The sequence below is a fragment of the Callionymus lyra genome, chromosome 4, assembly GCF_982586985.1.
Source record: "Callionymus lyra chromosome 4, fCalLyr1.hap1.1, whole genome shotgun sequence".
In the NCBI taxonomy this organism is placed as follows: domain Eukaryota; kingdom Metazoa; phylum Chordata; class Actinopteri; order Syngnathiformes; family Callionymidae; genus Callionymus; species Callionymus lyra.
Window position 1 is genome coordinate 37906245 of NC_141821.1, and position 121772 is coordinate 38028016.

A 121772-nucleotide genomic window follows, 5' to 3' on the forward strand; every position below is an offset into this window, starting at 1 on the left:
ATCCAGTCCGTGAGGTGAGTGTCCGCTCCAGACAGCTCCAGCTTGTCCCTCAGGATGTTTGACCTGATGGTATTGAAAGCACTGCTTAGATCCAGGAAAAGGATCCTCACAGTGCTCCCAGGCGACTCCAGGTGAGAAAGTGCTCGGTGGAGAAGGAAGATGATGGCATCCTCCACGCCGATGTCAGGTTGGTAGGCAAACTGCAACGGATCCATGGAGGAGCGCACCAGAGGACTCAGGTAACTAAGGACCAGCCGCTCCAGAGCCTTCATAAGGTGGGATGTCAAGGCCACAGGTCTGTAGCAGCTGGGATCCTTAGGGTGCTGAGTCTTCGGCACCGGTACCACACAGGACGTCTTCCACAGTAGTGGAACTCTTCCCAGGGTCAAGCTCATGTTGAACAGAAGTCCAACAATTTCACTTAACTGGTCAGAGCACGTCCTGAGTACTTTGCCACCGATGCCGTCTGGTCCAGGGGCCTTTGTTGTCTTGGTTCTCCTAAGCTGAATATGATCAGACCCTTTCTCGATCCAGTCTGAGAAAGCAGCCACCCCTAGTCTGACATATTGGGATTGTACAGTGAGGTAGTTGTAGATACAGTTGGTAAAAATAGGATCTACTCCAAACTTAACCAGCAATCTACTCCATTCTCTCCCTCAGCAGAAGTGGCTGGATGGTGTTAAAAGCACCGGAGTAAAAGAACATCAGATTCACATAGCCTTTTGTATACTTGGATTTCTTTGGCAATAAATATTTTGCAACGCACCATTCAAAGATTTCAATCAACTGTGAAGGTGAGTTGGGGGGGGCAGTGAAAGTACCCTTAAACCACTGGAGAATAAAGTGACAGAAACTTAAATGAAACAATGACAAAAAAATAAAACTACTTATTGACAGACAAATTCACAATAAATAAAAACCAAAAAAACCAAAAAACTTTAATTGATAAATTGATTTAATGAATATTAAATAAAATAACTTCAGGCTTTCTTTTATCGTCATTGCACAGAAAACACAGCAGTGAAACTGGCAACGAGATCTCTAACTCAAAAACGGGGCACAAAAAAAGAAAACGCCATTTAGAAATTCGATAGAACAGAAATTATATAAATTAATTTTCTTTCTCTCCTAGTATTACATGGTTAACTTATGTTTTGAGATATATTTTTTTCTTCTCCCAATTAATACTTAGATATTGATAATATGATATATATATATATATATATATATATATATATATATATATATATATATATATAATATTATATAAGGATAAGACAACGTGCTTGTTATCTCTTAAAGATAAAATAAAATAACAGTGAAAGTAAAAAAACAAAACATGCAACAATAGTTTTGTTCTATTGATTATTAATTAAAAAAAAAACGCTCCCAGTTAACATTGGCATAATCTGTTTTTTATCCTAAGAATATAGAATGTGAATGATATTTTGAAAATATAAAGAGTAAAAGTATATATAGATATGAATCACTCTAAATTAGATTAAATAATAGTAATCATCAGTTATTTTATCATTTTTTTGTTTTGTTTTTTTTCAAATCTCACGATAACAGCGTACACGCTGTCTGATTACGATTGAAGTCTCGCGATATCTGAAACTCGCATGGCGGCCGAGTGTTTACTCCAGATGTAAAACTCGGTGCTGGTGTACCAGCGACAAACTAAAAACGTGAACGTTGTGATATATTTTGCATGACTTTTACGAAGACACGTCTCCGGTGTTGAACGTATTGCGTAACTACGGTAAGTACTAGAAGCTAATGGCTAACTGTAGCGCAGCGGACGCGGTTGTAATGAGTAGCTGTTAGCTTGTAACTTGAACATGCGGACATTAGTTTTGAAAGAATATTGTGTATATAATACATACAACTAAGAATAACTTCGTGGGAACGCGGGTGCCGTGTGTGTGTGCGTTGGACGTCAGCGTTTCAACTTTATCTTTGTTCTGACGCAAGTTGTGTTTTATGGCAGATTAACGCCCGTGACGTCATTTAACGCGACAAAATGTCAACAACGGGGGGTGAAGGAGTGCAGGGAGATAGTGAACCCCCTCCTCAAGCACCTCCAGAGCCTGGCGGACTTCCTTCTGACATCGCGGAGGAAGACGGCCTGTCTGCGGCCAAACGCCCCAAGGTCTGCCAGGACCTTCAGATCTCTGGTGACCCCGATAAATGTGAATATGTGCGAGAAGAAGGACCGGAACCCACACTACCAGGTCCAGTTACAACCATACATCACAACTGTATAACATGAATCCATGACTCTTACTTACTTACGTCTATTATTGTGGGATTGGTTAACTCTGACCTGTCATTTCATGTGTAGGAAAACAATGTACGTCCAAATGACTGTAGTGAATAACTCCCATTTTCTTCGTCCTTCTTGTCCCAAAAGACAAACTTAATACCATCCATATATTTCCTTACTTCTTGTCTGCAACGTCCCTCTAGTATTAAAGCCTTGACATGAGAAATCGTTCCAAAAAATAATGTGTATATACATATATATTTTTTATTTTTTATTTTAAAATGACTGAAATATCATTCTCTATTTTTTTTAATGTACATTACATTAATTGTCTTTCATATGAATTTTTAGCTGCAGTTGCAGACGACATCATTAAATCTGAGGCAACACAGACTGTGACTGGAGAAGCAGTCGAGGTGTGTCCTCAGAATGGAGCTGCTGGAGAGATACAAGAGGACAACCCTGAAAAAACTGAAGAGCTGTGTGAGTCAACTAGGTGTGAAGATGAAAGACCATATGAGGAAGAGGAGCTCGAGACAACCGAGAGTGTGGCTGCTAAGCAGAGGTGAGAAGTAAGCTTATAAACTACAGTGTAACCACAAATATTTATGTATATATTGTTCCTATGTTTAAAAATAGTATGTGTGTTAGGAGGTATTAACTTGATAAGGTCAAGTTAAAGGGTGCAAATTATATTAAATTCAGATATGTCCAATTTGTCTGAGATTTAAACTAGAGATGGACCGATGTGTTTTTTTTTTTGTTGCATAGATTTGAGATCACGATTCTCTTACGATTCCCCCCCCCCCCCCCCCCAATATATATCTTTATTAAACAAAAAACAATGAACAGACGTACTATAGTAACGGCAAAAACTGCAGACACTCCGGCAGACATGCGCCTCAACTCTATTTACGAACCAATTTCAGGATTTAAACGTGTTATACAACTTTTCTCCTTCATTTCTCTTCAAACTATCAACTGCTCTCGTTATCTCGCCGCCATCACTTGTTGAAGAGAAAAGGAAGCGTGTGTTTTTATGCAAGTGACGTCCCTGATTATTTGTACTTTTTTAAAATATTTGTCGGCACTTGGAAATGTGTGAATGGGATTTTTTTTTTTTTAGCGATTAATCGTGCACACCAGTAAGGAAAAAGCGGTTGAAAATGAATGAATGAATGAATGAAGGAGGTATGGGGCAAAGTTGGAGACCGAGTAGTGACTGGAGTCAGAGGCGCTGCTGCATCAGAGCCAAAATAACCATTTTAAATGTATCTCTTATCGTCCGTCGGATTATCAAAAAGGCCAAGGCCGATGCCGAATATCGGTCTATACCTAATTTAAACCATATGTATAACAAAAAGAGCTGATATTCTAGGAATATTTCTAGTGTAGTAGGTAAAATGGTAACTAATGTCAAACCCAACTCTCCTGCCTAGTGATGGGTTGATTGTAGTACAATGACAAGACTTAGTGATACTGTGCTGATACAGTCACTGTTACTCAATACCGACACCTGCTGGATTGTTAAGGCTGTTGCATGCAATGACACCAACACGTAAGGCTAATCATTTTTCCTTATTTCTTTACAATTTTTTTTTTTTAATTGTTTTTCCAAGGTTTTTGCACACAAGCGGTTTATGTTTTAGACAAGCTCTCCAGCTCCAACCTATAGAATATTGAATTGCTATTCACTATGAATAGTAAGTAAGTCATTTTTATTTGTATAGCGCTTCACAATACTATTTAGATCAAACTTAAGCGTATCGAAATACTAAAATAAAATGCCCTTTTTTGGCAAAACCAGATCAAGTGAAAAACAGAAAAGTATGAAAAAACATAGTTTATTTTATACCATTCTGACCAATTCCTCATGATCTTCACTGCAACTGAAGTGTGTGTGTGTGTGTGTGTGTGTGTGTGTGTGTGTGTGTGTGTGTGTGTGTGTGTGTGTGTGTGTGTGTGTGTGTGTGTGTGTGTGTGTGTGTGTGTGTGTGTGTGTGTGTGTGTGTGTGTGTGTGTGTGTGTGTGTGTGTGTGTGTGTGTGTGTGTGTGTGTGTGTGTGTGTGTGTGTGTGTGTGTGTGTGTGTGTGTGTGTGTGTGTGTGTGTGTGTGTGTGTGTGTGTGTGTGTGAAAAACCCTCATCTTTAACCGCTAAAAGTGGTCAACACGCCATAGTTTTTTTTAATTTCACTAAGGAATTGTTGAGTTACTCTGGAGCCTTGCTATATCGTCCAGAGTAAGCAGTTTTTAGAAAATAAAACTTCCCATACTTGAGTCCAGGAACAGACCTCTCGTTCAACTTCTCCATGTTTGTTAATCTAAAAAATGACTTGGAAGTGTATCGTTTCTGTTTTATTTAATCTCTCTGCACATTGTCTCTTCTCTGTTCTCCAGTGTCAGCTTGGATTTTGACCAGAATCCTCAGGTTCTGGCCACCGCCTGGACCGACTACTCACATGTACCAGAGAATTACCTGAAAGGATGCAAATGGTAATCCAGAATTGTAAAAGTAGTAAAGAACCCTGTAACATTAATGGATAGTTTCTTGTTTATCAAGACTTTTTTTTTATAATGCAAATTGGCATGATATTACACCATATCAACAAAGTTGCCTGGTTCATCACTGATCATGTCTGCACAAATGCTCTTAAATTAACTCACCATTTTGTTTTTGGTATCTCAGGGCTCCGGATGGTTCCTGCCTTCTGACCAACAGTGCCGACAACGTGCTGCGCCTCTTCAACCTCCCTCCTGAGATCTACAGCTACAACTGGGACCGGATTCCAGAGATGGTGAGAAGGTGCTTCTGCACAGAAGAAACGTTCCTGCACATTTCCCAAAAGTTTGATTTCACCATCTGGTCTGCTAAATGATGTCAGGTTTTTTCAGTGTAGAGCAAATGTCCATGTTTTTGAAGGCCATCAAGGAAAACTTAAGTTTGGTGGCATGGATACATTTGAGGCAGAAGATCTGTTGATTATTGTTGCTGTTTGTGTGGCAGAGTCCAGTCCTGAGGATGGCAGAAGGAGACACCATCTACGACTACTGCTGGTACCCCAAGATGACCTCATTGGTTTCAGACACCTGCTTGTGAGTTCAACTATTTAACCGGGTCAAAGGAAAACAACTGCTCAAAATGTGACACGTGAGATTTTATTTTTCAGATGTAAATTTAAAAGTTGTGTTGATAAAATAAATTTAACTTCTTTTTTTTTTAAATGATAATACAATGATCTATACACTTCACAAAATAAAATGGCTAAAAGTAAAAAAAAATGTTATGGAGAATACAATAATAAAGAAACAGTCATGCTTATAATAAAAAAGTTAGACATCAATTGAAAATAATTGGCTTTCATTTTAATGAATAAAAATGGGCTGTTTTATACTCACTAAATCACATTTTCATAGCTATTCTTTTTCTAAAAATGACCTCCCATAACTAGCCAAATGGATTAATTTATTTTCTCTTAATGTGCTTGAATGAACTTATGTAGTGATTGTTTTGATTAAAGTCATGGTACTTTTGGTAAATTCCAAATTAAAATGGTGTTTTATCAAATATGTAATCTGATACCTCGTAGTGATTGTGAATTAACAGATAAACCATTTATCTCTCCTTCACAAAGTCTGGCCAGCAGCAGCCGGGACAACCCGGTGCACATGTGGGATGCCTTCTACGGAGAGGTTCGGGCCAGCTTTCGCCCGTACAACCACCTGGACGAGCTGACTGCGGCACACTCCCTCTGCTTCTCTCTGGACGGCTCACAGCTCTACTGCGGGTTTGACAAAATGGTGCGGGTCTTCTACACCGACAGACCTGGTCGGGACTGCGAGGAGAGACCTACGATGGGTCAGTCGATGCTCGACTAACCTAAAGAGTGTTCATTCTGACTTGAAATGTGTGTTTGCTGCTCAGTGAAGAAGCAGGGTCAGAGTGGCATTATTTCCTGCTTCAGCTTCAGTCCCTGTCAGTCGGTCTACGCCTGCGGCTCCTACTCCCGCTCTGCCGGACTCTACTCCTGCCAGGACGGAACGCTGCTGGCTCTGCTGCCCACTCGCCACCATGGGGGCATCACCCACATGCTCTTCTCCCCAGATGGAAACTACCTGTACACTGGGGGCCGCAAGGTAAGAGTAGTTTGACGAGAACATGCTTGGTTGTCTAGTAGGGATGTATATCTCCACGGCTGAAGCTGATTCTACACGCGTCTCGATACACTGTCAGCATACGATATGATGCGATTCACAGAAATCCTTGGACTTCGCTCCTCTTTCATTATATGGTTTGATTCAAAACCTTTAAAAGCTCTGACCTTTAAAAGCACAATTTTGTTTTAACAGTTTGGGGAATGTATGCACTGTTACCTAATTGGTTGTTTTTGATAGAGCACAACAAGTAATAATAAAAAGAAAATGCATGATTCAGCATGTTCAGGTAGAGCATTCAAATTTGTTCACAGAAGTTACAATGGAATTCTAAATGTAAACCTTTTCAAACCATTACAACTTTAAAAAATAAACAAGTAACTATAAATACTGCCTGTTTAACAACAATTAAATAATACTCGAGAAATATTATTTGATTTAATCTGAGAGGGGAGAAGTCGCAGAAGTATCCACGCAATGTCACCAGGTTCGTCATGCTGCCAACATAGTTGATAGATCAACGGTCTTGTTTTAATATAGCGTGAGTTATGTGAAGCTGACCTGCACGCTGGAAAAAACAAAATAATTCCACAAATTTGACCCACAAGTCTTTTAAGTGCATCAAATGTCTCGTCACTCGCGTGTCCATCTTTGTTCAAGTTTGTTGTCTGACGTAACTTCTGCACCAGTGCCTGAGCGATGGTGTGATAAGGGTGCCTCCGAAATCGATGTTGCATTTTCCGACGCAAAAAGGTTGGAGCTGATGCCACAAATTAAACTGATGCGCCTTGAATTTACCGATGCAGCTGCATCTTACATATTTATATCCATGCAACGATGAGAATTGGTGAATTTCCTCCTCCCTAGTTTAGTAGCGGTTTAAGAAAATATTGATACACACACAGACAGACAACCATTCACACACGCTCTCATACCTACGGACAATTTCACAAGGTTCTCAATTAACCTCTGTATGTTTTTGGACTGTGGGAGGAAACCGGAGAGCCCGGAGTAAACCCACGCAACAAACTCCACACAGCCTGGAATAGAACCAGCAACCTTCTTGTGAGACGGCCGTGCTAGCCACTGTGCCACCGAGTGCCCCAACATGCAAATATTTCTTCTGTTTATTTATTTTTCTGTTGCAATTAAACTTCCGGCCACAATATGGCAGTAGTCATTAAGTCTATGAACAAGGAGATCCCAGGTATAACTGAGAAAGAGAGGATGCAGTTGACTCCAGCAGCTTTTAAAGCTGATGTTTGGACACAAACAAAGGAACAAATGAAATCAAAGCAGTTACTTCTTCGTCAAGAGTCATGTGGCATGTAAATTCTGAAATACCAGAGCCAAGAACTCAGACAATACTACTAAAGTATCACAGTTTGGACCTGTATCCTGATACGTATTGTATCGCTAGATACTTGCCAATTCACATCAAAAGTCTAGCCTTCCCACTTAAATGGTGTTTCTGGGTGCAGGACTCCGAGATCTTGTGCTGGGATTTGAGGGAACCAGGAGAAGTTGTATTTTCACTGAAGAGGAACGTAGCTACGAACCAACGCATCTACTTCGACTTGGACGTGTAAGTTCACGATGAACTGTCATCACCTTCATATCCGCCTGTTGTTGTTTACTATAAAGATGTGGTGTTATATCGTTTGGCTTTGGTATGTCTCCCTGCAACCCCCTGCAGCTGACCCATGTTATTGTCTTGACCCCCAATTATTGTCCTTTCTCCTCAGCCATAGCCGAGAACTTGCTTTTTCTGCTTCCTCAGCAAGGGCCTTGGTTTCCCTTCTAAGGTTAACCCCGGTTAAACAATTTCCCGAAGGAGACCTCCTAAGGGATCAATAAAGTTCTACCTATAAGCATGGAAGACTTTGCACTGAAGCACAATGTCTAGCAGGAGTGAGGTGGTTGTAATTTTGAAACTGTAGCTGTTTCCCGACGTCGTCCTTCATGCTCCAGTCTCTAGCCAGAAAGGACGCACCTAGGGCTTTGTCGGCTGGTGTCGCTTCTGCTTTCCCCTGGTCTCACGAACCTGACAGGAAGCTGTTTGGCTTTGGGTTGGTTATTGACCCCTTGTCTGCAGCTCTCTAGGATTTTGGCTGGTTTTGTTTGACTTGGTCGTGGCGCCATCTATACCGACCATGCATCAGAGTAACTCTGCAGCCTGACAACAAGTGCTGCTGCATAGAGTAGAGCTCTCCTCCTTACCGAACCACTGGTGGAGGTTTCTCGGACATGGCAAGGTGTCGTAGGTTGCCCTGGGCGGAAAGCTGAATCTAGCTTGGGGCATCTTTCACAGGTCGGCCCAGCTAATGTTTCTTCCCAAGTGGTCCATCTTCCTTGGCGTACTTGTGATATGGCCAATGGAATATTGCTCCTGGTCTGCTTTTGACAACTTTTCCACAACCATGGCTTTCCCTTCCCACTTCCCACTTGCAATTACTTCTTTTGAAACAAAAAAACCCTGCGATCTGTGTCATGTGACTCGTGTTCTTGCCTTGATGTTTCTGCAAGGTCGGGGCGGTACCTGCTGAGCGGGGACACTGAGGGCGTGGTCTCGGTGTGGGACACTCTCACGGCTCCACCCGACAGCAACGAAGAGCTCTTGCAGCCCAAGCTCAGGTTCCAGAGCCACTGGGATTGCACCAACGGCCTCAGGTATCAACAACACACGGACAACTAAAGTAGGCCAGATTAAACGATAGTTATGATGGTAGATCAGGTCTCATGAAACGTATGAGGTTTCATGACACGGTGTCTTCATTATGAAAGGCCTCTGTTTTCTAATCTATGGCTCTGATATCGGATTCATTGAAACACTATTTCAAAATTTCACAAAGTGCCATCTAGTGGTCTTTCAAATGGAGATACTGCATCATGATACCTTCAGTTGTTTCATGAGGTCTCGTCAAGACATGCCTTCAGTCATCCACAACTCTTGTCTTCTTCACCAGCATTCACCCCTCCATGCCTTTGTTGGCCACGGCCAGTGGCCAGCGACAGTTCCCCTCGCCCGGGGACAGCGATTCGGACGGAGATGGGGCTGCGATGTCCCCTCCTGTCTCTCGCCAGGACAACGCTCTGTGCGTGTGGTGGGCCGGACCGCTTGCTGTCGCCAAGGATGAGGACAAAGAGCTCAGCGCCGTGGATACAGACGATGTCATTGGACTAGAAAGTTACCATAAAGCTGACTCAGGCATTTGTCAAGCAGAGTAGAGCCTCGTCTTAATATGAGTTCTTATTTTTTACTGTCAAAGGTTGCCTCGCTGTTTTGGACTTAAGGGGATTTTTCCTCTTTCTTGTGCTCTCAAGTTGAAGATGTGGCTACTGTTGCCGTGGAGATTGTAGGTTGAAGTGCCATCTTCATTGTGTGTTTACAAGAACCTCTTGTTTTATTGCAGCTAAAGTTATATTTTTGTATTTTCTGATGTCTTAATGTGTATTTACAAAAGAATTTAAAAATTAGGCAAACATTTCAGACTGTATAAGAGTGCCAAATGTCGACTGTGAACATGATTTTTCATTAAAGATCTAACAGGATTTGTAAAAAGAATTGACAAATGAAGCTGAAAATATCAAGGAACAAAGGGGAAGGGATGTTACAAATGTTTGTTTTTGACTCCAGGATCTTGTTCTGCAGTGAGCGGACAAACTTTATTTTCAATATGTGTCGAACATGAATGTTTGCCAACATGTCTGTTTGCAAATGATTTGGTGAGAAGATGTGAAACCCTAACATGGGTTATAGTGATGTCCGATTGTGGTGAGGTTCAATTAAAAACTTGCTTACCATAATTTCAGCAGTTACTATGTGTAAACGATTATTTTACGTTTGATTCACGTTTAAAATGTATTGTTTAGGATTTGAAAAACAAATTCACCTTCTTAATGCAATGTTGATAGATATTTGATAGTCAGCCACGACATGATGACAATTCAAATTACACATAGTTATCTTAATGATCTAAACAGATCACAATTTAGTTCACAACTAGTACAAATAGTTTTAGTAATGACACAGATCTGTGTGTACATAAAGGATATACATATTCCTGCAGGGAAAAACTAGATCTGTTGCCCTCTGTATTAAAGAATTTTAGAACAACAAACGTTAGAACTTAAGACTTTCACTTACTCTGAGAGATGACGAATGAGAAGATAGATTTAATGGACACTGTAAAATCGGTAAAAAAAAACAAACAAAAGCGTCAAGACTACTTTGTATTTTACCACATGAGGGCAGCAGAGCGCGAATTTTGAAGTCCTCGTCTGAACAATGCAAATTTTACATCAAATTTGGAAACCAAAGTCCCAGAGTCTGGAGAAAGGATGGAGAGGCACACAATTCAAGATGAATGAAGTCCAGTGGGATGTTTTCTCAGTCTGTGTTGCTTTGAGGAGCCACGCCACCTGCTGGAGGACCACTGAGCTTTATTGAGTCCAGAGTCAACGCAGCTGTCTATCAGCAGATCTAAGAACACTTCATGGTTCCAAGCAAAGAATGCTTTATGATAACAGGATATTGCACCTGCCCACACTGCCTAAAGTACCAAAAACCTGGTTAAACCACCATCAGATAACCGATGCTTGATTGACAAGCAAACTCGCCAGACCTGAACCTCATAGAGAATTTATGAGACATTGCCAAGAGAATGATGAGAGACATGAGACCAAATAATGCAGCAGCGCTGAAGGCCACTATCTAAGCATCTTCCATAACACCTGAGCAGTACCACAGGCAGATGTCATCCAAGCCGTGCCACAAACCAAGTACTAAGTACATATGCAAGGTTAAACCTCTCTTAATTGTATGTGATATTCAATTTTTTTGAGGGTTCCATAAGTTGTAGTCATCAAAATGATTTCAAATGAAGGCTTGAAATATCTTGAGTTGCATGTTATAAACCAATGTCTTATACAGTATTAGTTTCACGTTGTAAAAATCGAATTGCTGGAATAAACAAACCTTTGCCACGTATTGTAATTTTCCAGCAATGTACAAATGTTTCCTGAATTCTCACAACTCAGATAGAAAACTGGAAATGTATTTGGACAATATCCTAAAAGTATACCTATATGATACCCTATTTGTCAAAAGTCCATATTGCAATCAAATCATACTTTCTGTTGGTAAATATACAGTTTATACAATCTGCTACTAAGCCTGCAAAAATACTATTTCTATCTCTATTTCGTCCCTCTTCACCTCTCACTTTCAGTATCAACTACCTAACTATCCATTCACAGTATCACAGTAGTGATGGGTTGAAGAGGCTTCATCAAATATATTTTTATTAGAAAGTAAGAGAGCATTTTAAGAAATAATACTAGTTTATGGTTTTAAGTTATGAAGTAAAGCTAAAACTTCCATTAGAAACAAATTAACTTAATTACAACACGACACAAGTGCCCTTGTTTGACCCCTGACCCTAAATCGATCGAATATCAATACAACTGCGAGGGTGCATTTTGTCGTTTCTCCATTGGGGGCACTGTTGCTCTACAGTAAATTCGGGGAAGAGAAAGGGGGGGGGCACCGGGAGTCCACAGGTCCGAGTCTGGAGGTTCTGGGGGTTCTCGCCACCGCCCCCTTTCAAATAAAATCCCCCCAACCCTCTCTGAGAAGATCTCCTCCTCTTTCTCCGCCTCCTGCTCCGTGTATGTCAGTGTCAGTCTGTGTGTGTGTGTGTGTGCGTGTGTGCGTGCGTGTGTGTTAGCGTGCGTGTGTGTCAGTCGCAGCACAGGGATTCAAGGCAGGATCACTCAGGACCAGTCGACGCGAGGAGACGAGTCGCATCCACACGTCCTCTTTCTAACTTCGTGGATTTATCACCTGGATCTGTTCACTCTTCTCACTCTTTTCTTCTCACTCTTCTCACTCCCGGCGAGGATTTCAGGAATTCCAAGAGTCCGTGCTGGTGATGGATGTGCGTGATCACCGGTGACACATCTGGGTCTGTGAGATTATAAAAAATAGATCTTCCTCGTGGAAAGGTTCCCCGGCCTCTCGTGCTCATCTCTCGGGGAATGAAGAAGCCCACGCGCGGAGAACAAGGGACCGTTGTTCGGGGACACTCGGAGCCCACGGAGCACCTCTGAAACCTCTGCGTGGATTTGTCCTGGGAATGTCGTGGGATCGAGAATCATAACAGAGAAAAACCACCAACGTGTTGGATCGAACAAGTTTGTCACGCGTGGGTTTTTTTTGTTTTGGGATTTTGTCTCCATGAGGATAAGAACTGCGGGATTCTGTGTGTAACTGGTCCACCTCCACCTGCAGCGGCTCCTGCTCACTCCTGCCCGCCGGGGTTGCACGTGCTGGGGATGCGGCTCGAGATGACGCGCGCGGGGACTGGGAATGGTTGGGGGGTCCTGCTGGTGCTGGTGCTGGATCTACTGGCCACCACAGCCAGCAACATGGAGCCCATTTTCTGGAACTCTCTCAACGAAAGGTAGGATTCTTCTTCTATTATTCTCCTACTTTCACAATTCAGATCAGATCCAGGAACTTCGTGAGGTGGGAATTCTTGTCTTGTGGGGATGGAAAGTTTTAAAATGGCTGATCCAGAATCAATTAATGTTGTCACTTCATCTCAGTCCAAATACATTTCATTTTGCTCCACAAAATTTGACACAACACGGGAATTTGTTGTGGTTGAATTACAGAAAAAAAGAAAAGAGATTGATAAAATACAATACATTAAAATTAAAGAATGCATAATATTATATATTATGATAATAAATACATTGCCATAAGATGGCATGTAAATAAAACCATTAATAATGAATAATGATGAAATGCATGTATGGATAAATAGAGGGAAATGTAAAGTATTTGTTTTGATATTGTCAAATATGATTATTTTATTTATTTATTTTCACACATTTCTATGGTTTTGTTTTAAAATATGCGATAATTATAACATTTTTAGTGGTTTATCAAAAGTCTAAATAATAATAATAATTATTTTTTTTGCTAAAATCCTTTTTGGTGATATTTTTAAATAACAATTGAAAAATTGAATAAGATGTGATTTAGTTTTATAAATATTACATTAATGAATTAAAATCTACCAAGTATGTGAGCAAGCTTTGTTAAACCGGAACAAAGACGAGTATATATTGTATTTTTCTGTCAGCAGCCTGACAGTTTCCACCCGTCATGTCTGCGACAAAACATTTCTATTCACTCAAATACATGTCCGGTCTTGTTGTTACAGATCAACCCGAAGTGAAACAGTAGAATGTATTCAAAAGAAAGAAAAACGATCAATATTAGTGTTTTGACTCTTAGAAAAAAAACTTTCAACTACTTGTCATTTCTTCTGACTTCACCTCCACTTGCTCCCAAATGTACTTTCAGGCCTGGAAACAAAGCGGTGTGTTTGTTAACTTCAACACGTAGGGTTGTCGGTTCTGGCTGTTAGCAGATGGTAGACAAAAGACTAGCAGCGCTTTATCCTTTCCTTGAGTCGCATTTAGCTCTTTAAAACAGACCAAAAAAAAGTGATTAAAGAGCTAAAGTTGGAACAATCAGGAGGGTCAAATACTCCGAGTTCATATTTCATGAAGGATTCTGGAACAGGACCAGACCCGCGTTCGTTCTCGACTATATTTTTTGAAAGTTTTATGAGCTTCATGTGGTGGATATGCTGTTGTGTGAAAGGGCCTGGAAATACATCATCCTCCACTGAGCTTTGGGGGAAATTTACATTTTTTAAAATGACATGTAAAATATATGTATACCTATCTCAACCTGTTCTTAAAGGAGAAGCTTTTCTTGTGCCCAAAACTTCCACTTTTATGTGACAATATTTGACAAATTTACAAATGTTTCACTTCCGATGCTATGATGACAAACACAGAGACTTTTCTAAAAGTCAGACATATTCCTTAACTATCAGTCATAGATGTGTGTGTTTCGACTTTACTGAAGAGTTTTTGTCATGTTTTGCAAATATAAGACAAAACCTTTGCTAGCATGTTGGCTAGCTTTGTATTAGCTCCTCTTGTCACGAATATAATTACATCTATAATATCTAGTACAAGAATGACTCAAAAGGAAAGATTACCTTTACTTCTGACTTGAACCCTTAGGTTATAAAAACACTTCTTTATTTGTATTATTTATGTTGAGATTAAATTAATAATAACTCTCAATTAAAGTTTCAGAATTTGTGACTTAAACCTAATACATTTCAGCATTACTGTGTATGTTTAAAGTACACATTTGTCATTTATTCTTACAACTCGCCTCCTTCCCAACACTGGCTCCAGAATCCAGAAAAATCGGCTCCTGATTGTCACGAGCATTAGTCCATGTTGGGACAAATCTGTAGATCTGAGGCAGAATAAAAAAACCTTCTCTCAGCGCGAGCAGGTCGTGACCTCCAGTCAGGGTTTATGAGATACTTGTGAGCATCTTTGATGTCAAACCGCAAGGAGTTAATTTGATGTTCTGGGTGAGTGCTCGCTTCATTCCCCTGAAACAAACACCTCAGCTTGTTCCTGAGAAGAGAATTTCTGTAGAAATTAAAACTGTCGTCCTGGTGCCAGAATTTTCTGCTTTAGTTTTCCCCCACGAGGCACCGAGTTAGCAGATTTTTTCTCTGGGAAAACAAGTGTCTGTGGATCATAAATTAAATTTTACATGGATGTCAAACACCTGACTGGCATGATGAGTGGAGGAAATAGATAAATGTTTTTTGATACTTCATTCATTTAGTGAAGCCTCAGTGAAGGAAACAACTTTCCTCTAAAACCGAAGAGAACAAGCTATAAGTTTACGATTCAATGAAATCATGGAGCTACTGTTTATTTAAGGAATTCATCCAATTTGTGTGAAATCTTTCATCGTCTTTATATATATAAAGCTTTGTATCTGTCATGTTAAATTGCAAGCGGTATACTTGAATTTCTTGAACGGTTTTACGACTTTTAATGTCATAATGGAGTTTGATCAGGTTATTTTCAGCTGTGACATACTTTCATGGGAGTATTTTTGGACGAGTGCCTGACTTGAGAATATTTTTTTTCAGAATAAAAAAAGAATATATATATATTTATATTAACCTTTAATGCTGGATGGGCTATCACATTTTAAATAAGTTAACTTTTAATAAACAGGAACAATGTTGTCACTAAAGAAGTATTTGTTCAATTTAATGCTCCACTTTTTTAAAAACCCCCTTCTTTTTGGTTTGTTTTAATATATGCAGCAATTATAAAGTTTTTTGTGGTTTGTCATCTAAAAATGTGTAGGTTGTTTTTGGCTGAAATAAAATTGTTACTTTGTCTAACAAATATGTCATTTATTAATTCAAATCGATGTATTGTATGTGCAGAATTGGTTAAAATACAGCTAAAACTCAAGCCCATAAAATAAATACATGGCAAATTGTGAATAACAAAAGGGAAAAGTCTTTAATTGACTAACAACAAATTATTTAAAAAACATATGTTTCAAGTTAGTTGTCAGGAAGTGAAGATTATTCATGAAGGCCACATATACACTGTGTTTAAACTATGGCTCTGATTTGTCATATGTTGTCAGAAGTGAGATCCTTCTTCAACCTGCAGGTACGACTGACCGCTCAGTAGCTTTCTTTGTGCTACTTGAGAGGTCAGTTAGCGTCTTTCATGTGCTTGTGAGCAGAAATCTTGCTTGAGACATGGCCAGAAGAAAATTCTGTTTCTGTGACACGTTCACTGTGTGTCAGTCCATGTCTCGAAAGTCACCAGTACCTTTTAGTCAACGACATTTAGTCGAGCTTTAGTGGTCGTCCATCAGCTGTCATGAACGCCTCATGTGCTTGAGCGTCTTCTGTCTTTAGCGCACCATTTCCTGTCTTTAATTTTTGTCTTCTGTCAAACACATTTTGTCAAACCTGAGCACTTGACATATTTCTGTCAGCCACTGTCTTCTACTCTGTCACTCATCTTTAAGTTGACCATCTTCTGTTGTCTACTTCCTTCCTCCCGTCACCTTCACTACTTCCTGTCCTCTGATGAAAGTTTCCTGTTTGGTGTTTTGTCGACTTCCTTCCAAAAACACATCCTTTATTTGTATAAATTTTGTTTTTAATCGCTTTATTTTCTCTGGCGCTTGAGACCTCACAGTGGGGCCCAAGGGTATGTCTGTGTGCTTCAGGCACCCCCCACCCCTGGACACTTAGAATACGTGTGTGGGCCCCTGCTGTGGATCCAGCTATGAAGCCCCTTAATGAGGCTTTTTTTGCAAGCATGGGCTGGATATACAGAAGGAGGGAGTGTAAGTTGGTCACAGGAGGCTGATTCCCCCTCCGACGCTAACGGCTGTCGAGGCCCTCCCATTGATCCTACATTGCTCCCTGGTGACATCGCCGGTCTGGTTTATCATGCGAGCGTCCCAGTCATGAAGCTCATCCACCTCTGATGGTGCAAAAAAATGTACATATGATTGACTTTGACTTTTTTGTTTTATTTTATAATGACGATTCAGTAAAACGCCCTGTACGAACACATGAGTCTCTTCCCTTATTTTGTCTCAAATGATCCAGATCTTTAAACTTTTTCAATGCGGAGGTTCCGATTATTTCACCGTCACATTGGTGACCTCTGGACCCCTCGCTTTTGATGGTCCCTTCCACTTTACTCAGCGAGCAATATTCCGTCCGCTCGCATCTTCCTCTTCTGTCATTTCCTGTCTGTCTTTATCTCGGCCTCGCTTCATCATCGCCATCATCGTCATCATCACGCCTCTGTCAGGCGCGCTGACCAGACGTAGCAAATTGGAAACATGTGTCACATCTTGGAGCTAATTATGACGCCGTGAGTGATGACAGCGTGAAGGAGTGAGTATGTGGGCGAACCCTGACTTTACAGATCAGAGGGCAGCAGAATCTTGTTCTCCGAGGCCAGGCCAAAAATAATATGAAAAAAAAAATCAACAATAAATATCATAGAAAGTTGGATGCAAACGTGCAAGTTCTGAATATAAGCTTAAACGCTTATTTCATCATATTTTGTTTTACGGAACAGGACAATAATTGAGAAATATGGGAAGGACTTCCTCTCCAATGAGCGTTTCTCAAATGAGATCTGCCATTTTTTCATGATAAACAGAAACATTCCCACCTTCACTTTCATTCCATGTCCCACTCTTTTGACACCATATTTGTATTTTCTATGTGTACATTATTCTATTTTAATTTCTATCTAATTTCCTTTTATCTCTATTCTGTCACTGGTGTGCACAGAGAATACAGTCCCTGAAGAGACTCATTTCATGTAAATTATTACTTGGCCATTTAAGCTGCTTTTGATTCTAGTTTTGTTAAAAGAAATATCTAAATATTCCGAGAGACAAAAAGAAAGAAATGTTACTTTAGTTACTTGTTAAATCAGTATCATTTATTATAACATTTCAATATGACAGTAAGTATTTATAGAGAAAAAATACAGGAGAAAAAAATATTATATAAAAAGATTATTTTTTAAATTTCGACCAATGATAGTGATGAAAAGGTTTGAAACAATAAACAGCAGGATTTTATACGTAGCTTTCACGGACATTTATACACATTTATTTGTTAAGTTTCTATTTATAATTACACCGTTGTCTTTGCTTCCGTAACAATCTCTATCAACTGGAAACGCTGATGGAAATCTGTGAACGATGGCAGGAGACGAGCGAGACTGGCTGAGTCCAGATCAATACCAGTGGGAGGAGGTTCTAGAAATGGAAGCATCTGTCTAGTGTTTTAAATGCCATCATAACTCAAGTGTAAACTATGGGTGATGGAAGAGATGACTTCTAAAAACTCAATGTGAACAATCGCGGGGCTGCGAGCTGGCGACATGTTCTTGTGTCATTTTTGAAGTCCCACTAATCCCGGTCCGAAGGGTTCACATGTGACCCGGCATCAGTTGGCGGATTGACTTCAAACGTATGCACACAACACACACTCATAGCTTGCCTCCCAGCACCTTTGCTCTAAGACTGAATCATCCATTCCTCTTGGCAGGTTTCCTCACTGGGCTGGGTCTGCCCTGTTGGCAGGTGTGGTGATGTCTATACTGACCTGTGTGTGTGTGTGTTTGTGTGGATCACTGCACTGTAGGCATCACTGTCTTTCGAATAAATTCCAATTGAGTGTGCAGTTTTAAATATAATATTTAATTTTTTGTTTATACAATATCAGACCTGCTGTATCTATTTTCACGTGTGACCATCACACAATGCTACTTTCTTCTGTGAATTTGTGTGTCACTTGTTGACTAATAGCTGCAGGTCAGCAAATGGGGTAAATAATGTTTAATGCATATAATATCGTTTTGTATATTTTTATTATTATTTATACAATACAAACCATTCTCACAAAAAATCCAGTAATAAAAAGATGATTTAGTAATTGATCCAATACAATCAGCTGATTGTTTTTTAATCGTCTTCCCATTTTAATTTGTCATTTTTGTGCACATCCCTTGTTCTTGTCTTCAAAGCTGGACTCATAACAAATGAAATCTGTTGTATAATTTTATTCTGACTTCTTTTGGGCCACATACATGTACAACACATGTCGGATATTTTGAAGTTAGTTTATGTAACGAATGTCTAGAGTATAAAGATTTAAAAGCCTCTAAATCAGTTGATCGTATTGTGACCATTTATGGCCATTTCTGACTTATGTTAAGATGGAAGAAAATTATTTCAAAGCTATGGATGGATAATTTCACTTTTCTATGTATAAGACTAACATTTATCGTACATTGGTCATTGTCTTGGATCTTCATGGAGTTTCGTGTTTACTGTCTGCTGTGATGTTTATCTTGTAGGTTGTCCAGCGCCGGCTATGCCTGGTCCGCGGTTGTCTGGAGTTTTGTGTTGCATTGATCTTCAGTTGTGTAGTTAGTTGGTTGTCCGGGATGCCAGTTGTCGTCCGACAGTTTTGCCTCTGGCTCAGTTCTCCTGTTTGCAGTTTACGAACCATTGAGATGCAAAACTAGGCAAATTCTCTGAATCTTTGAGTGCAAACATGAACTTTGCGGTGACATGTAGACACACACCGTCAGATCCTTGATGGCTCCTCCAGACGCGTTTCCTCTCACACTTTTGCACGCTCACGTTCTCGTAATCACACTATATTGGGCAGAATATCCGGGGCCCCACAGATTAGCGAGCGCGACACATCTGGTTATGGCATTAGTCGAAACACTGTTGTCACGGTAACTGCCTGAACTTGGCACCCATTGCGTGGAAAATCTTTCACCGTCTCCTGGTTCTGTTTAATATGAAGTCGTATCGACGCTCCAAGTGTAATTAGTTCTGAGCGGGACTTTGGCGGAGGGGGACATGGGAGGCTCCTCTGGACACCCCAACACTACATTTTGTAGTGACCCAAATGTTTCGACTTTGGCCGCGGACGGCTAATGAAACCGAAGCGTGGTCAAAGCAAGCGTAAACAACGGTGGAATTTTAGGCAGAAAGTGAATTTCACTATACATGTGGCGCAGGTGTGACTTCATCGACCTTGTGCTGATTATTAATGATGCGAGTCACACACACACACACACACACACACACACACACACACACACACACACACCAATATTCGGCAGATGAAAAATATTATTGCTCCCAGTGTTGGAAAAGCTCCAAGTAGAATACCTCAGCTCTCCTTCTGCCCCCCACCTTCCTCCTCCTTCTCTTTGTCTTCACACACTCCTTCGCTTCTCTAAGCCTCCTTCATTCCTTTTGTTCTCCTCTGTAACTCCTCTCTAACTCTCCTCGCTATACTCGTATGTATTCCAACACGCCTTTGGATCATGTTGCAGCGAAACCACTGGGCGCTGAACTTCAATCTGGTCCTCCTCTTTTCCCTCCATCTGCTCCTCCACTTTCTTGGCAGGTGGTTCGGTCCTCCTCATTTCATCACCTCCTTCCAGCAACCTCTGTAGTGAATAACACACACACAGATGGAGAACCCCCCCTCTTCTAAACTTGCTCACAAAGAATGCAGCAGCGCTACATGGGGGGTGGAGTTGGGGTGTGGTCCACATCTAGCCCCTCCCCCACCGTGCTTTCTGTTCTTTTGTGCTGTGGATGATGGATGAGTGGACCCTAGTGGGTCACTTTCAGTGACATCTGGAGTTCTGTGTGTGCGTGATGTTTCTTTCACGTCATTCGGTCTTTGTTCAGGTTCTGTTCAATCACATGCTTTGTGGAAAAAGCTGTACATTTCAACAAACTACCTCATTCATGTTAAGAACAACCTGATATTCTTGGATTTTAGTTTGTGTCTTATTGAAATAAAAAATGTCCTGATTTAATGATTATTCACCTGAAAGGCCAGAAAAATGTCAAATTTTAACATAATAAGACAAAAAAGAAGCCGTAATTAGTGTTTATAATTTAGACAATTATGTCAATGGTTTCCAAAAACATTCTTGAGATTCTTGAAATAAAAAGCATGTTTTTCTCAACCTATTGACAGATTGTTCTTACTCTTCACCGGCAATTCAGATCCTCCATTAATACATTTCCCCGACCTTTCCTTGAGGTGAACAAAGTCAAACATGGGACCTTTAAATACTCACTTATAGCGGTGTGTGTCGTGAAGTGAAGTAGGTATAAACAATATGAAAATAATACAAATAAATAAGTAATTAATTAATACATTTTAAAAAAAGAAAAAGAATGAACTATAACAATACTTTTAAATTGGTGCGACGTTAAAACTAAGGCCAAAAAGTAACTTTCAGAGCTGTGGGCTTCACAAACAATCTTGACAATATACATATGTTTGTGGGCATGACAAGCACACGCACACGCACACGCACACGCACACGCACACGCACATCACTTGAATTTATTTTCCTAATTAATTGTTAGCTTGAAAGTTTGTGTCATCTCTATATTTATTTCCTTGCTAATATCAAGCAAATAAATTGTCTTGTATTCCATTTTTAAGTCAAAATGTTGTTACAGCAATTTACATCATCTTTTTCATTAGTATTTCTTTCTAGTAATTATGTTTATTTGTGCTAAACAATTCAGTTCAAGTGATAATTTCATCTCTCTGGTCAGGTTTTGAGAGCCCTCTGTGAGTTTGTTTGTGTGTGTGTGTGTGTGTGTGTGTGTCTGGCGTGTGTCATGCGTGAGCGAGAACACTTGTTGGCTTGCCGTGCGTGGGTTTGTGTAACCCCACCCCCTGCTGCCTGACCCCTCCCCCGCAAACACCCCCATTGATTTAGTGGCAAAAAAACAAAAAACGAAACAAGTTATTGTGGGCGATGGAAACAACAGAATCTAGCCTGGACCACTTGACCTCTTCTTGGGAGTGGCCGTGAGGTGGTGATGAGTGGGTTGTAAATCAGGGGTGGATAATCCCTCCAGTCATGGTACCCAAAATCCCCAACCCTCTTCTCCAAGTCTAACGTGGCGCGCCGAGCTGTCAATCACTCAACAAAGCTGTCTGTAAGGGGATTAGCAAGCGGCGGACCCTTCCCCTCCTCCACTCCTCGCGCTTTCCTAGATTCTCTCTCAAACCTGTCCGTCAGTTCTCCTGGTCCAGGTCCGTCCACTCATTGGGTTCTGCTACCTGGAGCTTAGTTTATCTGTGCCTGAGCACTGGTCCCCCTGCAAGTCTCCCAAACTATTCTGTATCTCATCACGGCACCTGGAGGTTTATCACCTGGTCCAAACACCCTCACATGAGGCGAGTCAGCACTTTAGGAGACTTGAGTTCTGAACGGAATCTTTCACCTTCTTAATTTGTCTCTGAATGTTGGGGTGCTACACAACTACAGCAAGGTTTAATACTGAATCAATGGATGTTCATAATGTTTTAAAACGTATTCAAGAAGTCCATTATTTACCTGAAATGTTGTTTGAATAAAAGGTGCTTTTCTTTCATCTTTTGCAAAATAATCAAAATACAATACAAGTTTTCAGGGTGCTTTAAATGTCTTTAAAGACATTGAATTCATGAACAACAAGCCTTATTTGGTGTTAAATGTTTTTCAATGTGGTGCGAGCAGCAACTTTGGCAAGATATGTTTGTTTTGGGCAACAAATTAAATAAAATTGAAAGAGAATTGGCTGTCCAACCAACATCATGGCTGGTTTCGTGCAACCCCTGAGAGGCACAGTGTACTTTCACTCGAAAGAAAATCAGCCTGATGGGAGTCATGCTGATGTGGTCCTTTTTTTTTTTTGATTTTTGAGTTGGTCTTCACTTCAACTTCAGGTCTTTAGATGAAGCCCAACTGTGCGTACAAAACCTTCTTTCAAGTGAAACACACCAACTTAAAGTAAGCTCTTCTGTCTGCCCTGCATTTGTTTGCTCTTGCAGGTGCTGATAGAAGCTCCGTCTCCTTCCGTGACTATCTCCACATCCATCTGTCCGTTTAATGTCTTTCAGACAAAAAAACATACTTTTGTTCTGCTCAGACTTGTTCGCCCACTTCCTGTTTGCTTTTTAGTTTTTTCTGTCCGGCCCGACCAGCAGATCCACTGGTCCGATGCTGGACATTAGACGGGTTAATCTGCCTCAATCCTACGAATAATCTCGCTGCCTTAATCCACCGTTCAGTTGGGCTGAGTCAAATCCACAGAACTAAGATTGAAGGTCAAAGATTAACTTTTAATTAAAGTTCTTTTGGTAGTTTGTCGTGTCGCAGAAACATGCGTGTTTCTTTTCAGTGCAATCTGAGATTTAAAGAAGCATGTCGAGTTGGTCAACAGGTGTGTTAGGCAGAGTTTGCTTACGGGAGAACATGTATAAACCCCCAAACACAGGAGTTTAAGAGTATTCTTTAGGTTAAGAGAAACCTTTAGTATTCAGACAGGTGCACAGAAGTAAAAATAAACAATTATGGAGTAATATTTTCTACTGTCTTTCCCAATATAGCAAATCAATAACATGTTTACGATTGTTTAGAATGAAAACCCTTTTAATACTTGGTCATCTTGTGTTGGTTGTTGGGTTCTATAATAAGAGTGTTTAAGTATTAAGTTTTACGGTTGTATTTTACATTTGTTGAAAAGGCCACATGGAGCCAAAGAGATCAAATGATCTACGGCCAGAGGTTGTTGGTCACACACAAATACCTGCCCACAGTTTTTATTTTCATAAAAATGTATTTTAAAAATCTATATCCGACACATTTGTGTCAAAAATGTACACTAGGGCAGAGGTGGGTAAAATAATTTACTTAGGGGCCATGATATCATTTGGGATTGATCAGAGGTGCCCTTGACCCGAAGGAGTCTCAATATAAGGTAATAATAAAAATAAATATGTATAAATTAATAATAATACAGAAAACTAAGTTATAAACTTTAATTTAATGTCGATATTAAAAACATCAACTTGAGGCACTTTCCTTATAAATAACTTTAAAAAAAAAAATACTCATACAAGATTAGAGCCAGGTTGCTAGTTAAAGGGCCCATGTGGCCCCTGAGTCTCAGGGTTGAAATAAAATTAGATTTGTTTTTATAGTTAAACTCAATAAATCCAAGCTGACGTGGTCTTGTATGGTTACTCTAACCAGTATGTTAAAGCATTTCCTCCTCAGTCTGATCCTATTCCTTCAGTCTTTGATTGACATCAGTCAACAGAACTTGAGCTCGGCCTGGGTTCTGTATCAGACATATATATATTTTTGTTGGAGTGGAATTCTTAAATAAGAACCAAAAACAAACGGTAGGATGTTTTCTCCAGATGTCCTGCAAATGATGAGGAGCAGTTCCAGCAGATGGACTGGAGGGATGAATGTGTGTGTGTGTGTGTGTGTGTTGGGGTCAGTAAGTGTGCTAATCGTGAGGTCAGTTAGAGGAGAAAACACACAAGCTAGAAGTGGAGCTCAGACCTGGTCAGCATCGACACTAGAGCCTGTATAGTTCATCAAGACATTTTTGAAAATACATCAAGTATTGCTTTAAATGTTTTTGTCAAGTCGAGGGCACTTACTCGCCAGCTTGCATGATACATCTCAGTGGTTAGCATCTTGTTTCATTATTGATATATTGTGAAGCTCTACTTCACACATCGTTGGAGAGAACACGCACACATTCCTCTGAGCATACAACAAGGAAATAATAGAATGAAAGAATACTCTGAGAAAAAAAAAAGAGTAATGAATGGATTAAGCTGAGAGGGATGGAAAGTATTATTAATTCATACACACACACACACACACACACACACACACACACACACACACACACACACACACACACACACACACACACACACACACACACACACACACACACACACACACACACACACACTCTCTTTCTTTCTCTCTTACACACACACAATAGAGGTAGAGATAATCCATCCTGCTGTATAAAATCCAGCAATTAACCGTTTCATCACAGCAGCTCGTCTCAGTTTTGATCTTCTGTTGGTGAGCATTCTCTTGCTGCCTCCGATAACTTGTTTTCATCTTTCTTCCGTCCCTCCCGCGGGTCTTCTATCCGCCTCTCTGTAGGTTCTGTGTGCTCGCTCTAATCCTCTCACATTTCTTCCACACCTATGGACCAGTATAAGCCGGGCCACATCCTGCCAAGACCAGCCCGCCAAGACGTTCTCACACACACACACATACTTGCACACACGTTGCTATTTCTATCCTCTCAGGGCCGCTTGATTAATCCAGAACGTTGTTCTTGAAAAGTGGACCAAGATATTAATCCGTGGATCTTCGTCATTTTACACTTAACTGGAACCTACTAACCATTCACCCTTGTTCAACTCCACACCTCTCCAGCTGTAATCTGCGCTCTTTAAGGATCAGAGTTTAAATCTAAATTGAAATAAGGATCAACATCGTGCCACCTAAGGTTTGAATCAAATCCATCAACTTTCAGGATTAGAAACCAGGTTAAGATCCAACTCCGTTCTGAAGGTAGGAAATATAAGGAGGATCATGTTTTGGGGAAAACAAAAATATGTTTTCTCAAAGCAGTTTTTACAGTTCCTTAAACTCCTCTTCACACCCTGATTGCAATGAAAAGCTCTTACACCACCAGAGGAATGTTAGTAATGCAAAAATGACGACAAATTATTTTTACTAAACCATCAAAATTATAGTAGGATTATATGTGTGTAAAGCCTATCTGTCAATCAACCCGATCATCAAACTCGCACAGGACCGGGGGCCAAATCCAGCCCAACGAAGAACAAAGTGGATTAATGTTCATGTTGATATGGTGACCCATAAAGGTGCCAGTGATTAAGATAAGGTTAGGAAACAATTATAGAGAATTTTACAGAGGCTTCTAGTAACGATAAAAGTCAGGTAGATGGGAATTTGATCAAATCAAAAGTGCTTAAGATTTTAACCACTGCCCTAGACATATCAAACTAAAAAGTACAAAATGTGGAAAAACTGATAATGAATTATTACCCATGAATAAGCCATGAGAGAAAGTTACAGTTCTCATGAACGTGAGGAACTATCATTGCACCTTTATCTGTGGCTTCTGGGGAGAGTTTGCAGAGTTTGACACTTTTGATTCTAAATGTGTTTTTTGTCAAGCCCAAGACCAAAACACATTGAATTAGTTGGAGCTTGGTCTAGGGATTTGATTTGAGGTTGGGACCTTCTATCACAATCATAGTCATAGGTGTGACACGGTTAAGGATCGCTCTCTAAATTGCACCCGGGCAGGAGAATCCTCTGGGCAATATCTCCCACTGCCCCTTGGGCATTACATGGAGCAGGATTTAGAGCTGCTGCTTTCCAATGCAAAGTTTGCTTCCTTAACAAACACACATGCTGCTCCGCATCCTACATAGGCGTATCACACGCTTGGGTTCGCATCCAGCCTTGTGTATGTTTGTATTTGGCGTCCGTCTGGTCCGTGGAATTTGGCAGAATGGTCTTATCTGGCACTGGAACAAAGGAGGACGTCCCATAGCGAGAGATTACACACACTTACATCCACTGGCACATCCTCCTGCTTTAGGAAATGCAGAGCCACACACGGGCACATTCGTGGAGTTTGCACAGACGCCGGGATATAACTTTGTATAAATTGATTAGCATAAATAAACACACACTTCCCTCTGTATCAGAATTGATGTCAGAAAGGACGATCCCGTCTGGGGTGTGTGGGGGGGATGGGTTGTCAAGAATCTGGTGATATGATCATGATCTGTGGACCTATACGATATATTGAAATACATACAGGGAATGTATACATGCAAGGAATTTTTTGTGGCTGTCGACATTCTGGAATTGGTTAAATAAAAAAAGATATATATACAAAAATACAAAAGATAGTAAACGCTGCAAAAAACGTCAAACAGTGCAATAAATGGAGTATAAATATATGGCATGGTGGAAATAAACTGTTCAAGACTGCGATGGTGGAGGGGAAGAAAGTGGTATATTGCTGTATCTATATTTTCTGACACCCCTAATTCTGACCTTTCATTCTGCTTTGTGTTTGATGCACACAGAGGCTTTTACACTTTCCCTTTAAAGACAGGGGTGCAGGGTGCTTGGGGGTCTCTGGAGGTGCTCTTGAGCCCAACAGGAAGTGAAACATGTTGCATTCAATGAGCCTGCTGACGGCTCCCGAATCCCACTACTGTACACTTTTTCTGTGTCGGGTGTAACGTAGCGTGGAGGGGGGGTGGGGGGATTTGTTTAGCATCTGATTGACAGGTGTGCCTAACCTTTCCCACCTCTCTACCGCATCTCTCGTCGCCTCGGTATCTCCAGCCGACGCTCTCGGACGGGCCCCGTGTGGAAACCTGATTCTGTCTTTTCTCTCTTACCCCTTTTCAAAACTCCCAATTACAGCGTCTACACTCCCCCCTTCCCCCACCCTCGTGACCCTCCCCCCTCCTCCCTCCATTCTTAACAAGCAATCTCGTTAATGTCAGGCCTCCTCGCTTGCTCTCTCGGACCCTTCAGAGATATGAAGTGATGTGGAGGTGCCGGTGGAAAAAAGCCAGAGCCTCGACCAGTAATGGTCCACAAGTGTGTGAGATTACAGCGCCGGTTTCAGGGGGGACGTAATTATACGCTGCACCGCCTGTCAGAAAGAATGAGATGAGAGAGGGGCCATGTTTAGTGACGGGCCACTGAGACCGCTGAGGCGCGAGCCATGAGCACCACCGCTACATTCTACTGCCCCGACCGGCTTACACATCTGTGTGGGAATAATTGAGAGGCATCACACCAGGAAACATTAGAAATCCACATGTGTGCGAGAAGGACCCCCTGGTTTACCCCCAGGCGCTTTTTTCTCGATCCCGCCGGGACCTCCTGGAAGGTTGAAGGAAGTAAACGGTGGGACAGCATGTTAATCACATGGTCCAGGGTCCAGTGTCATGTCAGCAGGAGAGAAAAAATAGAATTCACGCTTCTTTTCACTGTATATGAGTTGTCATAGGTGAAATCTAATAAAGGCTCTTCATTTTCTCAACCTGATCCACATTCTTCTAGGACTCCCCTGAGGCACTCACCCTTGATTGTGTTGAGACAGCGAATACCTCCCCCAAGAAGTCTCAGTTCACATATAACACAGAAGAGAAAAAACTTTCAAAGAGAAAGAATTGTGTGGACTCATGGAAAACAATTGTTTCAAACTCAGTTGAGTTTCTAAAAGCGCTTAACCCTTGTGTTATCTCAGGGTAATGGTGTCCTGGTCGCCACCAACATCTGTTTTGGTGGTATCCCTTGTGTTGCTTCTGGGTCAAGGTGAACGACCTCTGTGAAATACATATCCTGGACCTATTTAAACACACTTGATCTAAAAGATTGAAGATTTTACTCGTGAAAAACACACAATTCTTCCAAAGACAAAAGCGTATTGACTTGAGGTTGTCGGGGGGGCTTTATTGATGTTTCACCTCATGTAACTGCTGCTTAAATTCTAGATTGACTTACATTTGTATCCTCCACGTCTGCCCAGTGATCGACAGATGACCTATTGTGGTATCGGCTCGGCCCCTTGAGGAGGGATATGGATTTCTGTGTCTGACATGTGTGTGTGTGCTGGCTAGTGTGTGTGTGAGTGGGTGGTGAACTAGCATGCAACATTACTTCTGCTCCAACTGATGTTTTAATTAGTCGGCCAAGTGCAAAGATAATTAATGGGAATCATGATGAACGTGTGTGTGCGAGAGTGTGTGTCATAACAGGCTGCATCAGGTTGGGGGGCATTTAACACATCTAATCCTTCTGGCAGGCCTGAGATCACACATGCACACACACCATAGATAGATAGATGGATGGATGGATGTAGGGCAGTGTTTTTCAACCTTTTTCGAGCCAAGGTACACTTTTTCCATTGAAAAAAAATCATCAGGCACACCACAACCCAAAAATGTTAAAAAATGGTTATATGTAGATCTTTTTTAATCAACCAATCACCATTTGATTGACATACAGAGCAGCCAATCTCAGCTCTCTTCTCTTTTATTTGCAGATAAATAATGTTTTTTTTGACTAATTATTGCCGCTCCAGAAACCTTTAAAACGGTAGACGGTTCTGAACTTTGTTCCTTTTAATATATAGGATTATATATACTGTATGGTTAAATTATTTTTTATTTTTTTTAAATGTAATCGTTCCGGAACTGCTATCAAAGTGAAAGTAACTGTATTAAAATTGTTGGATTGATACCCAGCCCTACACATGTGTCAAACTCGAGGCTCCTTGGGGACAAATCTGGCCATTGGAGACATATGTATAAATGTGTATGGCTGGATAAAATGTTAATAATGTTAATTATAAAACTTTAGAGATGTTTAAGATAAGGTAAGGACTACGTCAAAATTTTTATCAGGACTTCAAGTGAGGCTGCAAGGATGGGGGTTCAATATGAGCTTTGATGAACAGAAAGATAATTAGGGTAGATTTACCCTCGGAGAATGAAAAGACAATATCGCACTTTTACCTTCTGTTAGAGAAGATTTTGATTGACCCCTTTTTCGTTGATTTTGATCCTGAAATCCTGAATTTTACCACCATGTTAAGTAAGTCCACCCATGTTCTTTCCCTTTGCAATTTAAGGTCAAACTGATGTTAACGCTGTAGTGTATATGGAGTCCAGACGTTTCCAAAGTTCCGCCAAAAGGGCTTTTACAACCCTGTATCCTGCATCTCCATGATAAACTATCATTTTTCAACTGGAGATTGTGAAAAAGACAACTTTATGTTGAAAAAAAAAGCTGATGAGTCAAATAAAAACGTTGCTGCTAAGCTGCTAGTACAAAGCTAAATACCAATTACTAAAAATGTTTTCATAGACGTTTCAATTTTGCTGGATGAAGATGCAGACGCGTTGTATTTGTTCATTATATTAAACCCCTCTCTCTTTCACTTCATCAATTGTGGCCCTCTCCATAAAATATTTGGACACCAGTGGACTTACTTTTGCCCCTCACCTCTATAAAACATGGGCTATTTGCAACATACAATATTAGTTGTAATTCTCTTGTTTTTATAGTAAATTGGAGAATCACAGTATGTAAAAGTTTGAAGGTTGTTGAGGTTTCATGATAGAAAGTTGTTACTTTTTGAGGGTCAACAGATCTGCTCTGTAATATTTGTCTCTAAACGGCTGATTCTATGACACCACTGAATATCTGTTTCATGAAGCCTCATTCATCCATCACTATTCTGGATTGAACTGTGTTGGAGTTCTTCAAATTTTAAACTTGAACTAAAGAGACTTCTGTGACAAGGTCTTAGAATTAAGGAGGCTAATCCTGATGGTGCTGCTTCAAAATCTGTCTGCAACTCTTACAAAACAATTGAAAGTCTCTATATGACGGCGCCAACACTGTCACATCATCTGCAAAAAGTAGAACAGAGAGCCTTCTCCAGAAGTTCTGCCTGTGATTAGAATGCAGTTGTGTGTTTCACTCTCACACTGGCTCATAAATTTTAAAAAAAATACAAGATTATGTCGAATAAAAGATTGACAGTGTCATCACTGGGACAAACGGACAAGAAACAGCTGCCGGATTGGTGCAGGTGCAAACACATGACACTCTGTCCCCCAATGAGATGCAACCATGAAGAGAAACATGGTGGTGGGCCGATGAGAGGTTGACATACCAACACACACCCTGCATGCCTGTAAATGGCGTGTGTGTGTTAGCGTGTGTGCTAATCTGCTTTGTCTGGCTCGGTGCACAGTCAGCGCTCTAGCCTGACCTCTGACCTCTGATGATGGCAGCGGACTTGTCTAGTGAAGAGTCCAGCTGCTCCTCATACCAGACCTGAGCTAGCTAGTTTGCATTAGAGAGATCATTACTGACGCTTTTTAAGAGATGTTCTGTGATAGGAAGATGACAGTAAAGGTGTGCAGATAAGTGTAGAGTAAGAGTGTGAGGCGTTCAAGGTCCATGAACTCATGGTATTCAATGATTAAGAGAGTTTCATATTTTAAAAAGTTACATTTAAACACTTTCTTTTCCTCGCAGCTCAATGATTTTGCTTATTTATTGAGCAATAAAGATGATTAACTGTCCGGAACATTATGGGCACACATGTTAAAGGAACCATTTCAAATAATAAAACTACATTTTAGAGGCTCCACAAATGATTAAAGACTTCCCCTGTTTGATCAATTGTCTCCTAAATTATCCATCCTCTGTACCAAAGAACCCACCTTTAAATGCAGGCCTTTCCAGTTCCCATTAAGACGTCTTTAGAGCAGGCACGTGGATATCATAATTATGAGTGTGAGAAAAAATATTGATATTTCAAGTTCTTTTTTTCTTAGATAAACTCAGTCATTACTTTCTCCCCAGCTAAAGGAACAATGTCATCCTGGGGATGGCTGAGGATGAGAGGATACAACAGCTTTGAAAGCTGATGTTTGGCATATTTTGGTTTCATAAAAAATTAAAGCAGTTATGACTTTGCCAAGAGTCATGTGGTCGGTAAAGTCTGCAACACCAGAGTCAAGTACTCGAACACAACTACAAGTATATCCTTGTTACTACAGTATTGCAATATATCTTACCGTCACCCCTGTATTGTGATGCGTATCACATCGGAAGATTCTTTCCAATACATACCCCTAATCAGAACAATGTCACAGTAATGTGATGACCTTTGACCTGACCATTTCAAGACTTTATCAAAGTTAAAGATATTATAACGTTTTAACTTTTAATCCACTAAACTTCCAACAAGATAAAAAAAGATACTTTGAAAGTGGATTGTTGGTGTTCAACACATTCTTTCCTCCTCCTCCTCCTCCTCTCTTATTTGTTTCCATCAACAAGTGGTTCTCCTCTCGGCATCTTTGATGTAGGCCTGCTGAGACGTTCCTGCTTCTTACATCGTCAGCCAGCGCTCTCCTCTGGACCCCGACTCTGGGCCCCCCGACTCAAGCCCCTGCGCAGCAAAAGGAGGGAATCAAGCCATATTTTTAGACTCTTTGATTTCTCATTATTATGATTCTGTCTTTTTATCTTTGTTTTTTGGTGTGACACACACACACCAAAACACACTCCTCACTTCCCAAGCTGCCTCTTTTCTATTTATTCCTCGAGTCAAAGATTCTTTATTTATTTTACTTGAAGCCTCCTAATGCAAATATGAACTGGAGCATCATGGGAGAGTGTGCCTGTGTGAGTGTGTATGTGTTTGCCCTAATGTGTGTGTCTGTTTATACATGTGTGTATGGGGTGAGTAATAGAGCCAGAGTCCTTATCTGTCACCAGAGAGCTTCCTGGCTCTCTCTCAGCTGTCAATCATCCAGCCCAGGAGACATACATTGGCTTCAAACACGGAGAAAGAGGAAGAGGGGGATGTGAGGGACTGGGAGGTGCAGCATGAGGAGTCAGGTGTGTTTGAGAATGAAGGACAAACGAACAAACGTTGTAGCAGAAAGAGTGAAAGAGGCAGATGGGAGTGCTTCACCTTACCTTACCTTACCTTCACTAACCAATACCTGTAGAGGTAATACCTGCAATACCTACCTAAAGAGGTTGTCACCGATGAGATGCGTGGAGTAGAGCTGGGATTTCTTTCTTTCAAATGGACGAGGAGACTGTGTGGGTTTGTAGGACCAGAAATGCGACTATACGAGCTGGCATACAAAAGTCACAGTTTCTTTGGCTCAATGGTTCAACTGTTGCCATGACAACTCTATGTTAATGTATATTATTATACAATATATAACAAACCTAAATGCTCATCAAGGTTGAATCAAAAACTCTGTTTATTCATACATACATATTGAAAAGAAAATACACAGAAAACTCAATGTTGACTAGATTCATAAGCGTAAAAATAATAAATAAAGAAGTAGAAAAAAGGCCTGATAGTTTCAAGGAGTTCATCTTCTGTATCGTCTCATGACTGATATTTTCTTTTTTGGTCTCTATGTTTGCTTACAACTCGGCGACACAGAGGCAGTCATGTGAACCGAGTTTGGGTCTGGCTGTTGATCAAACCAGGGTGGGCCTCTGGAGTCTCCACAATCCTGAGTCGGGTCAGGCTCCAGCATTTTTGTCTGAGCTCCTAAATCTTCCTTTAGTCAGGAACCACAGGACTAAGGTGGGAAACTAAAGAAGGTTTGAATCCCAAATGACTTCAAGATGGCTCCACTGAACCCCTAAGAGTATAGGATTTGAGCCCTGACAATCTGAGAAAGTTAGAACTATGTGTAAGTTTAGGTTTGAAGACCACAGCACCAGTGGAAATTCCCCAAAACAGGTTTATAGGCAGAATCAAATTTGTACACCTGGAAAGAAATCAGCTATGCTGTTGTCAAAAACTGGCTTTAAATCAAGGCACAATTTCACCCAATAATAATACTTGTTTTGGAAGGGTTTGGACAAAGTTGTTCTTTCTTCAATCCTCATTGTTGGGCATCGCTTAAGAGGCAGAGGTATCATCCAAAAACTAAGCCAAATTTAAAATCACACAGCTCTTTTTAATTCATAACATAAACTGATAGATCATCTTTTGAATTTGTGTTCCATAATATTGTCACTACTTGTGATGAGGTCTCATGAAACAGCTGACGAGGTATCATGACTTATGAAAGGCCACTAGATGGCACTCTCTACTTTATAATCTTTGGTTCTAATCTCCTAATTATGTGAAACATGACCTCATTTTCAAATTTAGAGTGCCATCTGGTGGCCTTTCAAAATGAAGACAGTGTATCATGATACCTCATCAGCTGTTTCATGAGGCTTCATCAACACAGCTGGAGTCACCACTATACTGCATATGTATATCTTTTAAAAGCCTCTACAGGTCATGTGCTTTTGTTTTATTTTATTATCCTTTAAGTTCAGTTTATTATCACACAGACCTTCCAATAAAAATAATAAAAACATAAATGTTAAGTGCCTCAATGTATATCTCATCTCACCAATTTATCACATAAATGTACCAATTTTTACTAGTTTACATGTTTGTCTTTAGTCTTGATTGGAACAAGTCGCAGGGGTCACAGACTGATATGATCTTGAAAAGATATCAGTTATTTTTTTCTAAATAAAACATCATTGGGACAGTAATAATATCAACAGAAATTAAACATTGCTTACTTTAAGTCCAGCCTGGCAACGGGCCTTCCTCCCAAGTAGTTGGAGACAACAGCTCTATAGTGATGGTGAAGATGAATCACTAACAAATATAGTACTTGGAGCAGCTTTCTTCTTCTTCTCACCCAATTTTTTCTTTCAAAGTTTAAATCCCAGGAGTCTTGCATTCTTAGTGGCCCCAGGGGCCCCCGATGGATTACACTGCTCTCCTGACTGGCCTGACCAAGCTTAAGACCGCCTCCAGCTAAAGTTTCACACTCGTGCACCCCGTGGCCTCTCTGGAGCACAGACCTGGCCCTCCTGGGTCAGTGGACCCACACACACGAAGGGTGGGAGATGTATGTGACCCACACTGTGGCGGGTCAGCACCTCACCTCAGTGGTCCACTCCCAGAGGGACTGGCGTCAGTGAGTGCATCTGCGACATAATGAAACACGTATGTTGAACGAGTTTACGTTCAAATATGTAAGAGAGCATGAATTTTTCATCTTTAATGCCATGAGTTTGTGTCAGAGCAGACACACACACACACACGCACACGCACACACACCTTTGTTGGATTCCATCACCACACACCTCTGCTACACCACCTTAATGGGTCCAATCCAGACTGCTACAAATCATCTGAAGTGCTTGCTGAACGGCCATGAAGGGGGTCCCACACTGACGGAGGGCGGGATGTTTTGGGGGGTACTCGATCGACAGGAAGTACCAGCTTGGTGTTAGTGGGTTCAGAAGTCAAAACAGAGTAGCACTAAGGTGAGAAGTGAGATCTTGTAACTGATCAGCAGCTGCAAAGTTTTCCGGCCCAGGAAAGACTCCAGAAGGGTTCAAACTTGTAACGTTTCAATGACTAGACAGTTGCTGCCCCTGGAATTCTGATGACAATCCGACATTTCAGGAGCCACAAGAGAGAGGGAAAAATTGTCGTCTACACCGTAAACAATGTAGGACATGGAACTGGTGCAGGAAGAAAGAATGTGAACCGCAGATGACGACAACACACCAACACAAGTCATTACTGTTCTGAGATCATGAAAATAACACAACACGTAAAAACACACACTAGTAAAGTTTTTCTGCCCTGGATTCCTTCACAAAAGGTAAATCCATTCTTCATAGTTAGTTGAAGTTTCTGTTTTATAGACAAGCAACAACTTTTATCTTGGTGTGTACAAGTGTGTGTGTGCGCGTCTCCCCTGGTGCCAATTAACCTAAAAAAAAAGAATTCAGCTCACTCAAACGGATGCAAAGTTTGTGTTTTTAGTATCTGTGAAGCAGAGCAAGGCATCGTACACTCACATTCAGCCATTTGTAAAAACAAAACGTGACCTTTACATTGGAATTCAGGTAACTTGAAGGTCACTATCATTCTCTTTTGTGTGAGTTTGTTGATAATTATTGTGTGTAGGGTTGCCAACTCCCTGGAAAATAGATAAGGGACACCTCATCCTGCCTCATTCCTTTTTTTACCTCTTTTTTTGTTTTAAAGGGCACGTAATGTGTGGATTTAATTGTCTCTTAGATTGATCATGGACCTCTATTATACTCATCAGTAGTTCTCATTTAATTAAGATATTTACATTACAAAATGCGCCTTAGCCCCGCCCACTTGAAAAGGTCTGTTTTGGCTGAGACGAAATCTCGTCCAGGTAACCACGCCCACTGTGCTCTCATTGGTCAGGGGTCAAAGGTGGTAGTGACCACAGGAAAATCTCAAACTCACCTGTAAAACTACGTTGTATACAGCGCTTTGCTGGCGTATAAAAAAAAGTAATAATTAAAATAAGGTTTGCGGCTTCATGTACACATTCCAAAAACAAAGAAGAGCAGAAGCAGGTCTCACCATGTTTAAATAAAGAGGATTTGTGTCACACTGAACATGCAGGTCGTGTTTACTCTCAGTAAATATTGTTGTTGTTAGTAAATATATATTCTACACCAAACTTTGCAGACTAGCTACATTGCACTTACTTACTGTGTTATGTTTCCTTATTTGGTCCATGTAGAGTCTCAGAAAAGACGTTGTTTCATATGCGGTGGTGAATCCAGTCTTGTTTTAAAACACGAGTCCTCAAAGTATCGTTTGAAAACAAAAATCATCCTATTGATGCATTAATCCATCTTCCTTAGTGGAGTCTGAGCAGAGACCAGCAATCTTGCAACACACTCCTTTTTTCGATTCCGTTTTTCAAGGGACGGTTGACAACCCTTACTGTGTGTGTACTCGATGCTAAAAGTCTTGAGTCCACGTATTAAAAGTTTTTTTCCTCAAAAGTAAAGTGTTTGAATAGTTAAGAATACATTCCTTAACTATGAGAATCTCTTGAGTTGTATAAGGATCTAAAGTTTCTTTGATTGGCAGCTGTAAATGTTTGATTCACCTCTTTCGCACGTTTTCTCGTCGTATCCGTTTACATTCTCGTCTTACTCTCCTTGGCCTCTAGAGGGCATCAGCCTGCGCACGATCCAACCTTTGAGAAGTTACGACAACATAATAGTTTCACAGTCGGGCCAAAGACCAAGTGTCGGTCTGGATTCAATTGATGGGGAGACCACCCTCCACAACCCCCACACCCGTTCGCCCCATCACCCCTCACCTCCCCCTGCCTACCCCAGTTCTCGCTCCACATGGAAACTGTTACTCTCACCACAACATTCCTGAAGCTTTTTCCTGCATCAACGATCCAACATTCGTGGTGTTCCTCTGTGCTCCGTTCATGTCTTCATGTTCTCTCCTTCTTCACGTCCTCTACTTCTAACCTCCTCTTTTATTTTTCCCACATATTCTATTTTTCTCTGTCTCGTATGCTTTCATCAAACTCTTCTCCCATCCCTTCTTCCTGTTTATTCATGTTCTCTTCAATACATGTTCCCTTTTGTTGTATCCTCCCATCTTCCCTCCGTCCTTTACTCTGTTTATCACTCATCCTTATACATTTTTTTCATTTCTTCTCTAATATTCTCCAGATTTTTTTTTCATTTTCCTTCATGCTTTTTTGGCTTTTACTCTTTTTTCCATCTAAATGTTCTTTTGTTAGATTTCTCTCTTTCTCAATATCTTCATATTTCTTTCTTTGTATCTCCTAGTTAGCTCCTTTCTTTCCTCCATCCCCCTCTCCATATACCAGCTTCATAACGTGACTGTTATAAGTGTCTTTTCTACAGATAGGGTATGTGTTTTGTGTGTGCGTGTTCGTGCGTGTGCGTGTACGTATACCATAAGATTAGCCAGACAGCTTTATCTGCAGTCCACGGTAAATCTGCCCTGCATCTCACCATCGTTTGTTTTCCCTAATAGACATCCCCACCGCCGCCCAACCGCTAGTCTTCTAAGCTCACACCGGCTCAAGGGGACTTTAAGGACAAACTTGTGGCGGTCACCAAGGTTACAGATGATACGGATTTACAGTGAATCATCCGTTCTGATTAGATTTTGGTTCATCTTCTGTACCTGCTCAAGCGCTCCCTTCGCTTTTCCTCCCCTTTTTCTTTTGTTTCAGTTGTAGTGGATTCTATAGACACTTTATAGTTTCAATTTTGTGAGCCACTAATACACAAGTTATTCAAACTTTGTTACTACCTTCACAGAAACATCTCACTTTAAGAATGAGATTTGTTGGTCACAAATAGGGCTGAACAATTATGGGGGAAAAGGCGAATTAATTTACCAATATTGGTATCGCTGTGACATTTTTACATATTATGATATAATTAGGTTAATTGATTAATACATTAATTGATTTGATTATAATATCTTAGTTTAACTTTTGAATTGTAAAAATAAAAACTTAAGATAACACAGCACTGCACATAGGGCTGGGTGTCGATGAAACATCTTCCAAATATATATACATTATACCATTACCTTCACACCGATACCAATTTTATCAGATCAATACTAAACAAAAATAAAATGACTTTATAAATAGTACAAATCTTGAGATATATTTTTCCACTTTGGTAAATTGTCTTACAGAAAAAATAAATTAATAATATCCAGTGCAAAACAAGACTTGCTAACAAGTGAACAATCCTACATCACTTCCTCTATCAGTTTTTCTTCACAAAAATCGACACCTTATCGAATTTTGATCACACATGGGCAATAAAACTTGGCACAGAGTGACGAGTTCGACATGTTCGATACTATGTACTATCAAAGAAATCCAGTCGGTTCCACAAAACAACCAAAGTTCGATTCCCAGAGAATAGAATTTTTTTTTATAAATATTCCACTCTGTAAAAATGAATGAATTCAATTCAATAATAATTTATTATGATACGTATACGACTGTATACAATTCAATTGGGATGTCGATTTTAATTGGGAAGAAAACGTTGAATACCAGTTACTAATAATATTAACTAAGACAAACCTTTAATTGCTGACCCAACTAGGTGGAGGCATATGACAGGCACCAGGGGGTGATAAACTTAAAATTAGTAACTTGAGTTTTAACCCTTTTTATCCCTACCTCTCATGACTCAAATACCCGCATGCATACTAAAACACACACACACAAACACATGGCTGCACCTGTGTGACTAGCTTCTCTCTGGACACGGCTCAGGTTGCTGCTTTGGAATTTTGGAAATGTTCTCTCTGTCCAAATCAGTTCTCAGATCCAGGTACAATGGCAGTGGGAGAGCAGCCTGTACAGTAAACACACACACATACGAGATCACACACAGTCGTACACACAACATTAAAATGTTATCTTTGTGACAGTCCAGTCCACCGGCACTTTTCTAGAATTTGCGTTGTTTTTTTTTTTACTTAAAAAAAGCTTCAGAGAAAAAATAAAGAAGATCCACTTCTCTCTTCTCTTACTCTGTCACCTCTGCCCCCCCAACCCCTCCAGTCACACATACACACTGTGTCTGAAAGTGTGGCCCGATGAATGCCGCCATTGTTCACGGTGCAGGAGTGACAGGAGCGTCCACAGTAGCAGGGGTGGAGGCGGACGGCCATGTTGCTGCTGGCCAAGACTCCAACCTTGATTTATTCAGATGTATTCACACATCCACTCTGTAAAATTCTTTGTAACACCGTCTCGCTGCGTTTATAGCGCCACAATGTCAATCAAATCTCCTCTGAGCCGTAATGAAACTGACTTCAATTCACATGTATTCATATAGTTAGTTAACTTGTTGATAATCTTTTTCTGTTTTCTTCCTCATTTTCATGGTTATATATCCACTTGTTTCCTCCTCAAGAGGGTCCTAAAATAAATTTGAAAAATAGCATTGTTTTTGTTGATTCTATTTTGAGAGATCATCCAGGGGACTGCAGATTTAAAAAAAAGTTTTATTAAGCAACCAAAGTGACTTATAATGAGTGCTCCATAAACTACCAATGACTCACCCAAGAGATACCATAGTCCAGACAGTTGACCTTCTGCAGCACATTAATATTGTTTCCACAAGATTTTCTTGGTAAAATCTTGTCCTTTCACTGTCATTGTCTTTCTAATTTTCCTTAGATCTTTTTTTTTGTTCTCCATGATGCATCTGCATGTCTTTTCCTCCTCCTCTTTGTCTGCTTCTTTTTTTTTACTGCGGCTGCAAACTCTCAAGCTCGATATTTCCCTTCCCTGCTGTCTTTTTCAAGTCTTCTACCTGCCCGGTGGCATTTACCTTCAATGTGTGTGAGTGTGTGTTTGCACTGCCATTCTGCAATGCAGCTTTACTGTGACTGAGGTGCCTTCCAGACAACACTCAGGGAATGCGTCATGCAGCAAAATGTGCTTGCTCTAAGCATGTGTGTATAGAGTCGCATGCAACTCTTTGTGTTCATGGGGGGAAAAAAGTGTGTATTCCAAATTGGATGTGTGTGTTTCCTCTGCAGTGTGAGAGGTGTCTGCAAATAGAGTTTTTCTTTCTTGTTTAGTTTTTGCTGCTTCTCAAGGCCACGCCTGCGTGTGTGAGTCCTTGTGTGTAGTAGACCTGGTAAACAAGTGCGTGTCGCTGTGGAGCGAGGTCGAGGGTCTGCCGCTTCAGTCCAAGTGTGGACTGATAACCTCAATGACCCTTTGTTGAGCGTTGGAAGCATTCACTTGCAGCTATGCAGACATCACCGGAGCTGGTCTCAGGGTTTACAACACAGGCTTGAAGAGTTGCTGGTGCAAAACCATTCATTCATTTTTTGATTTAGATTTTTTTTTAAATGCAGTTGTCCAAACTTTTAAGCTGTGCAATATTTTCTCAAATTTAGAATAGTTTTTGTTTGATGTTACCCCCAAACGTCAACACTCACTGTGACTGACCAGTAAATACAACCATTTATGTGACATCACTTTGCATGATTAGCATTCAATATTTTTCTAATCTAAGATAGATGATTTAGAGGATTTAGAATAAACAAAATGAATTGAATATAAAATGTAGTCTATCCATATTTACAGATAGGTTAATAGAAAGGTTTGCATGCACGATTCTGAATGTGTCATTTGATGTGTTGTCTATTATATTTTAATCTCTAATTTTGCTGGAAGACATTTAGACTTGTATTTTAAAAATCACATTTTTGGAAAGTTTAACTAACCCAGGTTTTACGTGCCACTATTTTGACTCCCCTCTAACTTTAGACCAGCAGATTAAGCAATTTAAGTTAGATGATTAGTTTGGTTTCAAAATGTAAATGGTCATAACAAGAACCCAAAAGTCCAACAAAAAAATGTGTTTTTCCTTCGTACACGGTTGTAATAATCAACATGGGACACTTTGCAGAGGATTCAAGGATATTTTATGGCTGTCAATCTTTAATCACTCATCCTAGAATGTTGTGCTCTTGGAATTTACTGCAAACAATCACCCAGAGAAGTATTTCACAGGGAATATAAATAAGTGGATCTGTGTCGGCTTTTTCGTGGTTGTTTATTTTTTCTGTGCGGATCATCGTCTGCTGGTTCCACTCCTTTCTTGCTGCCTGAGATCATCTCGGGATTACACCGAGTGCTTTTGTATGTGTGTGTGGCTGGATATTTATTTACAGAGAACAGCGGAGGAGCTAAAACAACAGAAATACTGAGGCATGAGTCAAATTAACCTGATTCGTTTCTTGTTTTCTTCCAGGTTTAGAGACGACAAGGGCTACGTTCTGTACCCTCAGATTGGGGACCGGCTGGACCTGATCTGCCCGCCGCTCGACACCATCCGATCCACGCCAGAGTACGAGTATTATAAGCTTTACCTGGTGTCAACACGGGAGCAGGCGGACCGCTGCGAAGTGATGGGGACCCCGAACATTGTGCTGACCTGCGACGAGCCGACCAGAGAACGCCGCTTCACTATCAAGTTCCAGGAGTTCTCCCCTAACCTGTGGGGTCACGAGTTCAAGAGCATGCACGATTACTACATCATCGGTGAGTTGGGACTCTGTGTTTACCGGCTTGTTGATGTGAGCGGCTGCTAATTATTGGGCTGATCTCTGATTGGCTGTTTGTTTATCTTGGCGATAATGATGATGATGTTGTCAGTGATGTTTGGCAGGGGACTTTGTGGTTTGAGATTAGTGCACGATCCCATCCACGGAAGAGTCAGGCCGATTGTGGACAAGATTTTTTGACTGGTTTTAACAGTTTGAAGTTAAGAAAACATCATGTTCGGTAACTGTAAGAAGTAACACAAACTGATCCACAGCTTTATAGTCCTAGACAAATTAAAACAAGCTTCCATTGTCTATAATTGGTTGGATACCACTTCAGTTACACCTACCTTCAGTAAGTACAATGTTGTGACTAGTTAATTAAAGCTGCCCATTTCTGCCTGCTGATGATGGCATTTCTTCATCTTGTACATTTCGTTCTGATAAAATAGATCTTTCTTCTCATCTTTTAATATTTTTTAAATGTATTTATTTTTAGTATTCAAGAAAAAAAAATTGTATCATAAAATGCAATTTTGAGTCATGTTTAACAATAATCTCACAAAAAATTAAAAAGTTGTACACAAACCTTTTAAAATAAATGTAATAAAACAATCTTTTATTCATCATTGCAATATAATCTGTATTGAATTCTGAAAACAGATGTATGCACCACAGTGGGCGTTTTCTAACATAAAGATACTTTGGTGAAAGTGGTTCAGAAAACACTGAAGCAAAATAATACGGATACAAAAATAAAGATGCAAATAAAATAAAAGAATGTTTTCAGCCATTGAGTATATAACCAAGTAGGTCGGGGTTTCTCCTGGAGCGGGAGCGTTATCACAGTCACATAAATCAATTTTTTCAAGTATTTCATTTGAATTCTCATTTAAGAATGAAAAAAGTAAGAAGAAAAACTATCAGCAACATGTTATTATCAGGAGGCGGCAGTGCAGACACATTCTGTACGGACAGACTAATGTCTGTTCTTGTTGCAGTATTGCGTTCTCCATCCTTGTTGGTGACCTTGTTCACGCTGCTCTCCACCTCTCAATCACACAGGCTTTTATGGAACTCTGAGTGAACGATGAGTCAGATTCTTGACCAGACACTTTGCTTCTGTGCACATCTTTTCATACAGACACGGTCAGTTTTTCAGAATCATGTGCCTCAAATTCTTAACATCCCCACTTGTCGACACATCCAAAGGTAGACACGCCCTTATCTCCACATGCCCAGGCCAGACTAATCGATTGATGGCTGCGGTCCTGATCAATGACGGCTGATGCGTCACACACACACACAGTCTTTCACAAAGGTTTGTGCGTCTGTGTTCTCTACTCTAGTTCATATTAAAGATAAATCATACAGAACCTATAATAAAGAATAATAACCAAAAGAAGTATAAATCAACGTCTTGTGTTACAACTTCAGTTCATGCGATTGGATCGGAGCCGACCATGTGATCCTCCACTTCAGTCCAGGCCGCCACAAACTCTCCCTTTTTTTGACTCCACATCACTTTTCCCATCAGATTTCTCATTTCTTTGTTTTGGGAGTGATTAATGAGCTGTTGCTGAGTAATCAGATTACTTGAATCCCATTACAAGTGATTCTTTTTGCTTGTGAACCCCGCAGAGACGAAAGAACGAGCGGGGAAATTGATTAGTTCTACTCACTGATTGATGTTTTCATTCATAACGGGAGGTCAGAGTGTATGTAAACCCTCCTCACACGCACACACTCTTTTCTTTCTCCATCTGTTTTGTCAGCTTCTCCTCATCCCTTTAGTTTCTTCTTTCACTGCACGCCGTGGCACGCATGCGCAGACACATGCTCGCTCAGGCAGACCACCACAAATTGAGGCCTTTTCACTTCTTTTAATTATTTTCCGCCGCACAACACACCATCTGTATTGTGCGCACACACACGCACACACACGCACACACACGCACACACACGCACACACACGCACACACACGCACACACACGCACACACACGCACACGCACGCACACACACTCACACACGCACACACACGCACACATGCACACACACGCACACATGCACAACTGATCCGGTTGCTACAAAAACAGAACAGAAGTCAAAACTGCTTGAGCTGTTGCAGAATTTAAAGGGCCAGTGCTCGTATACTGCATATCTCAATACTGCATGTCTACAAGATCAACAAGATAACATCATCCCTGCTCTTCCTCACCCGCCATCTCTCACTGTCTCTCTCATCTTACTCCCTCTGACAATCCCCATTTCCCTCATATTCTCTGTGAACCTCTTTCCCAGAATCTTCATCCACTTTCCTCACTTTTACTTTCCTGCACTGACAGATCTTTGTAAATGATCATTATAAAAAGATTCAGCAGCTTTTCAATAAACAACTTATTGAATTCAATTATTTAATAAAAAACAATAATTCAATGGTTAAAAAAACATTTCAATAAAAGGTTTTAACATTTAAAATGTTTAATTTAACCATATAATTACTGATGGCACTGACATACTGTACATCCATACACCTTTCATTATTTACAGAATAAAACTTTTTTTGTTGTTTTTCGATCTTGCGTTCCCTTCTTTAATTCATGAAATAAATTATTCCAGAATCAATTTATGTTGTTTTTAAAGCTGAATGGCAAATCAACTTCTTAGGGGTTTGGCATTTGACCCAGAAAAAGTATATTCTGCACAGTTTTGTGAGAAAGGGCTCCAGTCCAATTCAAACTACATGGCTAAATTAAATCCACAAATTAGTTATAAACTAATAGTTACTGTCTAGGTCCCGAGATGTGATAACTGGGATAACAAACAAACAATAAATGATTTTTATCAAATTTTATTTTAATTTGATCTAATTTACGGCTGATGCATAATGATACATCTACATGATGAGTTCCTGCTTTACACAATCTTTTCAACTTTACAAATCTCATTGACGAACAAGTGGGTTCAAATGACATCAACATGCACATTTATTTTGAAGCCATATGTTGTTGTGGGTTAATGTCAATTGTTCTCGATTACATTTAAATTATTGATATTTATATATCACTTTTCATTTTGCATTCACTGTCTCAGAAGTCACATGCTTTTTCAACAAGCAACTAAGACAAACGACTTGTTGATATTGTGCTACCTATTAACAAATGAATGTGTATTTCCTTGGTTTTTGTTGGTTTTGTTTTGAAGTCTTGTGCGCAACAGAACAAAGCAAATATTTAGATTTAGTAAGACATACTCAAACGTTTAGACTGAGATTGAAAGTAGGAAAACGCATAAACTGGTAAATCAAGAAAGACATGATCCAGTTTCCTTGTGAGTGACACATCTGTTGCACAATTCATAGGATAATTCATGAAGTTGTTGCATCACATTTATTCTTCTTTTTAGACCACTATACAGTTTAAAAAACAACAACTTAATATATATATATATAAAAAATGTTTGGTGGGAACAGCAGTGCTCTGTGTGACTTGAGAAGATCTAAAGTGAATTCACCAATTATTCTTAAGATCAGAAACTTCTATCATCATACTTTGAAACTTTTAAATGCTACAAATAGTCGAGAGCATCATTATTTTATATTCGTGGAGTGCTTAAGCCCTCTGCACTTTTTTTGACAGCACCAAATAAAGTTTTTACTTTTATGATTTCCTGAGTGACTGTCTGCACGGGTGCCATCTGTGGGCTCCTCTTCCGCTTGTGTCATTTCAAACCTTCCATCTCAAGGTGTGGAAGAGGCCGGAGGGCAAATATAACCTCATTACTGTACTAGCAGACGATAAATTCTCTTTCAATGCGGTTGCGTGCACCTGTGTGTGTGTGTGTGTGTGCGCTACGTCTGCGCACCATGTGACCACTCACAAGGAAGGGCGACCATAAGGGCACACATGTGTACATGAGACAAAACCCTCAGCAGCAATAAATGATTGCAAAGTCACAGTCAACAACACATGTGACCTCATATGTGACACACTAACATATGCACGCTCACAACGCCGCCTCGACGAATGTATGCACTCGCACACTCTCTCTGGTCACACAAGCCAACGTTGTGGCTGTAAACACACTGGAAATAGCTACACACACACTGTAAGGATGTGTGTTGGTTAGCCGGTCACTCACAAGAGGAACCACAATGCTGCTGTTTCTGCATTGAGACAGATGGTTTGGATGTGTGTGTGTGTGTGTGTGTGTGTGTGTTTTATATGCATGTATGGAGATTTAGCTGTAGCATGTTTGTGTGCATGAATAACTCTGAAAAGCATATGTAGGGGTTGTTGAGAATTCCTCGCCATGTAACTTTATTTATACACCGTTAAGAGACAGAACTTACGCAAGGAAATGACGTTGACGCCATTGTGAGCGCAGACAGTCGCGGGGTTTCTTCAATCACAACAGCGAGAGACAGAAGTTGGAGATAATGTATTTTTTTGTATTACAACTGTTTATTTTTTCCTATAACTCCACTCAAAAGAGGGTGTGGCAATGCATGAATGTGTACTTTACAGTGTGTCGTTTAAAAGTGCATGCGTGTGTGTAATTGCTGAATGGGTTGAGGTCGGGGCGTGCAGACAGTGTAGAAGCCCTCAATAATGCAGAGTCCCTAGTTTATTTATCAGGCTTAAACTGCAATAACTGACATAAAGTCCAGAGATAGAGAGACTGGGGGGAGGGGGGTGAAACGTGAGGAAAGGATGGAAAGTGAGACACCACGAGAAAGAATACACACATAAGAGGTAAAGTGGTGTAACAGAGGAGACGTGTAGAGTTGAGACACCTGATGAGCTTCCTTGAAGACGCCGAGTTTCTTCAGCAGATTTTCTCAAAATGATAAATCACTCAGATGATTTTTATTAAGCAGGCTGGAGGTTTGTAGAAGTATACCAGTAACGTCAGAATATTTCTTGGTTGAATTAAATATTTCAAATAACTGTGACTTTTTTTTATTGAAACGTTGTTTTTAAGCATTCAATTATTTTGTATATGAATAATTCGACTATTTATTCAAAAATAAGTCAACCTTTCATTACAGAAACCATTTAATTCATGTTTTAGCATTGGATTTGTTTTTTGAATACATAAATATAATAATTTCTATATTCAAAGGTTCATTTTGTTTTTGTATTAATAGTATAATTATAAAAAAGCAAAATTAATGAGTTTCACCATGACGTTCTAAATCTTTATTCCAATAAAAAAATTGATTCATTTTTTTACTTTGCTTTTTAAATTCAAAAAAACGAATGATGGCCTTATAGTATAAATTAAAACAATTCTACTAAAAATGGTGATTTTTTTCTTTTTTTTTAATGGAGGAATTTCATATTCTAATTCCAAAATTCGGTTAAACTAGAAGATCAAACTCTATTGGTGAAGCAATGAAAACATTTTATAATGTTTATGAAAATATACATTAATGTCAATTAGATTATTAAAGACATATTTAAATATACACATTATAGAATTCAATTATTGAATTAAACCTGGCTTCCAGTAAACTAAGCATCATAAGTTGTATTATCATTTCATAATCAAGTCTTTCCCACAGACAAAAAGTCATGTCTCGATATTTTTCATAACAAAAAAAAATCAAACATGGAACTGCCTGCTACTATCTCCTCCTGTACGACATGACAAAAGTTGGCCCTCGTGGCTTTCTTTTTCTTTTCCACGTTCATAAAAGTGTTTAGACGCTCACATTTGCAGCCACCCTGGCGGTCACATCCCCAGAGCTTCGCGACTATTTTGAGCCGGACTGCTTTTGGAGCTCGCAACACATTTTTCACACTCCAGCAAACACATGGAACTCTGGAGGCTGCTGTGTGTGAAAATGGCCTCAAATAACGTGCCAAAGTGGAAAATGGAGCAGAATAGGCCAGCGGGGGTCTGGAACGATGAAGATATAGCAGCCCCCCGCCCCTCCAGGAGATCAAGTGTCGCACTTGATTGATAACTGAAAGTGGGCGGAGTGAGGAGATGACTCTATTTAAGAAAGAAGGTGTCAGTTGGGAATGATTAACGCTGGAAAAGTCCTGGAGGCATCGTTATTTACATCTGCCACTCGGCTGTGTTTGCTGGGATGGATCAGGGGAGTTGTGAGTGACAACGGAGGGGAGGTGGGCTTCACATGGACCACACCTGTGGATCTTTTCTCTACTTTTTATGAATTCACCAGTTAATCATTCCTGGCTATTAAAAACAATAAGCAGTTAAAACTCAAAATGGATAAATTATAATAATATTTTACAATAACATTGACTTCTTGAGTCGACTGGTTCTCTATAACATAAACATAAGAATAATTGGAACAATATTGCGGAAAAAATAATACAGTCAAGGATCGCTTTTTCTCCCACAACCATAATATTATTCAACTGCATTGTGTACATTTTTAAATAAACAATTAACAACAAGTACAAACAAATATTAATTTGATTTCTCTTGTATTTCTTTCCTTGTGAAATAAAATAAACATCCCTCTTTAAATTCAAGAAGCTGTTATTAGGTATGTACCAGCATTGTGTGTTTACTATGCTATGAATCACAAAAGAGGTTGAAAACAAACACAATCTACTGTTGCTCCTGCAATATGACAATGTATTGTATTGGTTCCCCCAACAATACATATTGTATCTTCTTGTCCTCATTAAAAAACGATCTATATTTATAATTTCCCAATATTAGTTTCTTGGAACAATTATGAACCCTTTTTTTTAGCATTTGAAAATTGTTGGTTCCAGATAGCTCAATATAGACATCAGGCGGAAGTAGCGTTCCTAAACTAACTTGCACAGCCAACGGTAAGAATGAGCAAGAATGGAAGCTCACCCTGCAACTCCTTTTGCATCATATAGGGTTTTAAGTCTTCAAATGAATCATGGATCCAAATAGATAGTCCAAAACTATTTTCCTTGAGACCCGTTGTTCTATTTTTCATACCCACCTTGGCAGACGGGGGAATTAAAGGACAGTAAGCAATATATTACAGGTGTGTAGTATTAGCATAAAAAGATACATAGTAAACAAGATTTTTTGTGCAATTAACTGTATCAAATGATCGTGCTGTGTTAACGTGGTTGTCAGACCAGATGTTTACCACAGCCGGTCCAGGGTTCAGGTTGGGGGTTAATCGCCGAATTAGTGAAAGTGCGAGCTAATGTCTACAAGAGTCCATGTTTTCATCTTCCAACTTCCCACTGTTTACACAAACATGATGGTTCAGATGTAAATACCGACTCGAATATCAAGAATCACATAGTTTTCGAAGAAACCCGCAACAACCTTATCGCCAATTCCCATCGTGGGAAGCGCCACTGGAACCACACGCTGCTAATCACCACGCCGCCGATACATCCCTGCTCGAAGAAACACGTTCCTGACTGAAGACGACGCCCAGTTTCACCATCGAGTGTAGCTTTTTCCAGCCAGATAACGTGGAAGAGGAGTGACAGTGGTGATGTGATGCATAGTGACAGAGGGAGAGAGCGAGGGAAGATTCGGAGAACAAGAAAAGGATGAAAAAAAGATGTGTGCAGAGTGTAAGTAAGAGAAAGTGACAGATCGTTCGGCCGATTTAGGTCAGCAATCCGTGTGTCTGTGGGGTTTTTTGTGTGTGAGTGTTTGGGAGGATGACAGTTTATCAGTGGCAGTGGGTGTGATGGGTGATGGGTGAGTGGGAGGGGGGGGGGGTGAATCCTGTTAAAGGTCACAGCAGAAGAGTTGCACTTTAATTGGATGGCGGCTGTTTAACATGGTGTGATTGGTTTAACCTTCCTGCGCTGTCCCGCTCGTACACAAACGCTCCCCTGTCGCAGCCGGACGGACAAAGGCGTCATTGTTGAGCAGAGAAACCTTCCAGAGACTGATGTGTCTCCCTGTGATGGGAGGGAGGGAGGGAGGTGGAAGGGTGCTCTCTGCTGACCTCTGCCATTAGTGGGAGAGCATTAGTGGGCTAATACAGCCGAGATTTAGTGTCTTGGTTCACGCAAACATGACCCCATCCTCATAATGGACATGGAGATGTGCAGAAATACACACGGTAATACATAAACGTTGTTGAGTTTAAAAAAATGTATTTATGCAGAAACTTGATTTAAATGAATAGTTGCTTTACTTACATTTATCATTTTGGAAAATATTTATTTCAAATTTTTTAAAAACCTCATCACCTGTCATCTCTGATTTCACGCCGAAAGTAGACCTTTTTTTTTTGGAATACTGGATTAGTTGACCCCCAACCCCCTTCGGAAAAAAAGCTCTGATTTAATTTTTTTTAAATCTCCTTTCACAGCGGAAGAGAGCAACAGGGAGTCCGTTTCAAGTATTTTCCTGTTGTATCATGATGAAATACGGATTATCAGCCACCATGCAGCGACTCCTCTTACAAGAGGATTCCAGCAGGACACAGCAAAGTACAATTAAAATCCACAGCTCCGGCGTCTCCATGGCAACAGATTTGACGCGCCGCTAAATATTATAAAGCAGTCAAGCATGTAATTTGTCAAAGCTGTTATTTTTAATATGATAGCATGTCACTTTGAAGAAAAGGAAAATGATTGCACGCTTTTATGCTGCTTGTATCTGAGGAACTGGAGTGCTGCGTCTTTTCCCTAATTTTGCTATCATAGGATTATCAGACACTTTGGTCCACTCACCTGGGACTTCAATCCTAATCGTGTCCGTCTTTTCTTTAATAGATTCTGAATAATACTTTAATTATTACTTTCAACTTATTAATATAGAGTCAATTTGAATTATTATAACAATTCTTATACAAAACAGTAAAATAGTAACAATATCACTCTCAATACTATATAAATGGTAAGTATCATCTTACATTTTAGACGATTGGTTCAAAGGATTATCGTTTATTTGACGTGTTTTCATATGTATTTTTTTGCATCAAAGTTTGTCACGTCTTCAATCCTATTCCTCTAAACAAGAGTTACCACAAGAGTCCAATATCTCAAACACGTGTCCCACAGAATATCCAAACCATAATGCCCACCAACATGGGGAATAAACAGGGAACAAGAATGGGGAACAGAACACAGAAAACAGGTAAGACTTCAAAAGTCCAGGAGAAACACAGAATACTAGTGGAGGAAAATAACCACGCCAGGAATCTTGTGGTCCGGCACGCTGGTCTGGGAGCAGGTGTTAGAACTACTGCAAGTGATTCCTCGATCAGCCCCAGCTGTGAACCATCCGTCAAGTTCATGGGAAGAAAGAGGGAGAAAACAGGAAGTGACAAACCAAAGGGATAAGTGAAAGAACCTGCAGTTAATCAAAAGAGACCCTCTTTAAAAAGACCAGAAGTCACCATCGAAAGGTTATGGTGGTCCAGTAACAGACGGGCTATTTCAGAGATACTGCGTTCATATTTTATACGATCTATTGGGGAACAAAGAAAGAAGCTAAAACATAAAAATGAGTAGATAATATCTTAAAAGACGGAGACAAAAATGGAAGAGCAGAAAAAGCACTAGAGCAAGAACCAGGGTTCATGTCCAGTCAAAAAACAATGGAGTCTGCAGGGCTGAGCTGACCATCTATACTCTACGAGACTATAACATGGTTAGGCTAACACAAAAGTTGACCTAAAATGTACACGTAACTTTTTAGGTTTAGCTCAAAGTATGTCCGTCAAACTGAAGGCTTCCAGTGACTCACTCCAGGAGCTACCAGACACTTTCTCAAAGCTGACATTTGGAAAGATAAAGACCACCACCTGAGGGAAGGATCATCTGCGAGGGCTGATATTGTCAAAGCACCTCTGATAAATACCAAATACTTGGACTGTACAAAGTTTTATTTACGGAAGATGAAGACTTCCGGGCCACAGCTGAATAAACTTCAATCATTAGTGAAAAACCCCCAAATATTTGTGGGTAAACAAGAGTCACTAATGAACTCCTGTTGAAAACATGCGCACGTCTGCCCGCGTGCACGAGCTCATCCCGGTAATGAACTTCTTTGAGGTCATTGTTATCTGCTGTAATTAGTTCAGCTTAACGGATGTTAAACAAAGATTTACAGCTGATTGTTTGTCCCTGAACCGTTCAGCTCTCTTTTTAATGGCCGCCCGACACCCCCGCCGCCGCAACCCCTCCCCTCGTCACTCCTGCTTCTTACATCCACACAAGTGAATCATCTCCGCAACGTCTAATTTACTCGCCGTTTCCTCTGACTCCGCCTCCTTCCTCTCCGCCCTGTGATGAGCAGCTGCTGGCTGCTTGAACCATAGACATATACATAGACACGCGCCGCCATCTTGTTACAGTGCCATCAGAGGCAGCTGCGCATTAACAAGGGAAGGAGGTACTTCTCAATCTTAAAATACAATTATTCGCTGAATTCTGGACCGATTTCCAAACGGTTTGGTCCATATTTGTTTCATCTATCATATTCTTTATTTTTTATAATAACATTAATATATATAGTAATGTCTGTCAATCTAGTCTGAGGTTTGAAAAACAAACCCAGTGAAAAAAGCTTGACAAATGAGAGATTTATGATCATTTTTATAGTGTAAACACATCATTCCTCTATAGACGTAAAGCACTGTAGGAGCGAGTGGATCTGTACCAAGATGGCCGCCCTGTTTAGTCACCGCTCCAGTGGGCGGCAGCAGTCGATGCGGTGTCTATGTATATATGTCTATGACTTGAACAACATAATCTCCTCGCACATGGGCCGCTTATCCTGTCGTTTTTAAATCTCTTGTTAAGAAGAGTTTTTCTCCTTTTGTTTGCAAGGTTTTGATCAACATGTTAAGCTCATGCTGCAAGTCCCATAATGCCCTTCAAAAGTTTTAGCTCGACTAAGAATACTTATTATTAAAATAATGGGTTAACAAATTAAAATTGATGTTTGCAAGGGGGTTAAGGAAAATATTGATAGACCTAATTATTGAATTTCTTAAGTGTATTGATATTCAACAGCACTGAATCAATTAACAATTAACATTAATATTTTTAAATATCTGTGAATATTAAAATATTCATGTTTGTTCATTTGTGTGTTGCAATTAAACTTCCGGCTGCTCGTTGGCAGCAGTGTTTACGTCTTCCCGAGCTTAAGAAACAATGAAATCCTGCGATATCCCGGCGTTGACTGAGGACAAGAGGATAAGGTCATCAGTAGCTTTTTAAAATTGTTTACTTCTAAACCAAGAGAGTGGAACAATCACAAGATGTTACTTAAATCCAGTTTATCAGAAATGTTATCTTATTAAATCTATAATTATATAATTGGAACGTATCGGGAGATAAGTGTCGCTCAAGCTTTGACGTATGGCCACTTTTGGAACCTAACAAATGGAAGAAATAGTAATTACCTAGTCAGACTACAGTTTGATGAATACGTGGCAAGGACTTTTAACATCAGGTGTTTCATCAGACACTAGTTATGAGAACACATTTCAGGAAAAAATATTGTTTTATTTTAGGACACATTTAACTATGAGGATAAAAGCAACACATTTGTTTTGGGATTTCTAAATTAAAATTTGATTTAAATTAACCCAACAAATAAGAGTTAATCACATTTTCACAATAATACAAAAATAAAAACCGTCATGTGTAAAATATTGCGTCACAAAAGAAGAATTTTCGGTCAAGGACATCCCAGAGTCTTAAAGTGGGATTAAATGATACCGTTGAGACGTCCCGGCAGAGGAAATATTAATCCCCTCGTTGCTTCTGGGAGTCTTCATGTCTATATTAGCCGCTAACATCTGCTGCTGTTGCCTCTCTGATTATATATTGATGAGGACGGATAATTAAGTAGCAGACCACTTTGAGACCAAGACATAGTGGGTGTGTAGGTGCTTTGCCACTTTTTCTGTGTAGGAACCCATTGTGCGTATCAACCCCCCGACAGACACCGGCTTCAGATCCAGACCTCCAAGACGGCTCCTCTTTTAACCGCTGGTCTAATATATGCAATTAAGGAGCTAATTAGAGTAATTAATTCAGCCACGACCGAGACCCGGCCTGGCCTCTATTCACAGTTCTGGAGCTGCCGTAATCCTCCACACACAAAGAATAACACTCAGACGCCGCGCTTGTGAGCAGGTCTTTGTCTGCTGTGTGCGTCTGGAGCCAGGAAAGTCAAGGATGAAGAAACTAAGTAAAGACGGGGGAGAAAAATGTGAAGCCGAATCAAAACAGTCAGCTGATTCATTTTCACCGGCGGCCAAACAAAGCATTTCACTGGATGGCGCTACAACGGGAAGCGGCTCCTTTTTGAGGCAGGTGGCGGCAAGAGAGCGCCATCAAACATTTTTTTTAAATAGTACTCTTCTTAAATTATCCGACCTAGGGTGAGTTTGCTGACTCATCGTTTAATTAAATGATCATTTCAATGTTTTTTTACTTTTTATATCTGATTTCCAACCAGCTGATCAAGAAAAATGTGTTGGACACATTATGGGTCACAAAGCCCTTCATGATTCACTCTGAACTCTCAGGACAATTGAAATGAATAAATCAAACTCTTGGACTTCATGAGGAAAAAGAGTGCCTAGAAAAAACGGTGTGTTCATACCTGAAGTTGGATTTTAACCAACAACCCAGAGGGAGTATAATATGTAATAGTTCATGTAAAATCCTTATAAAATTTTAATAGTTTATATCTGAGATTAACACTCTAGTAGAGGACAAATGATAACTTGGTACTCTCACACGGGAATAAAATAAGAAGAACAAACATTATTAGTAGGTATTATTATTTTTTTAACATTTAGTGTCAAACATAGAGTTTAGCTAGAAAGGAGTTTCAAACAATGTTTATAAATAATAAAAAAACAAAAGAAAGATTATCAATAAGAATAAAACTCTAGTCTACTTGATTAAAACCATTTTTTGTGTTTTGTGAAAAAAGACAACATTATTCATCAATGAGCCTGAATAACTTGATAAATAATACATTTGCTCTTAAACTAACATCTTGGTAATTAGCATCCACTTTTTAAACGGAGGTATTACCTGTTTCAGCTTTACATACATCTTACATACAGTTGGAAACTATTGATTTTAGGTAAACGTATGAAACATAAAATAAAATATAGAAAGAAAAATGTGATCAACACTGTCTAAATTTAAACAAGAGGGAACTAAATCTATTTTATTATGAAGACCAGAAGGGCCAAAAGGAGTTAGTTTTCTGGTCTTTGGACCAAGTTTTAGAAAAAGATGCCTTCAGCATTTTAACATCTTCTCAACGTGACCCACTTCCTTTTCAGAGAAGCAAAACGTGTAATGCGCCTCAGGTGGAACCCTTTTGGATGATGTCATGGGTCATAATCTTTTTATTCTCTTAATAACATACATGCTTGATGCTGGTGTGTCATGTTGCGCACTAGGATTGAGTTGGACAGTGTCAAATGATTACGTTCTGTAATTGTATACTTGAACGCAACATGCTGTCTTTTTGGTTCTATATTTCACCTCTTATTTTTGGCCCTTCACAGCACCCGGAGGACGCAGACTCATTAAAATGACAGATCCTCGCAGTAATTTCGAGAGTCGTGAAGCTTCAATGATGCGGTGGATAATGATATAATTAAAGCTTTGACAGATCCGTAACATGATGCTGCGCCTTCATCCAGATCGGTGGTGTATTAATCAAACACACCTGTAATTTTAGACACATGTTCGTATTGTTGTGTGTTCATCGACAGTAAATTAGACTCATGCTTTAACAATAAGAGCAGACGGATATTAGTTTTTCCTTTTAGAATTTTTGTATCTTCGCCTAAAATGGCAAAATGGCTTAAGAGCAGATTTATGTCCCGATCGTGTGATTGTAAGTGGTTGTGTTCTTTGAAAGTATCGCATTTTTTTGTCTTCATTTTTTCACCATGAATAATGTCGTTGGTGTTGTGGTTTGAAGTCACAACAAGCTCTGAAATGACCTCAGCTACGAGCCCAGAATGAAGAGGTTTTATTGTTTGTTTTTTTTTCGGGCAAGAAGTGAACAACTCCATCAAGGACACTGTGATGTCGCTCATCGATCAAACTCCTGACCTTTAATTTGAAGTCCCCGCGACACTTCAGGAATCGAAGGCGCTTCTGTAGCCGAGTGTGTCGCCATTCTTCACTGTTATAACTCTTGAGAACTCACCGTCACACATTTATGTTACCGACTCAAACCTCTGTTTTGATTCATCGCCGTTGACTACGGCTTTAGTTTTCGGAGAAAAGATTATAGCTATTAATAAATGATGCTTCACTTTATGTTGCTTTTGTAAACAACCTGAGGACACACAAAGACTTGCCTTTGAACACACCGGTTCTTCCAGTCTCTATGCGCTGAACTCTGGGAACCGCCTGCACAACACACTCCAGATGAAGGAGCGTGTCACATGACTCTTAAACATGTAAACAACATTTTACACACACACATTCTCGAAACCAGAAAAACACTCACACACAGCTTTAATCATAGACAAGTTAAACAAACACAACTGTCATGCCTGCTATACACACACACACATTGAACGTACACTATATATATATATATATACTATATATATTTTTATATATATATATATATATATATATACATATATAACTGTTCCATGCTGTCTGTCACATTATCCTTCATATTTCTCCTTCTTCTCCATCCAGCAGCACACATGTCAAGAAGCATTACTTCAGTTTGCTGTGTGTGTGTGTGTGTGTGTGCGTGTGTATGCATACGTGTATGAGTGTGTGGAATTCGAACATGTTTAACTAATCTATAAGAGTAGACTTTTTACTTTTTCACCCCCACCATCATTGTTGTAACCAAGAGAAGCAAGACACACACACACACACACACACACACACACACACACACACACACACACACACACACACACACACACACACACACACACACACACACACACACACACACACACACACACACACACACACACACACACACTTGACACAACAACACACACTAACACACACACTGTACTGGATCCATTAGAAGGTCCTACATGCTCATTGTGTTTGAGACTTGGCCGCTGTGTGTACAGTAGAAGCGAGCCAGGTTTAAAGTGTGTATGTGTGTTGAAAGACCGGCATGCATGGAGAACGGGAGAGTGTTTTGGACGTCGTCAGGGCTTGATGGATGAGTTGTTGCTGCAGGACGGATGGAGCAGAACTTTGCTGTGGAGAGGAATACTGTCGTTAATCGCAGTCAAACAGGGAAAATGTTGTAATGAGAGTGGACGTTTGTGAAAGCCTGGAACTGCAGGAGGTTTTTTTTTGGAACGCCTTCAGTCTGGCTGAAGTACAAATATTGGACTGTGCTGCCTCTTAACTGTGAACTTTTCCAGGCTATGACTGAATATTCCCAGGGAAGAAAACTTTGAAAAAGACAATCAATAAAAATCTATGAGGATAAAGAAGTTGGAAGTTATAGAAATGTCTCATACATTGTATTGACATTGTCTTTTAACCTTAATAAAAATCTCTTCCTGGTCCTTCAGGAAATATTTAAAATTATGATAAAGTAATATATAGTTATTTTTTATCCATTTATATCTTACATATGCAGTATTTTAAAAGAAAAAAGTTAGCAAGTTAGAAATGTTTATCTTATAATTAGTAGTTTCTGCTCACATTGTGCCTGACGGTTGTGTCTTGAAACAAACTCTTAAAAACAATCATACAAGCAGACACCTTATACTATAATAAATACTAAAAGAAGTTCCTATTTAGTGGTTTTGCACTAAAAATGGCAATAAAAATAATTCTGATTCTATAAAGATCACTGTTACAATTAAACTTGTATTTTAAAAACATAACCCATTTACTAATGACACTCTTGAAATTCATGTGTCAAAGATGTGGTTCTGGGAAGTTGTGGTAAACCAACATCACCTTCTTGGAAATGCATTTTGTTTAGGGCTCTTTATTTTAGTTTGTATCCCAAAATGCTGACACAATGGCGGAGAAAAGGTGACATGAGACATGCTGCAACTTGTTTTCTGAGCAATGAAATTTGCATTTGTGCAGGGCCATTGTTGAAGGATGACACAATTTGGGATATAGTTAAAAAAAAAATTGTTTCAAAACTCTTGGTTAACAGTTTGATCTTTTCTTTGAAAAGTCAAACAACTTTGATTACATGATTAATATATGAATAATGCTTCCTAATTAAAAAAAAATAAAATTAAATGAATCGGTTAAATTCAAGCTAGGCAACTGTATCAACTGTTTTTTCGCCAGAAATTCCAATTTTAACCACTGTTTTTCTTTAATTATCTTGGATTTCTGCTGCAAAAAGTTATTTATTTATTCAAGATGTATTTAGTCTTTCTCTGCAATGTGTTTTAGTACATTTATGTTGGCGATTCTTTAAAGCCCTACTGTGACAGTTTAACTCTCCGTACGGGTTCTATCATTGAAGCTAAGCACCAGAGGAAAACACTTTTGTATAATGGCTTTTAAATCTTAAAATACATTCAAGAAAACAATCAATTATTTTTTGAAATCGTTGGCGTCTACCCTGCTGGTTTTACTCTGCCCAAGAGTTCTGGAGCTAGTAATGCTATTTTTTTTCTAGAATGGGATTGTGTTGCTTTAATGGTTGTCCTGTTGACTTGTAGCATGACGGGTAGTTTTTACTTACTTAACTAACTGGAAATATCTCTCTTTCTATTTCATGTAGTTTTGTATATCACTTTACAGATAAACATAGGAAAGAACATACTTAGAATTTCCTACTTCAAAGCACTAACACAACTTCTGAGCTAACTGCTAATTCCACATCTGTCTGTAGCTGCTCCACACATACCACATCATCAATACAAATGTGACACACTAAAAATAAATTGTGTTATCTAAATGGTTGTCGTGCACCTTTTTCAGTGTTTATTGTATTTAAAATATCTGTCTTGCAGTGTTTTTTTAAATTAAATCATGGAAAATAAAAACAAGCATACAGGCAAATAACAGCAAAGTCACGACTTGTTTCGTATTTATAAATCCTCGGAAGATTTGTGTTAAAATAGTGCTGCAGGATGTCTGACCATGAGTCTGGCTTGCACACATGCACACACACACGCACACGCACACGCACACGCACACGCACACGCACACACACACACACACACACACACACAAACACACACACTCATCTAAGCAGGTATTAATACAGACAGTAATAATAGAAGAAGGATGGAAGAACTTTTCCCCAGAAGATTTCCTGTCGGCAAGACCTTACAATGAATTCCGCCTGATTTGAATCTTACATCACAGAAACGACGTTCTGACAGTGTTATCTTTCTAAGAGTTCTTTAAACATGTTAATTAGGCTGACGCTGATGCACAATTTCTGTTTTTTTTTAAAAAATCTGCTGTTCCTGTCTCTTTTAAATTTAAAACAGGCCAGCTTCCACTCCTGTTTTCTACGACTCGACGTCCTGAAATGCTCTAAATGTGCGTCGAATAAACACTCCCTCGAGCACGTTTGACATTTCTGAAGCCAGAAGCAGGTCTTGTTTCCCATGTCGTGCCCATTCACATCTTCGTCTCACATCGTCACCCTTCCTCCTCCTCCTTCTTCTGCTCGCCTTCTTCTTAATTTAGAATCTCCTTCTGACTCCATCTTGCTTTCACTTCCTCTCCTGCCTCGTGTCACAGATTGTTGCTGTCCTCCCTTCAGACCATCGACCCACTTCCCTGTAAGATTTGTCTTCCCAGACTTTTGTCCTTCAGGAAGTTCGGCCCAGCTTGTACTCGCTCTATTTAAAAAAGAAAGTAGGGCATGGAGAAGAGCGACCCAAATCTACACCTTTAAAATTTGACCGTCTGTCCTTCAGTCTGGACCAATAAGTCACATAAATAATTGAAATGTCTATGATTTTAAGTATGAATTTACAGACCACATCATGCTTGACAAAGTCGTAACTGCTTTCATTTGTTTTGAAACCAAAATATGTCCAAACATAAGCTTTAATAGCTGTATCCTCTCGTCCTCAGTCATCGGCAGGATTTAACAGGATCTAAAGAGGATGTAATGACTGCTGCATTCTGAAGTGCAACAAAAATATGCTGTAAATATTATATATTATTATTATTATATTATTATAATTTTAAATAAAATAAAATAAAAAAAATATTATATATATATAATATATATATCGCACACAATACGAAAAACATACATTTTAAGATTAAGTCGTTCACCTATACATTTTTTTAATGATTGTCTAAGTATTTAAGTGTTTTATATAATTACATGTAGACTCGAATATAGATATAGAAATAAAGATCAAAATCCGAGAACAAATAAGCAGCTAAACTTACTAAAATAATCATTATTATAAACAGAAGAACTCAGAGGTCCTACTTAATGGCAGACAAAGTTACACATTGTAGGATTTTGAAGTCAATTGAAGAGCCAAAATGTAGGTGATGGACGGATCTCGACGTACGACTGGCGGAGTTTTGTTCCTGAGTCACTGGGGGATAAGAGAGACATTGACCCAATTCTTGCAGGTCTACTGGCTGTCACACACACACACTGAGTCACAGACCTGAGAAGGGACTCACTGTGTGGTGCAGATCAGAATAAAACATTCAAGCTTTATTATAGTTAAATTTTCATAACTTTAATCTGGAGCTTTGAGGCAGGATTTCATAACAGAAACAAGTTGTGTTGGTTTTATTTTTGTTTGAGCAAGAAAGCAATTAAAATAAAAAAAACAGTTTAATTCAAGTAAATCCACAGCAAAAAAATCCGACTGATGAGGGTCTAGTGAGTTTATGTACACACATAAAGGCACACTTAACCGCTGGGCCCCGGGTCATGAACATTGACCCAGTTATGTTTGTGAGTGTCCTACATGTTCCTGCACTTAAGTTACACAACCATCATCCAACCATCCTCTCTCCTCCTCCTCCTCCTCCTCCTCCTCCTCTCTTCACTTCTGGTCTGTCGTGACAATAAACATGACCTCCTGTTTATGTAGACCAACGACCTTATTCAAGATCCACCCCTTCATTAATCCTGTTTATATCTCCTATAGATGCTGTTAGCTGCTGTAGGCGGCCCTTTATAGAAGATTGTTAACAAACACGTCATGACCTTTAACCTACATGTAAGCTGAGCTTGTTCCTCTTCAGCCCATAAATGGAGTCTTTTATTTTTTTAAAGATATCTACTGATAATATATTTTAAAATAATTTCAAATTGAGCAAAACGTTTTAATGAATTGAGAAAAAAATCCCATGAAAAGCTGCCTTTTTTTCAGCAACTGTAAAATGGCCTTTCATGATGTCAGAAGACATAAGTCACACTCAAGATGTGTGTGTACTTGTGAGTGCGCATGTGTGTGCCGGGGTCAAGGGAGGAGGGAGCAGTGTGCGTCGCCGGAGGTTCATCTGTGATTGTGAGTCACCGACTCTTCAAGAAGAGAGAGCTGGAGGGAGCTGCGAGAGAGAGGAGGGTTAAAAAGCCACACACACACATGTATACCAGACACATACAAGTGTGTGTGTGTGTATGTGTGCTGGAACATGTGATGGATCATGTGAGGCTCAGATGGTGACCAGAGATCGACTGCAGTTAATTCCATGAGTCAAGCTCAACGTTCTACTTCATAATTCAATGAGTGTGGATAAAAAGAGTGGATTTGGCTTGATTAAAGTTTTCATCTCAGACTCAACTGACATGGATCCGCAGCCCGACTTCTATCAGAACCACCACGCAGGCTCTGAAGGTGGTGTGAGTCTTTGTCTCGGGCTCAGCTCCGCGTGACGGCGCCGACACAAGATAACTGAGTGTTATCTCATTGATGAAGTCCTTCCACTGCCTCCGCCTTCGTCCAGCGCGACTCCCGTCCTCTGACGCTTCACCTCCTCCATCACGGCTCATCATCGTCTCCATTACTCTTCTTCCTCCCTTTCTCCTCCTATCACGTCCCTCTTCCTTGTGAAGATCACATTTCCTGCATTCTTTCCTCCATCACAAGAGGAAGTAAATTCAACGACGCACAGTGGGAAATGAATCAAGTCCATGCCGTGACACATCAATTATGAAATAAGTATGTCTTTCTACTCGTGTAGTCGAGGCTTTTTAGAGGTTCTCTCTCTATTCAAAAGCCTCCTAATCCTATTACAGCAAAGCCCTTCCAGTAGTAAACAGACAAACAATTGTGGACCCACTTAAAATAGAAGTTATAGGCAACATAACAGATAAATCACATAAAGTCATCTACCATAGTTTTAGTATAAGGTGCATTTGAAATCCTTTTATGTTCTCAAAAATTGACCGTGCGCCTTATAAGCCTTATGTCTTATTTCTAGTTTTACCGACTGACCTTGAGCACATTTTTATGTGGTACACTGCGCTCAAATTCTGTCCAATTATTGTTAAAATACGAATCCGTACTATGTTCATTTTGTTATTTATTTTGTAAATTATCAAATGTTGAACCTTGTATTTGTTTTACTTCTGGTATCTTTTAACAATTGTTAAAAATCATGAAAGCTAGTAAGTGGTCGCTGTCACAATCTGAAATATGCATTGACACCACATACTCACATCACATGAAGAAAGGACACTACTCATTAGTCAACAGAAGCTTGCAGGGTCAATGCACACTTGCAGGCATGGATATATTGGTGAGAATTAAAAAACGGTGTAAAGGCTGATTGAGTTTTCTAAATGGTAATGATTTGGGTAACTTTTTACTCGTAAAGAAGTTGAGACTAGTTAATGCAGAACAACGCATTTAAAGTATGAGAGGATGGAAGGAAAGGAGGGAGCAACCGCAGCAAAACAATCTTCTTCATCACCAATGATGAAGATGTCCCGTCTCTTCGGTTCCCCATCCAGAGGGTCACCCCATCGCCTCCATTTCACCAACAGCTTGTCTCAGGACATCGGCCTCATGTCACACCTCCCACGTATCTTCGTCCTCATCTTCTTCACCCCCTGCCTGTCTCTTCACGTCAGTGCTATCACCCCCTGTCCGCCTGTCCTCTTTCTTGATTGTCATCTTTTCAGGCATTATCTGCATGGAAGCTGCTGACCAATTATTTAAATCATATGGTTGGAAAAGTTGGAAAATGCTTGTGATGGGTTGATGAGGGCTCAATTAAGACACTGGATCGTGATGCCTCATCAGCTGTTTCATGACGCTGTTTCAACCCAGCACTAGAAAATGCTTATAAGCTAGTTTTCTTACTACAAAAGCGTTTTGTTTATCAAGAAAAAACACACACTTTGTAGAAGGACCACAACTATTGTTCAGTAAATAGTTGTCTGGTTGTCAATTTGAAATTTCTTTCTACAAAGCACATATTTTCATACTGACATGGAAGAAAGAGGTTTGTGTCAAAAGGAAGAAGAAAGTAAACATGAAACCCAAGAGTAAAACTGCAAAAAGGAAAACCGAAAGAAAAATGTGAAATCATCAACAGGAATACTTGTGGTGACGAGTTAAGCCGTGACATTTTAGACTCTACTTCTTCAGATTGTGGAGGAGGTCATAATCTTTGTTCTTAGTTTCTATTGCTTTATTTTTTCCCCATCCATCTGTCTACCCCCCCACATTCACGGTCCCAGCCGGTCGCAGCAGGAGGCCGTCAACCTGGAGCCTGGTTCTGTTCGAGGTTTCTGCCTTCTATAAGGACATTTTTCCTCGCCACTCCCACATTGTGACTAACTCATTGTTGAGTTGCTGGGATCTGTTTTTCTTTTCTCCACTATAGTCTTACTTCAACTGTGAAGTGTCTTGAGACAACTTTGCTATGAAAAGACACTTAAAATCAAATTGAATTGAATTGAATCTTAGCTCAAGCTTTAAGAAAGTAAAACAAGCAACCACTCTTCAAAAACATACATTTTTGTAATATATGCACAGTTCAACTTTTGAATGTTATGTAGAAACAGTTTTTTGGCGGTGCACCAAAAGAAGCCAGAGCGAGCAGGCTGCTAGCAACAAAAAAAAACTTCTTTACACTTTCAAGTCTTTCCTCAATCCACTGACTGACCTTTATTTCGATCTCTGGTCCTGCCAAGAATGAAAGGCTGAGGGGAAGATGTTTAGGAGCCCAGACTTCATCCAGGCACACAGATGTTTGTTTCCTGGCCAAAGTCAAATCAGAGCTAATGCTATGGTCTTTGACTTCTGACCCCTGAAACATCCACTGCTGCAAATCCTCATAGGACCTGCTAAGAGTAACGGTAACATTGTTTTTCTTCCCCGAATTTCCTCTGCTGCTTCAACGATTATTGGATTTTAAATGCATCTGTGTCTCGCCGTAAATGCTAATTCATCAACTTCCGCTTGTTAACTGCAAATCCCCCGATCATTAAAATGAAGAAAAAAAAAACACTTTTAACAGCTCATTCAGCTTGTTTTTGCATCAATCTGCATTGATCCACAAATGTTGTTTTGTTTAAATCTATTCCACTAGAAGAAGAAAAAAAAGGTTATCCAAAAGCCCAATTTGCTTTGTTGTTGTAATTCAATTTCTTGAGATTTGTAAGTCTCTGGAATTGAGACATTTTCTGTTTGAGCTTGATCAAGGTGACACTGAAGAACTGCAGCAGATTTGATGAATGTTATCTCAAACCTGATGGTTTTTTCTAGCATTGAGATGATGAACTCAGACAATCCACTATTGTCTGAGTTAATTTGTTCACTTGATATTGTCTGAGTTCGTTTGTGTGTGTGTAAGCAACTGATCTATGTTTGTTGGCATCCCAGAGTTCTAGAGATCCTTGTATGGTTAGCAAATCTAGAGACAAGTTCAAACCTTTCTTTTTCTTTTGGTCGTGATCTATAAAATTCTTAAATTGTGGTAAAATTTGAGCAAATCCTTCTCAAGTCTTGTGAAAAATGAGGTCTTGGCAGAGGTATGCACTTTATATGTGCTTTATCTTTTAGCTCAGTTTGTGCTTTATTTCTACTCTTTATTTACATTTGTGTTACTTAGTCAATATTGGATGTTGTTAAGGCAGATTTTCCTTCTTAGTTTTGGAAGGTTTTGTTCTTTTCCTAACAGTCTATCTCTGATCTGTTAACAGTTGTTTGTGTTTAAGATTGACTCACAAGGAGTGATTTATCAGGAGTGTGTAAGAATGCTAACCTTGTGATTGTTGTGTCTCTACAGCAACATCAGATGGAACGCACCAAGGTCTGGACAGCATGAGAGGAGGAGTGTGTGCCACACAAGGCATGAAGGTGGTGCTGAAAGTCGGGCAGAGTAAGTCCATGTTTAGTCTTCCCACCAAATAGTTCTCTATAAATGGCAATGATACATTAGTCCTTCCTATATTTGTAGCTTAAAGGTAAAATAAAACTAAAGCCTACAAACAAAAAATTCCTTAAATGTAAAAAACTTATTTTCAAACCTACACGTTTAAAAAACAAGCAAAGTTGCGTGCAAAAAAACAAATGCTATTACACAGGCGAGAGCATGACCCACAAAATAGACATTCAAACAGGCAACTTTCAGTTGCACAGAACAGTTTCTCGAGTTTGTGTCTCTAGGTAACTGCTGCAAAAGCCCCACATAAGAAAAATACTTTAACATTCAGCTAAATGTAAATAACTCAAGTTCAATTGAACTTTGTAATGTAACCCTAACCAGTGCCAAATGACAATGCAGAGACATATAGACACTCCTTTAGCCAGTCATATTCAATTGAATGTAGCTAAAAAAAACAATACAATAAGGTACAAAATAAGAAAATTAAGTCATGCATGTTTTAAATCACGTTAAGTCGAATAATTGAAAAACATTTTAATACCCCAATAAAGATCAGCTGAACCTGATCTAAACTTATCTAGGAACAAACTTTGAACATCATGAAAACACGAGAGATGAAGGGTGTTTATTAGGGATGCAAATGGATTTTTAAGTGCTCTATTGACTTTAAAAGCACCTGAACAGGTCATGCACTAGCGTATGTTTGTATTTCCTGAGAAAAACAAGAGTTTAGCTTGTTAGTAGACACTTCATCATCTCATCTAAAAAAGACTTCAAGTACGAGTCAGTTTCCTTTTTTTTCACACTGCAGGTCAGCGAGTGCTAAAACTTACATTAATGCGAGTTTTCACATCATCTTCAGAGACACATATTTCTGTCAACCTCACACACGCACACACACACGCACACACACACACACACACACACACACACACACACACACACACACACACACACACACACACACACACACGCACACACCTACACACGCACACACACACATCGTCTTTGTGTCTCCTTACTGAGCGTATTACAGCTTGTTAAGTGGTGAGAACAGCAGAGAAGTGTGGATCAGTCAGCGATAATGAGGCCTGTTGACTCTGTGTTCACTCTGCCTTTTAACTGCTGGACACACACACACACACAGACAAACACACACCAGCCAGATGCATGCTGTACATCCCAGACATAAATAGAAGCTGAGACAGAACCTGCCGATAATAAACGGCGCTTACAAATTGCAGTGTGTGAAGTCTTTCACCTTGTGACAACAAGGTTAGAGAAATTAGAACCGACACTCCAATAACAAAATGCACCTTCACAATACCTTACAGACACAAACTACTTCACTCTCTCCTTTGGATTCTGCAACTGTGGCACGTTGATTGTCAACTCTATCTGCGCCAAGCATCGGCTGAGTCAGCTGAAAACATGTATACATCTTATTAACGACATTATCTCACTTCCTATTCTTTCTTTTTTTTTTTTAACCCTTTTTTCATTCATGCACGATGAAAACTTCCTCTTCAAACTCCCTCTCTCCCCGTCCTCATCACCTCCTCTACATCTGAGCGCCAGCCTGATCCTCCCCCGGCGCTCACTGGATGGCCCCGGTCCATTATATTCTCTCTGTCTCACCATCTTATCTTCTGTGTGGCTGTAAGGTCACGTCGCTGTTGTTTGTCATCTAAATAAGCGGCGTGCCGCCTCGTGGTGATCTCTGATGAGATATGGTACTCTGAAGACACACACTCGCACACACACAGACACACACTGGCCTGTCTCCTCCTATTTTCTTCTTTATCTATCACTTTTGCTTTCAGTCATTGTCACGAAAAGAAAAAAAAAGTTGACGTGAACTTGTCTGTGTCAATAAGGACGTTCATTTGTAGGTTGCTCATTATGGAGCAGAGTTTAAATTATACCAAAGACTATCACTTTGTGTCAAACCCAAGGCCTGGGGACCAAATCTGTCCCCCCAATTCATTTGTGGCCAGCTTAATGGTTTCACTTAAAATCAAAGAAGATTCATCATTAATGTTGAAATATTACCTATAATGATCCTAGTGTTAATAAGATAAGGTGAAAAAAAGAGTTGATTTATGTCAACACTTCTAATAACAGTAAAATGTATGGACTCTTTGGTTTTTGGTAGGACAAACACAGACATAGTAAAGATTAAGTAACTGATCCTTGTATCGTGTATCGGTACTGATCCAGCCTCTCAAAGTTGGATTGGTTATCGGGGAAAAATATCAGCGTATCTGATTAAGGCAATTAAAATATTGTCAGCCTGACATAATGCCCTGTTGTTGTGTCAGGATGTTTTGAGGGAACGACACACGCCAACCAAGACCACTAACTTAAGTCAGTATCTTAAGAAGCATCTCGCCAAATATGAGCAGTTCGGAAAAAGGCAGACAAATTGAATCTGTTAACTTTGCAGGCTTCCACCGACCGAATGAAAACGAAAAAATAGCAGAAAACATGCTCAAATTTATTTGGATCGACAGTCATTCGTAGTATGACTTGCGTACATAATATATGTTATATTGTTGCACATTTTTTTGCAGGTTAAAGGTGAAAAAAGTTAAACATTTAGCTGTATTTTCTATATATTCCCAAAATGTTGGTAAACAGTTCCATGTGTAGTATTTTTCCTTTTTTGTATTCAAAGCAAGACCAGTGTTGTTTCACAGTAGGGCAGGAGAGTGAATGACTCTGGTGTCAGATCGGTATCAGTGGATACTCAAAGCCCAAGTATGAGTATCAGGACCATAAGAGTTGGATCTGTGCATCTCCGTTTAAGATAGATCGAGTCTCTAAGAATTGAAGACAATATTGCAATCAAACTTATACTTCCGGCTACAAACAGAAATTCTGCAACCTTGTCTGTTTAAGGATTTTGGACACTGTTTCATTGATTTTGACGTTTAGCCTTAAAGATAATTTTTGTTCATGTAATATTATTGAACTTTACTTTTATACCTGCTTTGGGGTCATTTCTGCACATCTAAAAGCGACCTGGCGATCCTGTTACACATCACCAAGTGTCGGCTCTGTCAGCATGTGTCTGAGCTACAGTGTCAGGACCCTAAATCCTCTGTAAGATAGGAACTGGGAAAGGGAGACAAAGCGCCCTATATCATGGCTTTATCTTCTCCAAACCGTCCTTTTTTTTGCAGAGAACTTACGTTTGGTTTCTGTCATCAGAGTCCAGATGGTTTGAAGACAAACAAACGATCTCTAAAATAGCTTCCTGTCAGCGTTGAGGAGTGGCACTTTCACAATGGCTGCATCTGTGTGTCACACTTAAACGCTGCTGCCGTCACCCAGGGCTCACCAGACAGATGGCTGGATTTGCCGACTGCAGATTACATGCCTTTATGTCCTCACGTTATTCCACCATGGCTACATCCCCGATTTTTTTTTCTGCTCCTAAAACAATAAAAGTGTAATTCGCCCATGACTGATGGCTGTGATTGGTGCACTGTGGAGATATTTAGAGAGTGAAAACAGTCGCGTTATCTATTAGAGGACAATAACGTGTGAATCACAATGACAATAATGAGCGACGTAATCCTATATTGATCCAAGTACAACTGTTCAAAACAGTATTTTGATTGGAAAAATCTTACGACTTCAGCTCCCAATGTTTTGATTAAAAAAAGACAATAACAAAGATTTTTGTCCATATAAATCGCATATGGTGAGGCCCAGGGGCCACATACACCCTTCGACTATATTCTTGTGGCATCAGAGTAAAAGTTTAAAATTGATCATGAAATATTCCTGACCAGGGTGCATGGTAGCGCAGTGGTTTGCGCGATCGCCTCACAGCACAGAAGTTTGCCCGTTCGCTTACGGGTCCAGAGGGAGGCAACTTGTGCAACCTTTCTGTGGGGAGTTTGTATGTTCTCCCCATGTTCCATGGGTTTCCTCAGGTACTCTGGTTTCCTCTCACTGTCCAAAACATACAGAGAACTTGGGGAAAAGGTATAAGTGTGTGAACGGTTGTGTATCTTTGTGTGTCCTGCGACAAACTGGCGTCCAGGGTGTCCCCTGCCTCTCACAGAAACTAAAGACTTCAGCACCTCACATCCCCCATGAGGGAATAGGCGACACAATATGAATGAATGCATACCATTTTTTTTATTTAATACTGATTTATATCTCACCCAAATTTAAACAAAAAAATAAGGGTTTTAAAAGAATTGTCTTTTTTAAAAAAAAGGTTTGATTTTTTAAACTCTTGGTGATGAAGATAAAGTAATAGCACGACATTATCTGAAACTTTTGACAGCAGAGGACGAGTTCCCTGTAGAGTCCCACAATCTACGTATAGTCCCTATTTCTAACTTTGTATTCACTCCACTCCTCATCCCTTCATCCACAGGTCCATATGGCCTTACTCCCAAGAAGGAGTCAGCAGGACGCTCCACTAACAGAAATTCAGGTAAGTTCTCTCTGGGCACATCCTCAGAAGAATGAAGGGGAGTGGAGGGATTCAAGCCATCTATTTGAACTGGTTGAAATCCAGAGCTGCTAATCTGACTCTTTAATCTGGAGTTGTCTAGCTGTTCGTCTTTATTAGGATCTGAACAAGAGTGGAAGCAAATCATTCAGCCCAAGATCGGTTGATTTGATCAAAAACCTCATATGTACAGAAGAATATAAGGGGCTGTTTGAGACAAAAGTCAGTTTTCTCTCACACCTTCTATAAAACGTGTTCATGTCTATCATGTAATATTACTGCAAAAGTATATTACAAAGAGACAATATAACATTAATCTGCACAACAGGAACTAATAATAATAAAACAATTTACATACTCATCTTTCAAGTGTTGAATTCATTCTTCAGGCTCCACAGCTTTGTAAAAAGTCCAGCGTTTAGACGTACTTCAGGTGGATATGACATAACTATCAAGTGCTCATGCACTTACATACAAGATCTCTTATACGTACTATCAAATACTCATACACATACAATCAAGTACTCATACACCTAATATTAAGTGCTCATACAGAGTTTGATAGTAGATGTGAGCGAGTTTGATAGAAGGTGTGAGAGAGTTTGATAGAAGGTGTGAGAGAGTTTGATAGTAGATGTGAGAGAGTTTGATAGTAGATGTGCGAGAGTTTAATAGTAGATGTGAGAGAGTTTGATGGTAGATGTGAGTGAGTTTGATGGTAGATGTAAGAGAGTTTGATAGTAGATGTGAGAGAGTTTGATGGTAGATGTGAGAGGGTTTGATAGTAGATGTGAGAGGGTTTAATAGTAGATGTGAGAGAGTTTGATGGTAGATGTGGGCGAGTTTCATAGAAGGTGTGAGAGAAAAACTGAATTTTGTCTCAAACAGCCCCTTATAAAAGAAGGTTAATGCAGTCTGATACGCATCATTTGTTAAAAAAAACAAAACAATTGAATGTAAGAATGTTATATTCACATAAGCTTTGACCCTGCAGTACACGCGATGCAAAAACTAAAATGTAAAAAAAAACACAAAAACACTTCTCCTCCAAAAAAGAAGCATAAAGAAAACAAGTGAAAGAGAAAAAAATATAAAAGTGTGTTTGCTAAATTCAAGAAAATATATGTAAAATGTATATTAATGCTCTAGTTTTAGATTTAAAAGATCGACACACTGCAAAAACTGAACTCTTGGTAATTATTTTCAAATATATACTTAATATTAATATACTAATATTCATATAATTAATATAATATACTAATTATTATTAAAATATCAAATTACATTTAATAAAAAACAATCACCCAAAGACTACAATTTCAGTGACAAGCAAGTTGTTGACTGTTGTTTTTGTTTTTTTCACTGAGACCTTTTTCATTTAATGTATGATTTTAGAGCCGGACTTTATACTGTATATTTGATTATCAAAACGACTTCCTGTACATTGGTTTCCTTTTTTTAATATACCTTTTTTCTAGTCTGATTTAAAATATTACAAAGTACAACATTTCATAGAAAACAACTTAAAGTTGAAGTCCTTAAACAAGACTTGATTAAAAGAACACATGTAAATTAATTATTTCAAACTCTTATTTTGCCTTTGAAAGAGAAACGATCTATTTTTTATATATATATATATATAAATTTGAACTAACAAGTACGGAATGAAACAAAGTAAATTTTTCTTTGCGGGTTGTCTTTATCTCACTCAAGCATAGAAAGGGAACCTGATTGGTCAGAGAAGGCAATGGTCGTCCTTCCAGATCACCACTATTTCTTTACTTGCTCTGATTTTTGCTGACCTCAGCAGTCTAAGAGCCTCACAGTGGCAAATGAATATTAGGCAGGCCATGACAACAATATTGGCAGATGGGTATGTGTGTTGGCTTCAAGCAGGAAGATTATTAGATACACTAAGTAAGACGATGAATCTCTTCTTTCTGATTTATTACAAGATACTAAAAATAAAGATCAAAGAAGAAGCGTATAAACAGAAGGATCTTTTTTATTTCCTACTGTCGATTCATCTCAATAGGTTGAAGTGGAACAAAGGGAATATGGAGCACCGGGGAATTACAGAGGCCTGAATGTGGAAATGCGTTTGATTTAGAGGGAAGAGAGCAGAGCTGGAAGAGCAGGATGTAATAAAGAGAACCTTTGGAAGGTGGCAGGCATAATGGAGATGGAGAATGAGGGATGTCGGGTTAATGGAGGGAGGAAGAAAACTGGAGGAGGGGAAGGGCGTGCAATCCGGCATTAGTGATTTGTTCCCAGTCAGTCCGGCGCAACAGGCAACTGAGCAGAGCGGGACGAGGTGTGTTTTCCTTCGCCGACGTGTGTCTGCTCGGGTGATTCTGTTGCCAGGAAGGTCATTACCGCTGCGAGGAGGAGACGGCAGAGGAAGATGGACAGAACAGACGGATGTGTGCCAAGAATACCGATGAAGCAATCTGACACATTTAGGAACTTGTTTTCCCGGGCTTTAAGCAGGGAACTGCACTCAGAAGCAGACACGCGTACACCTCTGGCCATCACTCACCTGCTGGGCTCTGACCCGACCTCTTGCTATGAAGAACTCTGAGCTTTAAGGCTTGTGAGCCGCTCCGGACTCAACAGATGGAAAGACTCAGTGATTAGTGGACGACACACGGGAAGAATGACAGTTTGTGTGTGGCCAAATCTCAGGCTGCAGTACCGTAGTTCTCAGACCATAAGGTGCACTTACATTTCTGTAATTTTCTCAAAAAACGACGTTAAGCCTTATAATCCGCTGTGTCTTATGTATTACCTGTAGTTATACTCACTAACCTTGAACCGATTTAATGTGCTACACGGCACTAAAACATCTGTTAAAATGTTGTTAAGCTACTGCGTCGTACTGCAAGGCTGTGTGGTATAAATCCTTGAGGCTTGTGCTCCTCGAGGCTAGCTGGTATTACTCTGCATGGTTCCGTAATATTACCCTGCAAGGCTTCGCTGTATTACTCTGCGAGTCTTCGTTGTGTTTCATCACAAGCCTGTGTTGTATTACTCCGTGACACTTTGTACTATTACTCCACGAGGCTACGTTATTTTACTCCTCAAGGCTTTGTTGATTTACTCATCGAGGCGTTGTTGTATTCTTCTGCAAGGCTTTGTTGTATTACTCCTCAAGGCTTCGTCGCATTACTCCACGAGGCTTCGTCGTATTACTCATCAAGGCTTCGTCGTATTACTCCACGAGGCTTCGTTGTATTACTCCACGAGCCTTACGAAGTTATACTACAAAGCCTCACCACACTTTATGTACCTTCTAATCCAGTGAGCATTATGGTGTGAAAATGACTGTGAATGAAAGAAAAGGCACTGCAGCTCTATACGTCCAGTTTCATGAAAGTATGTAGAAACATCTTATTACACACTCAACTGAGTCGACTTGGACTCATCAGTGGTGTGACCACATACAAGATAAACTCAAGGCTGCCGCCGCGGGCAGTGCTGGACTACAACCTTGCTGCTGTATTTAATATACAACCATGCAACAGAAACATTTTTCATCACCTCAGGCCATCACTGAGGAGGTCTGTTTTTTCCAGGAGTTGGAAGACCTTTTTGATAATACTTTGTGAACCATGGCACATGTTTTGATAGTTAGTAGAAAGTAGAAGTAGAACGTTTTCACTCTTTTAAAATGCTTTCTATGGTTATCACTCTCAGTGGAAACGTATCCACTGATTTTGTCACTTGTTCAAATAACTTTTCTGGTTTTAAATCCTCCAAAAAAAATCACAGTCCATGTTGTGACTGAAAATTTCACGGATGGTCTGGAAAAGCATGAACATGATTGTAAAAGTACCTTCTAGTCCAGTGGTGAGCAGTTACATTTTGTTCAGAGGCCTCATTTTGTACAGTGACTATTTTGAGGGGCATTAAGCATAAAATAAAGGATCAAAAAGGCCTAAATATAATGTGAACAAAAGTAAATAAACCTTAGTAGGCTTTATTGTATTTTATATAACTATAACTATAAATATAACTTATTATTATTATTATTTTTTTAAATACATTTTATTTGTGCATTTTTTTAGAGACAAAACACACACATAGAATAACGGCAACTTGAAAATCTAATTTCCATCAAATTAAAGCATGAAGTCAAATCATTCATCCAGATCTTGTATGATGGAGGGAGGAGCTGACTTCCACTTATATATATATTTTTTTAATCTGATGCAAAAGCACTGTACTTTTCCAATATCCACTTGTATCTTTTTGAAAGTAAGTACTCACAAATATGACAATATGATTATTTATAAAATAAATACAAAGTTGTTATTTAAAGTTTTCCTTTACCTTTGCAGTTTGCCCATGTGTGTTTTAACCAAATAAGTGACTGTTTTTTTCCCTTCCTCTCACAGCAAACTCCACCCACGGCCGGGGCACCACGGGCTTCGGTGACACCGAAGGCGGCGGCGAGAACGGACCCCTCCCGCCCTCCAACATCGCCCTCATCGCTGGCGCCGCCGGCGGCTCCGCCTTCCTCCTCCTCGTCACCGCCGTCATCTGCGTGGTCTGCTACAGACGACGGCACGCCAAGCACTCGGACACCCACCACCCTCCGCTGTCGCTGTCCTCCCTCACCAGCCCCAAGAGAGGAGGGGGTGGCGGCATCAGCAGCTCCAACAACAACGGATCGGAACCCAGTGACATCATCATCCCCCTGCGGACGTCTGACTCCGCCTACTGCCCTCACTATGAGAAAGTGAGCGGGGACTACGGACATCCAGTCTACATAGTCCAGGAAATGCCGCCGCAGAGCCCGGCTAACATCTACTACAAAGTATGAGGTGGACCGACAGTCCGGCCACCTGGACACGCCCACCTCTGCCTACCCAGAACCCCCTTCTGCAAAAAGATCACAGTCCTTTAACCTCCAACCTCTATCGACCCTCACAGATCTCCCACTTATGTGCCCACACACCAAGGAAGTGTGTGTCGGGGTGACGATGGATCTGCCCGAGTAGGCTAGACCCTCTAAGTCCCCCCTCTTTGTGAAAGGACCCCCCCACCCCATTTATGGAGTCACTTTAACTGTCCAATATGTGTGCACAGGAGCTTTTCCATAACTTTTAAAGAAACAAACTGAATCAACTTCCTGTAAACCTACCCCACAGAGATGACCCCTGACACAGACTCACCTCAGGACTTACTGGGACCACAGGGGCCTCGAACTCAACCAATCAGCCATGCTGTTGCTGGCGGTCACATGACCACGCCCACGGCAGAATCTTGTATATTTTAATAACATGCGTGTGTGACTGTGCGAGTGTGACGGTTACGGTCACTAGGCGCCGTGAGGGGTTTTAGTTTGTGCGTTTTTGTGCGATTGTTCGTTAGACTCGTCTTAAATACCAAAATACGACATAGTGAGCGGTTATTGAAAAAAAAAACTTTTTTATCGTTATTGACACTTCTAGATGAAATATATGAATATCCAGTAAATAGTCTATTATTTTTTAAACCACAACCTTGTTGCTAGGCAAAACTTTTTATCTGCCAATTCCTTACTTTTTCGTTGTGTACTTGAGCGTGAGTAAGTGAACGTGAGCGAACGTGTGTCTATCTGGAAAATACATTTCAGTTCTATTATTTTTAAACTTCAGTCGCTAGGCAGATTTATTTTCTGCAGTTTTTATTTTTAGTCAATTTTCTTTTTCTTGTGTTCATTAATTTAATCACTCTTAATTTTGCTGGTTAGTAGAGGCTCTAACTTCCTCCCCCTCCTCCTCCCCCGACGCCTCCTCCTCGGTGTATATTTTTATCACTCCTCGTACTTTGGCTGTAGTTTTGAAGTTTAGCGCTTGTTTGTGGAAGTGTCGAGGTAGAAACATCCATGGAAGAATTTTTTCTTTTTTGAAATGCAGATTTGAAAAGAGTCGCTGGGGGAGGGCTGTGATGGCAGGGGGTGAGGTTTGGAGGGGTGAAAGAATAAAGGAGAGCGAGAGAGAGTTCTTTCTCGGGAGGAGGAATAAAGCAGCAACTGAATGCAGAACTTTAGAGGGAGGAGGTAGGGGTGAGAGTCTGAAGGAATTGCACACTAAAAAAAAAAGAGGGGAGGATGAGAGCGCCGGGTGAGAGGATGAAGGATCTTTGGATGGACAGATGACAATGAACAGTGGACAGTTGTGTTTTAAATAAGAAATAAGAAAAACACAGGCTCATAAACTTTTGATTTTAGGATGTTGTTTCAAACACGAGAAAATGGATACAAATGTGATTTCTGCTCTACTTTTCACTATGACTATGTCTCTTGCGCGCCGGCTTGGCTGCCCGCCACACTCTGGCGTTTTCAGCTTTGTAAACAGAGAGAATTAAAAACACAGTTGACCACATTTCCCTCACTAATCCCACAAAACTGTATCGTTAGGAAAACAAGCAGCAGCAGGATCGACTCAACACAAAACTTTCTACTTTCACTCTCAGTCTGCAATAATTCCAACAGTAGCAAATCTCATCTTGATCATTTTTTTTCTGTTCATTTGACTAATAAAGCACTTCAGCGTTCTATAATTCCTGTTGACACAATCCAAACACAAGCAAAGTGAGCGATCATGTGATCTCATATGTGCATGTCTGGAGATTTCGGTTTGCTAAACTTAACTTGTCCTTTTTTTTCCCTGATGATGTCTTTAAAGAGGCGGATGAATCATCATTCATGACACACAAACACACACAGATACACACAAGTTTGTTTTTTCTTTTCTGGCACCTGAAATGTGTTTTTGTATCAGTATCATCTCCTCTGATTGTGTCTCATGTTATTCCGATTGTGTTCAAGTGGTTTTAGGAATAATGGAAAGAAAAAAAATGTATTCGTTTAACAGTTTCAGAAACCATGTGATAAAAAAAAAACAACTTTTGTATGAAAACTTTGTGTTTGTTCTGTGTCTGTTTAAACCATCCTCTCTGCAAAGAGACAACCGAGGGTGTCACTGGTTAACTCCTTTTTCAGACTTTTTTGGTCGTTGGCATCACCCCACTCGCCTGCTTGGCAGAATGTCGAAAGATGTTTTGTCCTCCATTTTGTTTCAATAATGTTGGTTTCTACATGTTGTTTAAAGTCTCACAACAAAAGAAAGTGTCTTTTTGTGGAACTGGAGAGGAGAAAACAGCACCTCGCTCCGTCACCGCTCGCTGGACCCATGTGTGTGAGTGAGTGTGTGTTTTGTTGAGTGTGTGTATCTATGTGCCAATAGCAAATGAGACTGTGCAGAACGTTTTTTCTTGGGGAGGCCCGTGTAGCGAGCTGGAGCTTCACATGTGTCGAGACTTTGTGTTGCGGAGTGTTCCTCGGTGTAAGCAGATTTTCTTTGTGACCCTAGCCTCCCTCCCCCGACCGCTTTACTCCCCGCCCTGATGCCCGCCTCCTCCCATTCTTGACACACCTCTACAGAGGAGAAAACTAGAACATTCCTGTTTGGAAGAAAAAAGTTGAATAAAAAAACAGAAACGTTTTAAGCACCAAACATCGTTGTTTCCTTTTGTGTGCGTTTGTACAGTCTGAGTGTCTCCAACAAAAGAAGCACTGGTTCATCTTAAAAGGGGGCACAGCTAGCTGATATCAACTAGTTATCAGACCTGTCTTCGTTAGTGCCTTGTGTTGCCTAGCAACCCTATGATTTCATCCCCCATCAACTCCCACCTCCACCTCAAACTATATGATGCGTTACCATGACAACATCCCTTACTCCCTGCCTGTGTTCATCTTTGTCGCCTGTTGTAGTGTCATGGTGGGCTGTTGATGGAAGTACCAGCATCAGTGTGTCATTGAATAGTGACACACACAGAGACACACACACGCACACGCACACCCCCCCCACACACACACACACACATACTGAGCCACTTGTAAAGGGAGATTTAAAAAAGGTTATCAAATAATTGTGTCTTTCCTAAAAAGCTATCCCAGCTACCCGGGGCTGAGGGACACCCCCAGAAAAGTCCCCTAAGTATAGAGAGACGCAAACTTCTATCAAGAATCTTTTTAAGAGTCACTGGTGTTTTCAGTGCCAATGGACAACAGTAACATGAAGTTAATCTGCCTTTTATTAGAGATTAATCCCGATCGCTATTATCTCTCCTGTGTGACAAACACCCCAGGTGTCACTGGTTAACTACTTTTTCTAGTAAGATTTCATGCTGCAGCTATGTTAACCATTAAACTATCTTCAAAGAATAATTAAGTTTGTGCTTTTTGTCTTGTGAAATGAATGCAAACAATTAAATGACTTATGTAAACATAAAATAAATATATTAAAGAAATTTAAAAATATTAGTAAATTATTCTGCCTCCTCTTTGCCCCCTTTCATTCGAATTGAGTACCTTCCTGGATTTTATGATGTATTAGTAATAGCGTCCAGGATTTGTTTTGCTACCATGAAACAGTCCTTCTACTGCTTGTAGCAGACCAAGAAAATTTCTGCTGTTAAAAACACGACTGATGACAAGAGCAGCTGTGGAAGCTGCCAAGAAGAGATCATGTGTAGGCTGAAGAAATGTTGATCTCACCGTTTATTGTCGAGTGGTTCAATCCTGAACGTTTACCGATCTGGACATTGACTTTCCCAGCTCAACTGCTGGAGTAAATCTGCGGAGATCACATGGAACACACGCAGTCCATCAAGTCACTATTGTCAGGATATCCGTCCTGTCAGTGACTGATCAAAGTTGTTGTTCATAAAAAAACGGAAGGCCCTTGATAATTCTTCACCCAGTGTAATTGTGATTTATGTCTCATGTAATTTTCCAGATGACATGAAGTCAAAAAACAATAATTTGCCTTATAAAGATGTTTCTTGAATCTCTACCAAGCTGCATGAAACCTGCAGTTCCACATCAAACCTACTTGTGGTCTTCTCAAGAACCTGTCACAACTGGGTTTCTTCATATCTACGTAGAATGATATCTTCAAGCCCTCCTGACCTACCTATACCTGAACACACATTTGAAGTACAATTGGACATCCAGACCCACCTGATCAAGTACAGTGTACAAACCACTTGACCTTGAGTCTAGTGGACCACTCTACAACTTATAAAGTGTCCAAACGTTTTCACAAGAGGGCCACATATGAGGGCGTGAAAATGGGAACTGATGGGAGTCCTGAGCTGAAGTCAATTTTATGAACCTTGCTTAACCACATATAAATATATTCTATCACTGACTGTATGCATCAATGCTTGTGAGAGAGGAATGTGCAAGTATAGATGCCTCTGTGTTAGGTCTCTGAAGGAGTAAACAAACCACCTTGAGGATAATAAGCCATTCAGGTTGAAACCTTTGTAACATATTTAACGGTAATTAACGGCTGGTGAAACTGGGATAAAGATATAACAACAAATGTACAGCCCTGTGCTTTAGAAAGATTCCAGACGGACAGGTAAGCTCTGATCTTCTATATAAATTGTATATAAACCTGATTTCTATTCTTTGTTTATGTAAGTAAAAGTGTTTGGTCATATTTATTACCTGACACAAAGACACATTTAGTATTAAGCAATTGCCATTAACACTAAGAAGCTCAACTCTATATGTTCAACTGTCGTTTTTACCTCTCACACACAATTTCACAATTTTACTGATGTACCTGAAGTCCTCTTGGTCAATGGTTGATCAATTAAAGTGCCATTTAGGACAATCCTCTGTCAAATAAATAAAAAAGATGCTATACCTACACCTGAATTGTACAGTTATACAGCTGCGTCATAATCTCTTTAATTAGCGAGGCTAAACTATAGATAGCATTTTATGATTCATTGTCATTAATCTCTGTTTCTGTGTCATTCTTCAATTGATTAAATTAATATATGACATTTATTTAAATGTCAGTGAAGCTTCCAATTATACTTACTAAACAACCAAATGACTCTCCCACAAAATGAAATTAATGTGAATTAAATAGGTATAATTTGTTCAGAGTATTTTCTTTATATTCCTCACAAATTGAGCGTTGAGCGGTTTCGAGAGCCGCATGTGGCTCCTCAGGCCACGTGTTTCTCGGCTACATCAACTATTTCTTGTGTGATATCACGTACGAGGCGTCAAACTCCATCACAGAAAAGGCCAAAATATGAAACACATCCACGTCCTACACAAATAAAAAGCATCAGGAATGTGTGTCAGTCTCCCTTTGAATTACTAGAAGATTTGTTTATGTCACATTGGTCTCCTCTCTTGTAACCCTCTTGTTCACCGGGATTTCAGACAGGGGAGAAATGACGACTTACTGCAGCTCTGAGAGGAGAGACTTCAACACTTTAAACATGGGAGTAAGTCAGGAGAGTTGTCTTGTTCTCCAGTTTGTTAATGATACATTTTTATTTTTGTAAACTTGGATTGCTGAAATATTTTGGACCCTTGTGTGTTTGACTTTGACACCTGTGCTTTGGTTAGTACAAAACCTCAATGTTTAAGATTAAAGAATAAGAGTAAAATATTATTTTTATTTGTCCCAAAGTGGGGAGATCTTTCAATCTTCAATATCTAGTAGTCGTCATCTCATGGTCATGGTAATGCCTAACCCTTGTGTTATCTCAGGGTCAAGGACCTCCACCACTGCATATGTATTTATGGAAGCCAGGGAGGTTGTTCATCTTTACCAAGAAGCAAAACAAAGGATACCTCAAACACATTCGTTTCCGGGCCTTTGGGTCACCTTGACCCTGAGATAACACATCCTTTATCCTTATTACACGGAGGAAGTGAATTGGGCCAATGGGCCAAAATAAATGATATTAGGCTCCATACCATACCATTTTATTCATTAAGCACTGTAAAACAACACACTTAGTGCCGTACAAAAGTGTAAAAACATACATTATAATACACATAAGAAATTATAAAATACAATAACACAACACAAATATATTAAAGTTATTTTTATGATTAAAAGTGTGTTTTTTATATAAGTTAAAAAAAAATGGACAATGAAGAAGCCTGTCTGACATGATAGGAATACCTATCAATTTGAATCAATAATTCTCATATTCTGCCTCAGAGGAACCAAATGACATAAACCCCAACACAACTGTGTAACAGACTATATGTTCCAATATATACATCAGGAATATACATGTTGAAGCTCCATGTAAACATGAGCACTCATACTTTTGAAGGTTCCCACACATCTGCGTTCGTACTGATGAAGAGACACATTCTGAACATGACGACAATTATGATCCACCGCAAGTGTCAGAAAAGTGTCTTTGGATGGTTAAATTGTTCTTCAAATCTCACAGGGTGGTCTCGTGGTTGAAATTCTTCCCAAAACACCGAGCGATTGTAGCCTTTTGTGTCCACAAAATGTTTCTGAGAAAAAGGATGTGAAGAAGGAGCAAAAACAAAGGGCTGATGTGTTTAAACTCAACTTGACAAGTGACATTGAAGAAAGATTGCACAAATACACAAGCAGCGTCTTTGATTTGAATGTATGCGAAGCGAGGAGAGGATTTATGATGAAATCTCTTCATCATACTGCAAAACTATGCAAAAACAAAAGCCTTTGTAACACCCGCGGCACGTAGTTTCACTCCTTATTTGAATGTTGCATTATTTTTTAATATGTGAGAAAACACCTCCATTACACTGTTCAACCAAGTCTTCAGTCACCAATCTGCAAAAATAATACTTAGTTACTTAAATTACTTTCATTTTCTTAGGATGGAGATGTCAGTGTAGTAACGCTCAGTCAAATCTGGTCAAACTAGATGTTCAAGTGACTAATAACATTCAATTTATGACAAATACAAAATATCTAAGTAAATAAAGTATTATGAAAGAAACATTATTATTACATATTTTCTCTATTAGTAAATAGTAAATATAAATAAATTATGAATAACTACATAATGATGATGTGTATCATTTGTTTCTTTATTTAATGTTTGTAAATAATTGATAATATGATGGATCATATCATCATCTTAAACTAGAGTAAAAAGTTTAAATTCACACAAGAAGTAAAGTTTCTTGTTAAATATTGAGACTATGAATTGGAAAACTGTTAATTAAAATGTAAATTAATTCAGATTAAATTTCTCTACTTGTGTATGTGTACTAATGATTACTGTTGTTGATATATGTATCAATATGATGTTGTGCTTTCCCCTCTTTTCATTATTTTATTTTATTTTATTATTATTATTATTATATCATCATTACTTTATAATTGTTTGTTTTTACAATGATTATTTATCATTGTTTTAGTTTTTTTTATTATTCAATTCAATTCAATTCAATTTTATTTAAAGTGTCTTATCATAACAAAGATATCTCAAGACACTATACAGTTGAAATAAGACTACAGTTGATTAAGGAAAAATAGATCCCAGCAATTCAACAAAGAGCTAGAAACAAAACACTGTACAGTGAGCTGTACAGTGAGCAATGGCGAGGAAAAACTTCCTTTTAGAAGGCAGAAACCTCGAGCGGAACCAGACTCATTGTTGACGGCCTGCCGCTTTCACCGGCTGGGAGGAAGGATGGGGGGGTAGACAGATGGATAAGGAGAGGAGTGAGGGAGGATATAGTGAGAGAAAAGAGGAGAGTGTAGGAGAGTCCATGGGGGTGCTGGAGAGAACTCGGGATCTGATGACGTGGTGAAGATCCTGGATCAGCAGCAGCTCTGGAGGTGGATCCCTGGATCAGCAGCAGCTCTGGAGGTGGATCCCTGGGGCTCCGGGAGAGAAATAAAAAGGTGTGGGTTTGGGACAAATGTATACAATACACAGGTATACAGACTCCGGTGACGGGTGAAGATATATAAAGGGGAGAGGGGAGGGGGGAGGTTGAAATAGCCAGGCCAGAGGGCACATACCTAGCACAGCAGGATCCAGACACGGGGGCCCAAGCCGCGGCAGGAACCCGCGGGAGACCAGGACCCGGCAGGCGAGATAACCACCAGAGCCAAGCCCGACCCCAAACACCAGCGAGAAGGCGGACCACCACCGGGGGCGCGAGAGGGCAAGCACAGGTGAGGACGACCGAGGAAGCAAAGAGGGGGAGGCACCAGGCGCAGGCATGGAGGCAGAGGGACAGCCAGAAAAACCAGTCAGGGGATAGAGCCGGGGGGCCAGGCCGGGCCACGGAAGACCCCCCGACCGTCAGGCCGCCACCAAGTCCATAGCAGGGGACCGAGCCAAGGAGATAGGGATCCACCACAGCAGCGGCAGCGAAGCCCCCCCCAATACCCTGCGGACACGGCCAGTAGCCGGGTCGAGTGCCACCGCATGAGCCCAGGGGAACAATGGCCAGGCACCGGCTCAGGTTCTCCGGTGAGAGTCCCCCGGGTCACAGGGGGGCCACGGTTGTGCGGGCAGGGCGGGGGTAATGGGGCTGCAGCCGTCCGGGAACGGCCCCCAATCTTCAAACTGTAGACCGTCCCCAACAGCCACAGCCCACCTCCCCCATGTCATGAGGGAAGTTTGGGGGGCCAGCAGTATTTCATGGGCGGTCCACGGTCTCTAAGGTGCAGAGGCCCCGCCCATCACACGTACTGATCCCCAGCCCCCGCCCCCACCCACCATGCAGCACAGCATCACTTGCATGGGCGGTACATGGTCTCTACGGTAACATGGGTCCGCCCAATGCCTCCGCCGTCCCCCCAACATGGCCCCGCCCAGTGTGGCCCCCCCCACCCGGGAAGCCCCCGAAAGACCGACCAACCCGGCCACTAACCCCCAGGACCAAGGGTGACAAACTCCCCAACCACAGCACATGCCACACAGGGCGGGTAGAGGACCACAGCTACCGCTGCAGCAGACACCCACCCCAAGACAGGCCCCCACAGCCCCCAACCACAGACCAGGTGAAGCCATCGGTGCCGGATGGCCATCCAGGACACCCGGCCAGCCCCAGCCCCACCCCTAACGGTTCACCCGCAAACCCCGCCAACCCCGTCAGCCGGACCAGCAACCCCCCAGCTCCAGCACCGCCCCCAACGCAACCCCCCATCCACCGCCCCAACCACCCCCGCCAGCACCAACCCCCACACACCACCAAAGACCCCACGGAAGCGGGCCACCCCCCCCGCCGGCACACGGGGCCATCGCGGCACCAGCGGTCACCACCACCAGGCCCAAGGCCCCACAGGCCCCACCCGCCGGGCCCCTCACACCCGAATCGGCCAAGCCAGAACGGCCCCGGCGAGAAAAGAAGGATATACAGAGCTCGGTGTCTAAAACTCCTCCAGCATTCTCAGCCTATAGCAGCTAAGATAAACAGTTTTGTTAGTTATAACAGCTAAAGATAAACAGTCAAGTTAGTTATAGGCTTTATCGAAAAGTAAGGTTTTCAAATTGTTTTTAAACATAGAGAGGGTGTCTGCCCTCCGGACTGAAGCCGGTAGTTAGTTCCACAGCAGAGGGGCTTGAAAACTGAAGGCCCTGGCTCCGAATCTACATTTAGAGATTTGTGGTATAACTAATAGATCAGAGTTTAAGGATCGTAAGGTCCTTGAGGGTTGGTAAGTTTGGATTAAATCTTTAATGTATGTTGGTACTAGACCATGTAAGGCTTTATAGGTTAGGAGAAGGATTTTAAATTGTATTCTAAATTCTACAGGAAGCCAATGTAGGGAAGACAGTACAGGGGAAATGTGTTTGCGCCTCTTAGTCTTAGTCAGGACACGAGCTGCAGAGTTCTGAATGAGCTGAAGAGTTCTGAGAGATTTTTTAGAACATCCTGAGAGAAGAGAGTTACAATAGTCCAGCCTGGAGGTTACAAAAGCATGGATGAGCTTCTCAGCAGCATCTAAAGGAAGGAAGTGCCTGATTTTTGAAATGTTACGAAGGTGGAAGTAAGCAGTCCGTGAGATTTGTTTTATGTGTGAGTTAAATGATAAGTCCTCGTCAAAGCATACACCCAGATTCTTTACAGTGGTGCTCGTAGCAGGAGCAAGTCCATTTTGTAAAGCTAGATCATTAGTTAATGATTGTCTGAGATGTTGCGGACCAACTAGTAAAACCTCAGTCTTTAAAGTTTTTGGTCATCCATGACTTGATATCTGTAATACAGGACTGTAGTTGTGTTAGCTGATTTCTTTCATCTGGCTTCATGGACAAGTAAAGTTGGGTGTCATCAGTATAACAGTGAAAGTTTAAAGAGTGTCTTCCAATCAAGTCCCCTAGTGGGAGCATATAGATTGTGAATAGTATTGGACCAAGAACAGAACCTTGTGGGACACCATAGCTGACCTTAGTGTGTGTCGATGAGAGGTGGTTGACATGTACATAGTGCGTTCTATCCGACAGGTAAGATTTAAACCAGTTAAGAGCAGTTCCACGAATGCCTATATGGTTTTCTAGCCTCTGTAGAAGGATTTGGTGGTCGACAGTGTCAAATGCAGCACTGAGATCTAGAAGAACAAGAACTGAAACATGGCCCTGATCAGAGGCCATCAGTAGGTCGTTACTTACTTTTACCAGGGCGGTCTCTGTGCTGTGGTGTTCCCTAAAACCAGACTGAAACACCTCAAATTGATCATTGTCCTGGAGATAATCACAGAGCTGGCTTGTTACCACTTTCTCCAGAAGTTTTGAAATGAATACTAGATAAGAGATAGGCCTATAGTTAGTGAGGACCTCTGGATCGAGAGTGGGTTTTTTAAGCAGAGGTTTAATTACTGCAACTTTAAAAATCTGAGGCACATAGCCAGATGTTATTGACAAGTTAATAATGTCAAGTATGAAAGTGCTAAGTAAGGGCAACAGTTCTTTAAGTAGCCATGTGGGAATAGGATCGAGAAGACATGTTGTGGACTTTGAGGAGGAAACAACCTGGGACAGCTGTCGAGGACTCACTGGTAGAAAGGAGTCAAAATATGTATCAGTCATAGTGTCTGTGACCGGTGAGGCTGCACTGGTTGTGTTAGAAGAATCTAGGAGGTCTTGAGGTCTCGGCTCTGGTGGTTATCTCGCCTGCCGGGTCCTGGTCTCCCGCGGGTTCCTGCCGCGGCTTGGGCCCCTGTGTCTGGATCTGCTGTGCTAGGTATGTGCCCTCTGGCCTGGCTATTTCAACCCCCCCCCCCCCTCTACCCTCACACACCGACTGAACGTTTACCTTGGTGACCTCCGAGCGACGTAATCGCATGTCGTTGCTGCCGACATGAATAATTATCTTACTCCCCCCCTCTCCCCTCTATATATCTTCACCCGTCACCGGAGTCTGTATACCTGTGTATTGTTTACATTTGTCCCAAACCCACACCTTTTTATTTCTCTCCCGGAGCCCCAGGGATCCACCTCCAGAGCTGCTGCTGATCCAGGGATCCACCTCCAGAGCTGTTGCTGATCCAGGGATCCACCTCCAGAGCTGCTGCTGATCCAGGATCTTCACCACGTCATCAGATCCCGAGTTCTCTCCAGCACCCCCATGGACCCTCCTACACTCTCCTCTTTTCTCTCACTATATCCTCCCTCACTCCTCTCCTTATCCATCTGTCTACCCCCCCATCCTTCCTCCCAGCCGGTCAAAGCGGCAGGCCGTCAACAATGAGTCGGGTTCCGCTCGAGGTTTCTGTCTTCTAAAAGGAAGTTTTTCCTCGCCATTGCTCACTGTACAGCTCACTGTACAGTGTTTTGTTTCTTGCTCTTTGTTGAATTGCTGGGATCTATTTTTCCTTAATCAACTGTAGTCTTATTTCAACTGTATAGTGTCTTGAGATAACTTTGTTATGATAAGACACTTTAAATAAAATTGAATTGAAATTGAATTGAATTACTGTATTTATGTTTAGCTTTAGCCAGCAGCTTTAAATTTGATTCAATGTCGCCCGCTCTGGCCCCAGGAATGCAGACTACTCTCGCTGGCTTCGCTAGTTTAACGTTCCCAAGAATGGAATCGCCTATGAACAGAGCAGGTTCCTCGACCGGTGACTTGTCGAGTGGAGAAAATCTGTTCGAAACGCTAAGGGGTTGGTGGTGCTCCGTTGACTTTGGCCAGGAACTATTCCTCCCACGAACAGTCACCCACCGACCCTGGTTTCCCGGCTGCTCAGGAATTGCTGGAGGACTACCTGCTAGGCTATGTGGCTGTGCACTGTCTACCTGACACTGGCTAGCTAGCGGTTTAGCTTCGACAGCGCACCGGCTCTCTAGTTCAACGAGCTTCACCTCCAGTCTAGCTAACAGGCTACACTTTACACAACTAATGCTATCTCTAAAGGAGGTCGAAGCGTAACTAAACATCTGACACACCGAGCAGGAAAGAACAGAGGAGGGAGAGGGAGAGGGAGACATAGTGAGGGGAAAGTTTGACGAATGCGCTCACCGGGAAGTTTTTCAGACTTGTCCTCGGCCCGATTCGACTTCGGAGGATGTTGGTCCAAAAATAAATGTAGAAGTTCACGGATGCTCCAGGAATAAGGCTAACAAAAAGAAAAAAAGATTGTTCTGCTTGGAGCGAGAGAGACGCTGCACGGTGCTGCACTACTATACGACAGGTGATACGACAGGCGCTAGGACCATTCACATGTTTAATGTATGTTTAATCTTTTCTGTGAACTAAGACAATTTTAGCTTACATTGAAGGTATATCTTATCTTATGTTAATGAAACAGAACTGGTATTTGTAGGATATTTTTTATCGTCTCGTTGTTTAATGTACTTACGGAGCCCTTTTATCTTGTGATAAAAAATGATCTCAGTATTTTTTATCACAAGATAAAAAATGGTATCAGGATACTAGTATCTACATCGGAAGTGATGGACACGTCAGTTCGGGGACTTTATTGTTGGAACACCGAGAGACTGAAGCGACAAGTAGTGAAAGATTTAGAACGAAAGACAATGAAAAGTAAGTAAACTTCATCTAATGTCATGCTCCGAGTGTCATAAATAATCAATATATAATGTATATATTTTTTATTTTATTGTTCTGTTAGCTTCTCCGTGTTTACGTCAGGTTTAACGTGTACTTGATGTGGCTTTTATTAAGCTAACGCTACAAAAAAAGAATGTGACGCTGGACATTAAACCTATATACCTTTACAGGTGTTGTGGTTTGGAGCTATACTCTGGAAAAAGTTTTCTGCAGGTCGTATGACAAAAAAACGTTAAGTTCTCAAGCAAAGTTGAACAACAAAGCACAAGTGAAGGTAATGCTACAAATAAAGCAAACTGACTTTATCTGTGTTCTATGATTTAACTGAATCAAATTCATGGTGTTTCAATTCAATTCAATTCAAAGTGTTTATTGTCATATACATTGAGAAACACGTTTCCCTATGCAATGAAATTCTTTCTTTGCCGTCCCTCCAAAAATATCGGCATAACAAAAAAATAAAAATAAATATACATAACAAAAAAAACTCAAGATAAAATAACAATAAAAAATAATAATATAAGAAAGGGAGGGGAACTGTACATGTGATGGATTTAAAGTGACATGTGACAACAGTGCAGTGTTCAGCTGTTCATGATTCTTATTGCAGTGGGGTAGAAAGAGTTTCTCAGGCGTGTGGTCCTGCATTTTGCACTCCTGTACCTGCGTCCCGAGGGCAGGAGTGTAAACAGTCCATGTTGTGGGTGGGAACTGTCCTTGATGATGGTGGCAGCTCTCCTGTGGACTCTGTGGTGGTAGATGCTGTGCAGAGAGGGCAGTGGAGACCTGGTGATCCTCTCCGCTGTCTTAACCACTCTCTGCAGACGTTTGCAGTCCATGGCCGTAGAGCTGCCGTACCACGCAGTGATGCAGTTGGTCAGACTGCTCTCCACGACACAGCTGTAGAAGTTTCTGAGGATCTTTGTCGACATGCCAAACTTCCTCAGCCTCCTCAGAAAGTACAGCCGTTGCTGTGCCTTCTTGACCAGCTGTGTTGTGTTGGTGGCCCACGTTAAGTCCTCAGTGATGTGGACCCCAAGGTACTTAAAGCTGCTCACCCGCTCTACTTCAAGATCCCGGATAAACAGTGGTTGGTGAGGTCTCCTCTCCTTCCTCATGTCCACTATCATCTCCTTTGTCTTGTCTGTGTTGAGGGTGAGGTTGTTGTCCTCACACCAGGAAACCAGACTGTCCACCTCTGTCCTGTAGGCCGCTTCGTTCGCCGCGGTGATGCATCCTATCACCGCGGTGTCGTCAGCAAACTTTAGGACGGTGTTGTCTTTGTGGGAGGCGACACAGTCATGTGTGAACAGGGTGTAGAGGATGGGACTGAGGACACATCCTTGTGGAGTGCCAACGTTTGTGATGATGCTGGCTGATGTTCTCTTGCCAATCCTGACAGTCTGGGGTCTGCCAGTCAGGAAGTCAAGGAGCCAGTCGCAGAGGGTAGGGTGGATGCCAAGTGTGGACAGCTTGTGGGTCAGTTTGTAGGGGATCACCGTGTTGAAGGCGGAGCTGTAGTCCACACTCTGTAGTCCAGAGTATCCTGATGTAGGACTCTTTGTTTTCCAGGTGGGAAAGGGAATGGTGGAGGACAGCTGAGATGGCGTCGGTGGTGGACCTGTTGGGTCGATAAGCATACTGCAGGGGGTCCAGTGAGTCTGGGATGCTGCTCTGAATGTGAGCCAGCACCACTCTCTCGAAACACTTCATGATGATTGGAGTGAGCGCTACTGGTCTGTAGTCATTCAGGCAGGTGGGTGGGCTCTTCTTAGGGAGGGGGACGATTGTTGTAGTTTTGAAGCAGGTGGGAACGGTGCTCTGGCTTAGGGAGAGGTTGAATATGGAGGTGAAGACGTCAGCCAGCTCGTTGGCACATGCTTTGAGTGCACGGCCAGGGATGTTGTCTGGTCCTGCTGCCTTGTGGGGGTTGATTTTCTTCAGTACTTTGTGTACCTGTCCTGAAGAGACTTTTGGTGGTGGTGAGGGGGGTACGGCAGTCCAGGTGTGTGTGTTTGTTCCGGTGTTGTTGATTGTGGCCTCAAAGCGTGTGTGGAAAGCTTTGAGGTCGTCTGACAGGTTGTCCATAGAACTGATGGTGCTGGTGCTGGTCTTGTAGTCTGTGATGTGCTGCAAGCCCCTCCACATCCGCCCAGAGTCAGCAGTGGAGTAGAAGCTGTCCAACTTCTCTCGATACTGTCTCTTTGCTGTTGTGATGGCATGTCTCAGTTGGTACTTGGCAGTTTTGTACTCAGCTTCGTTGCCAGATTTAAAAGCAGTGGAGCGAGCACGCAGCATGCTTCGTACCTGAGTGTTCACCCACTCAATGTTAATGTAAAGAAAAAGACAGAAAACCCTGTAAAGGAAAATTCTTCATTGTTTATACTATTGAGGTGTAGCTGATTTGTCATGTATCAGTGATGTGTAATATAAATGATAGTTAGGTCAATTGACTGCTTAACAATAGCTGTCTTCTGTGTTCCCCTGTAGATATCAGTCAGCCTCATGCGGCTGACAAATAGTGTCCTGACACCTGTTAGAGGAAAGTACGCCCTCTTTCTTTTAAACCATGGGTATATTAAGTTATTGTACAGTGCAGCCAAAATTGAAGGCCTCTATCAAAATGTTTATTCTCTTTATTGTAAGGGAACAGTGGGGAAGGTGTATCAATGCATTACTGTGCATCTTTGTACTGTGGAAGACTGGCCTGTATAAGATTATTTTCGAACTGTGTTCTGATATCGATACATTTCAAGATAGTTGTACTAAGATAGGTATCTTATTGTCAACGTTGTGGAGACTTCTTCAGGATTAATTGTGATCATCATCACAAGCAGAAGTATTGCAGGATTCTATACAACAGTGGTAAGTACTAGATAACTTCCTGCTATAGTTTGGTTGCATTTGAAAAAAATATATTAAATATATATCAAGTTTGTGTGAACTTTACTCAGAGATCCATGTAGTGAAAAGAACATTTTAAGGTGAAGATTTTCTCCTGATAACTGTGACATTTAAGTGTGACAAAGTGTTTTCATCAATTCAACAATTTGAGGCATTGGATACTGTACACTATGATAGTAACAGTATATTTGATGGACATACATGTATTGGTTTCTGGACTCTTTAATTTGTCTCCATAACATTGTTTGTGGTCAGAAACTGCACCCAACTGTCCTATGATTCCTTTTTTTAATCAAGATTAGCGCATTATTTTTTTCAATAGAACATATTAGGGAGGGGTGAGCAGCACCATGTTTCTGGGTGTGCACATCTCTGAAGATCTGTCTTGGAGCCACAAAGAAATAGACAACTTTGGCTCATTGCTATTTTTATATTTATATTAAAAAGAGAATTAAGAGCATCTGAGTTTATTTTGTTTACATAGTATTGTTTTGTAACAGATTATAAAAGTCATTTACAAACAACTTGTTGGCAATGTTTGAGTTTTAAGAACCAAATGTTTCATCATATATCAGGAGGTTTTAAAGAACAGATGTAAAGATGTACTTCTCTAAAGCACAATTCCATCACAGAGGACTTGTCAGACTTCTCTGTTGTTGCAGTGAATCAAAGCTTGTAGCAGGTTTTGCTGTTGTTGGTAGAAGACTGTGGTGAATGTTTTTTGAAGAAGTTGTTAAATAGTTCCTTTCTTGAAATCTGTAAGCATGGGGAAAAGGCATTATAAACTAACTTTTCATTTGATGGTAATTCAAAGTATACAGGACATGCAAAGACAATTATATTTAACATGAAATAAAGTTAAATGGCAATCTGTTCTTGAAAATGCTACTTTCATACTGGTTGAATAAAATCAATGTATACATTCTTTTTTATGTTATAAAAGAAAATAGTATATACATATCCTAAAGTATAAACCTAATGAAGAGGAAAAAAGCTAAATAATAAAATCTTCATAACACTTGTAATGATTGTAAAGTGACGCATTTAAATGATGTTGTGAACCATATAGTATAAAAAAGGCAACACATCAAGCAGAAGTGCAAATGAAAGCACAAATGCACATATTTATGGTGCCGTTTCGTAATAAAATAACGTTAAAACGAATTGTAATGTCCTCATAGACATTCCTTAAAACTTTGCCACACTAAGAAATCAGGGTAAATCCATACATAAAATGTTCAAAACATGCTTTAGTAAACAATAAAGTATGCAACAATATACCGTATATATTGATTATTTATGAGATTTTTATCCCATGGGCAACAAAATGCCCTGTGCTACAAGTTTGAGACCCCTGATGAGCGGTAATAGTAACCAGATCATAAATAAGGGGCAGAAAGATATATATATATATATATATATATATATATATATATATATATATATATATATATATATCTCTAGAATCCATGGTCGTACAAAAGATCCAGAAGGACAAAAACATTTTTCTATTTGTTCAGGCTTTTCCTTGAATTTCTCGAACTCCTGTGTTGTTCTCAGTATTATCTTGATCTTTAAAGTATGTACTTTATTGAGTATTGTTTTGATTGTTTAAGCGCTTTGTGACCCTGGTCTTGAAAAGCGCTATATAAATAAATATTACTTACTTACTTACTTACATATCCAGAGCAACATCACTGAATAGTAGGTTCTTATTTTAGAGGTTCTTGGTGACGATCGGAGAAAAAACAATTAAGTTAAGGCTCACTCTCTAAATATCATTAGGAAGCTCAGGACCCACCAGGGCGTTGTGGTAGTTCTGGTACCAGACTGCTAGATTAGTTGGAACAGCTGAAGCAGGCGGTTCTGGATCAGCGACATACTTCCACGCCAGCGTGTTTTTTTTTTTTGCACCACAACGTGATTTGCATAAATGTGTGATGAGAAATCTTTGATGGATCACTGAGGCAACTGAAGTGTAAAAAATATGCAGATGGATGTGATGACACATTCGCTGTGATTCATGATGTGTCTCAGAACCAGCCTTGTTATCTGCTCTGTCGAGGTGTTGGAGGTTCTGAAGAGGTTCAGGAGGGTGAGGCTCCCCAGGGCAGCGGAGACAGTCGTGAGGGTCGGAAAGTAAAGAAAAGAAGACCTGGAGATGGAATACTTGATCTTTGGTTATAAGGACTGCAGCGTGGTTTAGAAACTTATTGAATCCCTTTTTCCTCTATAATATTTGTTTATAACCAGATAGACATTTTTATCTTTCACTGTTTATCTGGCGTTGAGTCGTGGAGGCAACAGTTGATGAGGTATCATGATACAGTGTCTTCTTTTGAAAGGCCACTAGATGGCACTCTTTATTATAAAATCTACCAATTTAATGAAACCTGCCAGTGATCTTTCAAATTGAAGATACTGTATCATGATACCTCATGTTTCGTGAAGCCCCATCACACATTTCAATTTAAAATAAACTCATTTTGTTTACTGTCATAACCTGAGCTATTGAAAGAGCTACATATGTAAGAGTGCATCATGGGAACCCAGCATTAGTGTCTTGAAGGTGGGAGGGTTTATTATATGCATAAGTATATGCTATACAATCAAATCAAGGGCCTGATGTGGCCCACAGGACATGCTTTAGCTCTCTACCTCTAGAATATTCTGCAGCCTGATTTGTACGACCACTTTATTTGAACAAAGATGATTTAGCTTGAAGGAGCTTTGGGCTCATGTGGATCAATGGGTTATATATTAGCTCGATCGCACTTGTGTAAGTTAAGCACTTTTTGTTGAGCACAGCAATTTTGGAAGGTCGTGTAAAACTCGAAAAAAAGGGAAAAGCAAACTTCTTCATATATTGTTCTCCAGACAATACAGAAAAAATAAATTGACTAACGAACGGAACAATGTATGTATTTTTTTTTTTTAAGGTTTTTCTCTTTAACGGTGCTTAACCATTTTAATAGTTTTGTGATAACCTACAATTATTTATTGATCTTTAAGCCAATTTTAAAGAAATTCTGAACTGCTTCAGACTTAAATACATGTTGAGTTTGTTTTTTGTCATTTCTTCATTATCTCACACTCACACGGGGTCACAATATTTAAACCCATGACCCTCTCACAGTCATACTGGTCCTCAACACTCAATCAGTGTGTGATATCATTGATGAATAATGTTTGGAAATTATACATTTGTTTTTTAAGCCATTTTTTTCTCTAAACTTTGTATTTCTTTTCAGTGGGATTTGTTTATTTAAATATATATTTAAGAGGGAAACATATTTTATATTATTGTAGCTAGCCAGTCATTTCTGTCTCACAACCATGAATACTGTTTTTGAAGGATAAAACTGATTCATTATGCTATTCAAGTATAATAAGTACATGTTTAAGTTTTCTCATCAAATTATTTGCACTTAAATTATTAACACATTTAAAGCCACATTTTTATATTTACTCCAACTTAATTTAATTTCCATTCACAGATTCATTCAATTATGTATTAGTATTATTTTCAATTGTATTTAATCTTTAAATGAAATAAATAAGGGAACATCTAAAACATGTTTATTATTAAAATATTAAAACATGAACAATTCATTGATTTAATAACACATTTATTGAATTATTTAATGATATATTTACTCATGTTATTTAGTTTGAACAAAAAACACAAATTCCAGAATTGTTTTCCCCATCATATGAATGAAACGTCAAATTTCTCAAATAACTCTTTGCAAAAACTTGCATTAAACTTTTAATAAATTGATTTCACACCTGATTTCTGAGCCCCCAATGTCGTCAATGTCCTTTGCCACTTTGCCAATTAAATAAATAAGCTTCCTACAAGCTGGATTCCAAATGATCTTTTTTGATCCCTCGGTAGAAGGAAATCTAAGTTTGAAATGGATTCCATTGAAGTTGCATAAGATTATAAACCAGAGAGTGCCATCTATTTGTTTTTCAAAATGAAGACATTGTATCTTGTATACTTCATCAGCAGTTTCATGAGCCCTCATCCCTCAAATCTTCTGATCTATTGTTCAGAAGACATTTCCACAAACTTTTTTTTTTAAACTTCTAGACTAAGTTTCAAACTCGACCACACAAGGCTTTTGAATTTACTACTATAACAGGAAGTATGAATCTGATTGTTTCCATTCTTGGATGCGAAATCTATTTCAATGATCTTCATGTTTGTTTTGCTTCAACAAACACTTCATGAAACAGCTGATGAGGTTTCATAATTGTTAGGTTTCAGTATGTTAGAACTCACAGATTAATTACCGGTTCAGAGACAAAGATTATGGAGCAGAGACTAAAATTGGAAGTGGGGGACACTGTATCACGAAACCTCTCAACTGTTTCATAAAACCCTATTAATCCTTCACTACTCTGTACTTATCCTGCACACAATAACAACATAAACATTAATCTACGTTGAATCTGAGACATAAAAAGACTTGGTGAGCTGGACTTTGCCGTAAGTTTTGTTACATGTTCTAAAAAAGACATTTTTGAACTTAAAACGTTCTGGTTTAAACCCACTTGATGATCAGACAAAATGGATTTAACTCAACAAAGCCATGTTGTGGAAGCTGTTAACCAGGTGAGGGTCAGCGTCTGAAACTTGAGTCATTAACAGTCAGAGAAGATGAAAGACTGAGCAGTTTTCATCATAATTGGTTCATGTTTCACCTCCTTGCTGCATCATCGGTGCCGGCGGCGAGCGCGAGCCCGCATGAAGAGCTGGAAGTGATTTTCACATGTTCAAAGTTCAGGTGGATCCACAGGAGATTTTGCACCTTCACTCGTCTCCTTCGCCATGAGACGCTGGGCTAATGCTGCAGTTCAAAGCCCAAATCCAGTTCAAAGCAAATCAGATTTCATTTTTTCCCCTCCTGACTAAATGTGATCATGCCAAAGTCATCCTGGCGAGCGGCGCGGCCTTTCAGCCGGCAGAGCAGCTGAGCGCTGGATCCCCAAAAGACACTTTACAATCATCAAGAAGGATTTCACAGCAGTTATGCAGAGCCGGCTTCTCTGGACGCATCCCAGGATTTCCAGGATCTCTTCTTCGTGTTCACCGCTACAATGTTGGAAAACTTTCGTCATGTATACCTCAATTAATCAAGTTTCCCTTACCACCTGCCAGCAGCTCCCCCTCTAGGAGCTGATATTAAAGACTTCCATCATTCTTTGAGTGACATTTTTTAAAGGTTAATCTGTTTTTACACAAACAAACACACACACACTCTGCGGGGCAGAGAGTTTGTTTGCAGTTTCAACACAATCGATTCTATTGATCTCTGCAAGAAAGAAACTTCTCCAGCTGAAATGAAACTTTTCAAGAGTAGATAAAAAGAAAGTGAATGAAACTTTATATGACACCTTTCATTCAGAAGAAGAATAAAAGGAAGTACATAGCACAATATTTCAAGGCAAGAACTCAAAGTCTTTGGCACAAATGTGGAACAGAATATTAGCAGATTCAGGTCCTAAAAAATAGAAGAATGGATGGAGAGAAAAATGTCCAGGAGGTGGGAAAACAAATGGAAAAGTCTACACTCCTGAAACCACCACAAGAGGCAGTGAAACCAGGAGGAAAATGTAGGGTCATCGTACCATTAGACTGAATTAACTAAGTTATCGTACACAGGCAAATAACTTGCGAAATATGAGCCGATAATGCCATATGAAAAAAAAACTCCTTAAACATCACCGCTTCTGGTAAGCCTTTGATCGGCTGCTAGAACGTGAGCCCCTGCAATAACTGCCAAAAACACTCGATTTAATGACTACTTGTCCAGATATTATGCTCATATCACTAAAGATATGTCTCAAGCATCACGGATCTATGATCGTGATACTCTTTTCAACATAAGAGAGTACTCACTCGCGACAGTTACCAACATCCATGAGTCGGTTTCGTCCTCCGCTTCTCATCGACTGTAGGTCTGGACTACAGATCAGGTTGAGACCTCTATGGTCGTGGGGGAGGTCTCGCTACAGTTTAATGGGAGAGTTGTTCTTGCAAAGTGATTCAGACTCAGGAATTCACTTCTCAGATGATTTTGTTTGGTTCTTCTAAGACCTTTCTATTGTGTGTCAATCTACCGCCCGCCTGGTCCTGCAGCGGTGTTCTTGAAAGACTTTAGTGACTTCTTATCTTACATTATCAAAATGGAATCTGTTCTTATTCTTTGAGACTTTAATCTTCATGTTGATGACATCATATCTTGCTCTGCTAAATAACTTTTAACTTTAACATAAGCCTTTAATTTTGAGCAACATGTTTCTGAACCAACTCATCAAAAAGGCCACACTTTAAACTTAGTTTTTACTCTTGGCCTGGACATTTCTAATGTATCTGTACATGATGATCTGAGTGATCATTCTCTTGTTTTTTTTAACCTGGACTTCATCCCTGAACCCAAGCCCTTGAAAGTTAGGTCTCACAGGCGTGTCATCTCAGCTCATACTGCAGACAGTTTTTCTGCTATGTTTGACCCTCTCTCCTTCAATGACTGCCTAAACGTGGACAGTTTGATTCACTGTTTCACTACTCATTGTGTTGAAATACTGAATTAAGTGGCACCTGTTAAATCGAACTTGAAAATTCAGAAAAAATGGTGCCCTTGGACAAATGAAGATCTCCTGAGTCTGAAGAGACTTTGTCGAAAAACTAGGCGTCTCTGGAAGTCCACTAAACTTGAGGTGCACAGACTTCACCTCAGGGATCTGATGTCTTTATACAATGAGATGGTGGAAACTGCTGGATCTGATTACATCAGGAAACTGGTAGCAGCATATAAGAAAAATCTGAGCAGCTGTCTTTGTTCCTGGATCAGAGCGAAATTCATGACAAGTTTCATTCTGGCTTCCGTAAACATCACTCTACAGAGACAGCCTTACTGAAAGTTTCCAGTGACATCATGATGTCGGGTCAATACACTGTTCTGGTTCTCTTGGGTCTGTCCTCAGCCTTTGAAACAGATGATCACCAGATTCTGCTGAGAAGACTGAGGGATGAGGTGGGACTGTCTGGGTCTGTGTTACAGTGGTTTTCATCATACCTTTCTGTGCGCAGTTTTAGTGTATCTGCAAATCAAATAAGTTCTGAATCAGTGGATCTGTTGTGTGGAGACCCTCAAGGGTCTGTTCTGGATCCTTTATTGTTTTTGCTATACCTGATTCCCCTGGATAAAATCATTCAGAGATTTCCTGATGTTTCTTATCACATTTTTGCTGATGACATCCAGCTCTACTGCTCTTTTGATCCAACTGAGCCCCAGAGGCTGAACAGCTTAGTCAATTGTTTGCTAGAAATCAAACAATGGCTGAGTGAAGACACTTTGCAGCGTAATGTAGACAAAACTGAAACTCTGGTTATTGCTCCTGATGATAAGGTTCCAGGGTTGAGTCAGTACTTGGGTGACTTAGGTCAGTCTGTCAAACTGAGCCTGAGAAACCTGGGTGTTGTATTCGGCAAAGACATGTCTCTAGTTCAAGACTGCAGAAAACTGACCAGAAACTGTTTCCTTCAACTGAGAAAAATCTCTAAACTTATGAAAATGTTGTCACAACATGATCTGGAGCTTTTAATCCATGTGTTTGTGTCTTCTCGCCTGGACTATTGCAACAGTTTGTTTTCATGTCTTAACAAGAAGGATCTGTCTCGCCTGCAGTTGATTCAGAACTCTGCAGCGAGAATTCTGACCCGCTCAAGTAGAAGAACTCACATTATCCGATCGTTAAAACACTTCACTGGCTGCCAGTTTCTTTCAGGATCAACTTTAAAATTCTAGTTCTTACTTTCAGAGCTATTCATGGTCAGGCTCCTCCTTACATCACTGATCTGATCAAGCCTTACACCTCGTTCACACACACAGTTCAGGACCAGAGGAGAGGAATCCTTCCAGGCTGTTGCTCCTTAGCTTTGGAATGATCTTCCTCTCTCTTTGCGCTTGATGGAGTCTACTGACGCCTTCAAGAAACATATTAAGACATTTTTATTTGATCAATGGTTGGTTAATTTAATGAACTAGAAAAATAAAACAATAGTCAAAATGAAGACACTGTATTATGAATACTCAGCTGTTTTAGAAGGCCTCAGCAATCACAACTAATAACTATGTTTTCTTTTCGTTTCACCTTTTTCTTCACTACGTCAGATCAAAGAGACTCCTAATCTCTTTAGTTGATGCAACAATCCATCTTTCACCTTTACATACTTCCCTACTTAGTGCACTGTAGTAAAAACGATTGTTTGCATGATCAAAGAAAAAAGGAAGGAAGACCAAAAAGGATTAATTTGTTCAGCTAGTTAAATCCCACAAATATGTTAAAAAAAAAAACACAGCGTCACCATATATGTTAGTCTTGGCCCCGACAAATTCAAATTGCACAAACTAACTTTTATTAGTGATGGGTTGATGAGGGCTCATGAAACTGCTGATGAAGTATACAATATACAATGTCTTCATTTTGAAAAACAAATAGATGGCACTCTCTGGTTTATAATCTTAAGCAACTTCAATGGAATCCATTTCAAACTTAGATTTCCTTCTACCGAGGGATCAAAAAAGTTTATCTATGTATCTAGCTAAAATTCATTCATTGAGAGAGAGAGCATGTCAACTCTAACTTCTTCAGAAGAGCCAGAGGAGGTGTTTGAGGGAAGGAAGTCCAAGATTGAACATGGATAAGCAGCAGAAGAGTGAAGGGGCGACATGGACACCGACTTTGGCCCAAGATCTTCCATCTACAAAGATGCTGGTCTTGTTCTGCCAGATTGGATGTCATGAGTGGCTGCCACCTGAAACCCCAAAAATAAGAGTTCTCTCTGGAGCCCTCTGGTCGATGATGTGTGCGGTCCAGCCGTTGTGTGTTTTTGTGTGCGCGCACAAACACACAAAAGGATGGCGTGAAGAACCTCGCCGGTGAGCAGCCACTCGTGTTTACATCGGGCGCTCGCCAAACAGAGTCAACAGAGTAGAGCCACAACAAGTGCTAATTCAAGCTAAAACTACCCTGTTTAACAGCACCCCTCCCCACAAACTCTTTCTTCACCGTGGTGAAGTGAATAGGACCCCCTCTTCCCCTTCATCTCTCCCCCATCCCTTTATTGAGGCAGCTGCACCCTTTGACCTCTCTGCCCGCGGAATGTGTGGACCAGTGGTAGCCACGGTGAAAAGAGGAGGCTGGGTGAGGGGTGAAGTCAGGAAAAAAAGGGGTGTAGGGGGAGCGGTGGAATAGAGAGAGAGAGATTGAGAGGGAGAGAGAGAGGAAAAGGGGAAGGGCAGCCTTTCTCTCTGGACTAAAAAAGCTGCCAGGAGTAATATATGCAATATGCATGGAGAATGGTGTGTGTCCAGAAAGGCACTGAGCTGTGCGAGTGTATGAACTGGGCAGCCGAAGACATACATACGTGAGGGAGTAGAAGAGATACATGTATTTAGATATTAAGACATTGGTGACGAAAACGAGAGTGAGAGAGAGAGAGAGAGAGAGAGAGAGAGAGAGAGAGAGAGAGAGGGCGAGGGCGAGAGAGAGAGAAAGACAGAGAGAGAGGGAGCGCTGTTTGTATTGTCCAGTGGGACTGAACACTGGACTTCCGTTGCCAAAGGAAACAGAACACAGGGCATAGTATGTGTCTGTGTGTGTGAGAGAGAGAAATAGTGTGTGTGTCAGTGAAAGCATGTGTGTCCCCCCTGGTGTGTGAACATCAATCTGGATTGAAGTATAACCTCTGATCAACATGTTTCATATTCTCATCTTTAATAAAAATGTCTTTGCAAAGACTTTTTTCACATAAACCTATAATTTCTCACCCCAGACACAAATCTCTACACAACAACTGTAGTTGTCCACACAAGTCAGGAAAACACAAGGGTCACATGAAAATATTCTTTATGGAAGATCAAGTAGAAATGAGTCATGGAACAAACTGCAGTATCGATGACCTCAATGTTGATCTTTGGATTCTGCTACATTTGAAACAAAAGTGTTTACAATGATGTGAGTATAAACCGAATATAATTCAACAACCATATTTAATGGAGATTAATCGCTAGTTCAAGATTGTTAATTCAATATTGGTGAACGCCACTTGAATGCAGCATTTCACATATATTTCATTACATTAGTGCATAATAGTGCAAACATTTGATTAGCAACTTAACAAAGCATTGTGGTGGAAAGTGATGATGTCATTGTTACTTTTAGGAGCGATACTAAAAACTCATTATCACTCTACCAGTCACAACACCAAATCTTTTTTCTAAGATAATCTTTGGGAGTGACCATACGAGTTGAATGGTATTCACCCTAACAACTGATGAATACCTATTCCGTGTGTGTGTGTCGATTGTGTGTGTGGCCTGCATACCAAAGGGGCCCTGCTCTACACTGTACTGGTGACATCAGTATAGTTAATGCTTCACATTCAGCCGGTCTCATTAAGTTTATCTTTGTGTGCTGTCGTGTCTCTTCTCCTCAGTGTGTGTGTATGTGTGTATGCTATTTGCGTGAACGGACTGCAAACCGCTTCAGAGAGATCAGTCAGTACATGTGTGTAAAAGTGTGTGTCGTGAGAGTAAGGGAGAGGTGTGGTCGAAGGTCTGTTTTTTTGTTTTGCTTTGGTGCAAACTGAGAGAATGATGGCCACAACGACACACACGGTCAAAACTATGGATCGCTCAGGTGGTTGTGAGTGTGTGTTTCCTTGTCTCTGTCTGTGTTAAAGTGGTGGTTAATGGTGGGACTTGTGTTGTGAAGTGGTCCAGGTTGAGATTTTCTCCCTGCTTAAGGCCTTCTATCAGCAGGATGAGGGCAGCGGTGATGGGATGAGATGGCCGTCGGTCAAGGAACACTTGAAGCTCTAAAGCGGAGAGACTGGTCCGTAGAAGAACCATATTCACATACAGTGCTGTGTTATGATCCAAGGCTTAATGTTTATTATGCAACACATGAACACGTGACACTCAAAAACAAAGCCCTCAGATAATCCAACACCTGCTAATGTAGCTCACATAAACACATCTTCACTTGCTCCCGGAGCTGTAACTCACTCTGTACACTCGGATACGCAATTACATCCCATACACATGGGAGAACATGTGGTTGACATGTTGGTGAGACGCTGGAGGAGCAGGGAATTCACTCGTTTGCTGTTAATGTGACCAACCATGTTGTGATATTAGCTCTGCCTCATTCATATAACTGGTGTCACTGCTGGGTCAAAACACATATTTATAGACGTCTTTGTGTAGAATAATAAACATGTCATTACATTTCAGGACCAGCAGCCGCTCGATCACTGTTGAAATTAAACATCGACATTGAAAAAACTAGATCTGTGCAAAGTTGGTTCTGTCTCTCTCCTAGAAGAACGTATTTAAGATGAACAAAACTGTTAATTGAATTGAAAGGATATAGATGTATGTGTCAGTGTCAATATATTTATCATACATTATTATAAAGTTCTGGTGTAAGACAATTAGTATACAGGGATACATTGCTGTAATATTATTAATATTCAAGAGTGCTGTATTGGTTTCTTTTTTAGATTTCCCTTTTTATTTTTTTGCTTTCAAATCATATTTTTTGTATCACAGTTATTTTAAGTTTCATCTTTCAATACATTTTGTAAAGAATAATAACTTTTTTTTTTTATTTACAAATAAAAAGGCAAATATTCACAGTATTTGTTAATTTTGTGTCGCAATCGAACTTTTATCAATTTAACAATGAACTGAGGATGAGAGGCTAGAAACAACTCCAACAGCTTTTTAAGTTGAAGTTTGGTCATGTTTTGGTAAAAAAAAATGTAGAGCTGTGAGGCTTTGTCAAAAGTCAGGTGGTCGTAGGAGGGGAAACACTACAAATTGTTGTTGTCGTTCCTACAGTATCACAATACATCACAATATATTTTACCTTTATGTGTATCGTATCGCCGGATTGTTGCAAACACATACTCCTATTATACAGACACTCAAGCCTAGAGCCAATTTAGAGTTCCCAATAGACCTCTGGACTCCCGAGATGATCTGGAGTGTCTAGAGTAAACCCATGTACTGGGAGAAAATCTAAACTGAAATTTTGAAAAATCTGAAAAGCGAAGGTTGCAGAAGCAAACCAACTACCTTCTTGATGTTAGGTTGCATTTAACCACTATGCCACTCTGCGCCTCAGCACCTAACATATAAGTTTTATACAATAAAGTGATAGTTCACCCAAACTTCACTCATTTTCTCACCCTCATGTTGACTAAGAGTTGGGATTTTTTTCAGATTAATCTTTTCCTTTTTATAGCTACGTGTGACTATTTTAATGTAGCGACTGCAGCTCAGTTTTCTTTGTCCAAAATGACGCACTTAAAAACATGAAAAAACCTCTATGGTGCTCGCTTTCATTTATGCGTCGAGACGAGGCTCAAATAAATTAGTTTTAATAACTTAAACAAGTCTATATTTTAAGCTTGTTTTTACTAGAAGCCTTAAGACCAACATCACCAACTTTTCTTTTTCAATGCAATGCAACAATTCCAGGAAAATGAGAAAACCCATAGGTGGAGCTATTAATATACGATCTTTTACATTTCCTTTATTATCTTCATTGATAAACTAAGAGTCATCAAATTACCTCAGAATGTTTTTGAGCTAATGCATTCAAGCATTGGAAGAACATACAATTCCACAAAGAGAGACCTGAGGATTTACTATGTCATATTTCTTCTCCACGTAGTAATTTTTAAAGGTCTGTTTTACACAGTTTCCTATGGGATACAAAGAAAAACAAAAGGTCATGAACACAAACTTTTGTCTCTGTCTCTCTCACGTTTTGTTTTGGATATACTGTATTATTTGTACAACAAATGCAGCTACCCTCTTAAACCACCTTAGCTACAGTGTATTACTTCCATATTCAACAGTCACAATACTTCAATAAAGAAGTATTGTGAAATATAAAGTACACTGAAGTGTAAACATTTTAACCGAGGGTTCCATGTGACTCCGTAGTATGTATTTTAGAATTCTTAGTATTACATTTGAAAGACTGAAACAGGATATGGATGTTTGATTTCTGTCCCTCTTGTGAAAGAAACGCTGTTGTGTGGACCATTTGTAAAAACTGTTCAATCAGGGAGTCTACGGCTCTCATCAAAGCTAAGGCTTCCAGCACACTTGCGCCCCTGTTGAAAAGCTGCAATTTCGACGGCAATCAACAAATGGGGCTGGGAGGTGGGGGCACCATGCTGTCGGCTGATTCCATCATAAAGGCTGCTGCAGCCATCTTGTCTGACCACGTCGAAGCACAGGAAGAATATAAAACACCAAATTGTGTCTTCATCTGAAAAAAAATTTAACAGAAGCGCAACTTCCTGGTTGCAGTTAATTTAAACCTTATGTTATCTTTGGGTCAAGGTGACCCAAAGGCTCGGCAACAAATGTGTTTGAGGTATCACTTGTTGTTGAGGCTTTTCACAAAGTGGTTTAAAGAGGATCGTTCACAGTTGGTGGTAGGAAGTACAGTTTTGAATATTGTTTGAAAATAATTGTCATTAAATGACTTAAAGCGATGTACCACCGAGGACCGACATCCGGTTTTAAAAAGCCAAAGAAGAAGTGTATCCAGGATGATTGAAAAATAAAGGGCCTGGTCGATTTTACTAACATCTGTGCACGTATTAGCAACATCAATTCCCAATAATAAATCAAGCTGCCCCAACTCCACCTCTTGACCAGAGTCTGGTTAAATTGGAAGACTGCATTTCCAAGATGGCTGCAATAAAGTTTAGTAACAGATGAGTTATGTTACAATTACTACGACCATAATTTTTACCATATTTTATGTGTAGCACTTCATGAGAGACTTGACTTTTTCAATTGGCTGACAATGTTTCTCCACAATATATCCTCAAACAAAATAACATTTTCAATTGACTTCGATCATATCACTAAATGTATGAATGCATTAAGCAGCAATGTATCAAAACTTTCCGACACAGTCAGAGCAAGAAGCTAATGAAGCATCAACAACTAAAGTTGTTCCATTAAGACTTTGTGTTGTTCGTCATCTGACACACACACATCAGATCTGTTACTGGTTCACAAAAATGTAAGTTAGTTGACAGCAGTTTCTGTCTTCCCCTGCACCGTATTATGCACATGACATCAACTACTTTATTCAAATTTACATATATTTGCATATCAGGAATATGAATGTTGATGACGTGCAATTAAAAAACTAATACTTGTTATCAACCAGCCGTTGGAAGATAAGAGTAGAAGTAAACAGCAAGAGGAATATTTGGCTCTTTTGCGAGGCCTTACATACGACACCCACTCCTCCCCACCACACACACCCCAAAAACCTTTTATGTGCCTCATCACATTCAGGCAGGCAGTCGGGGCTGCTGGGAGATTTCTTGTTTGCTTCAGTGAAAATCCCTGCCGCAGATATCATCGTCATCACCTAATAGATACATGGATAAAAGCAACATCTGTGTCAGGACTGTGTTGCTTATGCTGCTGTTTTTGTCGATGAAATGTCGATGTTCGATGAATAATGCATCAGAGTTTTCGGGTAACTTTGAGGTAATTTAAGTGTGACTAAGATCAGTATTGTGGATAAGTGATTGGTAATGGGTTGATGAGGCCTCTTGAAACAGCTGATAATCTATCACAAAACAGTGTCTTCATTATGAAAGCCCTCTAGATGTCACTCTCTGTTATATAATCTTTGACTCTGGTCTACTAACTTGGAGTGCCATCTAGTGGCCTTTCAAAATGAAGACACTGTATTATGATACCTCAACAGCTGTTTCATGAGGCCTCATCAACCCATCATTACTACTAATTGTCGAGCCTCAATTGTAAATTGTGATTATTTGCATCATCAACACTTGATTGAACATTTGTGAAGCAGAAATATATTGTTGTTTTTCTTTTCTCTTCACAATTGTCGCTTTGAGCAATATTAGCGTAATGCTCACAAAAATGATGCAGAAACATCCAAAGGCTAGATTCAATACACAAATGCAGCACAGGTATTCTCAGTAGTGGACCTAAAAAAAAAAAAAGAAGCTGTTCATGTCAAAATGTAATAAGCAGAAGAAAAGATTTCACTCTGTGAGCAATGGGGGAGAGACTAGATAAGATTTTCGCTTCTCCCGCTATCCCTTTCGGACATGTACGTATTATTTGAACCAAGATGAAATGTGATGATGATGTTTTAAACTGACATGCCCAAAATGAACAAATAAAATAAATAAAGCCTTACAAGGGCTTTTAAATGTTTGACACTTGTGTATGCGTGTGTGCACTTCTGTGCCTGCATGTGTGTGTGCGTCATTCACCTGTTTTGGAGGTTCAGAGAGGGTCTTTCTTCATTTTGTCCTCTGCAGTGCTGCGATAGAGAGAATTTCATTATGCAAATGTGTGTGTCTCTGCTGATGAGCATGCCCGCAGGCTTCTGTCTCACACACACATACACACATACAAACTTGTGCATGCAAATACGTTCCTCCGTGTCTGTGCCCTCTTGACCCTCCACCCAAACACACGCATGTGCAGATAATCATGAAAACATGCGTGCCACACAGGCACAGTCATGCATGTCGTGTGTGTGGCTGATCCTTCTTGTTTCTGTGTGTGTGTGATAGATCAACTTTATTGATCCCTCTGGAGGTCTTCTTCGGGATTTTTTTTTTTCCAGCAGACAGCAACACAGACGATAGATTCATAAAACAAGAACAAGTTTCTATAAAAAGAAACTGCAAGATGACACGATCTAAGTATAAAGATAAAGAACATAGCTCAAAGAAAAATAACAAAGAAAAAGGATACAAAGATTAACATGGAATATCATCTTTTCACTTCACTCCTGCCCCCAAACTCAGAATTATAAAATAGTATCACGAGGATTGAATGAGTCCCTGAGTCTATTAGTGTTGCATCTGGGAAGGAGCATTCTCGCACTCCATCTGCTTCTCTGCTCACTGATGACAACAAGTCATCCTTACTCTCGACACAAATACACAGACATAGCATACAGGCTAACAAATCAACTTTGATCTACTTTTATGGTTGGTGTCAGTATGATTGATGACATTCATAATCTCTTTTCCTTATCTTATCTTAAACAATGACATCTTTATAGATTACCAACATGAACATCAATCTACTTCTGACCCAATCATCAAAAATGACCAGATTTGGCCCCGGATCTTGGGTTTCACAGATCTGGTTTAACCCAGCTTTTCAACCCAGACATCAGATGCAACAATAAATGTGGTAATCTAGACCAGGGGTCACCAACCTTTTTAAAGTCAAGGGCTACCTTATGTTTACCAAATGGCTCGAGGGCTACCAGCTCAAAACATATGTATAAACATAATCAAAAAATCTAAAAAGTATACACAAAAAACTGTATTCATAACTTATTCATAACTGACAAGTATTTGTAAAGGAATGTATTTATGTTTCATTGTCAAAGTGACATTTATTTTGTGCAAATGAACATGTCACAATTTCATTCAACAAAAACAATACATGAGATTGTGTCAACTCCAAATTTTAGGTAACATTCACGAATGTGTTTCACAAAAACACTATTTTGTCTATCAGTTTGACACTGCCACTCTCAGTGAGTCCTGCGTATGTAAATCAGTTAGGCGTGTTCTGTGTTTATTTTTAATAAAGTTCATATTTAAAAAAAGGCTGATTCACAGAGATATGTCCAAAATATATCCAAAGAGACAAGCAACCTACATAGCTGCTGTGTAGATAGCTCCATACTTTTCTTTGTCCACCAAGTTCCGTAAGTTTGGGATATTCAGATGTCCTTTAAGGTGCAGATCATTTTGCAAAGTAATTATTTCCATTTCCACCTGCCCTGCATCCAAAGTGAAGGTTGTACTTAGGTTCTCAGTTGTGCCTGTAATGTCCACTGACATAAAGGGATTTGAAATGAATGACACACATGGCTCAATTTGATCAAAGTCACAAAAATCTGTTGTCAAACTCTTGCATCCATCTGCTAATCACTTGGCAGTATTTTGCGTCAGCTTTATCAAAGGCCACTGTTGCAGAAACATTGTCGTTAACAACCCTTTGCACAGAGGGAAACTGAGAAAATGTTCATTTTGGCTTTAAAAGCTTTTACAGGACTGATCATGTTAGTGATAGGTAAGAGAAAAAGGTCAATAACACGATCATCTCCATGACGTCTGTTAAAAACACAAGGTCAAGCAAAAGGCACCAAAAGTGCCGCAAAACGTTTCAAAATCCGCCCTCTGCTAAGCCATCTGATGCAGCAACAAGTCTCCATACTCTCCAGACAGCTCTTCCAAAAGCAGCTGAAATGTCCGGTGAGGCTTGGCTTTGGCGTCATTACATGGTCAACCCCGGTCACTTCCGCGCATATCGCCTGCTGGTGAATGATGCAGTGGTAGTGTAGGAAAGGTGGGAAGTCTGGGTCATTGCGAGATCAAGCAAAAATGTAAATCCTATTTATTGGGTGACAATCTTAGATCATATTAATCAATCAATAGATATGGCACAACTAATGAATGATAAAAAGATGAACAACGTGAATTTAAGACATTTCATTTCAGAGACTCACCGTGATAATGAAGGCAGTTGCGCTGATGCTCTTAATTTGAAAGCCGGAAGTTTATTACCACCTACTTAACGGCGTTTGGGGAATTTATAGCACAGATTAGGGATATCTTCCAAAATTAAAGTGCGGCTCATGAGATGAGAAACTTGAACAACTGATAGATTGACAGCAGTATGATGTTGTTGTTAAGTTACGATAACTCGACCACTCTGTTTCTGTCCGTCTGAGTAGAGATGCTGAACTGACAGATAGTCCCGCCTTATGCTGCTTCTGATTGATTAATATTGAGTGATGGTTTCTGTGATTGACTAGATTCAGGCAAATATGACCACGTTTATTATCGTTAAAAAAGAAATATATAGTATTGTATGGGTAAATGTAAGCCTGAGAAATGTCGAATGTGGCGTGTGTTGTGAGAATTGCGTTACTGTCACACTCAAAGCGTGAGACTTTGTCCAGAGGATTGTAACTGGTTGCTGATGAATCCGACGACATATCCTAGAGTGAAGTACGTTTTACACCGAGAGAGTCCCCTTTCACTTAAAATCCTCTTCAGATGCCTTTCACATATTTTTTTCTTCCATGTCCACCTAGGGGCTCCGTAGAATCTACACAAGGCGCAGCATTTTCTGTTTCATTGCATTTTTTCCTTTTTTGCTAACCACAAGGGCAACTTTCTATTTTTAGTCCCACAGACGACTGAGAAGGAGCCAACGGGCGAAATACATTTTAGCCAACCCTCCAGCGGGCCATATAAAATTACTTGGTGGGCCAGATTTGTTCCGCGGACCTTGAGTCTTAAACATATGGTCTTGGAGGTCAGATGTAACAGTTTTTGATTGTTTAAGTGCTTTGTGACCCTGGTCTAGAAAAGCGCTCTATAAATATAAATTACTTACTTACTTACTTACTTACATAAGGTAATCTACACTAAATCAAACTCCTTTAAAGTCCTTCATATGCTTGCAAAAATCACAAACAGTAAGTTTTTGTAGCTAATTTGCTGTTGACAACTGAACATGTAACCAAACAGTTTTGTGAGACGAACATCTTTCCTTTCAGCAGCTTCTGTTACAGCCTGCAACTCATTCCGCTGCTCATCTGTTCCACATTCATCGCTCGAAAGTCCATATAGATTCCTTTTATTTGGCATTATTAGTTTCAGACGGAACTAGTTTAAAGACGAGAGGAGGTTCTGGGCAGAGTTGCCTTAGGTTATGTGTCCGTATTCTTGTGTGTGTGTGCATCATTGTGTCTGCAGATAAAGAGTTAAAAATTCACCGTGAAGACGATTTCTTTATTCTGCACTAAGTTGCTTTGACGTTGCCTCCGCTCTCCTAAAAAGTGCGTCCACTCCCTCTGAGAAGGCCCCGCCCCTCCTTGTTATGTCTGTGGCAGATGGGCACTGTGTGTGACAGAAGGGTCGAGGGGTCACATCCACATGGGGTCGCATCGTCTTTTGTGTGTCGCTGTAATTTGACCCTCGGCGTGCACACGCTCAATCTGCTGCTTCAGTGTGTGCACGCTCATCGAACTGCTCAGAGCTTTTGTTAAAGTTTTTGAATAAATTGATGTGAAAATTACATTTTTTTAAAGTAAAAAAAATGATAGAAGTTTTTGATATTCAAACCCTTATAAGTCAAATTATAAATGACTGAGAGATGAACAAACATTCAATTTGATCTATTTTCAGTTTTCTGTCTTTAAAAGTCTCGCCACTACTAGGATGTGTGGCCTTAATGTCTTTTTATTTTATTATTTGTGTTTATTACCTTTAGATTTATTTACAACACATGCATCATTTATTATTTCAACAATATTTTCTGGTTCAATTTAAAATGCACTTCTTTGTTGCCACAAAACTTGAAGATTAACCCTTGTGTTATCCCGGGGTCAAACAAATATGTTTGGTTCACTTTGACTCAGAGACAACACAAGGGCCTTCGGGTCACCTTGACTTTCAGGTAACACAGATAGAGGGTTAATTAACTTTGTGTTTAAATGAAAAAGCATATTTGTGTATTATTATTGTAAGTTTTCTACCAAAAAAAGTAGAAGTGTCAGTACTTCAGAGATTGAGAAAGATTTGATCCTTATTGTATCTAAAATGTAATCAACTTAATAGGTGAAAATATTAAAGTTATAAAATAAAACTGTTAAGCTAAACATTTATTCCATTTTTTTCTCAGTGATCTCTTGATATCTTTGTTACATTTTAATTATCCAATTTTTTTTAATACAAAATCAAATAAAAAACAGTTTTTTTCAAGGTAAGAATATCGGTTCCATGTTAAATCCAACATTGTTTAATAGTGAAGTGTTGATGAGGCCTCATGAACAGCTGATGAGATATTATGATACAGTGACTTCATTCTGTAAGACCACTTGATGGCACTCTCTACTTTATAAAAGTTGGCTCTGATCTACTAATTCAATTAAATCTGGCATCATTTTCAAACTTAGAGTGCCATCCAGTGTTCTTTAAAAAATAAAGACACTGTATCATGATACCTCATCAGCTGTTTCATGAGGCTCCATCAACAAATCACTTGTGTTCAACATATTTTTGTCCTCCTTCTTGCCAACAGTATTTACAAGTGTGCTATTTAAAATTGTAATTCAAGTGAACAGATTATTTGGGACTTTTTTTGTGAAAAAATAAGACTGAACTAACTTCGCTTGAAGTGTGAAACTGTTTACTGTTGACAAACTTGTGATTTAGCTTCTGATCAGTGAACACTGCCTTGGTACAGATGGAGGAAGCAGGAGGCGGTTCAGGCTGGAGGTGGTGGCAGCATCCGTGATGTACATGTGTTACATTTAAACACATTTTCATAAACATGATTGGGGAATCAGGCATGTTAGTGGTAAATGCTGCTAAGAGTGAGGTAGGAAGGGCGGCGGTGGGGGGGCATAGAGGAGCAGCTTTAGGTTGCATTTTGGGATTCCCAACAATGATTTTCAAGCATGTATTAATGAGCAAATTGGAAAATAAAAAAGATGACATGGAACAAGAGCAGAGTTTAAATCCCACTCTTTCCTCTCCTGAGTAAATGAAAAGAGTTAAGCCATGTTAATGTACAAACAGCTAGGACAAACAGCTACTTGACATTTGAAATTCTCCATCGTACTCGATGGCCGGCAGCAGGAGAGCCACCAGTGTCGGACCAGATCCATTTTAGGGGCTTCGGCGACAGGCGGTTGGCAGGGGGCTCCACATGCTTGGTGCCATCTGGGCCTGAGGCGGCGTGAGTGTGTCTGGCTCCTGGTGTGTCTTGGCAGCACCCACGTCTGACACCACTGTCGCCCTCTGGATCCACCTATGAGACTATGGTCTTGATGTTCCTCTATCTTCTTCGAGGACTAGGCAAGTCTCTTTGAATTGTGTCGTAACTATTTTTTTTCATCACATGCTTCTATTGTGCTTCCTCAGTTCGGATAAGAAGCAGATATTCTGTTATCAAAATAATTAAAAATAAAATACTTGAGCACTTCTCCAACTTGGTCCTCTTGTCGAACCGGTAACATATGATCTTAACATCGAGCGAGATATTTCCATTTTTGACTACTTCAATTAAATTTTCTGAAGGTGAGGATGAAAGAACTTGAGTTACTTCAGTAATAAAAGTTTAAAAACAACAATTGGACATTAGGATGAAAAAAGAAACAAATACAAGCCAGATTCTCACTAGATTTAAATCCTTGAACCTCATGGTTGTCAAATGTAATCTCAAATAGGGCCAATATCTTAAACAATTTAAAATTGTGACCCCACAGCCCCCCAAAAAAGTAGACAGTGGTCCAATATCGCTGTTCACCTTCTGTGGTCTTGCTTTTAGGTCCAAGATTATATGACATCGGCGTCCTACTGGATGAAATAGCCCACCTAACCCCTCCAAGCAGCTCCTCCCAGAGTGAAGTTATTTCGTAACTGGTCCAAAACACAGAAACAATGTTCCCGCCTTGCAATGTTCAATAACAAAATCAACACTGACTCTCTCACCTGTAACCCGGCGATCAACACATACATCTTCAGCCAATCAAAGTCAGCCTCATGACACCTTCAATGACCTGTGTATAATCCCAAACTTATACAATATCGATTCCTGATTGATTTCGCTATTATAAGAAAGTGTATTGCTTTTTTTATTGCAAAGACTCATCCACTAAACATTCAACACCTTCAATAATTTCCTTCTGTTAAAATGACATGTTTTGGGAGAGTAAATCTGTCAGATAATATTGAGATGTTAATGACAGTGTGGGAAATGTTTATGAAGAGTGCAAGGAGGGATAATCTCTCAACATGTAATTTAATTGTGAACAGTAGAAGTGTCAGTACTTCACAGATTTAGTTTATTTCAGGACGTAACCCCCGCACTAAGAGAGGGGCTCCTTTTTTTTTCAAACAGAAGGTGAGATTGCAAATATTCTCTGAGCCTCAAGATCCATAATCCTAATTATTTTATAGTTCATCAAATTCCCATAATTTGACGTGAGTTTTGTTCTTACTGGTAGTCCTGGTATAATTGTCAAGATGGATAATATATATTGCTTATCTTATCTGATGGGAAAGTTTTGAACAAAAGCATGGTAATCAAATGTATTTATTTTCTTCGGCTGCATGTGTGAGAGCTTGTGAAACTGAGATGAAGATATTAGATCAACCTAACAGTGTTTGGCTTCTCAAACGATTCAGACAGAGAAGAACTCATTTATCTTTCTCATTGTATACAAATGAAATCTGTGTCTTTAAACCAGTATCTTATTTCTCATCATCGTTTAAAGAGTCAAGTCATATTCCTAACTTGACATGTCTTAAACACAAGCAATATTTATATGAACGTGAATCGACTTTAATTGAATCCAACCACATGGAGGATATGAAATGACTCTCCTGTTCCAGATTCGGCCCCATGTCCCCCTTCCTGGCTCATGTGTCTAACAGAAGGCCTAAATCAAACACCAGTGCGTGGCTATTTTGGGGAGAAGAAACTATTGAAAACGAGCACATCTGCGCTGCTAAGCAACATTTCAAAGACCCTGGCTCAGCCTGTGACAACTCTGACGTTCTAACATTGATGTGAGTGAACGCAGACAGAGGCGTCATTACCACCCTCGGCTCTGTGTTACTCACTGACTCCGCAGATGCATTATTAGGATATCTAACTTTATATTTACATGGTTCATACCCAGAGTTTTCACAGCAGAAACCGGTTTTGTGGACCTAGATGCCATTTTGTATTTGATCAGCACAAACGACATGGAGGGTCTGACAATATGACCCTTCGTTCACCTCGCGTCCCCGCCAATCCTAAGTAGGTAGTTTTATTTAACCAGAAGTCAGAGTTGTGCTTCTGAAGGCTTCATAGCAATTCAACAAAAACACACTAATGCAATATATCTTCTGTAATAACTAATGCTCAGAAAGAGAGCAATGACCACAACCTCTCAATGACTCAAAGACAGAGAACAGTCAGAAAAAGGCAATAACTGTCGTCCTCTGAGGCTACATAAAAGAACTTGTTTGACTAAAGAGTTCCAGAGAAACTCGATAATAGATGGTTCAATGCCATCCTGGCGCGCTCAAAAAGTTCCTTAATTAAAATAAACGACGGCTTTCCTTAACTGATTTTTCTTTTTTTTAAGATTCAGTTTTGCCTTTGGTGTTTCAGAGTAAATAATATTAACTTGGATAAGAAGCCACTATCTGTTTTCTATGTATCGCTTAAATTGATGGTTAGTACTAGAGGGCAACAAACAACCAACGCTAGCTCATAAATTGCAGATACATTTTGTCTAGCTGGTGTGGACAGCAGGAAAGCAAGGACGAGGGACAAGGAGGAAATACATGTCAATCTCTTTCAATTCGCTTTTTTATTCCAATTATGGCACTGCTGGCATTACATAGACCACAGCTTGTTTACTTTAGACTTATAACATTACACATTTCTCTCCCTTAGTTGGACTGTGTTGCAGTTTACAAGTCTCATCTTGGTGAGGCAATATTTTCTGTTTCCTCAGCTGTCATGTAAACATTGTCACTGTTGTTGTTCAGTCGGTGTCCAGCTGTGTGGCCTTTCCCCGTATTAATCTGCCCGCATGAGGTCCGTGTTCAACTACCAAACTGAATATAAAGAAATGCAGGTCCTTTTTTGTCCTAGTTTCTATTTAACAATCTGACTTTTGATGATTTTCTTTTTTCCGACAAATATTTTTATATAGTTGTGTTGTTCTGATATTGGTTTACAATGTAACATCTTCTCTTGTTTTTGCTTTCAGATTAATTGATCTAAATCCAAGGTCTTTTAATAATAAATGCTTACATAACCAATATCATACTTTATTGAATTAACTAAATTATTACTGCATAGTCACATATACAACATTTCATTTAAAATAAAATATATATTATAATAAAAATGTCATATATTTATATTCTTATCTTCTATAAACTACATCCTGTACCCAATTGAACATAAAAATGTAGCTTTAACGCTCTATGAGTCATCAGAGATCAGACTCTTAACAGCATAAAAGACTAAATAATTTCATGACTTTGTTCATCTAAATTTATAAAATATTTAGAGCTAATTCCAATTTGTGAGTAACATAGTTTGTCTAGATTTGTCTTGCTTTGATTACAGCAAAATCTTTATATGAACTTTCACATACAAATTATATTCTAAAATTCTTTCTGCATAATCACAAATATTCAACTTGAGTCTATTTTTCTTTTTTTCATTTAAAACTTTAATTTAGAAAAACTTCACAATATTCTTGTCAGCTATCAAATACCTCCTTTACCACTTTTAATGTATAGAAGTTGTTTTATCTTTCTGCGATTTATTAGAGATAGAACTCTCTCTACCAGCTAAAATACCTAACTCAATGGCTGCATGGTCCAAAGTCTGACTCTTCCTTGGCTCGACACAGAACAGGCTCATTGTAACAACCTCCTATTGTCAGATCTTCCATTTATAACTCAAACTATTAAAAATCACCAATGCTTTAATACTCTAACGATAAATACAACATTAAAAGCTTGGTGGAGAACCTTAAAAATCACCAAATCCCAAAATATAGCCCCTTCAATACGTTCACCCATCTGGCAAAACCCAGACTTTACGATCAAAAAAAAAATGGTAAACTTCAGCAGCTGGAAGGAAAACGGTGTTACACACCTGCACCATATCGTAAAAGGTAACTCGCTTGTTGGCTTTTCTGAGCTTGTTGATAAATTTAAAATGACAAATTCACATTTCTTGGAATATATGCAATTGCATTCTATTATTTTACCAATAGTCAGACAAAATATGGCGACTAAAGACTCTATCTTAGTGAATAAAATACTAAACATCCCTAATACAAAGAAAATAATATCCAAAATATATTCAGTACTGAACCAGGCAGACACCTCCATATGCATACCAACCTCAAAATGGGAAGAAGACCTGGCTATGAGCACAAACCCTGATTTTTGGAGTCAAATATGCAACAATATTTTCTTTAAGAATGTAAACAAACATTTACAGCTTATCCAGTATTAAGTTATTCATAGAAGTCACTATACTGCTTCGAGACTACACAGGATGGGCTTCACTGAATCAGACAGATGCACCAGCTGCTCCCTTGACACAAAAGACTCCTACTTCCACTCATTGTGGACTTGCACACTGGTCGAATCATTTTGGCTTAATGTTACAAGTAATATATCAACATTTCTGAACTTAACCATTCCATACTGTCCAAGGATTTGTATATTGGGAGACACTTCTCGGCTCCCCATGCAGAGGAGAACAGAGGCCGTATTGTTAATTTGTCTTAACATAGCCAAGAAAACCATCCTTCTGAACTGGAAGAATAAGGAAAAGGTCAACATCCACATTTGGAAAGACCTCTTACTTGATTATATATCAAATTAAAAACTTCTGGCGTCTCTAAATGATGAATTACCGAATTTCAATCAAACCTGGGACCATATTATCTCCCTCTTAACCGAAACTGCCTGACTTCCAAATTATACAAACAAATTATGCGTCACGTGTACATCAATGGCTTCCCTCTGTCCTTAATGTTTATTTTCTTTGATGTATCTTCCCATACACACCCATACTATTATGCACACGCAACCACATACAAACAACCACATACGCACACATTTATACATAACAAACACATACATAAACTACAATAAATTACAATACTACATTACTGATTCACCCGGGAGTGCGACGGGACTTGGAGATTGCCGCTCCCGTCTCTGTGTGGGGGGCATGTTGGAGGCAGTTGTCTCCTCTTAGGACCGTCGGTGGCGCTGGGGGTCATGCTTGCCTCTGGCCTCGCCGGGGCCTGTGGGACCTTGGGCCTGGTGGCGGTGACCGCTAGTACCGCGATGGCCCCGTGTGCCGGCGTGGGGGTGGCCCGCTTCCGGGGGGTCTTTGGTGGTGTGCGGGGGTTGGTGATGGCGGGGGTGGTTGGGGCGGTGGACGAGGGGTTGCGTTGGGGGCGGTGCTGGGGCTGGTGGGTTGCTGGTCCGGCTGACGGGGTTGGCGGGTGAACCGTTAGGGGTGGGGCTGGGGCTGGCCGGGTGTTCTGGATGGCCCTCCGGCCCCGATGGCTTCACCTGGTCTGTTGTGGGGGCCTGTCTTGGGGTGGGTGTCTGCTGCAGCGGTGGCTGTGGACCTCTACTTGCCCTGTGTGGCATGTGCTGTGGTGGGGGAATCTGTTGCCCTTGGTCCTGGGGGTGCGTGGCCGGGTTGGTCAGTCTTTCGGGGGCTTCCCGGGTGGTGGGGCCGCACACTGGGCAGGGACATGGTAGGGGGACGGCGGAGGCATCGGGCGGACCCATCTTACCGTAGAGACCATGTACCGCCCATGCAAGTGATGCTGTCCCCCTAGGTGCTGCATGGTGGGTGGGGGCGGGGGCTGGGGGTCAGTACGTATGATGGGCGGGGCCTTGGCACCGTAGAGACCGTTGACCGCCCATGTAATACTGCTGGCCCCCCAACTTCCCTCATGACATGGAGGAGGTGGGCTGTGGCTGTTGGGGACGGTCTACAGTTTGAAGATTGGGGGCTGTTCCCGGACGGCTGCAGCCCCATTACCCCCGCCCTGCCAAAAAAAAAAAAAAAAAAAAGTTTAATGGCATCCCTGCCCACACAACCGTGGTGCCCCTGTGACCCGGGGGACTCTCACCGGAAGACCTGAGCCGGTACTTGGCCATTGTTCCCCTGGGCTCATGCGGTGGCGCTCGACCCGGCTACTGGTCGTGTTCACGGGGTATTGGGGGGGGCTCCGCTGCTGCTGCTGTAGTGGATCCCTATCTCCTTGGCTTGTCTTCTTGCGGTCCCCTGCTATGGACTTGGTGGTGGCCTGACGATCTGGGGGTCTTCCGTGGCCCGGCCTGGCCCCGGAGCTCTATCCCCTGACTGGTTTTCTGGCTGTCCCTTGGAGGGCGGGCCCTTGGCCCCTCTGCCTCCGTGCCTGCGCCTGGTGTCTCCCCCTCTTTGCTTCCTCGGTCGTCCTCGCTGGTGCTTGCCCTTGCGCGCCGCCGGGGCCCCCCCGGTGGTGGTCCGCTTTCTCGCTGGTGTTTGGGGTCGGGCTCGGCTCTGGTGGTTATCTCGCCTGCCTGGTCCTGGTCTCCCGCGGGTACCTGCCGCGGCTTGGGCCCTCATGTCTGGATCGTGCTGTGCTAGGTACTGTATGCCCTCTGGCCTGGCTGGGGGTGTGGTGGCTTCTTGGTGTCACTGGGTTCTGCCTACCCACCATGCAGGGTTGGGTGGTTGGTGCCTCTGGGTCCCTACTTGCACTCTCTTCACACACACACCCACACAACCACACACACACACACACACACAACCACACAACCACACACACACACACACACACAAAACCACACACACACAACCACACACACACAAAACCACACACACACACACACACACACACACACACACACACACACACACACACACACACACACACACACACACACACACACACACACACACACACACACACCTACCTCTAACATGTCAACCTCCCCCTCTCCCCTCTATATCTTCACCCACCGGAGTCTGTATACCTGTGTATTTTATACATTTGACATGGGCCTGATCGGTTGCGAAGGAGACTGCCTGCCTCGAGTCCGGTCCTTCCAAGGTCTCTGCCTCTTACAGGAAGTTTTTCCTTGCCACTGTGAGTTATCATGAGCTCTTGGCAGGGAACCAGACAGTTTTTATTGGGTCCAACATTTATCCAACAATTAAGTTGTTTATGAAAAAAAACTGTTGATGGACAATGGATGCCCCACCACAGAATGGACAATACAATTGTATTCTGTGACTGTTACAGTTTACATGTACTGCATTGTAACTGGTGAAGGTATGTAAATAAAAAAAAATAAAATAAAATAAAACAAAAAAAAAATAAGAGATAGAACTCTAAAGAAGATAAAAGACAAAATAATGAGATATCATTTTGAACAACCATCAGGGTGATGACTGAGAACATTCAGATGGTTTGCTCAGTCTTCATCTCTCAACTCGAGGATGTTTTCTCACTTTAAGAGAACAGAAATCCTGAAAATAGTTGGGCGTAATTTGAAGTTCATATTTAGACTTCCCAGCAAGAAGATAAACAGAGCGACTCTGATCCAAACACCGTCCTAAACAAACCTCATCCTCGTCGTCTGTGAACCATTTCCTGTAATAAACACCGACTGGAGATGAATGGTTCCACGGAGTTCGGAGTGGACGTTCCAGACAAGCCCCCCCGCCCGCTTTTCCATTTGGCACTTTAATTGTCTCAGCGCTGTCAACAGACTATCAAGGTAATTAGCCATGACTGTACAACAACACAATCAGAGACACAGGAACAAACTACAGCCTGAGAACATGATCCATGCAGCGGCTGAAGTCTGATGTGGGCACTGGTATGCAATGACATGCCTAGCACATGTACCCCAACACATGTTAACCACTTTAAACCTGAGGTTAAAGGTCTATTTTGAGGTGAAGCAGATCAGATAAAGATGATGTTTTAATCCAGATCAAGCATCTGCAGATTGAGAAATGATCTGTAAATACTAAATCTATCTCATTATTTTGGATTTTCTGAATGTACAACTGTCAAACATACCCAGCCCCTTCCTTAATCCCTGCCTCGGGCACTGACAGCGGCCAAAAATCAACCATCTCTGTGTCCAGAATAAAAAGCACATTCATTCAAAATCTGAATTTAGTATTTGTGCATCCACAACTTTCATGCTTTATAAAATCAACTTTGAAGATTGACATGTTATTATTGAACTGGTATGGAGAGTCAAGAAGGACATATTTCAGTTGATTCTGGACATTCTAATAGTGTGCCATAAAGGGACTATAAACAATCATAGAGCAGACATGATGAGTTGATTAGGATATTGTAATGGATAAAATTATGCCTGTCAATCACCTCTTACAGCAGTCTGTTGAATTGAGAGGCATGATTTTTGGCCACCCGTTCATTTGCCACCATCAGCTGCCGGCACTGACCCAGCACTGGATCGTGCCGGCTGAAGAGGAGGTAGAAGGCCTGGTCTGTCGTCAGAGCCAACACACACCATCCTGGGATCCAGAAGAAGCACTTGAAGCTGAAATTCATCATGATTGCAGTTAGAATACATTCAGCTGAAAGCTGTGATTTTAGAAAAACTGTTCCATAGTGATGATTAATAGGTTGTCATTCTTTCTTAACTCTATTTTCTAAAATAAACAAAATAGAATTGGTTCATGCTACAAAACTTGAGTCCTTGTGAAACGCCTCAAACTGTGTTTTTGTTTCTGAAATTGTTAATCCAAGAGTACATAATCATAATGCACTCTTGGATGTTACAACCTATTAATATGACGTTTTAAGTAATTTCTTAAACGTGGACAATTTCCCTTCACCAGAGTTCCAAAAAGATCCAGCATCAAACATATCAATTTAAACTTAAACTTAGATTTATTTTCATTAATGTAATTTAAAGACTTTTTTTTTTGTTTATACGATTTTGTATAATAAAAGCTTTTTGTTTTTAATCCGAATCTCCTCAGTCCTGCATATCACACATCAGATCTAAATGTTTAGCGTATACGTAGACACCGTAACATACAGTAGGTGCATTTAATAGGTTGAATATTTTGAAATAATATATTATTGGGTGGTAAAAACAGTAAAATAAAACAATACATATTTTAATTATACTAAAAAAGTTTGATACCTGATATAGTATAAAGTTTTGCTTCTGATTTGTTTTATTTACCTCAATGTAAACAAAGGCAACTTTTGAATTATGTTTTTAGTTTTTGGTTACTTATCTCATCTGATGGTCGGAGTCATAAATATTCATGACTGATGTCACTTGAACATATGAAACCGCCTGGAAGCTAGTTTGCTTCATGGCGAGGGAATCTAATCTTTTAGCCTCCCTGGAATTACATTTTTGAACATATACCGTACACTCTGACACCGTGGTGTCAACTTCCATATGAAATTGATTTATATAAGCTAGTGTGGCTATGAGGTATGTATGATGTGTATCACTTTTAGCTGCTGAGAATTTTTTCTTATTGTGAAGCAACTCTGCTGCTCGGCCACTGCAAAACACACACAAGTGGATTCAACTGATCACTCTCAGATCCATCTGAGTGTCTCTTTAAATGTTTGCATGTGTGTCAGAGGAGTTTCCCTCATTCAGAAGTTGATAGAATAATCAGTCTGTGAGAAGTAATAAGCGTCTGAGCTGCCATTTGACTCGGCCTTGACTCACTCGCTTTGTTATTTCAAGACGTTTGTGTGAAAGATGTCAGCTGTTCATTTCAAGGCTGTAACGTCAATGGCTAAATGGCTAAAAAAGTGGTTGATACAACCACTGTCATCTTCTCTTTGTACAATGTTCACACTCGTTTAAGGTTGCCGTCTTCACAGACACACTTGTGCACACATGCTGTCGCACGCACACACGTCGCTACATGAATAATTCAGTGGCGCCTCTGGGCTGAAGATAATTATAACGATCAGGATAATAATGTTTATTTTGCTTTTCATTGTATGAAGACATCAATATCTCTGCAGAGCAGCGGTCTACTCTTGTGATGCTGCAAGCGTCGCCCCTGAAACTACGTCATACTCGGTGTCCACAGTTTAGTCAAACACCCAGTCTGGAATTTGGGCTAGCAGTTTTAAGTTTTGGTTGGATACAGTTGGATACAGAGCAGCTGATCTTTAGAAATGTGGAAATAAGAGAACAGTGGGGTCAAACTTTCTTTTGAGTTTATTTAAGTTACTGGGATATACTACCGATATCTAGAAGATTTCGGCATTTGCCTTTTGGGACTATTGTAAATCGGCAATCAGTGTTGGCCAAAAGAACAGATATTGGTTCACCCCTACAGCAAATTAATGTTTCTGTAAAGAAGTTTATGAGGCTTGGTTGGATCAAGGTTTACCCTTGAGCTGTCCCTGGGTCAAGGTGAACAAGCTGCATATGTATTTCTGGAAGCCAGGGAGGTTTTTCATCTTTACACAAGGGATACACAAGGGATACCACAAACACATTTGTTTTGGGGCTTTTTGGGTCACCTTGACCCTGAGATACCACAAGAGGAATCCCAGTGAAGATGATTGGAATTCATCCTATGGAGGTTTTTTGGATTCAAACAGATCCTCACTGGGATGAAGAAAAAATAATCATTATTCAATTGTCATTAATTAAAGATATCATCTCTGTGATCGCGTTTCAAGAGTCCTCCCGCTCCACAAGTCGGCCATTTTTGGCTGTTGTCTCGAGTGTCCTTATGCTCTAGATGACGCCCACGTGCAGCTAGTTCTCACGCCCACGCTATCCCAGCATGCCCCGTGTTCACCAGTCACTCATCCAGACGGTCGGTCAGTTAACCAGTGGGTGATTAAGTGGCGAAGTCCATTAAACAGCTAGCGTGGGCGGGGATAAAGATGTGGACTGGTCGGGAGAACACGGTGAGGGGAAGAAGGACATGACAGGAGTTGCCCGTCTCATTATCAGGTTAACTGGCGTGCGTGGGCGACAGAGGATTGTATTTTGGGTCGAACACGGGAGGGGGTGGAGCACACCATGAGTGACAGCGGCGTGGGCGGTGGGCTGTGGTGATGCTAAGAGGTGATTGAAGTCTGTGGAATAAAGTGTGTAGCGAATTTGGTCAGCGGGACGGAGGGCTCGTCCGTGTGGGTGGACAAGCTTCACAGCCAACATTCATTCCATTTATCGTTGACAAGTGGCCCCCATGGGACACTAAAAGTCCACCAAATTGAGTC

At 40.3% G+C, this 121772-nt stretch overlaps 2 protein-coding genes across 2 annotated transcripts; both read left to right on the plus strand.

Moving 5' to 3' along the window:
• The first annotated feature begins 1623 nt into the window (after positions 1 to 1623).
• Positions 1624 to 10225, plus strand: wrap53 (WD repeat containing, antisense to TP53). Its single transcript, XM_087790161.1, has 11 exons — positions 1624 to 1762; positions 1991 to 2234; positions 2618 to 2831; positions 4664 to 4759; positions 4953 to 5061; positions 5271 to 5359; positions 5899 to 6122; positions 6189 to 6400; positions 7900 to 8003; positions 8945 to 9088; positions 9385 to 10225. Exons 2-11 carry the CDS (start codon positions 2024 to 2026, stop codon positions 9644 to 9646), a joined length of 1665 nt encoding a protein of 554 aa, XP_087646287.1. The 5' UTR covers positions 1624 to 1762; positions 1991 to 2023; the 3' UTR covers positions 9647 to 10225.
• A 1949-nt stretch (positions 10226 to 12174) lies between these two features.
• On the plus strand, positions 12175 to 76544 carry efnb3b (ephrin-B3b). Its single transcript, XM_087790162.1, has 5 exons — positions 12175 to 12882; positions 41042 to 41331; positions 64483 to 64575; positions 68978 to 69037; positions 73453 to 76544. Exons 1-5 carry the CDS (start codon positions 12755 to 12757, stop codon positions 73878 to 73880), a joined length of 999 nt encoding a protein of 332 aa, XP_087646288.1. The 5' UTR covers positions 12175 to 12754; the 3' UTR covers positions 73881 to 76544.
• The last annotated feature ends 45228 nt before the right edge of the window (positions 76545 to 121772 follow it).

What these genes read in the sequence shown, in the direction of transcription:
- wrap53 (XM_087790161.1), top strand. Translation starts at nt 2,024, where the DNA reads ATGTCAACAACGGGGGGTGAAGGAGTGCAGGGAGATAGTGAACCCCCT. An exon ending in TGTACACTGGGGGCCGCAAG is followed by an intron (nt 6,401 to 7,899) that starts GTAAGAGTAGTT and finishes TTCTGGGTGCAG; the next exon opens with GACTCCGAGATCTTGTGCTG. An exon ending in GATTGCACCAACGGCCTCAG is followed by an intron (nt 9,089 to 9,384) that starts GTATCAACAACA and finishes CTTCTTCACCAG; the next exon opens with CATTCACCCCTCCATGCCTT.
- efnb3b (XM_087790162.1), top strand. Translation starts at nt 12,755, where the DNA reads ATGCGGCTCGAGATGACGCGCGCGGGGACTGGGAATGGTTGGGGGGTC. An exon ending in TGGAACTCTCTCAACGAAAG is followed by an intron (nt 12,883 to 41,041) that starts GTAGGATTCTTC and finishes GTTTTCTTCCAG; the next exon opens with GTTTAGAGACGACAAGGGCT. An exon ending in GCACGATTACTACATCATCG is followed by an intron (nt 41,332 to 64,482) that starts GTGAGTTGGGAC and finishes GTGTCTCTACAG; the next exon opens with CAACATCAGATGGAACGCAC.